The 121,896-nt window shown below is 39.4% G+C and overlaps 2 protein-coding genes and 1 pseudogene across 9 annotated transcripts in view; 2 read left to right on the top strand and 1 right to left on the bottom strand.

Annotated features, from left to right (window-relative positions):
- Positions 1 to 338: 338 nt before the first annotated feature.
- On the bottom strand, positions 339 to 97,200 carry Map2k4 (mitogen-activated protein kinase kinase 4). 5 transcript variants are annotated; one of them, XM_034505684.2, is made up of 12 exons: positions 96,988 to 97,167; positions 84,616 to 84,648; positions 70,997 to 71,099; positions 42,784 to 42,958; positions 28,243 to 28,362; positions 21,121 to 21,240; positions 18,843 to 18,894; positions 16,008 to 16,135; positions 8,324 to 8,401; positions 5,576 to 5,724; positions 3,863 to 3,908; positions 2,019 to 2,810 (listed from the first exon to the last, which is right to left on the bottom strand). In XM_034505684.2, exons 1-12 carry the CDS (start codon positions 97,094 to 97,096, stop codon positions 2,697 to 2,699), a joined length of 1,227 nt encoding a protein of 408 aa, XP_034361575.1. In that variant the 5' UTR covers positions 97,097 to 97,167; the 3' UTR covers positions 2,019 to 2,696. The 5 variants fall into 5 exon arrangements, with proteins under 5 accessions (XP_034361571.1, XP_034361575.1, XP_076792724.1 ...); XM_034505680.2 differs by lacking the exon at positions 84,616 to 84,648 and having other exon boundaries at positions 339 to 2,810; positions 96,988 to 97,200; XM_076936609.1 differs by lacking the exons at positions 70,997 to 71,099; positions 84,616 to 84,648; positions 96,988 to 97,167 and adding exons at positions 50,839 to 50,982; positions 52,554 to 52,813.
- Positions 56,525 to 59,986, top strand: LOC117711807 (THAP domain-containing protein 5-like; annotated as a pseudogene).
- Positions 97,201 to 115,584: 18,384 nt separating the features above from the next.
- Positions 115,585 to 121,896, top strand: part of Znf18 (zinc finger protein 18) — a 23,523-nt gene continuing 17,211 nt past the window's right edge. Inside the window, exons 1-2 of one of the 4 annotated variants that reach the window (XM_076936608.1) lie at positions 115,586 to 115,783; positions 121,382 to 121,458. The gene's annotated coding sequence lies outside the window, so the exon portion shown is untranslated. Of the gene's footprint in view, positions 115,784 to 121,381; positions 121,459 to 121,896 lie in introns of all 4 variants that reach the window. The other 3 variants (XM_034507846.2, XM_034507844.2, XM_034507842.2) reach the window with 3 other exon arrangements.

Below are 121,896 nucleotides of genomic sequence, written 5' to 3'. Positions count from 1 at the left end.
AGCGAGGCCGGCAACTCTGGGCCTAAGGTCACACATGTCAATGCTGATACAGGTAGAATGCACCTGCTTCTTGCAGCATTCTACAACCAAGGTAGGTACAGACACCCAAGTGCAAGCTCAAAAAGACTGCACCACAGTTGCTAAAAGGAAAAGCAAGCTGTGCCACACTGCTACAACTGTGGTCAGGGAACAAGCAGAGAAAAAGGATAAAGAAAAAGCACTAGAAACTTCTGGAAAGAGATAGCTCTCCTCCATATGAAATGCACAGATGATTTAATGTCATTTTTCTTGACTTTCTTTCTCGGGGTATGACTGCAGAAAATCAAATTACAAGACCATCATCACAACCTAGATTTATTACAACTGACCTGCAGGCAAAGGGTAGACTATTCCATAAACATGTGGACTCCATGGCTATGTCTTAAATAGAGGAAGAATTCAAACAAGAATACAGGATAAAATATTCCAAAGCTCCAAGAAGCAGTTATGTTACTGAGCTACATTTTTACAGACAAATAAGGCAATATCCCTGCACATCAGCTTTTTGATAATTTTTATATACTTTCATATGGTACAAGAGAAAAATAACCAGAGCTCACAATGTACAGTTCTTACACTATTTTCACAGTTTGTGAACACTATACACCCTTTTGTTTTAATAAAGATACATTGTAATAAATTCCTTGCCCTTAAGTTTATAGTTTATAATAATCTATGATTAATACACTAAAATTGCCTTTTTATGTGGTCACCCACACAGCAGAAAATGAGATAGCTCCTGGACAGTCAGAATTGCTTTGATCTCCATTTGCATAATGGCGGAGTGAGGCTATACTGAGCCAGACAGGAAGCTGACAGCAGAGAAACAAATTCCTCTTGAGTCCTGGGAGCAATGGAGGACAATGGCTTGGTGCAGCTTAAGGAAGGCATCCCATAATGTCTCCTTGTGGAACACAGAGAATCTAAGGGTTAGGGGGCCAGGGGTGGAAAATGGAAAAACTGGGCAAGTGAACCAAGAGATAAATCATTTTTAAATCCTCCAATGAGAAGGGATATAACTTTGAACAGCACCATTCTCCTTTTGTTGTTTGAGAGTACTTTGCGTGCCACTCTGGGAGACACAGCAGTGCTCACCAGGGATAGATCCTGGAAGGGCATCACCCGCATGGCAGGCATCACCCGCATGGCAGACCATCTACCAGTGCTGCTTAACTGCTCTACAGAGCCTAATGCTCGGTGCCTGGCTAAGGGGCTGAAGACAAGCAGCACATGAGATGAAGTGTCTTTTTTTTTTTCATTTTTTTTCTTTTTGGGGGGCAGAGGTGGGTAAAATTCCACTTCCAAAGGAGATAGTGAACTGGTAGAGGCCCCAGCAGGTGACAGACATGCCTATCTGAAAGGCTGCCATTTCAGATCTTTATTCTGCACAAATGTGCCTCTCCAACAGGCTGCCTCTTTCTCAACTACAATATCAACGGGGCCCAGCTGTCTCAGCATTCTGAACATCAGAGCACAGGAGAGATTCAGGGTTACAGGTTGCAGTAAGTAGCATCCCTGGTAACGTTAGGGTTCCTAATGTGAAAAACAAGCTGGAATACTGTACTGAGCAAAAGTCACATGGTGACAACAAGTTGTGGGGAAGGGAAAGAGTTAGAAACTGAGGACCTGGCCCATGATGGCAAGAAGCAAAGAGTTGTGATTTGGTGTTTTGCTGCCTGCAGGAAATCTTCATCAAGGCACATTGCTACTAGCTAATTCTCCCTGTTAGTGAGTTATGATGGCTCAAGTCCCAGGCTTGGGGACAAGGGGGACTCTATAGCTGCTACAAGCTGTTCTGGACAAAATACCAGAATCAAAAACATCTGTAAACTTTGCCCTCAGTACTGTTTCCTTCGTTCAGTCCTGGCGGTTGGTGACAGGTAGAGCATCAAGTAGGCACACCCTTCTATGACAGGTGGCAGACTCTTCTATCTTCCCAGTGAAGAGCAGGGCTGGAAAAGGACAAAGAACACATTCTGTCCTGTCTCAGTATTTTAATGTTCACCTCTCTGAAAGCAACGTGGTTTTTGGTAAAGATAGATTTAATTCTAATTTAACATGATATTTTGAACAGGGAATTTGGCTGAGCACATCGATCCCCAAACATCGATTGTGACTGTAAAGCAACAGAATATCAGATGAGTAAATCTATTGCACTTGGTGAAAAAAGGAACTCCTTCCTTTGTCTCCCAGCTGCAGAAGGCAATGTGTCTCACTGGCTGTGCAAGCTCTTCTCACTCAAGCCCAGGTCTCTATGTTCAGACATAGTACATCCATGACTGTGTCCTTCCAGCTTTGGAAGTCTCACAAACACCATTCCAGTAGCTGCGTCTCCAGGTTTTGAGTCTAGAAATAAATTTAAGGTGTGATCTAATCACAGTCAACAACTTGATCGTACTGACTTCCACACATCATGAAATGTTCATCACAAAAGAGCAGGATGAGGTCTCTGACCAGCACTAACACTGTGATCAGTCAGGTATTACAGGGATGCACATTCTAGGTGACAGAAGTATACAGACATGATGGAAACGAACACCAATCTTATTGCACATGGTGTCTGGGCGAGCAATAAAAACACTGTGATACAGGATGAAAACTCTTTACGTCTTGCTTCCTCTCAGCCCTTTTTTCTAGAGTCTGATGTAGCAGCGGTATCAGTCGACATACATGGGAGAGCTGGGAGTAGCTGGCATCTGATCCAGGATTTTACAAACATAGCATGCGACCTCTACAGTACGTTCTTCATACATCAAAATAAAGGGATGTTTCTGAAAAAAAATTGAACAGGGAAAAGTGTCAAACATTTGTATCAGAGCCCAAAGTCAACCCTTCTCAATGTCTATACAACACAGCACTATAAGTTCCCAATCACATATAGTTTCAATTATCATAAGAAAAGCTTCATCACATGAATACTTTGATGGATAAATATGGACACCTTAGATGTGAGATACTGGGTTACCATCTGGAGGTTCCATCCGGGCAGTGAGATCTCAGAACTGTGTACAGAGAGTATTCGTTTGTTCCTTACCATATTGCCTGAGAGCCAAGAACTACAGGAATCTCAGTCCAGCCTTTAGGACACTACAGTAAGCCGACGTCCGTCCCTCCCCCCCAATTCCTCCCCTCCCCCCATGCTTCCCCTGGCCACTGGTAGCTAAAGGACCTTTCAAAGGGGTTTTCAGTTTTAAACCTTCTGAGTTTTTCAGTTTTAAACCTTCTGAGTTTTACAAAAAAAAAAAAAAGCGCTAAAAGAGACCTCCCTGAGCTATCCAGAGCCCACAGCCTATGTCACCAAGCCTGCGTTTTAAGAGAGACCTCCCCGTGCTGTCCAGAGCCCACGGTCTGCGTCGCCAAGCCCGCTTTTTGTTCTCTATCACTTAAACAATAGTTTCTCCACAACTTCTCTGGTTATATCACCTGATCACAAGTTTGGCTTAACAGCCTTAGAAAACCCTAAATGTGACAAGCAATGCAATCTTTTCTTCAAATGTTTCCACATCACTGGACCACAGATAGTACTTTCTCCTCCCCTCAAAGGAAAGCCACAAAGAAGACTGCTTATGATGAGCTAAATAAGAACTTCTCAAAGAATTGTGAATTGGCAGAGTGATGTGCATTACCGGAGGGAGAGTAAGCATACTGAGTAAAATTTCACTAACTTTGTCCTACAGGACTTACACAAACTTAGACTACACAATGAAATGTTTCAGGAGAATTTTCTAACATGGTAAGACCAAATTATTTTTATGAGAAATGAGTTAGGAAATTAAAGGTTAAACTGTAACTACCAGTTTCTGGTTACAGGGTCCATACTTACCAGAAGCTCTTTATACTTTGGCCTTTTGGATTCATCCTTTGTAAGGCTAAAACAACATAAAAGTAACAGTGTTAAGATGAAGTCATAATGACCCAATTATTTTACTTTTTACAAATGAAAGGCAGACCAGGTCAAGGTCATCTTTGGCTATATAGGAAGCTCAAGGCTAGCCTGGGTTACATCAGGCTTTAAACAAAGCTCTTATGAGGACAGTACAGATATTATCCTTCAACTGCAGACATAATGATTCAGACAACAATTTTGACATACTGAAAAATAAAAAAAATGAGACACTTATATTCACCACTGCTACCTGCTGTGACACAAAGAGAAACAAGGAGAAAATGTAACATAGTACTGTACACACATATATAAAATAAAACCACAGAGGAGGTCTAGGGATCAAAACAGCAGAGCTGGGGAAATGGCTCAATGGGTAAAAGCACTGCCCTGCAAGCCTGCTGCCTTAAATTCAGATCCCTAGAGCCCAGGGAAAAATCTGGATGTAGTATCTCACACATGAAGTAATCCCTACAAATCCCAAGAGATGGGAAACAGAGGCAGGAGAATCATCCAAAAGTTTACAGACCAGCCAGCCTGGAGTATACAAAAACAAAAGGCCCGGCCTCACAAAACAAGGTAAAAGGTGAGAACCAACTCCCAAAAGTTGCTCTCTGCCCTCCACATGGGTCCTGTGGCACCTGTGTTGCTGAATGTAACACATACAAATAAACACTTTAAAATAAACAGTCTGTGATGTACATTAAATTCTTTTTAGCAAGTATTTCATTAAAATGGGTATACAAAATAGCCAAATTTATGGAATTATTCAACTGTATTTGATATGTGCAAATTAGTAAACAACAGACTGTTTTCAGTGAGGAGAGGAAGCCAGCCAATTGTCACCCAACAAGTTTTCTTCTACCTAGTTCTTGAGGCATTCCATTCCCTTTCTGAAAGATGACAACAGGCAGAATTTGGTCAGAAAAGATGAAAGAGACCTGAAAACTCCAGTCAACTAATGTCACAAAAGTGCTGGCATTACAAGCAGACCATCTGCTCCACCTGGCTTCTAATGGTTTCTGAGGATTGGACGGAGTTCCAGACTTCAAATCTGCCTAGCAAGTGCTTCACTCACTGAGCCATCTCCCTGGGTCTGCATATATTCGTTCTCAGGTGCCATGTGCAAATAAAAAGAACTGACCAACTAGACAACAATAACAGGCCTGGAGTCCAAGCCTTCTTTGGAAAAGGATTACAGAGAGCTAATATATTAATTTTAGCCTATGAATTTAAGCTTTGGACTTGATGTTACTACATATACCTATGCCCAGCTATGATCTAGGTTTTGTCAGACCAGAGCTCCATGCCTTACAGTCTGGTCTGGTGAGTTACTGAGTAGTAAAAGCAACCAGGTGATCCTGATACAACCTCATCATGAGAAGATCACCAGTCTAACCTAGACATTTAACCAAGTAACTTGTGCCAGGGACTGCTGATCTGGAGGCAGCTGCTTTTCACCAATATTATAGTAGATTAAGAGGATGCTGCCTCTCCAGGCTGCCTAGAACTTCTGCATAGCAGTGACCCATAGACTTAGCTAGGGGTAATGTAACAAAAGACCTCCTTCCCTTTGAATCTATGTAATTGAGATTAAGTTCTTTAACTGCTTCCCCCAATTTGTGTTTGAACCTTGGCAAATTCAATACTTACCACAAGTTGACAAAGTTGATGAAACTGGGGGAGAACTCCCTTTCTTCGGAATTACTCAGCTGCGGAGGGTCTCCTTTCACCACTTGTGTTAGCTGATCAAATACACTATTCCACTTTGGATAAGGAAATCGGCCTGTGGCCAACTCATACTAAAGAGAACAAAGAGGAAGCAGAAGGCACCAGGCATGATTTACTACTCCCTACTGGAAGAGTGGTGTCAATGTAAATGCCCAGCAAAACTCTTTTAAAGCCATCTCTCCAACTATCAGGTTAGGGAGGAGTCTTCCATCATGAAGCAAAGTGGAAGACATACAATAAAGAAAGGTGCCTCAACCGAACTGAAGGCCTTGGACTACAGGTCAACGTAAAGCTCTGGGTCTAGGTTCAACTACACCTCCAGAATGCAGGCCCAACCCTCTGTATGAAAGGCCCTGGAAGGCTTAGTCTACAACTTCCACAGAAAACATTTGCACACTCTGTAGTCACCAGCATGGGAGTTTTCAGTCCAAAACAGTGGCCAGATTCTTTTCTAAGGTAAAAAGAACATTTAACAAATAAAAAGCCAGTCTGACTTCAAAGGAAAGAGTATGCAAATCCTGTGGTTACTTCGACCTCAGTCAGGCTTTAATAATTACCGAAGAAACCAAGTTAGGCTTACAGACCCAATAGAGGACTCAAACACTACCATTAGAGCATACAGTGCATATCTAAACAGTATAATGACCTCAAAATATTTGTTAATAACCAATATGTCTCTAGCTCTGTTCTGAAATTCAATGAAGACCAAGGAACTTGTACTTTTTCTGAGACATGGAGTCATGAGACCATTATAAGGATGAGGCTCCAAAATGGTACAGAGAAATGTTTGTTGAGGGTGAACATTCTTAGAAAGCCAAGTCCACTTCCTTCTTAGACCTGCTGTCTCTCCACTTAGACACAGGTGCATAGGGAAGGAAGAAGGCATACACATGCATGCAGGCACACACAAACAGGGAGAAGAGGAGCACAGCTGTGGCTTCAGTTTCTTTTCAATAAAACTGAAAATGCCTTGAAAGGGCATTTCCTTACCCACTTGGAATAATCTCACTAGGCTTACTCTTGGAGGACAGGTTGGAATAAGAAGGAAAGCCTGCATTATATGGTGAAAAGCTACTTTAAGATCATCCTATGAAAGTCAGCAACCAAGCAGTCCTAAGTATTGAAATATTTGGCTAACGCAGCTTAAAGGAACTTTCGTAAAATATTTCTATGTTAAAACTGTTCACAGGTTTGGGGGTGTGATGCAGTGATAGAATTCTTCTCTACTATGCCCAAGGCCATGGTACAACTGCCTCCCTTCCTCCCTTACAATACAAAACAAAACAAACTCAACTTATTAAACAAAAATTCTCTTTAGTAAGGAAGAGTATGCTTGCTCTGGGTGTGCGCATATAGATGCATATGGGTTTGTTTGCATGTCTGTGTGTGTGTGTGTGTGTGTGTGTGCACGCATGTATACATGAGTGTATTTGTGTGCACATAGATGAACACAGACATGCTGTGTGTGTACATGGGCACATAGGTGTGTGGAAGCTACAGGACAACTATGAATATTGTTCCTCAGTCATCACCACCTGGGTTTTCTTGTTTTCATTTTTTTCCTTTTGTTTTCTTGTTTGGTTGGTTTTGAGACAGGATCTCTCTAGACTAAGAATTCACCAAGGAGCTATACACTGGGCAGCTAGAAGACCCCCAAGGGGTCAGTCCCTGCCTTCCTAGCACTAGCATTACACATGCAGCTCAGTACGCCTCACTCTTTACCATAAGCGTAACAACAGGAAGGGAGTAGACAGGGACTTCTGTATGCTTTATGTACAATCACCTAAGTGGGATCAATAGGTCTTCCTACATAGTCTGTGAACTGGTTTGACAATGAGAAAAAGAGATAGCTGCAACCTGCAGAAGCAAACTGTTAGCCTCCCTATAGGAGAATCAACCCACTAGTCTATCAACAATTTTCATCCAAACTAACAGACATATGATTCTCATTACAGAAGAAATTTCACTTTGAAAAATGAGATTGGTAAGCTATAAAAAGCTCATTGCTCTTAATATGAACCAAAGGACCTTGGCTCAACTTGAAAATGGGAGGAAAATGTAAGAGAAGAAATTTTACATTGTCTATATCCCAGAATCCATGTGGGACAGAGACTTCAGAAAATGCAGAAGAAGCTACGGAAGCTGTTCAAAACAAGAATCAAAGCAAAGCCTGAGAAAATGAGAGGAGAAAATGAGTGCATTAATAGATACTGCTTAAACTGTGTCCCTCAATTCTTATGGCCTCCAAAGGTAAGGTGGGGAAGTGACTAGATAATAAGAGTCCTCACAAACAGGATCAGTGAACTTACAAGGCACCTCTGACAGCCATTTTCCTAACCCTCTTTGCCATTTGAAAACAACAAAGACATCTCATTCTGTACAAAATAAGTCAAACCCTTGTTCTTGGACTTCTTAGTCTCCAGAACCGCAAGAAATAACTTCCCGATCTGACTGAGATATACAACTATGGTATTTTACTAAAGCACTCCAAACTAAGGCAGATACATTTAAAATGAAACAACAATTTCAACACAGTCTTTAGATAAGGATGAAGACTTTCGATTTATTTGTTACAAATCAGAAAGTTTCTCCTTTTCTTTCACCATTTTTTAACCTCTTAATCTCTTACTGTTACATTACTATGACAAAGTTTAGCTAACAGAAACATACCAATGTGATCCCCAAACTCCAGACATCAGAGCGGACATCATACCCTTGTCTTGATGCACTTGGGTCTATTCTTTCAGGCTGAAATACAAAGAGAAGTCAGCATCATTAGTTATGTGGACTGTAAAGAGGCAGATAATGGAAAACAATAGCTGGGGAGTTGACAAAACCTCAGCATCATCCCAGAATTCATGCCCACAGCCAGACTAGGGGGTAACAGAGAGACAGAGAGACACCATATATTAGAACAACTAACAAAAACTCCACTGACCTTTCAATGGCTATGTCAGAGGAACTGCGCTGGCTAATTTTATGTTAACTTGACACAGAGTTGAGGGGGGGGGGGAGAGGGAGGGAGCGCATCAATTAAGAAAATGCTTCAATAATATCCATCTGTAAGGCATTTCTTAATTAGTGACTGATAGAGGAGATCCCAGACCACTGTGGGTGGTGCCATCCCTGGGCTGATGTTCCTGGGTTTTAAAGAAAGCAGGCTGAGCAAGCCATCAGGGGCAAGCTAGTAAGCAGCACTGTTCCATAGCCTCTGCATCGGCTCTTGCTCTGTTTGAGTTCCTGTCCTGACTTCCTTCATGATAAACAGCAACATGGAAATGAATAAACCCTTTCCTCCTCAACTTTCTTTTGGTCATGATGTTCATCACAGCAATACTAACCCCAAATAACAGAAGGACTACATTATAGACCTTCTGAGTTTCTCCCCTAAATACTCAAGACACTGGCAAAGCTAAAGCTGAGAATGGTTAGAGGGAGGGCGGGGAAAGGGAATAGGGGGGCAAAACAAATAATTATAAGGTCTTATACCAGCAAATGCTGGTAAATAGGAAGGAGCAGGGAAAACAAGAGCAGCGTTCTGATTTCCCAGCTTTGCTCAATGAGAAGACTGACCACAAGGTACTTGTGACAAAAAAGAAAAGCAGAAACTGTTACTGTACCTTTAATTCTTCTCAATACTCTTTGAATATCCCAATTACTTATATTGCCTTTAAAGATACATGCCTATGAATCATTTTAGCCAAATTAAAGCACAATGCGTAATATATCACCTTGTCTTATGAACAGCAAAACAAACAATAAAACAAACAAACAACAATTTTAGTAATTTCCACGAAGGGAACATTTTTACATTTCCTTGAAATTAGGTACTAATTTTTACACATGTAACATAGATGCAGAGGAACACAGGAGAATATGCCAATGGCAAAAAATTAACAATGGGGTGGATCTTGCTGGCCAATTGTAAGTGCTACTAAAAAGAAACATCCCAAAGTGTAATAGTTGTACTAATTTGGAGACATTCATTTTAACTTGAAAACAAGTGCTGTGCTGCACCAATATTCACTGAAAGCTATTTACATCTTTGTTACAAATATAACTATATTGCTGAAAATGATACACACTATGTAAAAACACTGACTATTCAAACACAGGAGAAAATACCGCCCCAGCATCACTAGTACAGGCCTGGTGTACTGAGTACAACATATACCTTCTTATACAGAATGGCAACAATGCCAAGCACATTTGCAGATTATGAGACAAACTAAAAATCATGAGTATCTTCAAACCCTAACTTTGAATATCTTCATACATTTGGAGAGAGAAAAAAACATACTAACATGTAGATCAAAGGAGTCGCTTTACAGGACACAGCTGAGTCTTACTCAGGGGGAAACAATCTCCTTAAAGCATATAATAGAAGAGTAGACATCTCAGACCAATAACTCAGTTGTACACACTAAGGAACTATAAAACCAAACCTCAAAGAAACAAAACAGCAACAACAAACACATAAGGAGAAATCAGACCCAAACAACTGTGCACCAGGAAATAACAGAGACAATAAGTTAAATAAAACAGTAAGAGAGAAAGGACAGAAAGAAGTCAACAAAACCACAGCACTTCCTGGGCAATAACAGAACATACACTGTAGGCCAGATCTCATCAGACCAAGAGAACAAGACAGCCTTGACATCACTACATAAGAATGAAGGCTGGGAATTCCTACTCATCTGAAGAAAACAAACAAATGAAAATCTGTGATATGGGGTTGGGAGAGGTATGATGTGAGCCTTCATCCAGAACTGAGGGGCTACTGACAGCTGAGCTTCCAGGAGAGAGAAGGGCAGGCCTTTTTGAAGGGTGTAGCTCCTGATAGGTCAACCAAACTCCAGTGGACAGATGGTTGCACATCTAAGAGTATATGGTTAGTATAAAATTGACTTGATGTGCCATTTAAAAAAAAACAAAAATAAAACATCCAAAGTTGGGAGGGGTGGTGGAGTTGGTCCAGGAAGAGCAAGGGGGGAGAGATAAAGAGGTGAATATAATCTAAAGCACTATGAAGTTCTAAAAGAAATAATACATTTTAAAAGGAAAATGAAAACCTATCAAGACAATATAGAAATACAAATACAAACAACTTTAGAAGTATATTTTTAAAATGAATTTGTCATTAAAAACTATCCCACAAGCTGTATGTCATGGCTCCCAACTATAACTTCAATACTGAGGAGGATGAGGCAGGAGGAATATGATGAGTTCAAGGCAAGTTTGGGCTGTATAGCAGGTACCAAGATAGCCTGGGCTATGATGAAAGACTCTGTCTAAAAGAAAAAGACAAAAGGCAAAAGAAAGAGAGAGAGAGAGAGAGAGAGAGAGAGAGAGAGAGAGAGAGAGAGAGAGAGAGAGAGAGAGAAGAAGAAGAAGAAGAAGAAGAAGAAGAAGAAGAAGAAGAAGAAGAAGAAGAAGAAGAAGAAGAAGAAGAAGAAGAAGAAGAAGAAGAAGAAGAAGAAGAGGAGGAGGAGGAGAAGAGAAATGGCAGGATGGTCCTCAACTCATTTCATAATTCTCTTAGGAAAACCTGACACAGACAGTGGGAGACAATGCTCCTGTCCACAACAACACAGAGCACTAGCATTAGGGTAAATCCAAGCCACAGAAGAACTAATGCAGTAAACCAGTGCGCTCTGTCTCGGGGACACATGCCGTATGCATGTAATACGAATGGAACAGACATTCACATATTGGGACAATCTGTACAATCTAAAGCTTCTGACAAAATTCAAACTCCCAAAATAACAACAATAGCAACAAGTCTTAGCACACTATTAAGAGATAGAAGCTCTCACTTCATAAAAGAAATACAAAGCAATCTAGACTTAACCTAGATACAGCACTTCCTTTTTAATTAAGCCACTCAAAACTGAGTTCCAGCTAGTGCAGTATGTAAGGTAGAGGTGTTACTTTTATTCAGAAATTTCTACAACCCTCTACATAGGAATTCTCTATTAAAACCCAGTGAATCTAAATTAGCAAGGTCACCAAGATACAATGGCAACTTAAGACAACTATTGGTATTTCCACATAATCAAAGTAAGGTGTTAAAAAAAAAAAAAAAAGACTTAATTCCATTCCCAGTGACAGTATCCAAAGTCGTTAAGTCCTTTTTGTTTTTTGTGAGTCAGGGTCTCACTATGCAGCTCTAGCTGTCTTGGAACTCACTCTGTAGAACAGGCTAGCTTCAAATTCAGAGAGATCTGCCTACCTCTGCCTCCTGAGTGCTGAGATTAAAGATGTGTGCCTGTACTGATCAAACCCATGAATTCTTTGGGAATAAATTTAAAATGACATCCACGCTAAAAACTATGGGCACTGCTAAAAGAGCAAAAGATCTAAATGAATGGAGGCATACCGGGAACTAAAACCTTTAGTGTTAACACACTAATGGATAAGCAAAAATGGTGGAAGATTTATATAACCCAAGCTTCTCAGCACAACAGCACAGATATATATCTTCAAAGTATGTCAGAGAAGACAGGTGTTGGCTGCCTTAGGCAGGTATGGGGAAACACACAGGACAAAGACAAGGGATCGCCAAGCAAGAAGTTTTGTATCTTCACTGGCTATGATTAGTGACTATTTGCCAACACTCCCAAGTGTGCATGTAGACAAGGAGCTACCATTCCCAGTTACTGTGCTAAGGTCCCTCTGAACTCCTTTGTATTTGTCACAACGAGCTAGAGATTCTTGCCTGTGTAGGCTGTGCAAATACATCTCAAATCCCAAGCAGCTAAGCTTCCAGGCATTTGTAAGTCATCTATAAAATGGGTGCTAGGAACTGAAACATGGGTCCTTTTGAAGAATAACATGTGCTCTTAACCCCTGAAGTAACTTTTTAGAAGTCACTGTGTTAGAGGGTAACACAAAAATGAGGAATCTTGCATCTAGAAAGATGGCTCAGTAGTTAAGAGCACTAACTGCCCTTCCAGAGGCCCGAGTTCAATTCTCAGCAACCACATGGTAGCTAACAATCGTCTGTAATGGGATCCAATGCTCTCTTCTGGTGTGTCTGAAATCAGCGACAGTGTACTTACATACATAAAATAAATAAATCTTTAAAAAATAATGAGAAATCTTCTGGAAATTAGACTTTCAAGTATATTCAAAGAAACTGAGAAAAGAGGATACTATCTTGTAACTGTTCCCATTCTCTTTTATGGGTTATAAGTAGTCAATATGATGTGCTTTACCACATGGTGCAATAGAAAGCAGACATTATCTATGAAGTTGTCATCCCAAAACGATCTATGGTCTGAACCTAATCACCTGGGATAATCAGACTCATGAAGAATGTAGGATTCTAAAGCTACTTCCAAAAAGGTTAATCACATGAAGGGGTGTGGGGAGAGAAAGATCCAGGCCAGGTTAGGCTAAAATAATAAATGCAAAAGCTGAAAACAAGGCATGAATTTACTGACTGTGCCGTGGACATTCAGGAGATGAAAGCATTGCCTATGTAATACTACAAAATTCTTAACTATGCGTGCTAATGTTACTGTGGTCATGTTAAAGAATATACATCTTGGGAAAGGGACACTCAAGTATTTAGAATAAAATGATTCAGCAAGCATACACCACACACATGCATACATGAATACATTCATAAGTTTACATGTGCGGAAAGAGAGCTTGGCAAGCTATTAAAATTTTGATATAAAAATATGTAAAAATTCTATATTTTGGATCTTTTTTATGCTCAACAATTAAAGAGCAATCCCAGCTTCTCTAGACTGAGGAAAAATTGTAAAAGCCTATTACAAGGACATTTCTGGTGATTCCAGTACACTAAGGTGGAAGCTGATGCAAGAGAGCCTAAACTTAGAACTAGCCTGGACTTTGTTTCAAAAACACAAACAAAAGGCATTTCAGATATGCTACAATATACCACGAAGACTCAGGCCACTTCAAGGCTCTCAAAATTAATTCTGCACTCCTGTCCATCTATTAATAGGTCAACCTCTATCCACCAATGGCAGGACTATTTCATTTGATTTAGTCAGCATCAGAGCTGCAGAGGTTATCATTAGCCTATGTCCCAAAGTAGGATAATGTCAGGAAGAAAAGTGAGTTCTTACACCACTTCTCTTTTGATAGGCGTGCAACCATATTTCTATACAAGAATGAAGAGCCTGCTTCTTTCTTTAAAAGTTATCTGAATTCAAAACAATTTGCCATATCTGGGTCACAACTACATTTTTAAGGCTTGCATGAATCAAAAGTAACTTTTAAGGAACATCACACAGGGCTAATGTTTGGGTATGTTTTGTTCCTATGTATTCAGGCGCTAGAGGTTTGATCTACAAGGTGTCCATATTATGACAAGCCAATCATTTACACAATGAGCCACTAAAAAGTGGGCCCACTAAAGAGGTTTGGCTTGTTGAGGGAAGACTCAGAAAGGATTGATGATGGGCTCTGATATCAAATCTCCTGAAAGTGGACAGTTACAAAACAGAGCCCTTCAGCCCATTCTGCATGCAGACAACTCCCTTCCCATTTCTCTGCCAAACTGTGGTAAAGCCAGAAGACTCTCAGAAGCAAATAGATGAGAGCCATTCAACTGTCAACTTTTATGTCTTAAAACTACAAGCTAAAGATTCCTTCCCTACAAGTAACCAGTCTCAGGTATTCTGTTACCACACGAACAGCAATAAAATCATATTGTCACAGAGAAAAACAACCAGCTAACCTTAGCATTAAACCATCTCAACACAGGTAACATGCTCAGTTACTCTCTGGGATATATGCTTACTAAATGTGTCAATTATGGCAATTAACAGATGTGTGTCTATTGATTTTTTTATTTCTTGCCTTTGAATCTGTTACGCCATTTATTCCTAATTACCACAATAAAAATAAAATTTCCTGAATTGCATTTGCAAAGTGAGACAGTGAGACAACCAAACTCAGATTCTAAAAGGTCTACACACACACACACACACGGGGGGGGGGGGGGGGGGGAAGAGACAATTCTCAAATACTGTCAATACTGAAACATTTCCCAAGCAATGCTTTCTAAACACAAAATCCAAGTATATACAGCAAGAGAACACATGGTAAGAACAGGTAGCACTGTGTTTCACATGCTCCCACACTGAGGTGTGGAACAGAACTGATGGCAAATTGACTTCCAAGTGACGTAGAGAATAAAATATATTCAAGGTTTCAAATAAATAGAAAATCTGAAGATGCATCAGGCCCATCCATCCAGAGCATGTTAGAAAATCTTGTACTTCTAGTTTGTGACTGTTCTGATTTAAAATTTTTATAACACTTATAGACGCAATCACAAAGGAAACACAGGAGGAAAATGCTTATTCAACTCTTAGATAATCTTTAAAAAGGTTCATGGAGACAAGATAGCTCTGTGAATAAGGACACAGAGCAAGCCTGGCAACCTGAGTTCAATTCTCGGAATCCATGTTAAAGGTGGTAGGAGTAAATTGACTCCATAAAGGTGTTCTTTGGCCTCCACTTATGCACTATGGCATGTATGACCCCAACAAGGATGAGGATAATGATGATGACTTAAATAGTGTACAGACTGATAGAAAAGGCCAAAACAATGGCCAATCTTATCATCATTTATAGGAGCATGCTGATCTCTAAAAGACCATGGATACTAAAGGAAGAAACTGGAATCCTGGGTAAAATTAAAATACAGAGCAAACACTAATCAAATACAATTTAAAATCCGGGCTGTGGGCCAGGCCATACAAATAACACGAGGGTAAGGCAAACAGGGAAGTTCTGAAAGAACAGTGTCCATCTGTTTTTCTGGGTGGAAAGTTGGGGAGGAGGGAATGCTGCTTCATTCTAAATGCCTAAGGCCTCTGGCTTTGCATTTATTGCTGTGTTTCATCCACTCCTAAAATCAGAAATCACAATTGGAGTACACCATCAACTTTTGTTAAGACACAGAACTGTCTTCCTGTACCAACTTACCCTTCTGTAACTTTTAACAGTATCCTTCAGCAGCATAGGACATAAACCTCTCAACAGATATTATCTATTTTGGCCAAGAAAGTACAAGAGATATAAGAAAGACAAGGAAACTGACAATTTATCACATGGTTGATTAACTAAGTTGAAGAAAATCAGGAAAAACCAAAAATACTAAAAACCAAACAAGAGAATTAACATGTACACAAGAAGGCAATGAAATAATAGTAATATTCCAGAAGTTAAAATTTGTGCTGGGAAATGCTTAGGGAGAGAAACATTCTAGCATAGTGAAGCTGCATGGCTAAAGGCAGACCCCTTACACCAAAGGGTACAGGCTCTCTATGCAAAGACTGCCAACCAAGAGACTTGGTTGTATACTTACTGCCATATACGGCCTACACCCAGCATCTCTTGTCTTGGCAATAGAGTCCACAAGCTGTCCACTGATGCCGAAATCACAGAGCTTTATATTTCCACTTCTGTCCAGAAGAATATTGGAAGGTTTGATGTCTGCAAGAGATATATGTCATTCAGTATGCAACTGATCAAGTGACTCTAAAGTACTACAGTCAAAAACACTGAAAATTTTGAATCCTTAAATTCAGATATACAAGAAATAAACTATCATTTAGCACATGTAATCATTATTCATGTTTTAAACATGTGTCAACAACTAAGGCCAGAAACAGTGGCTCACATCTATAATCCCAGTACTTGTGACACTGTGCAAGAAGAATTGCTAAGAGTTTGAGACCAGTACAGCTACAGAGTAAGACCATCTATAAAAACTAAAAAGAGACTAGAACTGTAATGTAACTGTCAAATTCCTTTCACTATTACAATTTAACAAGCCAAAAGATTTCTCTTAACATCTTCACACATACAAAACACAAATAAAATCATGGTATTCAGCAGTCAGGATAGGGAATGAACTTTATCTGATAATACACTAAGCTTATTTTCAAAAGAAGTCAACAATTATACAACTAAATATAAGGTGTAAGTAAGTTATGAAGCTACAATCTTAATTTCATTAACTATAGCTTCAACTTATGAAAGGATTATTTTAAAGGAAGAAATTATTTATTCTTGGAAAATGTAATCAATTATTTCTAAGAAATTTTTTAAAAGATTTATTTTTATTCGCGTGCACATGTGTGTGTGTAGGCCAAGTGTGTAAGAAGGCACTCAGAGGCGAGAAGAGGACATTAGATCCCCTGGAGCAGGAGTTTGTGAGCTACCCAGTCTGAGTGGTGGGACACGGGCTCTCTGGAGAACAGCACACACTTTGACTGCCAAGCCAACATGCATCCTGATAGTCTTGTGACCTAAATGCTCTCTCCAGTTTCTCCCAACCACCTTTCCCTTGGCCTCATTTCTATAACTTTCAGAATGGTGTGCCTTTGCTCAGCACACAGAGAGCTAAAGTTCCTTCTCATTGGTAATCACTACCAATGTGCCAATGAGTTGACTGTCAAATTTCCCCCTATGCTCTCCAGTTCTCTATTTCTATCATGATCTTTCCACCTATTTCCTTGTCAGCATCTTGGAAAACAATATTTGAGGCACAGAAAAATATCTATATAGACCCAAAAGTTCCTAATCCCTTCATCCTTTCTAGTGAGAGATCTGTATCTCCAAGACACCACTCCAGACAGGTAAGTCTCATGCTTCTTGGCAGAAGTTACTCTTAAAGAAGGGGACAATTCTAGTAAATGTGACATAGAATACAAATATGTAAGAAAGTATGTCCCTGTTGCTAAAAGGGCCACATGGGAAGTGAAAGTCCTTTCTTCAGGACATTATTGAATCTAGAAACAATATTGGGAGCTGAAGTGGTCATTAATGCTATGACAATGTTTTCATAAACAGGTCATGTTTTAGAGGAGTTTCGGTTTGTAATGTGAATTTTAAATCTCTTTTACAAAAACATGCTCTAAAGTAAAGAGGACACATTTCATAGGAGAAATAGCATGACTATAAAATACTTGATTATAGGGGCTGGGAGTGTAGCTAAGTGGTAGAGAACACCTGTCCAGCTTGTACAAGGACCTGGGTTCAATTCCCAGAAATGGAAAAAAGTAGCTTACGGTTCTATGTCCTCAGATTCTTCTTGAATGTCCATATGACCACTATGATGATTTGACTGTATGCAGTCAATTATTTGTAGCAAAATAATTACCTTTTATGTCTAACATACTTACTAAATTAAATGGACATTTATAGAATCCTAGGGGAGGAAAAGTTGAAGCTTCAGGACATATAGCCTTGGAGAAAGAGAGAGAAAGAGAGAGAGAGAGAGAGAGAGAGAGAGAGAGAGAGAGAGAGAGAGAGAGAGAAGAGGAGAGGAGAGGAGAGGAGGAGGAGGAGGAGGAGGAGGAGGAGGAGGAGGAGGAGGAGGAGGAGGAGGAGGAGGAGAGAGGAGAGAGGAGAGGGGAGGGGAGGGGAGGGGAGGGGAGGGGAGGGGAGGGGAGGGGAGGGGAGGGGAGGGGAGGGGAGAGGAGAGGAGAGGAGAGGGAGAAAGAGAGAGTGTGTGTGTGTTTAGTTAGTTGAGTTTTTTATTTTATTGGCCACAAACAAATATTTCATACAAATTTATATAGTGGTATGGTAGTTTTCATTTTTAAATGTTTTAACCAACTAAAGGGAAAAAAGTTGATTCCTATGAAGTAGAAGTTTGATTTTTTTTTAAACACAGAAATATAAGAATGTTTTCATTTCAGTCCCAGATATGGGATATGGGGCTGCTTCAGATTATCCACAGTAGCTACCTATGATTTGCCTTGTGCTCTAGCAGGGGTATGGTTTTGTACTATCTGTAGTTGTATGACTTTTGGGATTCTGGGGGCTCTTCAGAGAACATATAAATCCCAGAGTCCCAATAGAAGCTGCTGTTGGTTGGCCAGTTGGTGGCTGGCTGCTTTGGTTGCAATTTGTGGCAGTATGTCAAGTAGTTGTATGCAAAGAAACAGAAAGAAATTAGATCCTGATGGCGAAGATCAAACTCGCCCCAAGGAACTCAATGTCCGTAAGCAGGAAGGAGTCTAAGCAGAACACCACCCCCCCTTTCCCCTTGAACTTTTCTTCTCTCCTACCTAGTACTAAGGGGTTGAAAGGGCAGAAAAAGAGGGGTGGAGAAGGGTGGAAAAAAAATAACCCACAAAACAGTCAAAAGTCAAGCTATATTCCTATTCTATAGAAAGCAATCCATACCCACCTCTGTGAATAATTTTCAAGTTTTCTTTTAAGTGGTTTAGTGCTTTCACAGTCTAGGGAGAAAAGAAGAGATGGGATAAAGATCTTTGCTTATTTAATAAAATAGCCCAACAACCTATCACAAGCAGTATTTCCATATCCCTCTTTATGCTTTCTCCATTTCACATTTGAAATGCTATCCTTTTGTATTTTGAATTATGATGGTATATAATTTTACATCTGACAAGCTGCCTTTTTACTGTTTTAGCTGTCCTCCCTGACAGCTAAAACAGTAATATGACTTATATATTAATTCAGTAAAAAGTTGTATTGTTTTTGTACCTCAAACCTGTACAATCATAAAAGATGGTTCTACTCTCCATGATGGTGATCATTTTTTAAGTGCTTAGCTCCTCACACTCATTCACTAAACTCCTGAAGTAAGTTCTGCAGAGCCAAGATATCTGCTCAGGCAATAGCAGTGTGTCCTGGCCTGGGTCACACTACCCATGTATTAGAAATCATAGGCTTCTTCAGAAAGAGAGGAAACAGAGACTTGACAACAGGCTAATAAACTTGCTGTTTAAAAGAAAAAAGAAAGTCAAGTCTTTGCTGTCATCAGAGGAATTATATGAGAAATGCTGGAAGAACCACCTTGAATTATCTCAATAACTCTTCCTGTATGTTTACTAGTCTATTAATTAGCAAGAGACTTTATAGGAGGTAATTTAAAATATTGTGCTTAATATATAAGGTGATCACCAAGTCTGAAAATATAAACATGAATGTAGTAAGTATATATACCTAAGTATATATACTAAGGATATAGTATGTGCTAAGTTTAAGATGTAAAATATATATATATATATAAAGTACATACATGATACTCATACATGAGTATATTTATATTTGTATGCTGTAGGTAAGAGTGAGGTTATGAGATCAGGTTGTAAGGGTTTTAACCATCAATAACTCAAAACCATGTAAATACCAAAGCAAATTAGTATTTCAATGCTAGAACAATGGGATATTACTTACCATAGAATTACCAGAAATATTATGTGATAGAATCTGGGCTCAACACAAATAATATTCACTCACCATTAACTACTATAATTATCCAATTATGTAGAATACTGCAGTACAATTCTACTATAGTACTATTATATCCCAATACTGTGAACAGCAGCAAGTTCCAAGACTACAGTGGCTCGGTATACTGGAGGGGTGGCTAAACTATTAATGTAAGGTTTACATATTTATCTGAACAATGAATAACTTTCTAGTTCAACTCAGTTTCCCTCAATAGCATTATATGTATCTCAAAAGTTAGCTAGTTCATAAATGATTTAAATTTAACCATTAATTTGGCAGGGAAATTTTTTTAAGCAAATTATCAACTTTAAGGTAATTTGCTAACTACAATTTAATCAAAATTTTAGAAGTCTACTAGATACACACATCTCTTACAACTGAAAGAGTTCAGGAATTGTGTTTATGTTTTAAAATCAGTTTCATTAACTTTAGAAATCACTAAGTTGGCAACTGACAATGAAATGGGAGGGGGAGGGTTGCTGATTCACAGAAATCATAAGTCATAAGCAACCACATATGACTTGGTGCTCACATCAACTAACTACAAGAGTATCTCTGGCTCAGAGTCTCAGGGGGCTCTAAATGTCTTATTACATTTATAAAAAATAAGTTACCTTGTTTTTGTTAAAGAGTTGTACACACTATCAACTGAAAGATGAGATCAGACAGGTAAGTTATTGTGAATTCATAGTGTACATGCAGAGGAGAGCTCTTCCCTTTTTGTAGTCTGGTAATTGCAAATTGGTCACATTACAATGCTGGCTACTAAGATGACAAGTCAACATTTTAAATGATTTAGACTGAATAGTCCTCATTCTTAAACCACAGCAAAACACAATCTGTCAAAAAGCTTCAAAACAGACTTCTGCCACTCTGATTAGCTTAGGAATATAAACTATATAAAAATAGTTAAAACAACATGGAAAACAAATATAAAATAGCATTCCTAGTTTTACTTAACAGTCTGTTACAGTTCTTTGCGATTTGAATAAGAACAAAGCTATAGTATTCACAGACCTTCCTTGTTTTGAAAAAATGTTCCTCAGATCTATTATGTTAATTATGGCACAGATGTGACGTCATCTCTTATCCTACTAAAATGATTTTCTCAGGAAGGCAACAAAAATCTAAAACCACGTGCATTCACAAACACCAGCAACTGGAAACAGAGTTATACAACAGTAATGTGAAAGCCAAATACTTACTGCTAAAGTGATTTTGCCTAAGATCTCTTCCGGAATAACATCATCTAACACACTATATACATATTTGTAAAACTTATCGAACGAGGTAGACATGAGCTCCATACAGATCCAACAGTCGCCCTGTAAAACAACAGATACTCGTCACCACTAAAATCCTGATATTAAACACTAGTATCTTCCCCTTACTTAGGACAGAAACAGAATTAAGGGAGAAGACATCTTCCTCTACTTTTACAGAGAATCTTTGTAAAACCTCTGCTGAACATCTAACTCGTGATATTTTTTATTCATCATTAAGGACCTGGAAAGGATGTCCTATCTGGGTTTAAACATAACTATGTGGTCAAATCTTATTTTATCCAGTCTGTCTTTTTTTTTTTTTTATTCAATTTTTTTTATAAAGCATGTCTCTGTGTGAGAGAGAATGCAGTACTCTTGGACACCAGAAGAACGTGTCAAATCCCCTGGGAAATGGAACCTGGATTCTCTCTACAAGAGCTCTCAGTGCTTTTAACGACTGATCCATCTCTTCAGTCCCTATTTTACCCAGTCTTAGTTTACACAGAAAATTTATGTGCTTTAATAAAAATTTCTAATTCTACCACGACCAAACACACAATTAGGAAATAATGGAAGACCATCCTTTTTCATTGACAAAAGAGCTTAAGAAACTAATAAAACTGCTCATTAGAAAGCTTAAAACAAATAGCTAATGTCATCTTCAGATCAGAAGCCTTCTTGGTGAGATGAGTCTCTTTACTGAGTTCCTTTACCCTGTCTGTTCCCTGCAGTGCTTACTGTAGTCCAGCAGCTGGTCCCTCCTTCCTGCCCCAGCCAACAGCTGTCATTAAGATGCTGCTCCACCCCTGACCCAGGAGCTGTCAAAAATGCTGGCTCCTATCAAAATGGCAGCACTACAACATCTCAGCAGCTTACTCCAGTCATGAGCAGCTGTCCATGGTAGGACACTGTCTTTCCTGCCTCAGCCTATAGCCTTGGTGAAACAGCACTGAATAAAATGTCCCACAGGAACTGTCCATAGTGGCAGCGCCTCCTCTCCAGCCTCCTTGAGCATCCTCAAAGAGATGGCACCACAGCAAATGTTGGCTGAAGCTGGGAAGGACTACTTACCCTAACCCATGGGTCTGATGCAGGAAAAGGGGAGTGAAAAGAGACCCACTAATCCCTGAACAGGAAAACCCACCAATCCCTAAACTACCCAAGCTCAGGACTTGAAGTTCCACCAATCCCCAATCTGGATATCTCTGCCCTGAAAGGCTCTGCCACCTCAGAAACCCAAAAAGCACTGCTCTTTGTCCAAGTCCTTGCTGCCCACTACCAAGAGCAGAGGGCAGCCACCCATGGATTCATCCATCCTCCTCCTTCTCCTTCTAGATTCTTCTCTTCAGTAAATCTCTTTCATGAGATTTATGGCTTGGAGTGACTTTCTTGTTGTAAAAAGCTGAGAAGAAAAGAAGCAAAAAAAAGAGAAGAAGCAAAGGAGTGGGGCCGAGGCTAAGTTCATCAGCCCATCTGGAGACGCCCTGCCCTGGAAGCTGCAACACCTTTGTTGAGGAGGCATCCTCAGAGCTGTGCTGTTCTTGAGCTCCTGTGTTTCAGGAATACCTTTCCTTTGTGATGCTGCCCCATCTTAGAACTGTAAGGTTCCTGAGCTCCCATGTCTCAAAATGCCCTTCCTTTGGGATGCTGTCCCACCTCAGAGCTGTGTGGTCCTGGGCTTCTGAGTCCCAGGATATCCTTCCATTCACGCAGAAACACATACACTTACCACTGTCTCATAATGTATAACTGCTCATTTTTATGTTTGTCTCCAATAAATCAATACAATTAAAAAAGTGTATGAAAGCAATCTTATCATGAAGACACAGGAAGAAGTCCCTGCTATCTTGCAGTCACTGTGATCTGATAACAGTACAAACAGTGTTCTAGTGATAAGTTTCAAACTGCCATTTATGTGCACAGGTGATGACACCCTGTGATGTCCTACCCCATCCACCACAGGTGTGAGTCATCATTTCATCCTCTGTAACGGACTTTCTACAGTACCTAGTATGGCCCCCATGTGGCCATGTTTCTACAGTAATCACATCAGTTATTAGATTAACTGCCATAGTATTACAGTGCTGAATTTCAAGGGTTCCTAAGGTGTTAGAATTGTTACACCTTATGATTGGTAAGATTATGATTAACATTTTCCTTGCCAATATTCTGTTCAATTTTTTCACATATATATGTGTAAGAATAAAGCATACATAGACTGGTAATATCAGAGGTCTCAGGCATCCACTAGCTTTGTTAGGATGTGCCTCCTGCAGGTAAGGGGCTCCTACTATAGCCATACTGACATTTGATAGAATCACCTCCCCCCCCCAACCAGGAATAGATCTTTAATATTCCATAAACTCAGAAAGAAAAAAACAAAAACTAGAAAACTCTAAACTCAGAATGGTATACAACATTGAAAAGAGTATCTTAAGTTCCATTTCTTGACCCTGTGGTAATGGAGGTAATCGGGAAAGGTGTGAAAGTGAAGGGCCTCAGCAGGTAAAGAACTAGAATAAAACAGTGACAAAAGGAGAAAAACTACTATCAGACGACAAAAATCATCTTTAACAACTTTTATGTGCTCACTAATTCAGCCCTCACAACACAAGCATATTTAACTTACAAGAGTGATGAGTATACACTGAAGAACGCTGTGGTGAATGACTTACAAGTATGAAGAGTGCACACTGAAGAATGTTGAGGTAAGTGACAGAGTAAACCATTTATGCCATTAGATGACTACAGAACATATGTATGATAAAGTATTTTTACATTTCCTTTCTATAGTATTCTCAGAGAACAGCTCTCACAGAAAAATCAAAATTCTACACCAAAACACATACTCATTTTTATTTTGATCTCATGATACCTCAGTAGATTCACTAGAGCTTTCTATTAGAGAAAACTACAGATTACTCAAAGCCCCACCAAAAGAAAGTAATCCCAAAGGTAGAAAGAGCCCTCATGCTGAGATCCTGGGAGGCCAGATACTTTCTGTTTCTGGAAGCCCAGGTTTTCTCCCTTCTTGTCTATGAAATGATTCTGTCCTACCACCCCTGATGGACTGTAATAAAGATCATGTAAGTTCACAAATATAAAACATCAAGTGCCTTGCATGTGCTAAAAGCTAAAGTTAATATGTAGATGGGGTTGGGGACAGGCTGACAACAAGAGGGAAGAAGGAACTTGGAACTGCAGATGAGAAGGAAATACAGCAAGGAGCCCCAGAAGGGAGGCCTTGCCATTTCTACGGCACAAAACTAACATGAAGTTCTTATCTCTCTGACATCTCCTTTTGTCCACAACTAAAAATGGACAAAAGCCAGGAGCTTCATTTGAAGAAGGAAAAAGGAAGATGGAGAAAATGGGAGGAAAACCAGCTGAGTTGCCTGAAAGAAAAGTGACAGTAACACCTGCCATGTTCAAACCAAACGTGGCTAAAACACAAAACAAGGAATTCAAACACACATTTACTGAGACACAAAGGTGGAAGATGAAGAAAATTAGTAAATTAACAAAGTAAGGTTCCTGAAATCTAGATAAATTCAACAACTTACACACCACCTACAACCATTTACAAAATAAAATATTTATGCAGACATAATTCCCAACAGAAATTAAAGTGGTAGGGCACAAAGGAATGGATCAAACAAGAAAAAAACAAACTTACACAAAAATCAACTATAAAATGCTATCAAAGAGTATAACAACACAAGCAAATCGAGATGACACCACAGACAAAATTAACTTAATAGGTTTCTCTAGAACATATGCCAGCGATAGAGAATTGCTAGGGAATGCTTTGAAAACATATTCTTAAAAAAACTACAAAATCTAGAAAGGATAAATTTATAGGCAATATATGGCTTACTAAAATTAAATCACAAAGATAAAAAGCAACTAAACAGATCCACAGGAGCAATAAAACTGAAGTGGTAATAAAATGTCCCAACAAGGAGAAGCCCAGAATGGGAAGCCTGACTGCTGAATTCAATCAGGCCTCTACAGAGGAGCCAGCACCAACATCCTCAGACCGTTCCATGAAACAGAAAGGAAGAAACAGCAAACTCATTCTATAAAGCTGCCATTCCAACATCACCAAACCCATACATACACAGAATATTTTCAATAATATACTTGCAAACTGAATTCAAAAACCCATAAATACCAAGCTGTTTTCAGTCCAGTAAGTAATGTAACGATTGTTTCACACATATATTTATATATACTAGCTACTTTTCTGTTGCTGTTATAAAACCCCATAACCAAGACAACTCCTAAAAGCAAGAGTTTATTTGAATTACAGTTCCAGACAGATAGAGCCCAGCATGGTGGTAAGTGGCAGCAGAAGCAGGAAAGCTTACATCTTTAAGCACAAACATGAAACAGAAAGTTAAATGTAAGTAAAATATGGCTATATATTTTTAAAGCCTGTCTCCAGTGACATACTGCCTCTAGAAAGGCCCTAGCTCCTAAAACTCTCTAAACAGTGTTGCCAACTGAAACTGGGGACCAAGTATCAAATGCCTGAGCTTATGGGGGACATTTACCATTCAGGCTACCTCATACGATAAAATATAGCATATAAATAAGACTCAAGGAGAGAATTACATATAACATAATAGATGTAAACAACATTTTGACAAATGTAACACTCGTTCAGGATGAAAAAGAAACTAAGCTCAGAAACAACATAGCTAAGCAACAAGGTAAGGCATATATAACAAACTTATAGTCAAAATTATTGTGAATTAAGAGAAACTGGTTGCACTTCCTCTAACATCAGAAAAGAAAGAAGGTTGCCCACTCTCCTTTGATGCAATGCTGAGTCTTGGCTGAGAGAAAAGAAAAAAAAATTAAAAGAAGCAAAACAATCTTTATTTATAGATGGATGACATGATCCCCCAGAATTTCTCTCTGTAGCCTTGGCTGTCCTAGAACTAAATTTGTAGATCAGCTTGGCACCAAACTCACAAAAAGCAGCCTGCCTCTGCCTTTCAAGTCCTGGGATTAAAAGTATGCACCATCATGCCTACCTGACATGATCCTATTTTTAAAAGACACTACAGACTCTGCCAGAAAACCCTAGATGTGATAAACACAGTAAAATAGCTTCCATTGTTTGAATGAGAGTGATCTCCATGGACATATATTTGACTACTTGGTGCCCCAGGTGTTGGAATTTGGGAAAGATTAGGAGGTGTGACCTTGTTGGAGGAGATGTATCACTGGGGGTGGGCTTTGAGGTTTGAAAAGTCCATGCCATTCCCAATTTGCTCTCTCTACCTGCTACCTGCTGGTAAGGATATAAGCTCTGTGGCACCATGCTTACACCTACCTGAATGTTATCATGTTCCCCACCATGATGGTCATGACAATGGTCATGAACTCTAACCCTCTGAAACTATAAGGTGCCCAAAACTTTCTTCTAGAAGTTGCCTTGGTCAGGGTGTCTTTTCGCAGCAATGGAAAAGTAACCAAGACATAAATTGCATTTTGTATTCTACTACAAATATACTATATACCAGCAATAAACTTGCCCGGGGGGGGGGGGGTGAAACAAAATGAAAAACAAAACCTCATTCATCACAGTGTCTAAAAGTAAATAATAGTAATATACCTATGAATAACTCTAATCAAAAGGTTAAAGCCTGAAAAAAACTGAAGAATATACTAGGAGGTAGAAAGAACTCTCAAGCACATTAACTGGCAGAATTAACATTGTGAAAATTAGATATACATGACCAAAAAAAAAAAAAAAATTACAGGCTCAGCACAATCCCTGTTCTGGCTAGCTTTATGTCACCTTGACACATGCTAGAGTCATCAGAGAGGAGGGAAGTCTCAACTGAGAAAATGCCTCTATAAGATTGGCAAGCCTGGGGGGCATTTTCTTAATAAATAATTTATGGGGTAAAGCCCAGACCATTATGGGTGGGGTCACCCCATACTATCGGTCCCTCAAACACACAAGCAGTAGAAGTATCATATGTTCGAGCCATGCCCACTCTTAGGTATATGTCTGAATATCTAAATTAGCCTATCAGAGCTGCTAACACATGCATATCTTTGTTGCACTACTCACAGTCAAGGTACAGAACAAGCTTTGACATCTACTAACAGATGAACAAATTTTCTAAAATATGGTACAAACACAAATGGAATTCTTTTGTAAAGAATGAAATTGCAGCCTATTCAGGAAAGTGAATGAAACTAGATAATCATATGAAGCAAAATGAGCTAGATTCAGAAAGACAAATGCTGCATATTTTTTGCCACAGATAGAAGATAGTTAGACAGACAGACAGACAGACAGACAGACACACACACACACACACACACACGCACACCCCAAGTAGAAAAGGAACTGAGAGGAGAAGAAGAGGTCTGAAGGAAGGGGTGAAGTTAACATGGAGGTGTAATGAAATACTGACAGAAGGGGGACCTTTAGAAAATGGAAGGTGATCAGCCAGAAGGAGGAAGGAAATGAGGGAAGGGCGGGTGGGTGGGGCAAAAAAGCACAAACTGTAGTGAAATATACCCATAAAGGAGGCTAGTTGGAGAAAAGGCAAAAGGGAAAGTGACATTTTAGTTAGAATGTATTTTTTTCAAAACTAAGGATGTCAAGATAACACACACTTCATTGCTAACCAAAAAAAACCCAAATTAAACATAATAATTCTTGAAAATCTACACTGAAGTACTGACACACAAATGTGTCACATCCTTAATAGAAAACATGAAGAAAAAAAAAACAATGGCAGTCAGAAGTAGCACTCACAAAGACACAGAAATATTTACACATATGTAGATAGATGTTAACCATCCTTTAATATAAGAAGCTTTGAGTCTGAACTTCAGTGGCATTCCAAAACAATCCTAAGCAGAAAGAACAGCCTACAGGTTAATGAGGATAGTTCTGTACTATAACGAGAGGCAACTTCATTGTTAGTGTGCAGCACTGTGCTGAAGAGTAGAATTAATCCTGCTCTTTCTTACTCATCCCGATTAGATAAGCATTGATCAGCTAAAACCCTGTGGGTTGGTTCCCCGTACCTCTCTGAAGAGTGCACCATAGAACTGAACAATGTATGGGCAATCACTACTCCGCATTACTACATCCAAATCCATGAGAAGTTGTTTTTGTTCTTTTTCATCCACAGTTGACCGTATTCTCTGGAAAAGAATGATAACAGATGTCATGAAAACAGAATAGTTTTAGAAACTGGAGTAAAACCTTTACCATAGTATTGAAAATTACCAAACTTCACAATATTAACCAGTCTAAAAAATGATCATGTTTCCTTATACTTTATAATTGTAAGTTTGATCACAGAACATTTAACAAAAAAGCACTCAAGAATTCTTTTAAGGGCACAGGACTCTGGGTCACACATTCACTGATGGTGATGAGGCTTACACAATAATGCTCTTAGGCTCTGAGAATTATGCCCACATGCAAATACAAAAAAAAAAATCAGAGTATAGAAGTTTTCACATAAATAATTGTAGGCTGCTTCACACAACTATATTTTTAACCATCGCCTCAGATGTATCGGCTCTAGCATGCAATGTAACAACAGTCTTCCTGACTACCTAGCATCTTCATCACTAGACTTCGATGGGAAATCATCTGGGACAGAAAAAGAGAGGCCAAGGATGGGGAGAAGACAGATGAGAATCCAAGCCTTTCAAATCCTGACCAGCTCTTCCTTCACTGAACTTCCTCTATGTTGTAAACAGGAAGTTTTCCCCACTTTCTATTCATGGTTCTGCATGCAGGTCAGTGTAACCTGGGGGGAAGATCCTAAAATGGAGAAACAGAGGGCTCCTTTTGTCTACTCCTAAGCTGAAAAGACAGTCCTCTGTATACTACAGACCTGGGGCAGGGTCCTAACCAAACTGTACAACTCTGTACATTTCTGTCAGAAAACATCTATACTCTACCTCCCAACCAGAACACTATAAAATACATAGATTTCAAATGAACATTCCCCACTGCACTAGTAAGATAGAATAGAATCAAGTTCAGAAAATATAAGACATTAATAACGGAAATACAGTTTAACATTAAAGCATGCAAAGAACTTTTATTCTCATAAAGAAAGTTCACAATGTCACACTGTGTCACACTGTACACAACACAAAGCACATACTTACAAGGTAAGTTAGTATCAAAAAATACACAAGGTAGCATTTTGTCCTCCAAGACTTCGAGGTATCTGTCCTCAATGTTCTTGCAAGGAGTGAAGGCAGTCAATTAAATTCTTGAGCCCATTTTACAGAAGAGAAGCCAGAGGCAGAGATACAAAAGAGTATTCCATGTGACACGAGAACAAGCAGTTAAAGACAGAAGTGGGTTCTCTTAGTTTTGTTTTGACACTACACCAGGCATCGATCCCATGTTCTCCAAATACGTATTTTAAAAATGTATTTACTTAAAACTCATACCTTGCTATCTACAGCGTTTCATACCAAATGAAATGTCTTGACCTTAATTAAAAATGTTACACTGAATACCACAGTCATAGAAATAAAGATAAAAGTAAGAATGGGAGACAGAAAGGACAACTAGTTCCCTCAGAGGTGAGAACCTTTTCTTTCTTTCACTATTGTGTCCGTATTTTCATAGTTTGATATGAATGACTTTGCTTCTAAATCAACATTATTATCTTGCTCCAAAAAGATATTTGTTAAAAGTCTAAGTAAGCAGATAAGTGATTTGTATTTGTTCAAAATATGGCAGAGATAATTGTAATTAATAATTAATAATAATTAGTAATTATTTGAATTAACATTTATTTCTATTTTAATAATACAAATTGGTTGGGTAGTTGTAAAAATAGTCAACATGGGTTTTTAAAGAATTTTATTATTTCAACGTATCTGAATTTAAAACAAAGAATTGATAAATAAGAGAAATTTCAAACTACCCTTTGAGAAATATTTCTATGTAATAGTTTATGAATTCTTACAATACAAGTTTTTTTCTTAATTATTAATTTTCTAACTTTTTTCTATCTACATGTCTATACTGGTAAATACTAACACACATGATTAGAAACCATGATTTTAAATTTTGTCTTCCTAATTTTTATTTTTATAAAGTTTGTCTAAGTCTTTTAAAAAAGACATTACAGCAAAAACCCCAACAGTTCATATCCATGTGTGACTTCTGGAAGCAGATTTCCCAACTCTGCTGTCCCTAAAGAAAGAAAACGTGCTGCTCCCTGGCACAGGAGCCCAGCTGGACTTCCTGGTAGCATTGTTCTTATCCAGAATGAAGGAGAGCTCCTGGACTCTTAGCTTTGGCAGGAGAATCTGCTCATTTGCAACACCATTCTCAGTTCACTTCTGTACATAAAGGAACACAACTGCTGGATGGCTTCCTTCGTGTCAACATGACACTGTTATGTCCTGGACATTCTGCACTAGACTCATGCCTCCTTCCCTTCTCACTTTGTTTGATTACTGTAGGTAGAGGTGAGCAACCAGCTGCTGGGATTCCACCTGAATGAGTTGAACTGAGAAAGCATAGCTCAATAACTACAGTAAAGTTCTGGGGTTGAGTTGGAACATTCATCACAATGAACACCTAACAAACTAACCCAATTCAGAGGCCTACCTGTTCTCCCAAAGGAGAATTAACTACAAGTATAAACCAATTAATAGCACGTTCAAGTTAACTACTCTTAGTTCTTGATAAATAACTCAAGTTAGAGAATATCTAAGGATAATGAGTGTATAAATTGAGTAGTAACACAGTTGCTACAGGACACTTTCTTATGGGAAATCAGAACACTAGCATAGGAAAGGTTTCTACCATTTGCAACAAGTGAGGCCACTGTGGGTTAACCTAAGGGAGCAGAGTACCCACATACAGCTGAACACACCAGGAAGAACCTTCCCTCCCTTCACAGTCAGCCCTTAATCCCAGCTACAGGGAAACAGAGCTGTGAAGATGAAGCAATGCTCACATGCTCAGAAGTTGAATCAAGGAACTCATGCATGGTTGCTAAGAAATGTTCGTTTATTTACATCTTAAATATAAGCTGAGTAAGACAGATATTAGATTGGGCAACACAAGCTTTTATCTTCTTCGTTTTAAGTCAAAGGATGAAACGTCTGTTAGAGACCATGAAACACTTTGAAAAGGCATCTCATGATTAAAGAAGTTCATTTATAATAATATATCAGGGAAAAGTCGGCCCAATTCCTAAGAAGCTGTTGGAAGCTTACTATCTTTTCTAATACAGTGCAGCAGCTAGAAATTACTAATTCATTTAACACTAACACACTGGCCTCATGCAGAGTGCCTTGAGTTTGTTGGTGGTGGTTAAGAATGGAGAACTCAGGCCTTGAGTGAGCTGGCCACTCACAGTAAGCTTAAACTTAAGATGTAAACAAACGAACATTTCTTAGCAACCATGCCTAAGTTCCTTGGTTCAAATTCTGAGCATGTGATCATTGCTTCATCTTTGCACTTCTGTTTCCCTGTGGCTGGAATTAAGGACTGACTGTGAAGGGAGGAAAGGTTCTTCCTGGTGTGGCTGGCCAGTTGCTCTACCACTAAGCCACATCTGCAGTCCCCAGTGCCTTGTGCTTCTCCAACCTGGATTTAAATAAAGTACAAATACAATCCTTTTCACTGATATTGAACAATGATACAAACATGAAAGTAGCAGCCATCCTCTAATTTTTCACTGCTCTTCCCACAATGCACCATGCCTTTCTAACCCTGTCCCACACCTCCCACACATTTGACACTCATGAGAAATGAATGGCTAGCAACAAAACAAATAGTATGAGAATTCTCAAGTAAATTAAGATGCATGCTATTATAAAAAGGAGTTGGAGAGCTCATAAACTAAAATCACAGGAGGGCCTAGGCACTGAAGGCAGAGAAGCAACAGGATGGAGATAAGCAGCATACAATCCAGAAGAAAAACTAGGGTGACTCCTTCTTATTGGCACAACATAACCTGAAGAAGTCATAAATGTGCCCATTCCCACCCTCCACTTTTCTTGTCTACATTTATTTCCAGGGCTGAGGACAAAGAACCAGAGTCCAAAGAAAACAAAGCAGGCTGATAAACCAATCCTGATTAGGGGGTAAGGTTAGAAAGACTTATATGTGACAAATAAAGTAGGAAGGAAGGCTGACTATGGCTAAGGATGGATATGTAGGGAAATAAAGTAAGAAAGGCTCAAAGGACTTCCTTTCCCCTGATGAGCCTGTGGTAGTCTGAATAAGAATGGCCCCCATAGGCTCATATATGTGAAGGCCTAGTCATGGGAAGTGGTACTCTTTGAAAAGGAGGTGTAGCTTTGTTGGAGGAAGTGTGTCACTAGGGGGTGGGCTTTGAGGTTTTAAAAGTCTATACCAGGCCCAGTGTCTCTATCTGCAGATCAGGATGTAACTCTCAACTACTTCTGCAGCACTATGCCTGCCATGCATGCTGCCATGCTTCTTGCCACTGAAAATAATGGACCCTCTGAAACTGTAAGGAAACCCTTAATGCCTTCCTTCTCTTACAAAAGTTGCCATGGTCATGGTGTCTCTCCACAGCAACAGAACAGTGACTAAGACTAACAGCCTGTCTTTACACAGGGTCATCAGGGAGCATTTTGCTAAGTGCTAAATAAACACAAGATGGTTCTTGCCATAACTCTGACTAAGGTTATCCCTTACAGCCAAATCAGGATTCTCCAAAATCTCTGCATTTCAAGAGGCCAGCCAGAGCCTACCTAAATGACATTCTCTGACTCCCTTTGTCTGGTGGACAACTACTTGGTCTCAACCAAGTTTTTCTTTCTACCACATTAAGCTATGAGCAAAGGTGAGGCAGAATGACAGGTTCTATCTCTTAGATGATATGTGTGCAGTGGCCTCTGGGTTCCTGATTCCATTCCTGTCTGGAGAGAGGGAAATTGAGTCATCACATATTCCAAAGATAACCTAGAGTTAAAAACAAACAAACAAACAAACAAACAAACCCCAAGAGATGGCAAGCTGTGTTTGCTATTGACCAGACACTGTGGCTCCACAGGGTGCAGGACACATGTCAGTTCCTGAATTAGAACACTGCAGGCAAGAAGGATATGAGTCAACAATCACACCAGAATCAAGAGCCAAGGAGACCAAGCATCCACTTCAGTAAGCAGCCATTCCATAGACTTGAAAACAGCAAAGAGAACAAACATGGAACACAGCTCTCAGTCTGTCACTTCATTTGTTTTGAAATCGAGAAAATGGATATAGAGAGGCTAAAATAAAGGACCTCAGGAATGGGGACGGTCACAGGCCCGTCCTTACAGACAAGTCCTATGTCCTCATGTGACCAGTATTTGTCAAGTTTCTGTATGGCTCAGCTGAGGGTGCAGAGGACAGTACAGAAAGTTATTAAGGTAAATTAGACATCACACTTGAGGCACAGGTCCATCTTTCTGAGGTACTCCAATGTAAAAGAAGCAGGTTTCCTGATCAGAAATGGAGGCATGGCCAAGAAAAGTTCAGCAAGACGATAGGCTCAGTAACTGCTGAAGAAATCAGTGCGTACTTTTCAAGTTATCCCAGGGCCCAGCTAAAGCAATCTGATGGAGGATTCAAACAACAACCCATTGCCCATTAACAAGCAAAATGTCTGTTTAATGTACTGCCAACCAAATGCAGAACAATAGAAGCCATTTCCTCTTTATGTGGCTCATTCCTCTATAAAGGCACCTATTGCCATGTTATCAAAATATGTGCATTCCATATTTTAAATAACTGCCAAATTCAAATGTGTATGAAGACAAAAAAAAAAAAAAAAAAAAAAACCAACAACAACAAAAAAAAACCCAGAAAAAAAAAAAAAAAAAAAAAACAAAAAAACCTATTTACCTTGTGTTAAGTTGACACTGATAATACTACTTATGCAAAAATTCTAAAACCCGTTGTTACATAAGCAAATATATCACTGGGAAACTGTCCACAGGGAAGGAGGGAGCAAAGAAAAAAGGAAGGCAGGAAGGGAGAGAAGAAAAGAGAGAGTGAGAATGGAGAGGGAGGGAAGAGGAAAAAATAGAAACAGAGAAAAGGGGAGAGAAAAAACTCAGAGGATCAGAGAAGAAAGGAAGACAGGAAGGGCGGGGAATGTGCCTAGTCCTCATAATTAACATGCAGCAAAACTACTGTACCATATACACAGCGTTATTTACTAAATATCTGCTGCTAAGCAGTGTCCGAGAAGAAAATAGAGAAGCAGATGCCTTGCACTCTGTTCACCTGCTATAGCCTCATTACTCCATACAACTTGCCTCTGGACCGCACACATACAAACACACACACACACACACAAAAAATCTTAAGAATTTTTATTTTCTGTCTTCCATTGACTCAGATTTCTGCTGAACAAGTTTATCTTTAGCTGCTCAAGTGTACACAGATCACATACTTATATTCCCAAAACATCTCATAGTGCCATGATCCACAAGAACATATAGTGACATTATCCAAAACAGAGAAGGTGAGGTATGGAGATGAGCATGAAATGTAGATCAAAGATACAACATTTGTTTTCATGTCCAAAAGTAATAAACGGTATCTCGTAAGTATGAAATTATTGAGAATACTTGCAGTTACTAAGTTCACAAGAATGTGAATTTTAGCTGAAAATTCACTGAAGTCTTTTTATAAATGAAATCAATTTATAAACTTCTAAGTTTATATTCACCAAATTAATAAGCTAATATTGGTACTTCCAATATTAGCTTTTTCTCACAGACCTGATAAAGGGGCTTCTTCCTTTTTACTAAGCACATCATAATACATTCAAAATACTGACCAGCACTAGAGTTTCTAGGGTATAGAGATCATGTCATCATTCCTGTACCTATGACATTAAAAAAGACAATGATCCAAATCTACAGGATAATCAGGGACAAAGGCTTAAGACAGCAAAATAGTAGGAATTATCAAATATTAGTTCAGAGGTACCCAAGGAGGGAGAGCTATAATAATAAGCCTAGTATTTCTCCAAATAGCTATGCATGTTGGGATATAATTCAATATCACAATTCAGATAGGTCTACTAAACAATGGTCAGTTTTAGAAACTAGACTCAAGTATGATCTGAAACACACAACGGGCTGGTTAAAATTCTCCTATAACAAGCATTTCCAAACTACCTTCCTCCAACTCTAATATTGCCTTTGAACTGGTATTCTCAGGGCTTCCAAAACTGATAGATAAGACCTATCGCTTTTCCCATGGTCCCAAGCCCTTCTCTCGTTTTGTTTTATTTATCTGTTTCATGCTGAAGACTGAACCCAGGACTTTAGGCATGCTTAAACTCATTCTACTACTTTAGTATATTCTCAGCCTCTTTTAACCTCTACTGAGTTATTTATTTTATTTACTGAGTTTCATGTAAAACTATTACAAAAAGGAACTCACACTCTGAAAACCACTGACTTGGAGCTACAGCAAAGAAAGCACAGATTGAATTCAAAACCCAGCCTGACTGGAAGCAGCTCTGCCATATTTGTGGAATCCCCATTCTTGAGCAGTCATAATTTGTACTGTGCATAGGAAATATACCTCCTAAGTAATCATGAATTTCTTAACATGATCTGATCAATAAAATGAGATCACAAGATAACAGAGATCTTTTCAAATCAAGCAACACAGCTAGGACTTCTACATCCCACCCAGGTTTTAATAATTAAATGTTATCACTATGGTCTTTTAATTGCTTAATAAAGAACTATATAATATCAAAGGGAATTTTCCCACCAAAGTCATTTCTGTCACTGTCCCACTAAGGCTTTTAGAGCAGTATGCAAGGCATAAACACTAAAATAAACATTCTCCTCAGTGATCACTGACCATTGATTGACATCCACCAAAACCATTCACTAATGGAACTTCTAACACAAGTGTTGGCAGTCTCCAGAGTGTTGGAGAAACAAGCCAAAGTGTACTTTCACCATCCCTGACTTCGCACATTAAAGATTCTCCTGTGGAGAAAGGATGAAGGGTCACAAGGAGGATGAACTTAAAGACCCAGAAAGCTCCTGAAGCTCACAAGATGTACAAGCGCACCTACCTACACACTCCCACCCTAGAGTTTTACAGACAGCATAACAGAGCCAGAGAGGAGGTTCCTGCTGGCTCTGTCATACACAAGTTGTGCACGGAACTCAAGGGATGGAGTTTTCCTGAGTCATCACCCACTCTGAGGTGGGGCTTTCAGTAATATGGATGCCTGGAAGTCACCAAAGCGTCTATAAGTCATCCCTCACCTGTCTTCCCTGTGAGCAGCACTAAAAGACTCAGTGGTTCACGGAGCTACACTTGCGGGGAGCTGGTTCTCTGGTCTGCCTCTGGAGTCCTACCCGGAGTAAATAAAATGCTCTCTTCTCCCTAGGAAAAGTCACCCAACTCTGGGAGTGAAGACTCTTTGCCTGGCTTGGCACCCTTTGAGCAGCCAGATGTGGCTGATGAAAAAGCAAGGGCCACCCAGAGCCTGTCAAAACTGAAGCACCAGCTCCAGTCAGACACAAATGTGGCCTTCCTCCCCTTGGGACTAAGGCAGGCCAACTGGAGCAAGATGATCCCACAGAGACCATCAGGTATAAAGTAAAGCACAGTACCCCATGATGGGTCAGTGGATGATTCATGGACAAGGACTAGATTAGAGTGCCAAATGCGGTGGTGTTTCTCCTCCACACTGCTACACCCAACATTGATTACTTATGGCTTTTATATCTTCTTTATTCCATATTTCTATATTGTATTTGCTCTGTGTGTATGTGTTGGGTGTGTACACAAGTCAGAGGAAATGAACAAAGGCTATCAGGTTGGCAGTAGGGGCCTTTCCTCCTGAGACATCTCACCTGTCCAACACACTCTCCTAAGGAAAGAACTGAGACAAGTGAAGAGATCTTTTCATGCTGCTCTGGACCTGGGATATTTCTTTCTTTTTAAATATTCTTAGCCATCCAACCCGCTTAGAATAGATAGCAGGCTTTCGGGGATTCTGTCTACCTTCTGTAAAATGGTTCATTTATATAATGGTAACCCTCAAGTGCCTTAAAAGCATCTGGAAGAACAGTAAAGAGTGTAGTTAAGGAGTTTAAATGAAAGCATCTACTCGAGTAGCAAATGGCACTCTCAGGAGCCATAAAGTTGTGGGTTGAAAAATGAGTATTAGGAGTTAGGCTTCCTTTTTGTCAGTTATTAGTCAGGAAGGCCCTGAGCCCCACAAGCCATAAAAGCTACTGCCATTGCTATTGGTTGCATGCCAGAACTAGAACTATGCTGATGATACCACTGCCTTTGCCTCTGACATGAAGGAATCAGACTAAGATTGTAATAGAAGTCCTTTCCCCATTGGCTTACTTCTGTGGTATGGGAAGGTACCATGTAGGTTGCTAGGGGCTAACTGCCACTGACAGTGTTGCTGAGTTATGGAGCCTGTGACTTATACCAGCAACTGTGACCTATACCATGTCAGGTAAGATGTGCTAACTAGTTAAGACTGCATTCTACAACTGTCAAGGGTACAACCAACTGCCTATGATTGAATTTAAGGCCCTCTGCAGAGACAGAACATGTATCTTCTACTATAGTCCATAGCAAAAACACATGACTGGGGAGATAATAAACCCCAATGAGAGGGGAGAAAAACAGCAACTTGTTTTGTTAAATAGATATAATGTGCCTGTCAAATTGTTATTTTGTAACACTTGTATTTACAACCACAGGTTACTGCTGTTGTCAGCCTAGGTGACATGAAGAGAAACTTCTTTCTTGCAATGGGCAGTGTTTAGTGAGGACTCACAGCCAGTCAAGCTCCTGAGGGAAGATAAGTGCTGCTAAAGCACAGTAGCCTAATCTTCATGGTAGATGGAACAAAATAATCAGATAAATCAATTACCCCTTCCACAGAGAACATGGCGCTGTTAACAGAAAGCAGAAACATTGAGACAGAGGAAAAGGTAGAGCACTGTACAAAGAGAGGAGGGAGGTTAAGATACAGAAAACAAATGAAATGCAAAGGGCCCAGGAAACTCCTGAAACTTAGAAGACTCACAGAGCCCTGGGGGATATACAAACAGTAACAACTGCCCTCTCCAGAAGGCTGAACTGGCTGAAAGGGTATTCCGAGAATCCCAGAGACACAGCTTCCCTAAGTACTGGGTGAGGCCTTCCACAACTGCCCAAGTTCTCCTACTCCTCTAAGTAATTTCTCACCTTGTCCCTGTAATTCCAATAAACAGGCTAGTTCTCTAACCCAGGGCAGGAGCCTTTCTTTGGTCTGTCATTAGTGCTCTACTTAGGGTAAATGTTTATATATCCCTGGAAGAGTTATACATACCACATCTGTACCATTTGCACCAAGGGCAGATCTCACCAGCAGATGGTAGAGAAGGACTGAGCTATAGGAAACCTTGTCCCTCCCACTAAGCATCTAGGTTCTAGTTCAAGAACACTGAGGTCAACATCCAAATAGCAAAGATCAAATGGCCAGTCCTGAATTAAAAATAATTAAATTAATAAAACAGAAAAGGCAAAGGAGCAGAGTTGAAGATACAAAAAAACCACAGCAACAAAAAGAAAATCTTTGAAGCCCTAACATACACTATCACACCACTGGCAGTCTGGTACAAGCATCCAACCTAAACAAATGGCCTATTTTCCTGATTAGCCCAGAAAGTTCCCCAAGCAGAGGGCTGAGACACCATCATAATCCCCACACTCTCTGGGCATGCAGTACTTACTGTGGAAAGACCTAGCTGGATGATTCATGCCTGTCTTCTTCCTTCTCATAGTAACAAGTGGTGCTGGTCACCATATATAAGTGTCAGTCTGAGTTACTGTGTGACACCTTATTTGCTCTTTCTCATCTGCTCCCAAATCCAGAATCTTCTGATTATGATTACCTACATCCTGATGGTGTTAGGTGTTTCTCCCAAACATCAATTTCTCTAACCTTACTTAAGAAACTTAACCCTAATAGACTGAGTCCAAACCTTGAGATTTGCCTACTACCACCAACTCTTGTGGACAGCTATGCAGAGAAACCGACTTTTCTTAGAGGACCGTGACTTCATGTTTGTTTCTATTTTTGATTACCTTGCCATCAAGAAAAAAAGGTCATCAACCTCAAAATCCACTGCAGTGCTAATCACAACATCCATACATAAAAACAAGTTGCACATCTAATTTCTAAGGAGATAAAAAGAACGCATTGTATTCACACTGTAGTATACTACCCATCCATACAACAGAATGGAGCCCTGGTCATGAAGGCTCTGTGAGAGCTCTGTAGGCAAACTGCAATTTCATTTGTGGAACCTGGAAAGCATTTCTCTCAGAAGCTGAGAACACAGTAGTGGATATTGGAATGGTGGGGAAAGAGAGCTAATGGGTAAATGGGTAAATGTTAATAGTTATTACTACAGTTAGAATTTCTCATGTTATTTTATTGCATAAGAATTAACACTTGAATAGAGAATGTGCTGTATATTTCAAGAAACAAATTGTATCCACCATAAAAAAATGATAAATTTGGGGTAATTAATATTTTTAACTGAATTTAAGCACTGCACTATGTGTGAGTGTGCTTGTTTGTGTATGTGAGTATGTATGTGTGTGAGAGAACGAGATTCTCATTATGATTGTTTTGTTTTTATGAACCTGTTCTAGAATTTTTCATTTAAAAAATATAATTGGACATTAAATAAATGTCATTTGTAGAGAATACTGATCAAAGTGAAGAATGAAGGAATATTCAGTAACGAGTTGATGGCTGCCCTCTTTTTACAACACTTTAGGAGACCTCACGGCCAACGAAGACTTCTCCAACACAGCTATGACCCAATCATCCTGGCATGGGTTGACAGGCAAACAGTATTACGTACATCCACTAGGAAGCAATAGGGCTTTGCCACTGAGTGTAATTAAAGCTTAGAGATTAAAAATGTCTACATCTGTCTGTGAACATATCAGGAACTGTCTAAAGACACATTTTATATGTTCCTTGTTGAATCTGATTGTATCTTAGTCAATTTTCAAATTCGTTCTCTGAAACACTATTTCAGTAACTAAGAAGACATCTTTCAACCATCTCTTATACATAGCTAAATCAAACTGGGCAAAGGCTTTCTCAAAAGTAAAAATGAGGAATCAAAACATGAAAAGAAATTCACAGTCCACATTTGCACAGCTATTCCAAATATATTTTGAAGATAATTTGTAGGGTAGAGTTAATGCCCAATACAGCAATCCTTCTCCACAGTACCAAAATACATGTTCAAATGCCAGCTAGCATTGGGCTATTTCAGGAAATGTTTCTCAGTTAACAAAAATGAAAAAGTTACTCACTGTGTGGCTGTCTCTCTTTAACTACAACATGCCAAATCTAACTCGTCCTCACCCGCTTATCCCTTCTATATAACCATACTTGTCAGCATGATCTGTGTGCCTACATGATGAGTTGTGACAAAGACTCTGACTCTCTAAAGGAATACATGTTTAAAATTTCAAAGCAGGTGATATCTATCATTCATCAACAGTATCAAGGCATATTGATCCAAAATGACTTAGTCTTCCAGTATTAATGAAGTTATGGAATCCAATGACATTCCCTGACCTGTTATGTTATGCCTTACTGCTATATTCTCATGCCCCAAGCTGCTGTGTGTGCTCAATTACTTAAAGGAGTACACAAACAGTTCAGCTAGGAAGTGTGTATTTGACAGCTACAAGTGAAGGTTCCATAACTGTCTCTGAGCACATAAGCCTTGGGATTTATATTAGCACTGGAAATGTAGCCCTCAAAAGAGTCACTGGTATTATATATAATAGTATCTATTTTATATATCATGAGTGTTGGACAACAATACAACATTTTCACTCTCAAAACTTGATTAACCATTATACAACCCCAAATATGACCAAATTAGTCACCGAGAAATGTCACAATGAAGTGCTTTTTTTTCCTTAAAGACTTTTACTCGTTTTAAAGTATATCCACATGACTAAATAACATATGGTGCTGATCACCACAAATGAAGTACACATAACGTAAGAAAACTATCAGTAATAATCTTTAAAAGTATTTTCCCTCATACATGGGAGAATTTAGAACTTGTGCTGTCCGTGAGCCTTTCCCTCCACTCCCGGCAACTGAAGTTGGATGCCCACACAAAGAAACAAGTGCATAAGGACAGCAGAGCACTCAGCAGAAGCATCTAAATCCAATCACTTTCTCCTCTTACAGTGCAGGAGCATAAGATGACAATACAATTCTAAGAGCCACATTTTGTTTTAATGGATACTCTAGAGCAGAGGTCCTAGTCTGTGGATTTTTAGAGGTCTGTGGGCTATATGCAAAATTGTATGAATGTATACACCTCTTTCTAACAAAAGCACCTTTCTCTCCGTATTGTAAAAATATGGTTGAAACCAAGAAACTGGAGGGAAACATAAAATGTTTCCTCAGCACTAATTTAGCATTATCCTGCCATGACCCAGCAGTGAGGAAACACTGAACACTGGAGACAAATACCTTCAAGATGCTGGTGCAATAGGCCTCAGACAGCATTAAAATAGTAGGAGACAGACCTACTCCTCAGTGTCATCCCTGCAAGGCATTTTGACAGACTCAAAATAGAGAGTAACAAGATTGAATTAGACTATCTGCAAAGCTACTCTCAATTGTTATAAACTGAGATGTCATTTGTTCTCATGGGTAATTTGATTTTAGTGAGAATATGGCCATATCTTGTTTTTTCTTTTAAGATTGCCCCCAAATTGCTGATGTGCCTTGAATATCTTAAGCAGAACATAATGCTTTTTAAACATTTGAACAAACAAAGTACAGTTATACAAATCCATTAAGAGCAAGATGAACACTGTCAGTTCATCATAGGTACAGAGGCTTGGTGGGTATGATTTAGACCAAATCTCCACTTCTGGCCTTTTTTTAGGGGAAGAAGGTAAATGAACAAATTAGATGGCACAACACAATTAGGACAGGGGTGACAGTATTATCACAAGGTACACATTTAGATACAACTTTTAAACCAGGGAACAGGGCAGTACTGAGTAGAGATGGAATAAACCAACAGAAGCCGAGCCGGTCAGGACCGAGTAAGGTTGAGGTTAGTGGCAACAGCATGTGTGTGGTTTCCAGGAAACCTTCAGTAAGACTGCTGTTAGCCCTAGCCCCGCACCTTGCCCAGCCCAGTGTGCTGCTTCTTCCTCCAGCTCCCGCCTGGCTCAGAGCAGCACTGCCCTGCTCCCAGGGGTGCCGTGGCCCAGCCTGAACTCACCTTGGCAGTGAAGGGGCCAGAAGTTTAAAACCTGTTAATGCATCATGGCAAAAATGTAATGAACACACATACTTCACACACTCACATTCCAGAGCAAGAAAACATACAACCAGTAAGACAACCTTTACACAAAACACCCTCAGGGAAAGCAGAGACAGAATTTTTAACACCCATTATTACCACAAAGGTAAGAACAGAGAGCAGTGGTGTTGCTGTACCACAAAATTTCAGCTAATTGATTAAAGTACCAAAAGTAATCATGGCATCACCTACTTTAACTGCCATTATCTGCCCACTTGGTTTGTGGACCATTTTGTTGACAGAACCATAAGCTCCTCGTCCAATTTCTCCAAGGTCTTTCAAGTCCTCTGCAGTGAAATCCCAGTGTTGTTCAGGGGAGATCTTCAGTTTTCCTGATGACTCAATGCTGTGTGTTCTCAGTCTCTCTCTGTTAAAATATTGGGAAGCAATTTTTCCACATTTTAAATAGGTTTTAACTTTTTTCTTTAGCTAGCACTGAGTACGTTGTGGGAACACTCATCGGTTCATAAGGATACAAGCAGCCTAACCCCAGTTCTGGAGCTGTTTGTGCCATCTTGCTTTTTACATATTGAAATTTAATAGAATGCATTTAGGTATCCAGAAGGCACAGCTTCAAAGACATTCATACAACCCAATCTCCTTTTGCTGATGAAACTAGCAGTTTTGATTACTCAATACAAAACTCAATTACCTCAAGAGCCCCAGAACTGAGAATTCATTTCTACAAATGCTTACCCTATCACACCCTCTAGCTGGTAAAGCTGTTTCCAAAATTTGCTGTACCCAAGGATAGCCTGACCTACCTACTGTTTAAACTCTGAAGCCCAGGAGTAGCCTAGAGCAATTAAAGCAGAGCATACGGGGTAAGCTGGAAAGCAACATTTCTAGTATCCCTGGTGACTTTAGCAATACATGGGAGTGACTAATATACTGTCCTGTTATTGTTTACAGTGTATTAAAGTGGGGAACAGTTAAGTAAAAGCCTGCTAACTAAGAGGAACCTGAACTGTTTTATTCAAAGTTTTCAGCCTCTGTTTAACAGCAAGAGTAATGAATGGGCTTAAAAGGGAGTTGGCTACTCATAGAAAATGCAGAGGTCACTTTGCATTAAATATCACACCCAAATTCCAACACAAACTAGACTTTTCTTTCTTCTCTCCCTCTCCCTATATGTAAGAACAAACTATGTCAAACTAGAAAGTGCAACACATATGAAAAGACCAGTGAGTATCAACTAGTTTTCAATTTCATATTAAATTACAAAACTCTGTTTCAACGTCCAGCCTTGTGATAAGAACAAGGATAGTTCACGGCTCACTTATCTATTTTGTTCTTGAAGAATTCTCGTATGTCTCCTGAAATCTGTAATAAAACTGTTTTCTGTGGCTAGTTCTAAGGGCCTCAAAAACTTTAGAATGCTAAAAATCTCTCTTCCCCAAACCTAACCTGACTAATGTTGATAATAAGTAGTATTCAAGGGTACAGTTAAAAGCTTAATATATTTTATTTAAATAACTTAGGGAAGCTGTGCTCCAAATAGAAGGTTCTCATGCTGCAAGCTTGAGAGGTCTCAGTCAGTGGCTTCCACTTACACAATTGCTTTTCACTTCCACCCCTGCCTTGGCACATCTAGCTTCCAGTGACAGAAGCCCAGCAACCAGGCCCAAGTGACCACTTTAGTCCTGATGAAGTCAGCACTGATCTCTGAAGATGGAAAAAATATTCAGGTGATAACAAAGAGCTTTTTCTCAGTAATCTTTCTCCTGAAATAGACAGGGTAATCCAGGAAATACTCTAACTTAAAGAAATTCCATTTATAATCACTAAGTGATACTATCTCCATGGCTCATTTTAATCACCGATGAAATACAGCACTGGCCTAACAGTGAAGGTACCTAGAAAAAGTTAATTGAAACTACTTGTAAATTGGAAGCAATATTTGAAATATTTGCTAATGTGAGGGCCATAGGAGTCACCACATGGTTCCCACCATCTCCCCCCGCCCCCGGCCTCATATTGTTTTCAGGTTTCTCTTTTTAGAGAGGTGAATCTGTGACTTGCTTTGACAAAACACAATATGGTAACAATCAATGGCCTACCACTTCAGGACTGCATTATGTCACAAGCATATGCTACCATCCTTGAGAATGAAAATGAATGCAGCACTCTTACGTGAAAGCTTTATATAAAAGCATGAAATAGCAACACACACAATGTTCTCTAATGTAAAGGGCAAATTTTAGCATTATGAAATCTCTCTGCTAATAGTTTAGGTTACTTTAGTCAGCTGCATAACTTTGAGATTAACCCCTATTTTCTTTTTGAGAGTGAACAGTTAAATAGTTAAGAGAAACAAAATAGCTTATGAACTAATAAAAATGCCCAAAATTGAATAAGGCATCAGACATTCAATTTTGTGAACATAATACAAAGTCACAGAGAACATATCATGGTTATATCACCACAGTATGTCACTCACACTGGGCCTCAAGCCTTTCCAGGAAAACTGAACACTTTCTCAGCTTCCACTTCAACAGCCCAACCCTAATGGCTTCCAAAGGATGATAAATTAGTATAGCACTAGGTAGGAAGCCTGCCTGAACCCAAACATGAACTCTAGTTGGTCTAAATACTTTACATACATAGGAAGGAGAAAAATGACTCTCACAGGCTGTGTGTACTCTGACCTCAAAAAGCATGCCATGGCAGGTGTGCATGTACACACACACACACACACACTTTCTCTCTCTTTCTCTGTCTCTCTCTCTCTCTCTCTCTCTCTCTCTCTCTCTCTCTCTCTGACAAAAAATGGTATAAGTAAAAGACAAAACAATAAAGAAATAATAACACAGAAAATGTGTTAAGTTTCTAATTTATGACTGCACTCTTGAAGAGGAAAAAAGTTCTCTGACTTTCTAAGTTAACCCTTCTTTTGATAAAAAAAAAAAAATAGAAGCAACAACCTGTTCTATCAAAACAAACAAACAAAAACAAAAAAACATAAATCTCCCCAACAGCCTTCATTTCTTATCATAGTTTTCTACAAAATGCCTTCAGTGAATAATCTACAATGTCTAATCTAAACATTAGCCAGAGTATGTGGCCAATGTGACCACCACGTTGTCCAAAACCCTTTCTCCTCTCCATCCTTTCTACATGAGGCAGTAATGCTGTAAGTCCTGACTTCTTATGAACTAAACTGTGTTCCATCTCAAGATTCACATACCAAAAGTCCCTGGTATGACTGTATTGAAGATATGGCCTTAAGAGATAACTGAGGTTAAAGGAAGGTTAGTAAAGATGGGACCTACTCCAAAAAGACTAGTGTTCTTGTAAGAGAAGACATTAGAGAGCTTGCTGCATTAACACATGCACAAAGAAAAGAGGTCCCATGAGCAGCCAATGAGGTGTTGGTACCAGGAAGCCATAGGAAAAGACCTCAGAATAAAACCTATCTTCTTAGTAACTAGATCTTGGATTCTCTAGCCTCCACAATTAGTTTTTATTGTTTGAACCACACTGTCAATGATTTGGTTTTAGTTTTCAAAAAGCGGCCAATCTAAGATACCGACAATCCTTGCAGTTAGAAATGGCAAATAGGAATACAGCACTTAAAAGGAGTTGATGCAACTCTCCCATCCTCGTGCTCCAGGCTCCTCCAGTGCCCTTGCGAAAGGAAACAGCATCCTGATAATGAGAGGGTGATCACAAAAGCACTCTAGACTTCACCTGTGACAACACTACTTGAGCCCTAGCCTATCTCTGGATGAATCTATGGAAAGTGGGCTTATGCCACTGTCGATGTACTTGATGTTTATATGCACTCAAATTTACCCTGAACTAGTTAAAGCCCCTAATGTTATTTTATTTCCCAGTGATAAAATAACAAGGGAGGTAGAGTCCCATAGCCCCAGCATCTGGCCTAAAATGAGTCGGGTCAGCAGGAAAGTTCACTGAACATAAAGAGGCTGGCAGACAATAACATAAACATCTTTAAACCTACAGCAATTTTAGTCAAAAGCTCTTCCTTAAAAGTATCTTTGATTTCTTAAAATATAAATTTTTTAAATATTTTATTTATTTATGTTATGTATAATGACAAGTACACTGTAGCTGTCTTCAGACACACCAGAAGAGGGCATAGGATCCCATTACAGATGGTTGTGAGCCAACATGTTGTTGCTGGGAATTGAACTCAGGACCGCTGGAAAAGTAGTCAGTGCTCTTAACTGCTGAGCCATCTCTCCAGCCCCGAAGATATAAATCTTAAATCTAATAAATAATTCTTGGTTCCTAAGAGAACACACAGACATTTTTATATTCACATAGTAAAAAACTGACACACTATATGTGCATACAAAAGAAATTTATGTTTATAAAAGTAACCCTATAGAGCATGCAAGGTTTTAAGTAGAACATTTGATATAGGGCTTGAATCCATTTAATACAGGCCTTATTATTAAGGTAGCATCAATGCATAGAGATTAAAATCTGAAATCTTAGACTTACCTTGTCACATGAACATCTGCAATCTGGCAAATTTGTACTGACATCTCTTCTGCCTATTTGGTTTTTGGGCAGATATGACCAAATTTTCCATTCACTAACACTGCATCTATGTTGGCTGTCATCTTTTCAGTGACCCACACAAATCTAAAATTTCCTAAAATCTAGAGATTTTAAAAACAAATAACTGTCTGTGACATTATGTTCCAGAACATTAATCAGACCAAACCCTGAGGAAAGTTGTATTTCTATTCCACATGTTTGGCAAAGCTTCATGGGGCTTTTTATGAGTAGGTAAAGTCCATGTTGTTTCCTATGTAGGTAGAGTTCACATTGCTTGTTCTGTTTTTAAATGGTAACACAACCAAGGAGGTGACAAAGAGCTCTAGCAGTACTCTAACCTTCACATCTGCCCTCTGTTATATCCACTTTGCAAACTCAGCAGCAGACAGGTTCCTGAGCCACTCCTGTCTAACCAGATACCCCTAAGCCAATACTGTTTGACAACATTGCAAGGGTAAAGAAAAGGAAAACCTCACTCATAATTCAGAAAGAAAACACACTTTCTATTTGTATTTGTCTATACTGTATGCAAAAATTACAAAAACTAGTTTACAAATTTCACCAAAACATTCTAACTCAGCAGTCACTAGTTACAGTTTCATTTTGGTCAGGGCTGAACAGCATGCTTGCATAGATTTGGCAGGACCAGCAACAGTCAAGGGCCAACTTTTGCCAACTTAAAATGATACTAATATTAAGTAACATTTTTCCTGTCTCTTTTGAGTCAAGTTCTATATAAACTGAGTTTGTCTCAAATATTTGCTTCAGTCTCACAGGTGCTAGGGTTTCAGTCACACAGTACCAGTGCTGGCTCACGACTCTCTCTCCAGTTGTATTTTACTGTGTCATTGTTGGACTTCAACAATCTGTGCCTATTGAGTAATAAGAAGCATTTCTTGTTCTACTGCCTGAAAGAGCACCACTGAGACCTGCTAATTCAAGTAGGCCACTTTGTCATTGCTGCTCTGCCCAACAAGTTCTTTCTCTAGAGTAGTGGTTCTCAACATGTGGGTTGCAACCCCTTTGGGGGGTCAAACGACTCTTTCACGGGGATGACCTAGAACTATCAGAAACCAGATACTTACATTATGATTCATAACAGTAGCAAAATTATAGTTATGAAGTAGCAATGATGATAATTTTATGGTTGGGGGTCAGCACAACATGAGGAACTGTATTAAAGGGTTGTAGCATTAGGAAGCTTGAGAAGCTTCTCTAGAACCATAAATCCTATCCACCAAAAATGTTTCACAAGCTTGTTTACCTTCTCAATGAATTCAAGAATGTAAAAAAAAAAAAAAAAAAAAAAATTCTGTTATTTTTGTTTTGAAATCAGTTATTTCCCTCCAGTTCTTGGCAACTGCTATGTCTGAACATGCATGCTGCATACAACATGGTCTCTCACTACCACTTTGTTTCCAGATTCCTAGGACTCACTCTTCCTCATGTGACATTCTGTTCAGTAATACTGCTGCTCATTCTTCCAAACCTAGTCTCACATTTTAGCTTCTCAGACCCTTCTTACAAGCTATATTTCATTTAAATTTTTCTTTTATTTATTTATATTACTTTTTATATTATGAGTACTTTGGCTGCATGTATGTATATGCACCACGTGCATGTCTGGTGTCCACAGAAGCCAGAGGAGGGTGTCAATCCCCAAAATCTTCAATTATCGACAGTTAAGAGTTATTACATGGGTGCTAGGAACTGAACCCAGCTCTTCTGCAAGAGCAACAAGTGCTGTTGACCACTGAGCCATCTTTCTAACCCCTACAAATTAATTTCTTTTCATTATGAAGAGAATTAGTCCTGGCTAGAGATGGTAAAGGAAACTATTTGAATCCTGAGAGATGGTCTTCCTAAAATCAGCCTAGATATTTTCTACTGTTATAAATCCTGTTTCCTTATCTGTGTCTGTGAAGCACCAAGTTTCCCATTCTAGAGTATGGAGAGAAGGAGGACCTCATAGCAGAAAAGACAGACACAATATTCAATCTTAAGGCACTAGACATCAGGCATAGTTGGTAGCAGGCCCTGAGAGAAAAAATACTGCAACTGTCACAAGCTCCTGCCTGGATGGCTCAGACTACTGCAGGAAAAGGGGATCCAGGAAGGTTTGTCAACATCCTTGAGTTGAGAACATGGTTCTGGGAGTGTAGAGAGATCATAGCAACTAGAATTAACAAGGCAGGGTACACATAAAAAGTATCCTACAAACATGCAAACCTCCCTCTATTTTGTATCATTGCATGTGAGAAATGCCAAAGTTGGTGAGGCAGACACCCAGGGCCTAGTGTAGAAATGCTAATATCCACAGTTCCAGTGCAAATTCTCCCATCCCTAGTCTCCTTGTTCTTTACTATTAACCTTTGAGCTGACAGCAGAGGACTCTAAAGTGTACATCTTAGTCTTACTGCTACTGAAATCTTCTACTTCCATCCATAATGCTTTACTCATGATGACCTCATTTCCCAGAAAAGGTGTGCCCTCATCTATCTCTCTTTAAGAACTGTGTGTGTGTGTGTGTGTGTGTGTGTGTGTGTGTGTGTGTGTTTGAGAAGAAAGGATAAAGGGGGACCTGAAGCAGGGCAAATAAGGCCACCTTTCCACAAGCAGTCTCTGCCTGAAGAGAAAACTTGGGTAGAATTTTTATTTTGGTAGCCTCATAACTAGCACAACTGCCACGGGGAGCCAGCATGAGAACCAAGTGTGTTGATACACACCAGGAAGTCAGCACCCTGGGGGCTGAGGCAGAAGGATCACAGATTCCAAGCCAGTACAGAACATACTGAAAGACCTGTCAAAGGAAGGGTAAAGAGTTCAGTATAACTGATCTGTAATACAGCAGCTTAATTTAATCCCAGATATACAATAAGCCTGACACACTCATGATTCCAAAAAATACAACTGTTACTTCATTCAAGAAAATTTTTGTAGTTCTTGAATACTCCTTAGGCTTATGCATATAATTCAACCATATACACAAATGTTTTGGTAAAGTGAAAAAATATATATTCCCAGAGCCTCCTATATCTCAACTTAGCATCCAATATGAACATATTTATAGACTAAAGAATTCAACTAGAAAAGAAACAAGACTTCATTTGGTCTTTTCTCCCTGGAAATCCTGGACTGGGCTTCATGTTTCTTCACTGCATCTCTAAATGGAATCAGAATACACCAGTCCTTAGCAGATGCATGATCTAGAATCTCAACAACGTTCTCATAAAATATGGTGTGCTTGCTTAGTACTTCCTTAATTTTAGTAAATATTAATTTGGATCTACTGCTATTCATTTTTGTTTATTCTTATGATCATCTCCATACCTCTACTTATCAGGGGTTTCATTCTTTAGTGTTCACATGATGCTATCTATGGGCATTAGCCCATCGAATTAAAATGGGTTTTCTCTTTAAGACAGCATCCACAGTGGATCCTCTTGTTTACTGTTTGATTCTTCACCACACATACATCCCTTTTCAAACATAGACCCAAAGGTAATGACTGAGATTTCTAGGGACTTCAAGGATAAATACTAACATTATGACTATGGCTCACAAATGTGTCCATATAGGATAATTGAAACACTGCACACCTCCCAGCCTCAGCTGGTTCTTTAGACACTCCAACAGTACAAACATCCCAGCAAAAACCAAGCCTTAGGCAATTACACTGACATATTCCTTCTACACGGCCCTCTACTGTTTGCTTACTTGGTGCTTCTTCTGAATCAGTTTGTTTCCAGTGGCATAGCCATGAGTCTCATCCCTCATAACTCAGATTCTTGCTTTGGTTCCAATCATTTTCATTAAAACTCCAAATGTGTTTGTTACTGTTTGGAGTTTGAAAGCTGAGAGCTGAGGAGAGACATGAAGAGATGAGAAGAGGACGAGATGAAGATCCTGTCTTCCTAAGTGCCCTGTGAATTCTGGTACTCTCCCTCTCCAGCATCCTAGTGGTCATCCTGCTGCCTCACTACCACTTGGCCATGCTCTATGGCTTATACAGCTCCCTACTTGAAGACTGAGTCCAGTATCTTTCCCAACAGTCAAAATCTCCTGCAAAATGTATTCTTCACAAGTTTCCAAAGGAAGCTGACCAGCAACTGACTAGCCTTAACACAAAATGTGGTTTAAGAAAACAAAATCCAGTTTTTGAATAATCTCCTGTACTCCTAAAATATATGTCTATCCAGAACCACAGAATATAACCTTATCTTTACAATCTTATTTTAGATCTCAAAAAGAGAGCACTTTGATTAAGATAGGTCCAAAATAGTAGAATCAATGGGCACGTGTGTTGGCACTAGGCAGGAAGGGACCTACAGGTTTGGCGCCAGCCTGATCTACATAACAAGTTCTAGGCCAGCCTTAAAGCCCTTTCTTAAAATTTAAAAAAAAAAAAAAAAAAAAAAAAAAAAAGATCTTACTATATACACATGGATGATTTTTCAGACATTTCAAACATTATGGCTCTCCTTAAAGGAAACAAGGAAAAAAAAAAACAAAAGGTGGTGAAGTGAAGATAAAGGAAGAGATTATAACACCACTGAGACAAGGCCAGAAGTGTTCAGTATTACCAAGAGAAGCAGAGAGGGAGGGAGCCTTCTCTAGAACCTGGAGAAGAAGCACGGCCAAGCCAACACCTTAATTCTCGATTTCTGGCCTTCAGTACTGTGATAAAATAAATTGCTATTGCTTTACAGTACCAATTCTGTCATAACAGTTAGTTACAATAGACATAAGAATACATTATGAATATCAAACTTTTCTGTACAGCATTGGATAATAATTACTTCAGGCTTCACAATAAGGTCTTTGCAAAGAATCTCCGTTGTAAACATGCAGCCAAATCACTGGCTGTGTTCCTGTCAAACTTCATTTGCAAGAATCTGCCATGGAGATACAGCGTACTAACAACATGACATAAATGTCATCTAGTTATCGCTTAAGCATCTAAACAACTATATTTTTCTAGATCCCTTTTCTCTTTTAAATTTATAATTTTACACCATAAGAAACCCTAATTATCTACTCAAATACCACAGACTTATTTCCAGAATTTAATCTCAAAAGAAACTTGGGTTTTTTTTTTTTTTTCTTAAATACCCTGCCCCCCAGATCAACAGGATTAAGGATCTAACAACCTTCTAGAGGCTTTCTTATCATTTAGGGAAGTCCTTCCTGCATCAAACCTCCTTATTAGCATATTGGCTGCTGTCTTTCAGCAGGTGATAATAATTACCTTGATGGACTTCTTGCTCAAAATAGAAATCTGATTTCTCAAACATGCTGATGCCTACTACCTTTCCTTTAAAAAGCAAGAACCATCTTCTGCCTAGGCCCACCTTTCCTCAGAACTTTTCACTGTCGACTGAGTGGATGTACTTTCCTCCTTTCTTCAACACACCTCGAAGAGATGCACTTACCTAATTCTCTCCCAGTGGCACCAAGCAGATCCTCCTTTCCAAACCACATTTTCCTTTTTGTCTTTAAGCAAGCTCCAGGTTACCAAACCAGGATGGATGAAATGCCTCAAAGCTGTTTAATTCAGCACACACACACACACACACACACACACAATCTTCCTTAGAATAAACATGCACATATCCCAATAACACAGCAACTGTTCCTCTCTGCATACGCTGTGACGATCTCTAGATGAATACTGCTCTATGCATCCTTCTGCAATGCAGCTCTGTTAATTCCGGAAATTTCCACAGTAAACTCAGCCTGTCGGTTACCATGGAAACTGCCTGCTTCCTGGCTCTACTAACAAAATGAGAGTCTTTGCCTAGATTTAAAAAGGAGTTAAAAAAAAAAGAAAGGTCACCAAAAATTTGCTCAAACAATCCAATTAGAAGCACTCACATCCTAATGTTTTTAGATCAGAAAGTAGTAAGAAGCTGGGTGCAGTGTGGTACCTATAACCCTAGCATTCAAGAGGCTGCAGTAGGAGACTGGAAGCCCTTGGCCAATCTGGATTAAGGAGTCAGAGTCTGTCTCTTGGAAGGATGGGAAGGAGGATGGAGGGACAAAGTAAAGAAATATGCATTAGTTGGGCCAAAACTGATTTAAGATGGAAAGTTAAATATTTCCTCACCAATGAAAAGAACGATGTTAAAGAGGATGAGGCAAGTGCTTATGTTTTTATATGGCTGCTACAGCCAATGTATTTGCTAAGAGCTGACCTTCTACCAGCTATACTCAATACAGTCATTTCCTTGAGCTGTTTCATATAGAGGAAGGTGGAGAAACTGCTCTAAGCTAACAGGCTGTATGTTTCCACCCCAACCACCACAGCACTTAAAATGGTATCTAAGGAATTCCACTAAAGACTCTTGGCATCACACATTGCTAATCCATCCTTCTCCAACTGCTTCCTCATAAATGCTGGGCTTCTATGATGTCACACACAACCTTCCACCTCCCAAGGTGGAAGGCATATTTATCATCTAAATCCTGACAACTCAATGCTTTTTTAAATCTCCAATTTAGCACTGACTTCTTGTCAGATATATGGGTGTGACCAGTTATATCACACTCCTGCCCACACAGAGTCACTCTTGGCACAGTTGGAGTAAGACCCTCTGACAGCACAGGCCAAAGTCAGTCCTCCCTCTGAAGTCACTTCTGTCACATATTTTGTCACTGAAAAGTCAACTATATATTTTCATATCTACTAAGTTTTCCTATAAGAATATTTATGTTATACAAGAATATTTAGGAGAAAAAATATATATATATATAGTTTTAGTAGGCTTGTCTTGGAAAAGAAGTAGTAATTGCACAAAGCTTACTATTTTATAATTTTCTGGATTGATGGAATACTCTTTCTTTTTCTTTCTGCTTGTCCCCCACCTTGGTTTACTGAGACAGGATCTCACTATGTAGCTCTGGCTGTCATAGAACTAATTATTTGGACCAGGCTAGCCTTAAACTCACAGAGATCCATCTGCCTCTGCTTCCCACTAGGATTAAAGCATATGCCACTATGTCTGGCCAAAACTTGAAGCATTTGTTATTTTTTTAAAGACAGTGTGTTCCACCTATATGGTAAGATTACACTGATCTCTAGTAAAAGAAAGGGTTGGTTGGTTGGTTGGTTGGTTTATTGTGACAGGGCCTCACTAGGCTATCCAGGCTGGCCTCTTTCTCTTGGGCACAAGAGAACTACCTCTTTGGCTTTCTTAGTAGCTGGGACTAAGTTCATGATAGCACATCTGACTTCAAAACTATTCTTTTGAAAGCACACTAAAGACAAGTCTCCAATGTTCTCTAGAAGAGCCAACTACTCAGGTGTACACCATACTTGGCATCATGAAACAAATGCTCCAGAGTAGGCTGGGAACCAAATAACACCTGATAACAATTTAAGTTTTGCTCAGGCTGAAGAGATGGTTCAGTGGCTAAGAGTACTTGATGCTCCTGTAGAGAGTCTTTGTTTGGGTCTCAACACCTCCATCAGATAGTTCTCCTATAACTCCAGTTCTAGGAGATCCAACGCCCTCTTCTGACCCTCACAGGCACCAGCGTACACATAGTGCACATAAACTCACACAGGCACCCCTATACATATGCATAAAAACTAACTAAATAGAATTTTCACAGAAAAATCCCTCTATAGTTGGGGTCTGCTCAAAAATAGAAACTTTACTATGACAGTAGTTTTAAGGATGAAATTACTAGCACTGCTACATAACTTAATGAAATGAATCATTCTTGGCTTCTTTCAAGCATCCTAGCAAAGGAAATTGAGCAGAAGTAACATTTGCCACATACTTCTCTACTGGCATAAGAAGTGACTTTAACCAACATCTGTATTCATATAATTATCACCAAGTATTTTGACTGCTAAAAGAATAAACACTCTATCCATATAACTTTTACTACTCTGTTTCTTTAATACAGTATCATTTACATATAGTGAAATATCCACATCACAGCCATTAGGTTTTGGCAAATTCACACACACTTAGGTCTTGCAAGATTTAACAAGACAGAAAACCTGACTCCCAGGTGGTTCCTTGTGCCATTCTTGTCAGTCTCCACAAGACAAGACTGTTCTCATTTCAACCACCCACACCGACTTCAGCCTTGCCTGCTCTGCAATCTCAGACAGATGAAGAAACAGCATGTGCTCTTCTTTGTGCCTGGCTGTGTCTCAGCATTTCTGGACTCATATGTGCTTATGTGGATCAGTAGTTCCTATTGCATTCTAGTAAGACACAGTTATTCATTCATCCTCCCATGAATAGACATTTGTATTTTTGTAGAACCAAGATGAACAGTTTCTATGACTGTTCAAATGCAAATTTTCATAAAACATTTTCACACTGGGCAATGACACAATGCTAGATGTCATGATTTCACTCATAAGAAACTATTAAGGGGCTTTCTAAAGTAGTTGAGCCCTTTTCTATTCCCTCCACAATGAGAATTCTGATACCATTATGTATCCTTTTAAGTTTGGGCCCTTCTGGTAGGTGAGCAATATCACTCTCATTTTATCTGACTCTTCTGCTTACTAATGTTAAACATGCCTTCCATGCATTTATTGACTATTCCTAAGTTTCTTTGTGAAATGGCCACTTAAATCTTAAACCCATTTAGCAGGATTGTTTGTTCTGAGTTGTTAATAGTTCACTGTTTATCTGAAAGTCCTTTGTCAGGTAAATACAGAGTATTTTCTCACTACATGACTGGCCTATACAATTTCTTAAGAAACTTCTGGTAAGCAGAAACACCTTCAGTGAAGTCCAATATCTCTTTGGTGGCAATTTGCACTACTATGTTCTTCTGTACTATCAAATACGTATTTGTCTATGCCAGATAAATACATCAGGATGGCTTCCTTTACAAATTGGATGGAATTTCTACTTTACCCTTTAGGACAATGCTTTATTTTAAGTACATGGTGTGAATTAGGAAATGGGGTTCACTCTGTTACAGATCTTACCCCAGTGTGCTCAATCATCCTAAAAGGTCTATCCTGTACACAGAACTGTACAGGGATCTTAGACAAAAATTAACAGACTATACATGTGTGCTCATATGCTTAACTTCCTAATTCCATCTGATATACCATTCTTCTATAAGACTTTAGTTGTTGTATCTTCATAATTTATACCCTTCATCTTCATTACTTTTTACAAAAGTATTTTTCACTATTTTACATGTTTTGTACTTCCACATAAATTACATAATCAAAATGTTGGTGTACATTTGTGTGTGTGTGCCATGTGTGTGTGTTAAGGTTGCTAAGAAATTCCTGAGTTGAATTAATAAATGAGATAAGAACAGGCACCTTAATAACACTGTACTTTACAATACAGGAATAAGCCATTGTTTTTGTACATGCATGTATGTGTGCCTGTGTATGACTGTGGGCTCGAGGGGCATGGCACATAGGAGGTAAGCACTCCATCAATGAGCTACATGACTTGCCCAGAAGAAGACATCTTACTCATGTATTCAACTCTTTAATTCCCCACCCCCAAGTAATTAATATATTAATGAAGTCTTAATGTATTTTCTTTAACTGTATCAATAACCATTTTTTACTTTTTAGACTACTATAATCTTTCTGAAACTTTACTTTCCAAGACGTTATTTTTGCTAACAGGTGTTTACAGAAAGAACTGATTTTGTTACCCTTACCCTTTGCTAAAGTCACTTAATAATTTTAGTAATTTTGCTAGATTAATATTTTCTACATATGCACTTAAAACACCTGTCTGAAAAAAGGCTGATTTTGAATCCAATCTTTACGTTTTTCTGTTCGGAGTCTGGGGTTTCCTGTCTTGTCACAGACACAGCACTGAGTCTTTCATCACTAAGTATTCTATACATAGTAATACATTTCCTTAGATGCCACCAATGAGTCAGAAACTACCCCTCTCAGTTTAATGGAATGTTTTTGTTTAAAATGTTGTCAAATATTATTCTATACCTATTGAAAGCCCATTTTCTCCCTTAGTTTATTAATACAGTGAATTATAAGGATCAAATATCCAACCAAGATTAATCCAAAGTACTGTTTATGAGGATTTCCAAGTGTATGTTTATTGATGATGGAATTCTGTGGTCTCCTTTGCTTTGTTATGTCTTTGTCTGGTTTCTGTCAGTGCTATGCTGATTTCAAGGTATGAGCTGAGACATGTTCCTTACTCCACTGTCTAAAGAGTTCTGTAAACGTAATATTATTTCCTCTTGGCTTTCTTTTCATTCCTGTTGATTGTTTCCCCAGGGTCTCACACACATTAGGCAGGATCGCTATCAGATACTATACTTTATTGTGCCCACAGCTCTTTCCTTTTATATTTGCTATCAGGTACAGAAAAACCACCAAGGTCCCACATTTCCTGTATGAGAACGTTAAAATATAAATTCAACTTTTTATCAGATGAAGAACTTCTTTTTTTTTTAAATTTATTTATTTATTTAATGTATATGAGTACACTGTTGCTGTCTTCAGACACACCAGAAGAGGTCATCAGATCCCATACAGATGGTTGTGAGCCACCATGTGGTTGCTGGGAATTGAACTCAGGACCTTTGGAAGAGCAGTTGGTGCTCTTAACCACTGAGCCATCTCTCCAGCCCAGATGAAGAACTTCTTGAGTAAGCTTTTGTTATTTATGTCACAAACTAACTCAATTTGCCAAATTTCTTGAGATAAATTATGGACTGTATTTCTGTGCATATGGGATCAGTAGTGATAGCCCCTCTTTCCTTTTTTACAAAGGTAGCTTGAAGTTCTTTTTCATTTCCTTCTTCGTTGGGAGGGGGCATCTTTCCATTTAGCTCAGGCCTGCCTGGAATTCTAAATTCTCTTTTCTTGTGCTTCCAAGTAGCAAGTAGTAGATCTACAGGCTTATTCCATGTGCAGCTGCTACTTGCTCGCTTTCTAGCTCTCACTCTATCTCTCTGTTTCTCTCACCTGCCTCCCTGTCTGTCTGTCTGTCTGTCCTAGGCATATATCATGGCTCTTAGTTTCCAGAAACAACTTTTGAAAAGGTTAAGTATTCTTTACTATTCATCCATTACATATGGTCTAGAGTTCCACTATTTTTATTATCTCCTTTCTTTTACTTATTTAACACTTGAATTTACTCCTTCCTAGCTCTTCAGTGTTACTCATTGATCTTGTAAAGGGACTTTGTCCCTTTGCTTAGGCTGTAAGGTGCTTAGTAATAATATCCTTATGATTCATTTTCTCACTCATTAGAAATTACTAGAACTTTTGTAATTTCTCAGATTGAGTTTAACTCACATCCATTTCTCAAGATGGGGAGGGGGATCTGACTAAGAAGCATGTAAGACTAGGCTTCATGATATACATATAGCCAGAACCCATGCACTTAGGTAGCTAAAACAAGTTTAAAGCTAGCCTGGGCTATATACTGAATTCAAGATCATTCTTAAACTGTCTACAATCACAAAACATACACAGAGATCAGCTTGACAGGAGCATAATTCCTTCACTCAAAAGGTTTCAACACCTTTCATTCTTTAATGATGACTTCTAAATAGACATGAAATATTTTCCCTTTATTCTTCTAACACTAGAGAACAGCAGAAGCAGACATTTGTGAGAGTCGAGCTCATAATGTAAAAGAAACGTGCAAAGGAGATGGCACTAGAGAACTAGAGAAGAACTAGCAGCTACCTGTGCCATGCGGGTTGGGTCATCAGGTGTGTGTGATGCCTACTGCTCAGCAATTTACTGCATAAACATGGTGACAATAAAGATTAAGAGCTGAGCTTTTTTTTTTTTCCTTCTATATAATAAAGAAAGATCTTAAAATTGGCTAGAGAACATGAAACAAGACTCTGGAACTCCCAATAAATATCAGTTCTCAGACAGAGACCCTTTTAGACCTGACTGTTAATGGGGTATCACTTGCTAAAGCAAACTGAAATTCCAACAATATTTTCATTGCCTAAAGATTGTCAAGAAAAAAAAATGCTGTAAGAGAGAGAGAGAGAGAGAGAGAGAGAGAGAGAGAGAGAGACAGAGACAGAGAGAGAGACAGAGAGAGAGAGAGAGAGAGAGAGAGAGCATATGAGAACATTAAGTATGCCTGAAAGTTGAGTCAAAAGAATCATTTGATTCAGATGAAGCAAAAACAATACAGGTAACACAGATGCACTACCTGAACAGAACCATTACTTGACTCGTCTTCCCTGATAAAGCTACCAGTTCTAAGAGCAGAGCATACAAAGTAACATATTAGCTCTTAAACAAGATACTTTTTTTTGGAAACATAGGTATATCAAGATTTAGGTGTAGCTGAGTTTTGTGCATCTTCTAGGAACCTAAATTCCAAGACAGTCACTTTGAAACTTCAAATTCAGAAATATCATTACCAATCACCTTGCTAATCCAAACTTTAAAAATTATTAAATAGAAACTGTGCCATGTCAAGAAAATACATTCCTCTTGAGCACAGCTGAAGAATTAAACACAAATAACAAATCTATAATTGCCATTTTCATTCCCTCAAAATATTCAAACCTTGAAGTAAATTCTTCATACCAGCCCCAAAGTAAGCCATGGAAATGGAAGTTGTAGACTTTGAAGACTCCTTAAATAAGGATGTAAACCACAATGCAGAAATTTTACAGACTGCACATTCATAGTACAGACAAGACACTGATAGATAAGGAACATCTTTGGCAAGTCTCTAACCTACATTCAGAGGACACTCTTCTTGAGCTATAAAACCAACAATCTCTAGCAAGACTGAAGACTTTGGAAACTTTTATGAACCAGCTACAATAGGAGAACTGGCTATGTGAAGAGAATGTCAGGACAATAGAGAACTGTTTCAAAACATTTGCAGTCACTATGATATAAATAAATTTTGAGAGTTATGGTTTTTATATAAGCTTTTCCCAAGTAAATCAAAACCATATATAAAATGAACTTTGCCCCGTAAATAAAGTTTGTTAATGAAGCTATGAAAATGTTCTAATATTCCAAACACCATCCTGTCCTTATGATGTTCATTGTAATAATGGAAACTAGAAGAGGTGTTTGACTGAAGAAATGATTTCATGACTTGACAGTTTTCTTAACTATAGCTAAAACACAAAAACTTATAAAAATAACATAACAAAACCACAGGCAAAACTGCCCAGACTCCTTCCGGTCTGGGCCCAGGAACTGAGCAGATCCCGGACAGCAGCTCTGCCCCCAATCACACAGAACCCAGAGGAAGCAGGAATCCCAGGAGCTCTAACCCTGGCAGTATCTTAGATAAGCAGACAGCAACATCCGCCCCAAACAGGGAGTAACTGAGACCCACAAGGACCCAGGAAGTCACTCCTGGCCCAGAGCACTGGTAACTTCCAGTGTGGGCCAGAACACTGAGCAGATCCCGGGCAGCTATGCCCCCAATCTCTAAGAACCCAGAGGAAGCCGGGCTGCCAGAGCTCTAACCTTGGCAGTATCCTGTCTGCACCTGAACACTGAGCAGATTTTGGGCCCCAGCTTTTACCCCAGTAGTAACACCCACACCACACAGTTCTGATATAACCAAGATAATAGGAAAGACGGGCTCCAGTCAGAAACAGGGCAGGTAGCACTAAGGAGATACAGATGGCAAAAGGCAATCGCATAAACAAAAGGATCAGCAACCCAGGGTACTTGGCATCATTAGAACCTAGTTCTTCCACACGAGAAAGTCCTGAATTCCCCATATCACTAGGAAAGCAAGATTCAGATTTAAAATCACTTCTAATGATGATGATAGAGGACTTTAAGAAAAGTGGAAACACAAAAATCCCTTAAAGAATTACAAGACAACACAACCAAACAGGTGAAGGAATTGAACAAAACCATCCAGGACATAAAAATGGAAGTAGAAACAATCAAGAAATCACAAAGGGAGACTACACTGGAGATAGAAAACCTAGGGAAAAAAATCAGGAGTCATAGACACAAGCATCACCAACAGAATACAAGAGATAGAAGAGAGAATCTCAGGTGCAGAAGATACCATAAAAAAATATTGACACAACTGTCAAAGAAAACACAAAATGCAAAAAGCTCTTAACAAAGAATATCCAGAAAATCCAGGACACAATGAGAAGACCAAACCTAAGAATAATAGGTATAGATGAGAGGGAAGATTCCCAACTTAAAGGGCCAATAAATATCTTCAACAAAATTATAGAAGAAAACTTCCCTAAAGAAAGAGATGCCCATAAACATACAAGAAGCCTATAGAACACCAAATACACTAGACAAGAAAAGAAATACCTCCCGTCACATAATAATCAAAACACCAAGTGCACAAAACAAAGAAAGAATATTAAATGCAGTAAGGGAGAAAGGCCAAGTAACATATAAAGGCAGACCTATCAGAATTATACCAGACTTCTCACCAGATACTATAAAAGCTAGAAGATGCTGGACAGATGTCATATAGACCCTAAGAGAACACAAATGCCAGTCCAGGCTACTATACCCAACAAAACTCTCAATTACCATAGATGGAGAAACCAAGATATTCCATAACAAAACAAAATTTACATAATATCATTCCACAAACCAAGCATTACAAAGGATAATAGCAGGAAAGCTCCAATACAAGGAGGGAAATTATACCCTAGAAAGAGCAAGAAAGTAACCCTCTTCAAAAAAGTCCAAAAGAAGATAGCCACATAAAGATAATTTCACCTCTAATAACAAAAATAACAGGAAGCAACAATCACAGTTCCTTAATATCTCTTAACATCAATGGACTCAATTCCCTAATTAAAAGACATAGGCTAATGGACTGGATACAAAAACAGGACCCAGCATTTTGCTGCATACAGGAAACCCGCCTCAGTGACAAAGACAGACTCTATCTTAGAGTAAAAGGCTGGAAAACAATATTTCAAGCAAATGGTCCTAAGAAACAAGCTGAAGTAGCCATTCTAAAATCTCTAGCCCAAGGAAAAAAGGGAGGGACTCATGGCTCCTCCTGTATAGGTAGTTGAGGGTGGGCTTGCCAAGCATCAGTGGAAGTGGACAGCCTTGATACCTGAAAGTTTGGATTCCCTAGTGTTGGGGAATTGCAAGAGCAGGCAGGTGGGAATGAGAGGATGGTGGGAGCACACCCTCATAGTAATTAGAGGAGGGGGAATGGGGTAAGGGGTTAGACATCAGTGGAAGTGGAGGGCCTTGATGCCTGAAAGTTTGGATTCCCTAATGTTGGGAAATTTGAGAGCAGGAAGGCGAAAATGGGAGGACGGTAGAGCACACCCTCATAGAAACTCCCAGAATTATATGGATTAGACATGACAGAGGCAGGCTGCCAGAAGACTAGATTCCAGAATTCAAACAAACAAAATTATCTTGATACTAAAATTTGTTTTGAGAATTATATATTGCAGAATACATAGCCTTGGTGTATCTACTCATCAAGCAAGCTGATCAGATCTGCTCGAACCTCTGATATTCTGGAATTCCAGCTGGATGCAGTGAAGACACAGTGTCAGAGGCTTATCAATTTACTCTTCCCCCCACCCCTCTTCTAATATCTCAACACCCATAATCAGCTTGAAGAAGTTAATGAAGAATCAGCGCCCCTATTCCCTGGGATTGGGGACTGAGGTGGTTAATATTGGGCTGTCTTTCTAGGGAAAAGTAGTGGTTTTGGTGGAACAGGGAGGATTAGCTAGGATTATTGCATAGCCATAACCTACTGGTAGAAATATGTATAATTGTTATTAAGATGAAGTTATAATTTCTTAAATGGTACAAAATTTACTTTGATTTCAAATTTAAGGTTTTCATTGGTATGAGCTTCTTATTAATATAAAAGTGAGATGAATATTGTTACTATCATAGGCATTGCGCCTGTAATACACATTTAGGAATACAAGGCTTAGACCCAGTCCTTCTTTAACTTTTTTAATTTATTTGAGATGGTTAGACTATGAGTTAAGGGCCTATAGCAAATTCATGGCTTGGAGTTTATTGTTAGAGTATTTTCTATATTCTCTTTAGAAATAGCTGAGTGGAGTTAACAGACAACAGTCCAGATTACCTTACATGGATAGTTGGTTTTCAAAACATCAGAAATCCACAGAATTGACGTTACAAACATTTCTGTATTAATGTTCATTTTGATTAGAGACCTGTCTCCTCCTGACAGCTTCCTGTCTTGGATTCTAAGAAATTGAGCATCTTTGGAGTTATTCCAATTGTGGTGAGATAGCCACTAGGCAAGAATTGCCTCTTTCCATCTACAGACAAATTACTGTCCAGAAAAGGACACACTTGCAGAATAGTCAACTGATTTTATCTGCCAAGATAGAGTAATCAGCCCTTAATAATTCTGCATCACTAGGTCTGTCAGATGATCCTGGGCCAGAAGGCTGAAGATCAGATGCTCCAATGTTCTGTAGTATAGGGACTGTCCAGGTATTCAGCGGTCTCTATAAATTGACTAAGTTTTAGAAGCTATGCTTTGTGTTTCCCATAATTTCAGTTAACTCAGTCATTCTGGATTTCTGACGGGGTTGAAAACTTATAGCCTCATAGCCAATCCTTGCTATTTACTTTGAGAGGAAAGATTTGAGAGGATGGTTTTCAGCTGACATTCATTCTAAAGCCAAGGGAAAAAAAGACAGGTTCAGAACTAAGTCTTTTAGTTAGGAGAGATGACAGAGGTTCTGCTTAGTCAACAAAATGATGGACTGGGTATTAGGTCTATCTTGCCCCTTACTGACACAAATTGGTATAGTTATGCTCTAACTGTATTTTGAGAGAAAAGTTTTATTTTAACAGGAAGGGTGATATGTAGGAGGAGCTAAAGTGGGAGTACAGAGAGAAAGAGGAGGAGTAAGGAGAAGAGGAGAGTAAGGAGAGGAGGAGAGGAGGAGCCAGGTGATGAGAAAGAGAAAGAGAGAGTGGGGACAGACATGGAGGCAGATGTTCACATGTCTCCGCCAGTCAAAGATAGTTGATATATCTAGGTTGGGTATTAGGTTATACTTCTGATTGATATTGAGAATTACCAAACTTATAAAGCCTTTGGTTAACATTTTAAAAATTGTATAAAAACAAAAAGGAGAAGGGGGCATGGGATAGGGGTTTTCTAGGAAGGGGAAATGGGGAAAGAGGATGGCATCTGAAATGTAAATAAAATAGCCAATTAAAAAAAAAAAAAAAAAAAAAAAAAAAAAAAAAACCTGCCCAGACTGGATCAGTCCTGCTTCTGCCATTGGTATGAACTGAAAGGCTAGTATCTTGGCCCTCAGAGGTTGGAATGGATCTTAGTGATACTGGACTTGCTGGCTCGTGCAAGGCTTTGGGGGTCAGTCCCCAGTCATAGAGGCAAGAGGAAGACTCAGTCCCTAATCTGTAAAATAAGGGCACTTACTTTATCAGTAATAGTTTGTTTCTTTGTAATGTCTTCCCTTTCTTTGAAGATACTTTGCTCAGAACAGATTTCCTATAAGATAATGAGTACTTATTATCTACTTGTAGAAGTTGTCCAGAATTTAATATTAACTATCAGATTATTCTCAATATCTTTTTTATTGTGTAACCCTTTGGCTTTAATTCTGTACCAATAATGTTAAAGAAAATACCACTATTAGTATTCTATTTCATCTGAAATCAAGCTGTCAGAAAAGTTACTTTTAACTTAAAAGAGAATATACATGCACACATATATGTATATGTAGCTCACCATTCTAATTCAGACATTTAAGTGCCTGAACATCCTGTATTTATAAAACTGTATAAACAAAAAGGTTTAATCTTAAATACACTTTAGAAATTATAGTTTTAGATCTATTTGATAGGATTTTAAAGGGTGTTTCTATCATTTTTATATATAAATAACAGTGTAATACTTAAAATTATGCATCCCCTTCTATATATGTTTTAATAAATTTATAGGTAAGAAATTATAATTAAGTAGCTATGACTTTATCCAAAGAGAATTGGTGACAATATAAATAAAAGTACTGTTTGCATCCATAATGAATTTAAGAGAAGTAAATTTGGAACTAAAGACTATGGCTCTAGAACACCTGTGAAGACTGGGTGACATGTTCCCTAGGTATGCGAATGCCTATGGTACTGAGCACAATCCTTTTGATCTTATTACTAGTTTTTGTTTTTGTTTTGTTATTGTTAAATGAAAAATACTCTAAAAGGATGGTTCTGAGAGTTCTATAATGTACAAAGATGTCTGAGAACCTAAAAAATACAAGGTATTCAATAAATATTAGTTGCCCTAAATCAAAAATAACAACTTTTGTAAGTAGACAGTGATTATATTTAATCATATATCACTTTGTTTCTTTAAGATAACAGAGCTAATTAGTCTTTAACTGTGTTAGCTAATGTAAAAATGCATTATTATTTTTATTAGGTAACTATGAAGGAAAACATCTGAAATTAAGTATCCCTATGTTACATTTTGCAAATAAACAATTTAAAATAGGTCATACAAATGGAAGAAAAAAAACCTTATTTAAGAATAAAGGTCATCACTCCCGGCCAGTAGCATGGGTTTCTTCCAGTCTGTGCTGGTGCCCTAAGCAGACCTTGAGCGTCAGCTCTGTATGCAATCCCCCAATCCCCCAAAACCCAGAAGAAGCTAGACTCCCAAGAGCTTTAACATGCCCTGGATCTAAGGTGAGGAGGCAGCAAAACCTGCCCCAAAAGGTAACTGTGACCCATGGGAACCCAGGAACTCACTCCAGGCCAGTGGCACAGCATGGGTTCCTTAGTGTCTGCACGAGTGCCCTGAGCAGACCTTGAGCATCAGCTCTGCACCCAATCCCATGAAACCCAGAGGATGCTGGACTCCCAGGAACTCTAACACACCCAGGAACATAAGATCAGAGGATCACAGGATCTCAGGAGCTTAGTCACACCAGACTTTCAGGTCACACCAGAGGGAGCCTGACTCCCAGGAGCTCTTACATCCAGAACCACAGGATCACAAGATCACAGGATCACAGAAACAGCTGGACTCTGAGGGGTTCTGACACAACCAAAATAACAGGAAAGACAGGCTCCAGTCAAAGACAGTGACTGAAGGTAACATTAGAGATAACCAGATGGCGAAAGGCAAGCACAAGAACATAAGCAACAGAAACCAAGGTTACTTGGCATCATCAGAACCTAGTTCTCCCACCATAGCAAATCCTGAATACCCCATCACACTGGAAAAGCAGGATTCAGATTTAAAATCACTTCTCATGATGATGATAGAGGACTTTAAGAAGGACAGAAATAACTCCCTCAAAGAAATACAGGAGAACACAGATAAACAGGTAGAAACCCTTACAAAGGAAACACAAAAATCACTTAAAGAATTATAAGAAAACACAACCAAACAGGTGAAGGTATTGAACAAAACCATCCAGGACATAAAAATGGAAGTAGAAACAAATCACAAAGGGAGACTACACTGGAGATAGAAAACTTAGGAAAGAGATCAGGAGACATATATGCAAGCATCACCAACAGTATATGCAAGAGAGAGAAGAGAGAATCTCCGTTGTAGAAGATACCACAGAAAATATTGACACAACTGTCAAAAAAAATTCAAAATGTAAAAAGCTCCTAACCCAAAATACCCAGGAAATCCAGGACACAATGAGGAAACCCAAACCTGAGGATAATAGGTATAGATCAGAGTCACTATTCCCAACTTAAAGGGCCAATAAATATCTTCAACAAAACTATAGAAGAAAATTTCCTTAACCTAAAGAAAGAGATGCCTATGAACATACAAGAAGCCTACAGAACTCCAAATAGACTAGACCAGAAAAGAAATTCCTCCCATCACATAATAATCAAAACACCAAATGCACAAAACAAAGAAAGAATATTAAAAGCAGTAAGGGGAAAAGATCAAGTAAAGGCAGACCTATCAGAATTACACCAGATTTCTTACCAGTGACTATAAAAGCCAGAAGATCCTGGACAGGCTCAGATAATTTGGTCATGCTGACAAGCCCTTAGAAAAAATGATCATGGGAGTGATCACAGGACTTTGTTTATTGCCTTGCTTGTTCTTTGACTATTTGTGTTTATTGTCTTGCTTGTTCCTGGACTATTTGCATCTATTATATTGCTTGTTCCTCAACCTAGAACTGACCTTAATACTTGCATGTAATTAAATTGGTATAAAAGAAAAAGGGAGAGGAGGGATGGGATGGGGGTTTATTGGGGGGGGATAGGAAAGGAGATGACATCTGAAATGTAAATAAATAAAATATCCAAAAACAAAGAATAAAGGTCATTCTAATGTCCTATTTAAAGTTATAATTTTTATGAGTAATACAAGTATCTAGCCATGTTTCTTTAAACTTAATAGTCTAAAGTAAGTATTTAGGATATTTTCTTGATTTGGCCCAAATCAACTGAGGATTTTTTCAATCTAACCCAACTGATCTCTAAAGTTTTATCTACAGATTCTGACCTGCTTCACTTTTTATTTGGACTATTACAAGAGTCTCTTAGTTAATCATGTATATATCCTTATCTTCAGTATGTATATAGGCCATAGAGCGCCGGGCGGTGGTGGCACATGCCTTTAATCCCAGCACTTGGGAGGCAGAGGCAGGTGGATTTCTGAGTTTCAGGCCAGCCTGGTCTACAGAGTGAGTTTCAGGACAGCCAGGGCTATACAGAGAAACTCTGTCTAGAAAAACAAAAAAACAAAAACAAACAAACAAACAAAACAAAACAACAAACAAAAGCCATAGAGCTTGGTTTTCACTACAAAAGATCAAACTCAGGAAGCATCAGTGATGTTCAGTATGGGGTCAATCTCAAAGCCTATTTTAAACCCTAAGACATCAGAAGTCACAGAGCCTTGAATGATGCCAAGAAAACATGAGCCCTCTTTGCTTCAGGAGTGACCTAAGGCTGTTTACTCTGGAGAAACTGTACCAAAGGCACTAGCACAGGGGAGAAACACAGTAAAAGTCTGTAATAGAGATAAAGCTTACCTTTTGCCCAGTTTGAATCCCATGCATAAACCTTACTTCCACAATATAATCTACTCTCTGCCTATTAACAGGGAAGACACAGAGACAGACTAGAGGAGATCAGAAGTATCCTTAGGCTGCTTGGGGAATGCAGACAGAGCTTCTCCCACCTCCAGCTAAGAAGTTCTTTGTCTTTCAGACTGTCAACTTTGAACATGAAGTAAAGCAAATACTTCCAAAAGAAATTAATTATCTCACTCGTCCCACCAAACTCTTCACCTTTCCCACTCTCTCCCTCAATTCACCAAATGAAATAGAGAACATCGGTATTCTAAGTCAGGCTTGGACTGCACACCACAGTCGAGGGACTCACAAGCCAGAGTTAGTGATAACAGTGCATTGAAACTAGCACTTAGTTTCCACCTACTGCTCATATCTACAGAAAAGGTTAAAAACCAAAGTTTCCTAGGCATGCCGGCCCATACCTATAATCTCAGTACTCAGGAAGCTGAAGTAGAGAGAATATTGTCAGTTAGAGGCCAGCCTGAACTAGAGTGGAAGACAAAGTTTCTACAATTTACTCAGGTCTAAATGGCCTTTTCAGTGAAGCTTTACAGAAGAAGTGCATTACAGAATGCAGAATACTGGTGATTAAAACAGGACTTTAAAATGGAATCTTTTTCCAGTATTTCAAACAAAGGTAAATGAGGCATTAGTCTAAACAAAGGCTCTGAATTTAAAATGTGGCTTCCAGTGCTTAAGCCCCAAACATATCAACTCATTTATTTAAGTAAATGTACAAGTATTGTGTGTGTGTGTGTGTGTGTGTGTGTGTGTGTGTGTGTGTGTGTGTATGTGTGTATTTCACCTCCATGTATGTATGTGCACCCAGTACACACATAGGCCAGAAGAGGGTGTCAGATTCCATGGCACTAGAGTTTCAGATGACTGTGAAACACCATGTGTATGGTGGGGATGAAGCCAATTCCTCTGAAAGAGCAACCCATGTTAACCCATGTTAACGGCTGAGCCATCTCTCTTGTCCCATTTCCAAGTTAACTTTTAAACTTGCTTTTCCCTGTTGAATAACTGTACTGTGTTTTAGCAATATCTGTTCCAATTGTAAACAATTTTGTTCCAAGAACATCAACCATTACTCACCATGATAAAGGCAAAGAACGTAACAATAGCGTATCTACTTCTCCAGTTTACACACTAAATAGGATTTCAGCACATGTCTGCTCCACAAGCCCCTGGAGTGTGTGAAAGACTTAAGAGTGTCTGGTATAATGAAACTCTGACAGAAATACAGAAAGGGTCATACCATTTTTTTTCCTTTAACCTATTTTTCTTTATAAATGTAGAAGGGTCTCTAATATATGACTATTTTTTCATAATCTGGAAATATATAGTTTTAATTTATGGTAATTAAAGCCTAATATTTCCTAAAGAGGTGATCTCTTTATCCTTCAAGGATTCAAATGGGAAGGGGAAGAAGGAGAAGGGAAACAGGAAAGAGGGAGCAGGTCTTACACCCTCTTGCTTTACATGTCAAGCATGTGATGATCAGCTGGTAACTGGAACAGTAAAATGGAATATGCTTATGGATTTACTTTGGAATAGTTTTCACCAAAATGCTAGAAAATGAGGAAAGAACACTGCTTGGTGCTAGAGTATTGTCTGGTTAGGTACTGGGCTTTCTTGCTCAATATAAGCCTTGTTTCATGTTTCAGAAGGAAAAAGACTGAGACTCATAGCCCCCTCCATCCTCTTACCAGTCCTATCCTTATAAGTCCCTCCCCCCATCTTCCCCTCTCCTTCTCCTCAGAGAAGGGGAGCGTCCCCCTTAGGTACCACTCCAAGCTGGGGCATCTATTCCCAGAAGAACTAAGCACATCCTCTCCCACTGAACTCTTAAGAAAACTTAACCATGAGTGGATAGCTTTCCCAGACAAATAAGGTATCCTTCATTCTAAGGTTACTTACGAAACCCTAAATATATATACACACACACTCCTCACTTGTACACATTACTACTGCAAAAATAAAGTATTTCAGTCATGCCTGTCAAAGGTGACACTGCACCTACTTGTTACTGTTTACAAATACAAGGCATACCTAAGTTCAAAAGGAGAGGAACCAACAGCCATGTCTCTTTGAGAACACTAGAGATATCTGAAGTCTAATAAAGCCTGAATCCAGGCATTGAGAAATTAGTTTTAAAACATAAGATACTCTGTTTCTAGGTTTGTACCTATAACATTCACTGCTTGCTCTTTGCATCTCAATACTAGGACTAAATGAAAATACATATGAATAAAAAGTAAAGTCACTGGCTCTCATGATCAGGAAATTTTGGAGAAAGAGATTACTATTTCATATACCACACCACTTAGTCTAAAGGTTTCAGTAAATTATTATTCTCAAGTTATTAGTTAAAATCAACTAACACATTTCTACTATTTTCAGTAAGATATACTATCATAACTATCTTTTTACTTAAAACATTAACTAAAAACAGATGACATGTGTATACTAACTTGAACACAACTTTGATTTGCCACATGAGTTTTCAAGGAAAGAGAATTTACATTCCCACTAAGTGGACAGTGGGGGCTGACAGTGAGAAGACAGGTGCATTCCTAAATACAACCTGAGCTTTACCTGAAACCCAAAGTTAATTTTAAAATATATAAGTGAACCTGGGGGTCTTTGGCACTATTTTCCCCAAGTAAATATTTAAAGAAAAAAATTGTGTTCATTAATTTAAGAGTACAGAATCAGAAACTGTCTATTTAAGTTCAAAGAGTAACATTTTAAATTATCTTAAGAAAAGAGAAATATCAGCCCCTTGGTTTGCTTACAATGGGGCAGTCAGAAAGTTCTGCATTTAGTCACTGAGAGTACTCACATGTGTGGGTTCTGGACTCCTGTAGTATTAGGATTCAGAGTAAACCGTGCTGTTGATTTGACAGGTGGATTTGCAAAATTCAACTTCAGTGCTTTGCGTTTACCTGAGAAATGATGAACAAAGTGAAAGTTTCAAATACCAACTACAGACACATACAAATTGTAATGATTAAATTTAATTAATTTTTAACATTCAAGTACTATAAAACCGGTATTACTTTGAAGGTATGAGAAATTCAGTGAAAGACAGAGAAACCTGCCTCAATAAATCTTACTCAATATAGAACAATGTTTGAAAAAGTACCAAATATCTTAAAATTTAAAAAAAAAAAAAAAAAAACAAAAGTTAACTTATGCCCACTCCCCACAAGTCACTCTTTGTGTGGTAGAGTATCAGATGATGGTCAGTGCTTCCAGTTTACAGTGTCCAGAAATGTAACACTTTGAAGGAAAAGAACCTGTCGCTGTAGAATCACTTATCCCAAGGGGAGTTCAATCATTACATACTGTTAAAAGCCAAAATGTCTTCAGTTTAACAGAAATCCCCTTCCTTCAAATACAGTATAAATGCTGAATGACAAATCTGAAGCATTCTGCAGCTGTAAGAGGAAAATTATCACAGTACAGTCTACTTCAAGTTAGCAACAGGTATGCCAATAATAATTTCCTCGAAGCAATTTCTTTGGGCTTAAAAGCAAGGAAGTATCAGCATTTTTTAATATAAAACTAAACTGTATTTATTACTTAAAAAAATCAGAAAATTCAGAGATATTGAGTTTTTAAAATTATAAGCATACATGTAATATATAGTATTTTCAAAAGATGTGTATCCAATTATCACTCTAATTACCCCAAATAAACAATGCATTAACTTCTGCTGCAAACTCTCCCTAAACAAAGACAGATATACGCTTTATATCAAAATCTCAGTCAGGCCATGGTACTGCTTCAACGTGCTTTCCTTGTTAGTCATATTTCTTTCTGGGTCAATAAATCACATGAATCACTTCTTTAGGGTTTCTACAAATGATCTGTAACAGAAAAGGTTTTCACTTGTTCTGGTTTCGTGTTCCTATTAAGGATACTGTTTCCAGCACTTCTAACTCCAGAGTGTTTTATACACACATTTTGCTACTCAGCTAATCTCTGCAATCAATACTTCCCACCACAGTAAATTCTAAAGCTATATTAGAGCACACCAACTACAGATATGAGATTGGGGAATGGAACAAGGGAATGTCCTGAGAGTACACACCTGCTATGCAGTCCTGAGGGATGGGCCTTTCTAGAAGATAAGGGGGATATTGGGAATAGCCACTTTCAGACATAAGGTTGGTACAGGAGTTTTCCTCATGGTTTGAGGTTTGCTGTTGCATGTATCAAAATTTTACTTTTAAAATGCTTCCATCTGACTTAACTAGGACATTCAAATTACATTCAAAAGGTACTCTGTGTATAAAAACATCAGATTCAATTTTAAAGCCATGTGTTGGGGAAGAGGTTGGGGGACAAGATGGTTTTCTTGTTTGTATTTAATATAGGGTCCCACATAGCCCACCTGGTCCCAAATTTACCATGTATCTGAAAAATAACCTTGATGTGTTAACTTTCCTGTCTCTACCTCCTGTGTGACTGCTGGAATTATAGACATACTTTACCACCCACAGTTTAAAACTTTTAAAATTAAAATCAAAATATGGAAAAATCATTTGGACAAAGAATCAAGGTATAGAATTAGGAAAGGTTTTTTTTTTTTTTTTTTTTTTTTTTTTTTTTTTTTTTTTTTTTACTAACTACATATCTGATAGAGGGCTAATATCCAAAATATATAAAGAACACAAAAATACGAACATCAAGAAAAAAAATCTCATAAAAATGGGGTACTATCTAAACAGAATTCTCAAAAGAGAAACTGCAAAAGGCTGGGAAGCTCTTAATAAGATGTTCAACATCCTTGGTCATCAGAGAAATGAAAATCAAAACTACTTTGAGATTTCAATGATTTGGGTCATTCATCCCAGTAAAAATGACTAAGATAATAGGGGAGAAAAAAGAAGACAGCTTGTGCTGATGAGGGTATCCTCATCACACTGATGCGGGTATGCACATTACACTGATGAGGGTATGCACATTACACTGATGAGGGTATGCACATCACACTGATGCGGGTATCCTCATCACACTGATGCGGGTATGCACATCACACTGATGCGGGTATCCTCATCACACTGATGAGGGTATCCTCATCACACTGATGCGGGTATCCTCATCACACTGATGCGGGTATCCTCATCACACTGATGAGGGTATGCACATCACACTGATGAGGGTATCCTCATCACACTGATGCGGGTATCCTCATCACACTGATGAGGTTATCCTCATCACACTGATGAGGTTATCCTCATCACAGTGATGAGGGTATGCACATCACACTGATGAGGGTATGCACATTGCTGGTGGGAGTGTATGGCCACTGTAGAAATCAGTGTGCTTCAGAAACATGGGACTTGATCTACTTCAATCTCCAGCCATACCACCCTTAGGTATACACTCAAAGGATCCTGCTACAGACACATGCTCAGTCATGTTCACTGTTCCTCTATTTATACAAGCCAGAAATTAGAAACAACCTAGATGCCTGTCAATGTATGAACAAAAAAAGAAAATGTGGTACCTTTATACAATAGAATATTATTCAGCCATTAAAAAATAAAATCATGAAATCTGCAGGTAAATGAACAAAATTTTACAAAAACATCCTGAATAAGTTAACTAAGACACAGAAATACAAATATAGCATGTATTCACTTATATGTAGTTGTTAGCTATGAAGTTGATAACCAAGCTACAATTCATAGAACAAGAGGCTAGGTAGAGAATAAGGGTCAGAGGGAGGGATAGATCTCCCTAGGAAGAATACATAGAATAGATAGCTATGGATGGACAAAGAAGGAAGAAGGGAAAAAGAAGACCAGACAGGAAAGGGGATGGAAGAAAGGGGGACAAGGAAGGGAATACAGGGACAGACAGTTAAACTAAGAGCTATTTGAGAGTTCATATGAAAACCTAATAGAGTAGAAGCAAACACACACACACACACACACACAGAGAGAGAGAGAGAGAGAGAGAGAGAGAGAGAGAGAGAGAGAGAGAAATCTAAATAAAATGGCCATATAGCAAGGGAAACGGAGCCCCAACTCTCATCACCAAATGAAGCTTCCAATACCAGGAATGGGTTAAAGCTAATCAGGTTCTTGGCAAAGAGGTCTGCATGGGAATCACCAAACAATCCAAGGCTATTGGTGGCTTTCTACAAACTAACAGTAAGGCCCTATGTCTGAGGACAACACCTACACAACTCACTGAAAACAGAGAAGTTGAGCTGGTGTCTACCTAGAGCCTTCATCCCTATGGACTAGTATCCATGGCACTGGAAGGCATTCTGCATGCTACCAAAGGAGAGAGGGAAACACCAGGGTCTACAAGAGTGACCCTGCAAGATATGCTGGCACAATAGTAGCACAAAGCTTGTGGGAACCAACCGATACCAGCTTTGATTTAAGGCCTACTCCGTGGGATGGAACCCATTCCCAATGCTACTTGGGTGTCCAAGAACCTGAGACTAGATAGGCCAGAGAGCTAGGAGAAAACCAAATACTACTGTTCTGCTAATGGAACGTAAGAATAAAATGCCTCCTAATGACATTCACTATATTCATAGATCCATGCCTGGCTCAGCCATCATCAGAGAAGCTTCCTCATGCAACAGACGGGGACAAATACAGAGACCTACAACTTCCCTGTAAGGGAGGTCTCCATCAAATCCCTCACCTCAGAGACTAGGGAACTCTGTGGAAGAGGAGGTATAAAGAGTATAAGACCCAGAGCACACCAAGGAATCAAGGCCTTCTAGTCACAACAGGACTGGGATACACCTGAACTCACAGAGTCTGTGACAACATGCACAGGGCCTACTCAAGTCTGTACCACATAAGGTCCTGGGCTGAAGTGAGAAGTGGACACACACTTTATCCCTAACTGAGAAGCTATTTCCAATTGATAGCTACTTCCAAATGAAAAGTTAATTTTCTCCAAGTACTGGGGAAAGTACTCTGAAGGGCAGGGCCCATGCTCAGCAGTAAAAGGAGCTCATTCCAAAGAAGGCATCTTTAGAGGGTCTTTGTCTTGTAATGTTAAGTCAGGAAGCATTTCAATTTTTGTTTTGACCTTACAGGCCCTATGTGTATATATTGTATTTTCTGGTTTGGGGTTTTTAAGAGTGTGTGAACATGTGTGTTTCTGCATCTATATGTGTTTCTGTGTTTTTTTTTTTTGTTTGTTTGTTTTTTTCTTGTTTGGTTGTTTTGTCACATTCTGACTTGCTTGTTTTTGATGAATTGTATTGTACTGAATTGTATTGCATTGTACTGTACTGTATTGCATTGTATTGTTATTTAGATTAACCTTCAGCACGCTGTCACCATAACTGTAAACTGGTTCAAAAGGCAGCAGGTAGCAAACATCTCAAAATATCCTTGACCAACCTTTCACTCTATTTCTACAAATCTATGCTAAGGATATTAAAAATTATACAAACAAATGGTTCAAAGCAGTGATAGTTACACCGTATTACTTACAAAAAACTGTGCCACATCCACAACTGAAATATTATTGTCAAAAAAGAAATACCATTAAAAACCCTATTGGACCACCAAAAGAGACACTTGCTATCCAGCCTTACAAAACAAGTTTAATTCTCAGAAACCACATGGTGGAAGGAGAGATTCCTCTAACCTCTACATGCTCACTATGGGATCCACTGGTGTGTGGATGTACATGTGTATACACACACATATATATACACACACACACACACACACACCACACTCAAAAATATCATATCAATTGAAGGTGCTAGAATTATAAATTCCCCTCCTTTTTAAATATTTTGCTTCAGAAGGCTGAGAAGGTGGTTTGTTCAATACAACATGTCATGGAAGCACAGAGACCTAAGTTTGATCTTCAAAATATGTAACAGTCTGGCAAAATGGCACACACTTGTACCCCAGCACCAGGGAGGCAGAGAGAAGATGATGCTTGCTAGCCAAATAGCTTGGCCTACTTATGTTTACATCAATGAGAAACTCTGGCATAAGAAAGGAAGTAGATGGGACCTGGGAAACAACACCTGAAGCTGACTTCCAGCCTCCACATGCACAAGTAAATACGTGGAGATATACATGTACACACATGCACAAACATACATATCAAAATCTTGTTTCAGTTTTTCTATATGCAGTACTTATTGTTTCTGTTTTAAATTATAGTGGCCTTGTCACTTATTCTAAATCTTTCTAAAAGAGAACAGCCAGTTCTCTACACTCAGTCATACTGAAGCCTAGAGAACAAGTTGGGCTTTTAAAGTCCTCAAAAATACAAACATACACATTTTCATATAACTGCTAGAACAACCTGAATATTTATGTTCTTTTGTTTGTCATATTTCACAGTGTGTCTCTGGTTGGATCTGGTTACACTGTAATCGTTAATGTAACAGAAACATGTTACCCAACACTAACTGGCAGCCCTAATGCCCAGTAGTAATGGTTCTGTAGCACCGGATCAAACCTAGCGCTTTGCATAATGGAAAGAGGGGGCTGTACCAATGAGCTCTACTCTACATATCTCCTCACAGAAAACATGTAGCCACAGAACTCTTCATAGTGAGCACTTAGCACCTTAACCACATTTCTTACTATTCTATCAGTATTTTTTTGATCAACATTGTAAAACTGTATATGCCATGATGGGATAAAAATATTGGTTCAATGCAATAAAGAAAAAGCAGACTGTTCCTGGCTAAAGCACACTGGCCTGCAGCTCCACGGAGTCCAGGTAACAGGGCTAAGACCTGCATGTAGCTGGCAGGTAAATTAGTCACAGCAGCACATAAGCTAAGAAGCCACCAAAACCCACCAGCTCTGACTTTTCCTCCTTAGGATGTCTGCTTAGTATAATATTATTAACCATATAAGAAAGTCAGATTCTTGTCAAAAGCAAATGTGATCCACTTTCCTTATCTACCCAATTACCACAGGGATTCCCACCAGTCATTAAGTAATTAACTCTTCTGGACTTCCCAATTCTACAAGAACTTCATTAGCAAACAGTAGGATAAAGGAAGCTTTAAGATGTAGACAATTTCACAGTTAAAACACTATTTGCTCAAGGGAAGAAAGCACAGTCTAATTTAAATTAAAATCTAACAGTGTTATTACCAAGGCAAAAGAGAGGTGGGAAAGGAGCAGCTCAACTGCACAAACTGAGTATTGCATATGCACAAACAGTTACCACAGTACTAGTCTAGCTCCTTCCACAATGTGAATACCTTCTTCTGACCCTTATTAAATGTCTCCTGTCTCAGTCACTGTTCCATTTCTGTGGAGAGATACCATGGCCAAGGCAAATAAAAGCAGGCAAGCATTGGGGGCTTGCTGGCAGTTTCAGAGGTTTAGTCCATTATCACTATGACAGAGTGCATGGCAGCACATATGTCACTGGGGCAGTAACTGAGTTACATCCTGATCAGATAGATATAGACAGATAGATGGATGGACTAACAGACAGACAGAGAAAGACACAGACTCTGACTAGGCCTGGCATCGACTTTTAAAACCTTAAAACCCACCCCCCAGTGACATGATTCCTCTAGCAAGACCACACCTTTTAGTCCTTCTTAACTAGTGTTTCTCCCTGGTAACTAAACATTTGAACATATTAGCCTACAGAGGCCTTTCTTATTCAAGTCACTACATCTTCCAAGTTTAAAATCGTCAAGATGTAAATAAGACTTTCATATCTTAGTGGACAGAATTAAGCACTTTTGTTGCCCATAAATGCATTCTAGGAATTGGTGTTTTTGAAAAGGTTAGACTACATTAAAAATAGCAGGAGTAAATGGCACTCTAAGAGGCCACGCTGCACCCGACCTGCTTCATGTACACATAGTACACAAACAGACCTTGACTGACATGCTTCTTTTTGTCACACGCCCCCTTAAGCCCCAAGAAGGAAAAGCAAAAGATTAAGGCAGTTTCAGAACATTGTGGGGGGCACACTTTGTACTTCAAAGTCAGCATGCTGCTCAGAGTATTAAGAAGCGCCTAACAGTGTTACTGTTGAACAGTTAATGACACCTGCTGGCACTAGACAAAGAGAAAATAAGAAAACTGAAAAAGCTAGTCTCTTGACTCAGAAGAACCAGGGTTGTACATGCACTGTTCAGCTTGTTCCAATAATGTCTTTTCAGTTTAGTGACTTTTGATTTGATTTAGGAACTAAAAGTTTGGGGGGGGGGGGGGTTGTTGTTGTTGTTTTGTTTTTAAATTAGGGGACAGAACACCTGATTAAGGAGCAGGCCAGGGTGGTGAGACTCTGCTCAATAAATACTACTACTACTTCCTCCTCCTCTTTTTCCTCCTCTTCTCCTCCTCTTCTTCTTCCTCATCGTCAACAACATCAACATCTACTCTTTCCAACTCATTCCCTGTATGTATGCATGTTCACTTTCTAAAACTATATGGTTCTTCAAAGGAAGCTCTAGCTTTATTTCAGTTTTAAAGTCTCTAGCACTCAGACACAGCTGCATATAGACCTCAATCAAACAGAAAATACTGTTATGGGGATCGCTCTGCTCTAAAGGGGAGATATACTTGTCTACACTTTGTCCTCACTTCTGGTTAATGCTTGCTTGGTAGTCCCACCTGGTAAGAAGATCAATACCAAGATAACAGTTTCTGGTGGACAGCCTACCTCCTTGGAAATGTTTGTCTGAATTTGGAAAACAATCAAAAAACCATGTAGTAAGAATTCTAGCATTTACCACACCTTATTTAAAAACCCCATCCTCCATCTGTGAGCAAACATGAAAGCTCTGACTAGGAACACAGCCGAGACAGGCCTCTAGAACATCACTTCTGTTTTCATCCACCTGGCCACACAAGCTCTGAAAAACATCTCGTTGCTGTCAGTAATATCAACTGGCACATGAAGGAAAACTCTGTGAATCCCACTTAAACACTTTCCTTCTTCAAAAATAGCACAGACTTAAATGTAATGACCATTAGAAATCTTCCTTCTAGCAACAAAAATAATTTTTATAGAGTTCATGTTCTAACAACTTCCAAGGTCACAGATAATTAGGCAAGACCTCGGTGATAGCATGTTACAGAGGGAGCAGACTTCACTCTGCCCATACACCACAAATATTTTACTGCGGCTTTACCACAGAAGGGTTTGTGTTCCAAGGAGGACTGTATCCTGACATCACGGTTCCAGACAACATGACAAATACACTAAAGATCAGTCTCTACAGCGTATGGGCCAGGTCTACAAAAATCTCTTGTCAACTAGCTTCACCATCTATATCAATATAAATAAACCATGCTAATACTCAAAAGCAGTAAATGTGTTCATTTTGTTTCCTAAGAAAACCTCAGCTGAAGACAGTAATTTCTAAATGATAAAATTTTAGTCATTAGCTGCAAGACTTTTACTACAGATACTACAAATTTAGAAATGTAATCAGCTAGGGCTGGAGAGGGATATGCAGTTAAGAACACTTACTGCTCTTGCAAAGGACCAAGCTTCAGTTCCTAGCACCCAGTACCTAGCCATATTAGGCAACTCACAGTCACCTATAACTCCAGTTTTTGGGGCTCCAACACCCTCTTCTGGCCTAAAGGCTCCTGCATACATATGGTGCACACACAAACAAGTAGGTATACATACATATACATAAAATAATACAAATAAATAAATCTTTTTTTAAAGAAATGAGTTTTTTTTTTAAAAAAAAAAAAGAAAAAAGAAAAAAAAAGAGGACAATGTAGATTTTATTTTTTCCCCTCTATGATGGTACCCTACCCACCCGCCCACTTCCACCTTCCCTCTCCCCCGGCATTCCCCTATACTGGGGCATCAAACCCCCTCAGGTCCAAGAGCTGCTCCTCCCACTTATATCCAACAAGGCCATCCTATGCCACATATGCAGCTGGAGCCATGGGCCCCTCCATGAGTTTTTAAGCCTTTAGTTTATTTAAAACATGAAGAACTAGTCCTCTCTCCACTACTTTTTCCTGGTTCTCTATAGTACATCAATAAAGCCAAAACAATACCGTTTACAAACACTCTATAATCAGGTCAGAAAACTACGAAGACTGAAAAGATTCAGGAAACATGCTCCCTTCAAAGAAAGGCTCCACAATTAAAGGTATAAAGGTGCATGTTTGTAATCCCAGAACTCAGAAACTGAGGCAGGAGGATCGTAACTTTGAGTTCAAGCCAGACTATAATACATTACAAGATCCTGGCTCAAAAAAAAAAAAAAAAAAAAAAAAAAAAGATGAAAAAAAATAAAGTAAGAAGAATCAGCTAATAGAATGCCTCTCTCCTACATATAAACCTTTCCCCAATACATCAATATGCAGTGTCACCAAAAATGACTACCAATGTAGTCTAATTTCACTTAATACCAAGGGACAACAGTCACCTCTGTAGCACATAGGTTTCTACATAACAGTTTGGTTGGAAACTAAGAGCATTGAACATGTTTGTAATTCCAGCCTGAAAAGGGTGGTTGTAAAATCCCAAGGTCAGCTTGAGCTACAAGCAGTCTGGGTTATGGGTGGAGACATAGGAATCGGAGTGGTAACAGTCTATTGCTATGCAAACATTCCTAAGCAAAACACTTGGACACAAGAAATTTTTAAAGTAAACCAAAATGTAAAAGGCAAAGCTGCAGAAATAATACTGCCAAATTTTCCTGAGAGACCAAGAAGTCTTCTGCTATGGGCTGATAAATACACTGAAATAAAAACTAAATTATTGAGACAGCCTCCTAAATACTCTTGATGTGATTAGCACAGAATTTCAGGTATTTCCTGAGGAAAATCCTATGTTCAAGGATCTGTGACAGAGATCACTCTTGTCCTCTACCCACTGCAAAGTCAGCTGCTTGGCAGATCTTAGGCAAGCTTGATTTCTGTGAAAAAAGATTTTTTTTTTTCAAAAAACATAGTAAGTAAACTTTTGCCTTCACTTCCAGAGACTGGTTTTATAAAGCCAGCAAATTATACTATAAAGTTCATCTATGAAAGACAATAGATGCATTCAAACTTGGTCATAAGTTATAGAAGCCTATTTACAAGAGCAATGGTAGTCTCTTAACATGATTATCCAGTAGGCACTACCTTAAGTTCTGTCATGGAAATGCAGGAACTATACATCTAGAACTTTCACAAAAGTAAAAGTATTTCTCCAAGTAATTTTACATTCAGAAAAAATTCAATGATCCAACAGTATTAGAAGAAATGTAACATAGTTATCATACATTATTTTTGTCTAAAATAAATATATCATCTTAAATATTTATAAAATAAAAAAATCAGACATGCGTAGACTATAATGTATTTAAAAAACATGAGATACAAAGTGAATATTCAAATTCTACCAAAATCTGGACCCCAAATTAAAAGTGGAGTCTTATACTACCTGTACATGTAAATAAACATATGCATATTTCCAGTAAGCTTCTACTAACATAAAACAGGCAACAATAACTGATTTGAATTGTGTTGCAGAAACATAAAGAACAAAAATTGTGCATGTCAAACAATGAGAACATTAATATCTCAGAGCTTCCATTAGTCATGGTCATCTTGGAAAACAACATTCCTGATTGTGATGGAAACTTGGGTATTGCTGCTTCAACTGCACCTTGAAAATGCTGAATTTTCTGTTCTTTGCTACAGCCTCTCCTACAACTACTGTATGATATATACAGTATTGATTAATTGAATATGTTTCCCTAATTCTGAAACATCCTTTGGCACTTCTGGAAAAGTATGAATCAACAGAACAACTACTCAATTGACGTTTTCAAATTCTTAATTTTTAAAGAAATGGTGATTAACAAACTTGTGTTTGCATTCTAAAGCAAACTAGAAGACTGATGCAAACATTAGAATTTTCGCTTTAAATTTTTTAATTTGTAAAATCACAGAAAAAGGTGTTAAGATACAAAGTTTATCCTTATCCTAAAATATAAGCAATGATCTGTACAAAAACAAATGCTGCTGGGTGAAGGCTGGCCACCCATCACTCCTATTCCCTCTTCTCTCCCTGATAGGTGGAGTTTTTGTCCTGAATCCTTCAGAATCAGTCAACATAGACAGCTGTTTGACTCTGAAATAGGTTAGGCCCATAACAGGATCCCTGAGCCTCCAGCTCTCAACAGAAAGCAACAACTGAAAGGGGTATAGTGAAAAGTACCTACAATACCAACTGTTCAGAAGGATGAGGCAGGAAGACCACTTGAGCACCAAGTTCAAGGCCAACTTTGCACCAAAGTGAGACCCTGCCCCCCCCCCCCCCATCTCAAGAAAAAACAAGCAAGCAAGCAAGCAAGCAAGCAGGCAGTGAATATGAGACATACAGCATCCTTAGGCCTGTTTGTTCTTGAAATCAGCAGAAATAAAGGTGTCCTAGACAAATCAGCTCCTGCAACCATTCTCACCTTGGCTTCAGTTTCTAAGCAGTCTGCACATAGCATCAGTGTTAGATATTGACAATCAGTGGGGAGTCAACTCTGCCCACTACACTGTGAAGCCACTAAGGGCAGTTGCCTCTTTTTATTAATTTCTGTACAGGAATCTCACTCATTGTATAGTTCTTAGTGTCAATGTGTACCTCATGAAGAAGTGAATATAATGATGTTGAATATTAAAAGGCAGAAAATAAAAAGAAGTAGAAAAAATAAAGGGGGAGTTGGGAAAAGCCAGGAAAAACAAGAACTTAAGTAAGCAGGAGAAGGAAAAGGTGAGTGCCAAATGTGCCTGCATACGCCCCTCCCACACACTCAGTTAAGCTCCCATAGGTTTTGGATAATAAGCCTCTCTTACTGGAGTCAGCCAGAAACAATGAAGAATGCAGAGCTGCAGCAACAGGAGAGGGCGGAGCCACTCAGAACTCCAAGTACTGCTAACCTATCCTAAGAGCTCTTAGCATCCCTGCACACATTAGAGCTAACACAAACATGTGTCTCTTGTTTTATGCACACAAAAGAACTTTAGAAGAACTAAAGGCAAAGAGAACACAGTGAATACAATAATAAATTCTAAGTACAACAACCTTAATATATGTAGTAAGAGCTTTTAATTGCTAAGCATTAAGTAAACTTTATGTTAAAATGTAAATGAAAACTAAAACTTACTGAGTGTATTAGGATATTAGGATGGCATAAAATAGAAACTACAAGTTTAAAATTGTAGGTTCATTATGGGCAGGAATTGATTTACACTTTGGGTTTAGTACTTAAGCTAACAGGAAGATAATAATGTGCTTACTAAAAAACTTTTATACTAGTATATTGCTGGCTCATCTCTATCATGTAGCACATATTCACATCCTGGTTAACCCATTCAAGAAATAAACTTGTGCTCAATGCATTACCAAGAAAATGTCCACAATATCCAGCCAATAAAAATTAAGCTTTCTGAACCCTCCTAGCCCCAAACAAACAAAGCAGCTTTAATATAACAGAAAGAGTTTAAACTTTCCCTACAAACTAATTTGTGAAAGGGGATGGCATCTGAAATGTAAATAAATAAAATATCCAATAAAAAAAAAAAAAGAAAAAAACAGAAGAATGATACACATCAAATGGGCATCATTATTCCCTGGACACAAAGAAGAAGTTAAAAATCATTTTGGAATGTCTTCCTGTAAACTAGAGCAGTCTCCTTCATATGTGACTTAAAAAAACAAAACAAAAAACCTTGTATTTTAAAATGTTTAAAATTCAAAATGTATTTTGTTTTAACTTTATAAAAGCTGTTTTTTTATTTTAAAAACTCTGTTCTATATCCTATGAATCAAAACATCTTCATTCATTCACTCTGGTGCTAGGACTCAAACCCAGAGGCTGGCACTTACATGGGCAAAGAGCTATGACTGAGCTAAGTCATATCCTAATATCCTAATACACTCTGTAAGTTTTAGTTTTCATTTACATTTTAATGCAACATTTGTTTAACACTTAGCAAATAAAAGCTCTTATTAGATATTTTAGGGCTGAAGTACTTAGTCTATGAAGACTAATGTCCCAATAGAGGACAGGGGTGGGTTGTAGTGGGATGGAGATATGATTGCAACAACATTTGCTTTAAAGAGAAAAAAAGTAAACATTAAATACTTTTAAATAAAAGCATAATCTTTGCAAGCAATATGGGCTTTCTATACTACAGTCTTAAAGGTGAAGTTTTGATTTGTAATTTAAATTACAATTAAGTCTGAATAGTTTCTTTTTTTTTTTCTAGGCCCACTGCATCTGAATGTCTATACACATCTTTTTCCTATTTAAGTTTCAAGTAAAAACAAGAACAACGTATAGTCAAGAATTTAACTAAGGATGAGAAGGAACAGAATGAAAAATGGAAGCTCTCTCAGTGAAAAATCCCCATGGTCTGTTAGTTGAAATAACAGTGAACACATTCCCAATACCAAGATGGATATGAAAAAAAAAAAAAAAAGTAACAGAATATCAAAATTTTAGCTTACTTTGTGCCTTTTCACAGAAGTTTATCTGAAAGCCTAAAGTAAAAGAGATAAGTTGCAGTTCATTTGCTGTAAATCAAACAAACAAATCAGAACATAACATTGCATCTTTATATTACACTATGAATAAAACTAACGCTAGAACAGTTCAGATCACTTTCCCCACCACACTGACAAAGACAGCAGAGGCCTTGCTGTAAAACTCAGCTCTGTCAGATACACTGCATTGCATTCACAGCCTAAATCATCTTAGACCATCTTAGTTGTTATCTTTCCAACATATTCAATAAAAAGTTTTAAAGCTGTTTCATCAATTTTTGAGTGGTCTCAACCTATAAATCCAGAATATATTTCAAGTTGTTTTACTAGCAAAAACTAATTTAGAAGTGTTCAAGCTAATTATTACCCATGACTAAGAAATTTTAGTAATTCACAAGCTATTAAAACTTAAATAAAATGAAATTTTCTAGACAATCTGCTAACCTCAAATGACAAGAGTAAAATCACTAAATAAAAGGCAAAATTCTTCTATAGTAGGTGGGTTGGGGGGAATGGGGTGGGGTCCTTGCTGGGGTAATGGTATGCTTTGTAATTTCAGGACTCAGGAGGGCAGCGGTGGAAGGATTCCTTTGAGGCCAACCTGGCCCATATAGCAAGTAAGACCTTATCCCCTCCCCTAAATAAGGTGACCTTAGAAATGCTATGAGGAGTTTTAGAAACTACAGAAAGAAACGCTGTGAACTCTCCTATTATACCCTAGGTAAGCACTGCATCCATGTGTCATTATTTGTCAAATGCCCCAGTGCAGTCAATCACTTACAAAGTAAAGCAGCTGCAATCCTAGTACTCCAGGGCAAGGTAGGGGATCACTACTTTGAAGGCAGCTGAAGTCACATAATAAGAACCTATTTCAAAAATCAAAGTGAAGTCCACTGCCTTTGCAAAACATTCTTTATCCACTATTTTACTGACTCTGTCAGGTGATTTTCTTAGAAATCTTCCTATACTTACATATATTATAGCTTTGGGAAACAAAATACAAAGGGGGTTAATTGTTTACACAAATTCAACCAAAACATGTTTTGGGGTTTGTGTGTGTGTGTGTGTGTGTGTGTGTGTGTGTGTCTTTTTTTTTTTCAGAGCTGAGGACCAAACCCAGGGCCTTGTGCTTGCTAGGCAAGCACCCTACCACTGAGCTAAATCCCCAACCTCCAAAACATGTTTTTTAAAAAGGAAAAGAAAGAGACAAATCTAAGGGAAGATAAGTTTAACTAATCTTTCATATCCAGTTGCCAAAATCCTTAAGACTCTTAAGAAGATAGTTACATTTTTACATTTACAATAAAGGCTGAAAACCGCTTATGTAGTTACTTAGTTACTTTCACACAACTAAGTAACCCATTGCTGACCATTTAATTTCCCAAATGACAATCAAACAGGAAACAGAAATGGAAACTTCATGGTTACAAAGTCCTGGGAAGCCTGGACAGCAGAGCACTTAAGAGCCAATCTCTATATCAAGGGTGATATACCATCAGCCATGCAGAAGGAACAGATTACAGGAAGAACACTTAATATGCATGCTCTTTATATTGAAGCATCTATCTAATAGCCAGTCGGCCTCCTAGCAGTTGAATAAGCAGAGTACAAGTCAGGAGGAAAGGTTCCCTGGATGCAGCACAGAGACACCCCAATCATCACTAGAGAGAGACTGAGAAACAAAGGAACAATGTGAAAACAACAGTTAACTTTCTCTTCAAAGCAGCAGCAGCAACAGCAGCAGCAGGAGGAGAAGGAAGAGGAGGAGGAGGAGAAGGAGGAGGAGGAAAAGGAAGAAGAGGAAGAGGGGGAGGAGAAGGAAAAGGAAGAAGAGGAAGAAGAGGAGGAGAAGGAGGAGAAGGAGGAGGAGGAGAAGGAAGAAGAGGAAGAAGGGGAGGAGAAGGAGGTGGTGGTGGTGATGGTGGTGGTGGTGGTGGTAGAACCAGAGAACAAAATAGCAATGGTGGTGGTGGTGAGAGAACCAGAGAACAAAGAGTGGACCAAGAAAAGCAGTGTTTCAAGCCTTTAATCCTAGCACTGGGGAGGCAGAGGCAGAAGGAAAAACAGGAGGATCTCTGAAATATAGGCCAGAGTGATCTTCAAAGCAAGGTCCAGACCAACCATGGCTATTTAGCAAGACTTTATCTCAAAAATATCAAATAAATAGATACACAAACAAACACTTGAAATGTGTATATAAAAGGAGTCAAAATGAATATGAGGACACACACACAGAGGTGGGGGAAGTAAAGTCTGTGATAAATTTTAAAAAGAGGTGGGGTGGCTTAGGAATGGCTCAGGGAAGAAAGGAGTGGAGAATGAGAATGGTGAACCATCATCAATTATTTCTGTACTACATTAAAACTAACCTAGTCTGAATGCTAAGCAAAATCCTTACAACTTTAAGTTCTGCCATCAACCCAGAATTGTGAACTGAAGGTTAAAAGGTATAGATGCACAGCTATAAGCTTGCTCCTTTAATTAATTATGGAGGAGAAAACTTAAGTGTCTGAATTCCAAGCCCTCATCTGTTCACTTCCACAAAATACTTCTCACTCTGGAAGACATGCCACCACTGACAAGCAAAAGGCAAATTAACCACAACACAGTATTTCACCATTTCTTTGGTAATTCTATCACTTTTCAAAACATTAATTAAATGTGTTTTTAAAAGAACTATTCAAAGTAAATTATTTTATCCCCCATGTGTCTGTGTAAAAGACCTGTGCAAGTCAGAAAGTTAGTGCCCAGTAGTTTACTGGGCTCATTATACTCAAAGATCCTACGTAGACAGTTAAGAATAAAACCATGAGGAGACCTACCCTCAACATCTAAATCTTTGTAGCTTGTACAGTCCCACTAATATACACATTTACTCAATTTACAGCTTCTCCCATCTTGTATACTCCACCCTGCCATTCACTGACACTAAGTCCCCCATCTAGGGAGTGCTAGATGTCAGGTTAATCTTTTGATAGTAACTGATAACTACAAGCCTTACCTCACTTCATGATATCCTTATCTACTCCCTAGGACTCAACTTTATGACCCTCCATTTCAATCTCCCTATGCCTCAAGTGGAAATCCTTCTATTTTCCTGGTCCTAGGCAAGTCCATCTCTGCTTCCCCTAACCAGAGAGGCAGCATGGAGATTCTACAGCACCAAGACCACAAGGAGATATGAGGATTTCTCTACCCAGGCTCACCCCAGACTTCTCCCTCACTCTTAACTTTCGCCCTCAGTTCTGAGCTCTTTTAACTAATCGTGACTGGAGATCTACAATTTACTGTAGGGAAATGTTCCATAGTACTTTAAAAGCCTGGTCATACTACAAGTAAAAATAAAAGCAAAAGCTAAGTAGCATTCAAGAAGAGGTAACGAGGTATCACAGCAGCACTGCAGGCCCTCTTTGGAACTTCAGTCATTTCACTTAAGCTCTGGTTTTTGGGTTAGCTATAAAGTTAAGATAATGTCTAGTAGCCTCGGAGTTGAAAGCTGTGTTTAAATCTCGCTTTGGCTGTGTATTAGCCCTTCTGAGTTCTGCAGTTACCTCTGCTCCTCTTCCTCTGGGTGGGCAGTATAGCACAGTACATATCCTTCTCATCTGAGCATTGAGGGGCTTTGAGCTGCTCAATGTGTGCATTCAGCTGCAAAAAGGCATCATGAAGCTACCCAAAGTCAAAGAAATCAGACTCCATACTGGCTCATGCCACAACCCTGTTACAAATCCTTTCTTCTAGCAGAAGCATAAAGATTATTGTTGGCTACCTTCCCACTTTCACCTCAAAATTCTGGCATGTCTCTGACAGCACAGCTATGCACAACATTATCACTATAGCTTTAAAATCTAGCTAGCTAAATTTGCATGAACTTCTACTTTCATTGTACTTCATTGTACTTCTACTTTCATTGTACTTTGACAGACTGCTTTCCTGATCTTTCTATTTTCTTTTGATTTCTGGCCATTATCAAAATGGATCTTCTCTAAATTAGTAATTCCAGGTTGTCTATATCACTCAGACACCAGTCATCACATTCTTCCCATGTTTTCAAACATGGGATTTTATAGCCCATATATGCCAGCTCTTTTTCTCCTTGTGACCAACAGCCACAACCCTCTCTCCTTTCTAGCTGCATAACTGAATACCACATTGTTCAATGTATCACTGTTCCCAGGAGGAACAACTTAGAATTGTGTGACATTAAGTAAGGACTAGCTTCTATCAGACTCACTAAGACCCAGAGGGGTTCTGGGCTGATTAAAATGCTAGTGCAAGTTCATTACTGTAGTCACAGCTATCCTGGTCACTCCCTTGGAGAAGCAACACTGACAGTGCCTTCCCTGCCTTTGCAGGTATTCATCAGAGCAGTTTAACCTACACAAAGTCCACCCCCTTTATATTCCCAGGAACCTAACAAGGCAACAAGGAAGAACTTAGGCTAACCTCACACCCCATATTCTACCACCTTGGCATTATGATATACGTATTTTGGCTTCCACCTACAATGTATGGCTGATAACTCCCTACCCTAAGGCAGGCCATGGAAACAAGAGTTTCTCTTCCCCAACAGGGTCTTAGCAGCTCTAATCTTTCCAGACTTGTCAGTCTTGGCACTGAATTTCTCTGGCTACTGGGCATGCCACTCTGCTCAGCATGCTTGAGAACCTGAGTTCAAACCCTACCACCCAAAATAAGGGATTTTTCTGACCTACCCTTGTCCTGCAGTAGACTTCCTCATTCCAGAGGAGTTCTGACCCATAACCTGAAGGGAGGAATGCAGCTTGGAGAGGCCACAATTATAAAGCAGACCAGCCTTGCTAGATTTCCCCATCTAGTCTATGAACATAGGCTACACAATGAAGTCTCCATATTCAGACCTAGAGAGTGACCCAAAGCTCCAGGCTCCCTCTCCTTATCTTGCCGTAGGTATCTTCTCTGTGTCTCTTGTAATATTGTTTCTAATAAACCAGTGAACTTGTTTCCTGGACCTCCAATTTCTGAGCTTGTGACTGGCATGTGAAGATGGGATGACCAAGCTGTGCAATCAATCAATTCTGACCTCCTAACAAATAGTATCAGAACTGAAGTAGAAGTCACTGAGCAAAACTGGCTTGCTAGTAAGGAGAAATGTGCACACCTTTGGGTATCACAGCAATCTTCTGTGTCAACATTATGGTGTATGAACAGAGACAAAAACAAACACTATTTCATCTGTGGCTCTTACTAGGCACAGTCTGGTGTCGTCTGACATTCTCTAAAGTGATTATTTCTTCCTTACACATACCTGACCCAGATCCTAAAGGAACTGTCAAAAGAATCAGAAGAGAGGCTGAAGAGATGGGTCCACTGTTACAAACACTGGCTGCTCTTCCAGGGGACCTGGGTTCAATTCCCAGCACCCACATGGTGGCTCACAACCATCTGTACCTCCAGTTCCAGAAGATACAATGCCCTCTTCTGGCCTTTCAGGCACCAGGCATGCCTATGATACACATACATACATGCATGCAAAATATCCATACACATAAAATAAGATACAATCAGAAGAGACACTTAATGTCATTTCCTGGCAAACTCACACACCCAATACATATAAACATGCTATTTATTAGTGTGCGTAACCCCAATTCCACCCCCAAATATGCACACACAAATACATGTAGCAACACTTTTCTTATCCTTTTAAAAAATTGTTTCAGCAATCTTGAGTAAGATAAAAGACAATAGAGCTGTAAAAGGTCCGTGCACTACCCACTTCTATCCTCTTCCCTAGTGGTGGGAACAAGGTGCTGTTCCTGAAGAGTAAGCTGCCCATGCCTGTTTTCTCCTTTGAAAGGCCCACCTTGGCAGTGTTAACTACCGGCTGATGCTCCTTTTCCAGTGTCACCACAGTTTAGCTGATCTTAGGACTCCTTTCACCATGTCATCTAAGGTACATCAGACAAAAAGTGAGAAAATATGTATTCTAAAAGATTATTTCTTAATCTTATTAAATATGTTCTCACTTTTAGAGGCACACAAGAGAATTTCAACATGTGCTTTAGGGGAGAACTAATTTACTAAGCTGTATTAATATAATACCACGTCATGTTAAATGATAGTAAAAGAAACGGCATTTGGAGCTGGCAGTAAAGTGCATATTAAAGTATCACCATGTGTGATAGTTAATCTCAGTTGTCAACTTGATATGATCTAGAATTACCTGGGTGGAGGATTATCTTTAATAAGTTAAAGAGCCCTGTTATTCTGGGGCAGGGCATAGGGGGTGGGAGGCACAGGGTTCCTGGGCTGGGATTCTGGACAGAATGTGTAAAAAGGCAAGTGAGCTGAACACAAGCACAATCACTGTCTTCTTCATGACTGTGAACACAGTGTGGCCAGCAACTTCAAATCCCTGTCTCCATGACTCCTGCAATGATGGACTGTACCCTGGAACTATGAGCCAGAATAAAGCCTTCCTTCCTTGAGTTGCTTTTGTCAAGGCATTTTATCATAGCTACACAAAAGTAGCTATAACAGTGCAAACACAAGGATCCAAGTTTATTATCTAATATCCATATAAAAGTCCAGATATAAATAGCATGTACCTGTAACCCCAGACCAGGGGTATTAGACATAGGGCTCTCTGAAGCTCATTAGCTATCCAGTCTACATTAACTAAAGGTCTCCAGGTTGATTTCCCCATCTGCCTACATCCTTACACACACACACACACACACACACACCTGTGCAAACTACATGTACATACAAAGAAACAGTATTTTGAAACAAACAGGCAACTATAGGATTCACTGTCTGATGTCAGGATCTAGTGTTGTCTAAATTTTAAATTTTTATTTGTGTGTGTGTGTGTGTGTGTGTGTGTGTGTGTGTGTGTAATAGTCTTCTATATCCCAGGCTTGCCTTGAACCCACTATTTAGTGGAGGATGATGCTGAATGAGCTCTCTTCCTTCTGCCTTCACCTCCCCAGTGCTAGAGCATAATCTGTATTACACTCAATGTTTACATAGTGCTTAGGCTAGAACCCAGGGCTGCTTGCACATTAGGCAGCACTCTATCAACTCAGCTACAAGCCCACCCCAAGTTCAATTCTTTAGACCACATACTAAATCAAAACCAGGATTTTTTTTTAATATTTGTTTTATACATTTAAATATTGCTAGGAAGAGAAAAGCAGACTGATCTTAAATCGTTACTTACACTTTTACTTTAACTGGCACATATAAAATGCTTGCCCCACAGTGGGCATTAGTCACATACTCTACACTTATACTTAAGGTTTAAGGAGAAACAATATTACATCAATACAGTAAGAAAATCAAACACACATTTATCCTATAGCTACTTGTACAGAAAGTACTCTACAAATGGTTCAGTGCTTTTCAGAATCAATGGGATTCTAAACTGGACATGCTGCTACACATCTGTAGACCCAACCCTTAGGAGAATTACAAATGTAAGTTCAGCATACAGGGCAAGACAATAAATAAATAAATAAATAAATAAATAATTCTAGCTATGCTAACCACTTCGAAAAAGCACTTTTAAAGAGACATTTCTCAATTACTCAAGTTTAAGGCTCTGTTTTTTTCACAGCCATCTTTTTTATTATGTATGTACATGTGTACATTCAGATGCATGTGCATATATAAACCACAAGTCAATATACACTATCTTCTTTAATTGTTGTCCAACTTATTTTTTGAGACAGCATTTCTCACTGAACCTGTTGACCAGCAAACAGAAATCTTTTTATACTTGACTCCCAGGGCTAGAGCTACAGATGCATTCTGCCATGCCCAGCTTTTTACATGGGAGATGGGGATCCAAACTCAGGGCCTCATGCTTGTGTAGCAAGTACTTTACAGACTGAGTCAGCTTCCCAGTCTCCTTAAGTCTTACAATAAATTCACCTTATCACATTTTAAGATCTTTTAAATTCACTACATAGTAAATGACTAGCAGCTAAAATAGGTCAATATCATTTGTAATAATCATTACACATCCATAGTATTTTATGATATAAGACATTTTCACATGCATTAATGTGATTCTTAAAACAGTCTCTATATAAGTTATGTATCTTTTCTTTTAATAGATGAGAAATTATGGAAAATTAGAAAAATCTGGTAATTTCCCAAGGATGGATTGTATGCATATGGCACACTCTAAACCTTGGTATTTCCTAGTCTAAATGCAGCATCCTTCCAACTTTGAAGTCTTGTTTCTAAGACCCTGCTCTATGCAGAAGTAAAGCTACTAGCACAGAAGCAATCATCCTGCTGTGTTTCGTTGTTGAAGTTACTCAACTCTCAGCTGGAAAGCTTTATTCACCAGAATATTTGTTATTCTCTAACATGCCCATGGTGACTTCATGGAACATTAGGTCCTAGACTTATGCCCAGCTCACCTGAGATTGAGCACCTGATATGCTTCCACTAACTTGGCTAAATTCCTGGGCTTTTACAAGACACCACTAGAAAGTCTCCTTAATATTAAGATAGCAGTTATACATTTTAAGTTCACTAAAATTTCTTGAGCTAAAGAATTACACTATTACACAGTACCATACCACGCAAGAAACCTCAGTTAAATCTGTCTGTGATGACAAATTATCAAAGAAATGATTTTTCAAACTCTCAATTATTGGGGAAATACTTTTTTCAATTTCTAACTAAATATTGAGAATTGAGGCTAATTTAATAATGGCTCATCTATTTTTTCTTTCTCAAAAAAAGGCATATCCTAATGTCTAGTATATTTTTATAATACTATTTACCCAACTTGGCAAGTAGATCTACATTTTGATAGTTTTACTCACCAAATAATCAAAGAAGGAATGGGTGTGGGGATGGAAAGAGCATATTCAGCTTGTAAATGTTTGTACTCTGTATATGGACATGAGGAAGTTCAAAAACAGAGTGAGTCAGAATGAATGAAAGCTCAAACATGAGTAATAGCAAAATCAGCTACTATTCTCTATTAGCTGAGACTCTGTGGGAAGAATGCTTTAACAGTGGCCAAATCAGAAGCACAACCACTCTGTGAAAATGTAACAAAATGAACAAATGATGACTGTTAAGAAGCCAAAGTTGCTACAATTCCCATTCCAGCTATGGGCAGCCCACAACCTGTTTACAGCTACAAGAGCACCTCAAACACAACAGCATTATCATCATCTGAGAATCTCAGATCCAGAAAACAACAAGGATTTAGAGTTTGAAGTTGAACAAACTCTTCTCTGGAATTCTAAAAATAAGGTTCCTTAATAGTCAAAAATAGTGACATCAACAGGTTAGAAGTGTCCAACCCACACACAATAATGCCTAGAAAGGAAATATGTAAGTTGATCACAAGAGACTGGGAACACACAGGGTAAAGAGATAGGAACCAGTGGAAATAACAGATGAGAATGTTGATGGCCAACATGCATGGCATCTTTACTGTATGCTGGGTCCCATGCTTTGTGTGCATTGTCTTTGTGCCTGTGGGATAGTCATTATTCTTACTTTCCAAGTAAGAAACAGAGGTTTACAGAGGCTAAACACTATACTCACAAAAAGCTTAAGTCCTGGTGAGGTGGGATGAGGATGGGAGTCAAACTCAGGATTCCAGAGCTCTGGCCATTAAGCATTACAATATAATGGAAATAATGTTTCCAACTTTGTATCACAGTTGGGTCACAGATGTCAAGCCATGAAACACTACAAAGCCCTTTGGTCAAGCAAAGTGCCTATCCTCCTGGACTAGTCATCCTCAATGGCTGCTGAACTAGAATCCTATGTTCTACACCTGAATCTGCTGGTCAGTAAGACCTGAACATGAGCAACTCCAAGAAAGGCAGTCTTTTGAGTAGCAAGATAATGAAATGGGAGGCTGCCTGGGAAACTCCAAAAGACATAATCTCAAAAAGAATAAAAATAAATGCAAAGACAGACACTGGTGAAAAAAAAAAAAACAGTTTGCCTCAAACCTAGAAAAAAATAATTTGCTGCTTAAGCTCAAGCTTCCTAATTTTGATTATGCTACACAACACCTTAAACATTTCAAGCACTTAATTCTGAGCAATCAAAACAGGTTCAAAACAGGATATAATGTGCATGTTCTTGCCTCAAGGAAAGATGTATCAGTAAAGATAAAAACAAAAATAAAACAGGGACTGGAGAAGTGCCTCAGGAGTTTAAAAACACTTGTTGCTTTTGCAGGGGAGCCATGTTTGATTCCCAGCATTCACTTGGTACCTCAGAGCCATCTGTAAAGCCAGCCCCAAAGGTTTGATGACCTCTTCTGACCTTTCCAGCACCAAGCAGTGCTCATATATACATACATACAAACATTCTCTCATTTTCACTCTTTCTCTCTCTTTCCCTCTCCGTTTCTCTCTGTCTCTCTCTGTCTGTCTCTGTCTCTGTCTCTGTCTCTGTCTCTCTCTCTCATAGGTCTTTTAAAAACTCAGCAATAATTCTAAGACAGTTTAGGGCCCTTTTAAGATATTAAAAAGCAGATATCAAAAAGCAGAGTCGGAGAGTAAAGAACACCAGAATTGTTGACCATGTGACTCTGAGTTCCTAGAGGGTCTTCCCTCTTCACTGTTCTCACTGCCTAGACCCCATCTCTGTTCTTTCCAGACAGGCTTTCTCAGTCAGCTCATCAAGGAGATGGCCCTGTTATCTTCTATCACAAAACCCAGCTTGTTGCCTTCATTTTTTTAAAGCCATTTCTCCTGTTTACCTCCATCTCTTCCCTCCTCCACCCTCAGAGGGACATGCTCCATCAGAGGTGAGACAGCTGGCTTCACTGGTCTCTATACACTCAAGACAGAGCTCTATGCTGGCTCTAAGCACTTGCTCAGTATTTTCTGAACAAGAAAAAAAAAATGTATACAGGTTTTTCAAACTGTCAGCCTCTTCCCCCAAAACACACACACAATCCTGAAATATATACACTGTTTTACTAAGTTATTTATTGTGTATTCAAGTGCAGAGATCAGAGGACAAGTTGAGGAAATCAGTTCTCTCCTGTGGCTTATGTCCCGAGGACTGAACTCAAATCAGGCTCTGTCTCTACCCTTAAAATATTTAAACTTTAAGTCACCCATTGAGGACAGGGCAAAAGAGGAGATAAACCCAAATTACCTTAACAAACAGTAAAGGTGTGAGAAAAAGAAAATCCATCTTGTATTCTGTATAATGTGCTATGGAGCATAGCAGAAATGCAATAACTAACTAAATTTGAATTAATTAGCTTGGGACCTGTACAGAATATATCTTCTGAATGAAGTGCTTGATCTGCTTATATACTATCCCATACATTTTTCTTATGGGAAGGGATGTAAATACAGATCGTATTTCTGCTGCCCAATTCATGGTATGCTGCCATAAACATGAAATATTCAACATATAATCTGTTGAACTTCACTAGACACAAGGAGCCCTTTATGAAGAGTTGAACCAAAAAGAAAACATAGTCATACTGATACCAAAAATATCCAAACGACTCTAATAATTCAACATTAAACCGTTTGCTAAAGTTGTCAAGAGATTTCTGGGCTGCCTGTGTCAATCCCCCCTTAAGAAATGGCCTCGGGCCTGTTATTTCCACAACACCCCCTGTCAAAACCCACACATAGCTCCTAAAGCCTCCCCGTGGGGAAAGGCCATTACAGGAGAACTGCCTCAGATGCCCAGACACAGATCACTTTGACCTCTGCCATTCGGTTTCCTGAATCTCTCTCCCTTTCAGAAGAACTCGGTCTTCTATTTTTATCTGATTTTCTTTTCTGCATGCAAGGATAACACACATCTCGGGCCTGGGTGGAAACGCCTCTCCCGGGCCAATGGCTGTCTATCCACCTTACAGGTGGCACAGGGCCTCGCAAACCCCCAACCCTCCCACGCAGACACCCTGCAAAGTTTTGGGGACGTGGGGGGGACAGCGCGGTGGCCCTATTCCAGCGGCGCACCGTGAAGTGCAAGATGGCCCTGAGCCGGCCCCACTGCGGCGCGCGGGGGCGGTGGGGCCGAGGGCCGGGATGCGGCCGACCTGCGAGCCAGAGGCCCGGCCGCGCGCGTTCCCGGAGCCCGCGGGCGCCAGGTGAGCCACGGGCGGGGGCCGCCAGGTGGGCCTGAGCCGGAGGAGCCAAAGGAGCCAGAGCAGCCACAGCGCTCACCGAAACCGGGCCCAGACGGGGACCCCGGGGCGAGGCCGGGCCCGAGACGCGAAGCTCGGGCGGCTTCCTCAGACAGCCCCGGGGACGCGGAGGCTCACAGGCCGCGGCTCGGCCGAGCGCCTCTCGAGGGGCCCCGGGGTCTCTGCGCGTCCACCGTCCTTACCCTGCATGCTGCTGACCGCCGGGTGGCCAGAAGCTGGAGGCCCGATGGGCCCCGGGGTGCCGCCACCGCCCCCGGAGCCGCCGCCGCCGCTCGGGCTCGGAGCCGCCATTGTTGGAAGTGAGGAGCCGAGCGGCGCCGCGGCGGCTGCAATGCAGCAAGCTCGGCCTCTTGCTCCGCTGAGGGCGCGGCGTGCGCCGCCTTGGCCCCGCCCTGGACACGCCTCCGCCACGCCCCCGTGCACACTCCCACCAAAGCTGACGCGCAGCCTGCAATACAGGTTGAGCTGCAGCACCCAGTGTTGAGGGCAGGGCCTGCAGTTCTGGATTAGGGTGGCCATTTACCTACCCCCCACAAGGGACACATAATGGCTTGCAGAATCATAAATATATATGCATTGATGAGAGGGAAAGACCTATGGCCCCAAAGCTTTAGAACTCCCTTCTCTGAACCTCAGAACCCAAAATCAGAACAGTAGAGCTCTAAGAGATCTCAGAAGTCATGCTTCCTGTCCTGTCTCTGATCCTTCATTGCAGAAGAGTAAGCAATAGTTGTGGTCTCGCCCAATGCTCTCTGTTCTGCTGGGGCCTGACAAGAGTACTTCACGGAAAAAAGTATCAGAACCCAAAAGGAGACGTTCTGGTGTAGGCTTTTCAGCCCAGAATGTACGCTAAATAATTGGTCAATTCTGTGTGGGAAGAGGACAGCAAACAAAAGGAGAGGCTATGGTGGCCTCTTTTTCAAGCACAGGTCAGAGGTGGCTTTCTTTGAAGGAGGATATATTTTAGTTCCAGGAGAAGAATCAAAAATCATAAAGCTGACCATGGCGACATATGATTTTAATCTCAGTACTTAGGAGGCAGATCTCTGAGTTTTCAGTCAACCTGGTTTATGGATTGCTTCCAGAATCTTCTCTAAATTTTTTAAGGATGAAAAAAATCAAATAAAATACTTCTCAAAACAAATTGCCATATTAGAAAACATGGGTGGACGCAAAAGAAAAAAGCAATATAATATAGTTGTGTGGTTCTTTTGACTTGGACACTTTAACACACAGGGGAACGGCATCAAAGGCTCCATAATTTGCTAGCGATGTAACAGCTATCAGATCCTGTCATTACCAGACTCTAGCCCCAGTGTGTCATGACATTTGACATGCCAGGAAAGTTTCCCAGCCAGCTCTAACATCACTAAGGTGTGTGAGTGTCATTTCCACAGTTCCTTGAGGGCTGGAGCAATGCAAAGAAATGGTTTAGAGGATTCGAATTTCCCTCTTTCCATAAGCTTGAGTTTCCCACTCCCAGTCTTTGGTGTGAATAATAAATATGATAACAAATATGTTCACAGTCTTATGGAAAGCTCTTTTGTAAATCCCTTCCTCCTTCCAACAAGTTTATAGTTCTTTAATAATATATATATTATATTATAATTATATGCATCATGTATATAGTATATGTTATATATTATAAAATACATATTATAAAAATATGTATTACACTAGCTATGTATAATATATTACAAGATACATAACACATATCTATTATATATAATATGTTATATAATAGCATATTATTATATTACATTATACATTATATTTTACTGTATATTACATAGTATATAGTTGTAATATTATATATTATATAGTATATATTATATAGTATATAGTATATGGTATATAGTATATAGTATATTGTATATTATATATTATATATTATATTGTATATTGTATATTGTATATTGTATATTGCATATTGCATATTGCATATTGTATATTATATATTATATATTACATATTACATGTTATCTATTACATATTATATGTTATGTGTTATGTGTTATATGTTATATATTACATATAGCTAAGTACCAATCTCTTAAAGACATTACCAGAGCTTGGATGAATGCTAGATGTATGTATTATTGTTTCCAATACTTCCTTAGAGGGTGTTTAGTTGTACTAAAGGACATTAATTAGATTATGAAAACATTGACCCACTCTAGTTAAATGAACATGAATGAGAAAAACAAGTAACAAAGAAACCTGAGGAAAACATTCAGCCCAGCAAGTTCATGAGGGTAAAAGAACTAAAGGGGCGTGACCCCAGCCAGGCTATTTGTCTAATGTTGGGCTTGTGATAAAGCTGGTCTGGATCTGCATCACTGTTGGTATTGTAAACTAATAAACGAGGAGTGAGAACAAGAACTTCTGATCAAGTCTGCACGTGGGAAGAAGCAAGACAGGACTCTGGCTTGTTAGAGCTGGTGAAGCTGCCTGCATGCCTTTTGCTTGTCCTCATGTTCCTATTTTTCTTGTAAGTTTCTGTATTGTGCTCATTATAGACTGAGTTGGAGTCCTCAGAACTCCAACTTTGTTGAATTCCTAAGCCCCAGTATTGTGACAGGGACTGTGTTTGAAGATGATAGGGTCTTTATGGAGAATCGTAAGGTAGAACAGGTCATGTGGGTGAGCGCTAACCTATTCACCTGGTGTTCTTATCATGAGATGGTGTGTGGACAAACAGGGGAAGGATCCACATGAGGAAACTGGAAGATGGAGATTGACAAGCCAAGAAGAGAAACCACTTTTGGCCACATCTTGATCTCAGAGCTATGAGCAAACAAATTCCCACTGCTTGAGCTATCTACCTGTGATACTTTGTTATGGCAGCCACGGCAAACTATCATTGTGTATGGATTTTGAAAATGAATGTCTCAAAGGAAGCTTAGAATTTGGGGTAATAATAGTAGTAGCTAGCATAATTTTGGGAGGAAATGGGGAAGACAATTAGGCAGTGTGTATTAAACCCCAGCAAAATCCTGTTTATAAACCAATGTATGGGATTTCTGCCTGGGCCTGGAAGTCCAGACTCAGCTGTGCAACCAGAGGGTCGGAATCGCATTAATATCACTGCTTAGAATAACATGTGATGAAAGCAAGCTGCCTTGGGAGAAGCTGCAGAGAAAGAGTCATGTTTGTCTAGCCCCTGATTTAGGGAAACTTGGTTGCAAAATCTAGTTTGCTGCTTCTTTCTGATTCATGTCTCAATGGTTAGACTAAGAGTAGGGTTTTCAGGGGCCAGAGATATAACTTAGCAGTGAAAACCTGGGTTTGATTCCCAGCACCAGCATGGTGCCTCATAACCATGAGAAGACTCAAGAAGAATCTGACACCCTCTTCTGACCTCTGCTTGCCCCAATCATGCACATGCTATACACACATATGTGCAGGCAAAACACTCATACACAGAAAATAAAATAAATCTTAACCTTTTTAATTAAAAAAGACTACATTTCCACTTTATATTCCAAATAAAACAAAAATAATTTACAGATGGATTTCACCTTCTGACCCCAATTTCAACATCTAGAAAAGTCATAAAAGGTTTAGACACACACAGACATCCCCCAACCCCTGCCTTGTGGCTAACATGGTCAAAAGATATTTCCTGTAAGTGTCCACAACTTTCTGAAAAACCCATCTCCTTTCTAACCACAGTCACCAAGGCCTTAGGACCAGGCCATTGCAATGTCTGTTGTGGCTTCTTCAGGCACAATGAGCTGTGTGGTTTCTGGGTACCATTTGAGCAGCCTATCAACTGGAAACTTGGCACATGAGAGAAGCTTTGACCCATCCTACCACCAGAAGAGCCAGAACTTCAGCCAGAGTCAGATGGCCATTCAAGTGATATTACTAATGTTGACAATAACCTGTGCATCTATGTAGAGCTGCAGGCAAATGTTTATCATTGCACTGTTTGTAATAATAAAAATGAAAGTCTTAAAACTCTAGGTCATTACCACCAAGGGAAAAGTAATATTGGCAGCACTGGCCATGGTCTGACCAGATACAAACACACTTCAAAGGGATGTGATTTTATTCTATTAGAACTGCATCCACACCCAGGACTCAGAACCTGTGTCCTATTTCTCTGACTTCACTTTTAAAAGGGAGGGATGCTGAGTGCTGTCATGCATGCCTGTATCCCAGAACTGTGGAAGTGAAGTTAAGGCAGGAAGATTGTGAGTTCCATCAGGCCTGGGGTAGATATGGAGAAACTTCCTCAAGCAGAAGGAAGGGGAGGAGGACACTATGTCAAAAAGAAGGGAAGGGGAGGGGAGGGGAGGGGAGGGGAGGGGAGGAGAGGAGAGGAGAGGAGAGGAGAGGAGAGGAGAGGAGAGGAGAGGAGAGGAGAGGAGGGAAGGGAATAGTATGTGCTGCTTTGGGAACAGGGAGCTTGGAGATGAAATAAGAGAGCAAGAGTGAGCATCCATGGATGATGATGATAGTCTATTTCTTGAAAGGAAGTTCTTGAAGTATACACACATGGCAAAAAAAAAAAAAAAGGCTATACATGGATATTCAAGATTTGTCTATTTTTGTATGTATATTTTACATCTTTAAAAAACCCTAAGGAATATCAAACTCTAGCTGGAGTATTTAATAAGTATTGGAGTATTTAAGGAGGCCATATATTACCTGATAATCTGCAATAGTCTTTGGGAAGTGGTTGAGTTGAAGAAAGGGGGGGGGGGGTAGAAAGATGAGCAGATGCATGCTAAAAGAAGCTTTCTAAAATGTTCTAAAGTTTTAAACTGGCAAAGTCTAGGGAAGCACACTAATTCAAACTATAGTATTTTCAATTTTATGTCTGAAATTTTCATAACATTACAAAAGTCAAAAGCACAAGACCACTAAAAAGCATTCTAAAGTTAACCATATTGCTATGTTGTGCTGTCAATAAAATTACAAAAGAACCAATGTAATTGAACCTATGCAAAGTTTGTCCTACTGGCTAGCTCTTGACAATAGAGGTTAGTAACTGCTTAAGGGAATGTGTGGTATGTTATTGTTGCTTTCTGGTTGGCTGTTTAATTTTTTGTTTGTTCATTTTTTATATACAACAGTATATAGTTTGAATTTATTAACATTTCTTTATCTCATTGTAACTTTTGCTTTAAGGTAGTCTTTCCATAAGAGCATTGGCTGGTCTTATAATCTCAGTCTCCCACATGCTAGGGTTATAGGCATGTGCCTTCTTGTCTGCTGTAAAGGCCAATATTAATTGTCAACTGGACAGAATCTAGAATCTCCTAGGAGACAAACCTCAGAGAGAATCTGTAAGAGAATTTCCAGGTTGAGTTAATCCAGGTGAAAAATCTCACTCTAAAATGTGGGTGGCACTATCTCACAGGCTGGGGTTACGACTTTGATTTTAAAAAGGGGGGGGGGGCTATGAGGCTACTGGAGAAATGGCTCGGCAATTAAGAGAATTGGCTGTTTTCCCAAAGGATCCAAGTTCAAATCCCAGCACCCACATGACAGTTTACAACTGTCTGAGATTCCAGTTCCAGGGGATTCTTACACCCTCTGACACAGACATACATGGAAGCAGAAGACCAATGTAAATTTAAAAAATTTTTAAAGGTGGGGGGAATTAACTCATCTGTCTCTGCTCCTGACTGCAGATGCAATGTGTCCCGCAGAATCACGTTCCTGCCACTGCCTTTCCCATCATGACATATTGATTGTTCCCTCAGACTGTGAGTCAAATAAACCCTTTCCCCTCTAAGTCAGGCATTTGATCACAGCAAGAAGAAAATTATGGATGTACCTGGCTCATTCTGTCTTTCCGGTAAGAGATTCAACGTATCCTCCAGATACCATGCAGTTTACCCATTTGAGCTGACACTTCTGTGATTTTTAGTATAGTCACTGAACTATGCAGCCATCACAAGAAGCAAGTTTAGAGTGTTTTCATCATCCCCCTCAAAAGAAGCCTATCCCTTTTACAGCCACGCCCCCACCCCTGTCACCGCCCCTGTCCTTGTCTCTGTGACTATCGGCCACGCCCTCAGTGTTGGCACAAGCTCGAGTTGTCTGGGAAGAGGAAATCTTAATTGAGAAAATGCCTCCATCAGACTGGCCTGTGGGCAAGCCTGGGGAGGAATTTTGTCGATTGTTGATTGGTGTGGAAGGGCCCAGTGTGGGCTGTGTCATGCCTGGGCAGGTGATCCTGAGGTATGGGAAAGCAAACTGAGGAAACCAGCAGAAACAAGCCAGGAAGCAGCACTCTCCTGTGGTTTCGGCTTCAGGTTCCTGCCTTGAGTTCTTGCGCTAACTTTCCTTCATGAGGAACTGTACACTGTGAGATGAAACAGACCCTTTCCTCCCCCAGTTGCTTTTCGTCATGTTAATCGAATGGATAGAAACCCCAACTCACACACCCTCCCCAGATCTAGGAGAGCACTAATCCACTTCCTGTCTACACAGATTTTACCTGGCTTTTTGCACGTTGTTCTTTTGGAGGACTTGATAAGGGTACATTGTAACAATGTGACAGATTTTTGTGTATCCATTTGTCCATTGAAGGGCATTTCAGAGTGTTTTCACTTTCTGGCTATTCTTAACAATGTTGCAGTGAAGGTTTGTATATGACTTTTCCTGTGGATGTCAATTTTCTGATCTCTGGGTATATACCTAGGAGTGAAACTGAAGGCTCTTAGGGAAACTGTGTGCAAAAAAGTCACTTAAAGACTATTAGACTCCTTCCCAAAGTGGCTGAGTCATTTGTATTCCCAGAATACCAGAGGGTTTCGATTTCACCAGTGACATACAGATTGTTATCTGTTGTTGCTCTTAGTGTAGCCTCCCTAGCTAGCCTCATTATGTTTGGGGGCCTCTTGCCTACAATACCAATAACTGAGCATTAACAGGTATTGAGTTTTTATATATAAAACTACATAAGGAATATATCAAAACCACAAAGGAAATATGTATGTTTCAAGACAGACTACCATGAACTCTGAGGCCATCATCAGTCACTGCTGACTGAATCATATCACAACAGATTCAAGCAGACAGAGCTCAAGAAAGCCTTCTGCTTTGCAAGAGGCACATGCTGGAAGCTGGGCTGTATGCTAATGAGATACCGGTAATTAAAATCGGCCAGTAACTTAAAAAAAAAAAATGACATTATCATCAGCACAGATTTGCAACAATTATTTCTGGGTTATTTTTGGAAATATAAAAAGAATGGAATCCCCCAACTTTGGGGATTAACAAGAAAATAAAAGTTATACATAGCACAATGATGTTAATGAGCAGGAGAGATATCACAAGAGGAAAAAACTAAATTGATCTTAAACAATTATTATATTTGATTGGCTTAGAGCTTTTTTTTTCCAGATGTAGTCTCAGTAGTCAGTGAAAGAAAGCCAGGATGACTTCCTACCTCCACCGCCTGACTGCTGAGAGTCCAGGTATGTATCGCTATGCCCAGCTACCAGGAACACTTTATATTTTTCTTTGTTTAGAATAAATAATTCATAGAAAACTTTTAATTATTTTAATACCCAAAGAGCCCACAAGCCAATATGCTAACAGTGCAATAAAAATGAATAAAACATGAATGACTTATTTATATTTCATTATTTATAACCTATGATTACAACTCTCATGTGTAATTACAGCAATTCACATTAAATAATGATTTATTATAATGTTTTGCTTATAAAAAAGACAAAGAAATGTTTGATAACTTTTTTTATTGACTTCTTAACACAATCTTATCCTTCCTTCCTTTCTTTCTCTCTCTCTCTCTTTCTTTCTTTCTTTCTTTCTTTCTTTCTTTCTTTCTTTCTTTCTTTCTTTCTTTCTTTTGAGACAAGGTTTCACACTATAGCTGTGGCTGGCCTGGAATTCCCTACAGAGAGCAGTCTGGCTTTGAACTCTCAGTGATCCACCTGCCTCTCCCTCCTATTGTGTAGCAATTTCCTTTAAGATAAAACTTTTTGTTTTGAAGGGAAGCTCATTAAGCCTCAAGATTCTTTAAAAGTGAGTGATATATAAGTATACAACTCAAAAGCTTCAGAAAGTCCTGGAAACTGACCAGATTAGTAGGCCTCAGCCTTTCCAAAAATATGTAAGCCCAAAGGATTACAATCTCAGACCATCAGAACAACCTGAAAGAGACACTTTCTAACCTGTAGAGCAGCTTGCAGGATTTCAGAGCATTCTAGGATACCAGTAGGTTTCTAGTTTTTGTGGGCTGCCATCCATGCCTTTTGGGGCTTTGGTGATGTAACTGTCTTTGAGTAATATCTGTTACAGTAAGTAATCCCTCACCTACATTCCTGTAAGTAATCTCAATAAATTCATTGGTTCACTAAAGGACTTTGATGGCATTTTCTTGCTTTGATCTGTTGTCTGTTTCCTATCTAAGGTGGACAGACATTTGTTTACATCTCAAGAAAAGAGTCACGCAGTAGCTACGCTTAAGGGTGTTCACTACCCACTAAGTCCCTTTTTTGTTGTTGTTTGGTGGTTTTGTTCATGACAGAGTCTCTTTAGGTAACCTGATCTGGAGCTTTTGGAAATTCTTTTGCCTCAGCTTTTCAGATACTGGGATCATAGTATTCATTACCACATCCAACTTCTCTTTGCCTTTATAGCATGAGATATCTCAGATACAAGGCCTAGAGTTTCAAAGGCAGTCCATTGTTACTGTTAATATTTAAAACGGCTGCACCCAATCTGACTTGTTGTTATGGTGCCGCCATGTTCCCAACTAGGCAAGGCCTGAGGCCACAAGCAGCAGCATGTTCTCCCGGCTGCCTTGGCTCAGGCAGGCCAGAAGCACCGACCCTGGCACCCACATCAGCGCAATCTCCCACACTGTCTCCACAATGCTTGGCTGAGCCCAGACCATCCCACCATCCACGCAGTACCCAGTAGAAATGAGACTCTAAAGCTTACTTATTATCTAATGGCTTTATATATTTGGTAATGCTCAATTAACAATTTGCCCAAACAATTAGAGTTGTTTCCCAATATCTAACCTTAAGATATAAATTGTTATCAAGGACCGTCCTGGACCCGTGGTTCTCCATAGCTCCTACATTGTGAGCTTGAGGCCAGCCTGGGATGTTTTAATACCTAGCACAACTAGAGATTGCTAATTTTTCATCTTTCAGATGTCTACTTTGACTAGTCTTTACAGATGAACTTTACAGTCAGTTCAGGGTTTTACAGACTGTGAATAAAAGAGAATCTCTTTGTCTGTCCTATAAAACATGGCTAACTTATAGAAAGGAGGAATTGTTGGTCCCTAAGGTAGTTCAGTGTAAAAATGATTGCAGTGAGAACTGATGGCCTGAGTTTGACTCACAGAATTAACGTGGAAGGAGAGACCTGGCTCCTGAAAGCTGTGCTCTGATGTTCACACAGTGTTAGGGCAGACACACACACACACACACACACACACACACACACACACACACGGGGGCACACATGCACATGATAAAATTATTAAAGAAGAAGGACTTGTAAATCATATTAAATGTGAAAAGTAATTTCATCCATATTATATAGAAATGGCAGCATGACCAATTTCATTCTCTTGGATTGAAGGAGACTGGTAAACGGTCACTCACCAAATAAATACACATAAATGCACATAAATAGACAGACTAATGTAACTGATTAGCAAAACCAAAAATAAATTCTAATATGTGCACAATATAGTTTAATTAAACACGGGTTCTCAAATCACAAACAGACATCTGCAAACAGTTAAACTTTGATTTGTAACTCAAACATTAACCAGGATAAGGTACAGCGGATCTGTAATACAGGGCTATCCTGTGAGCCAAACTGCCATCATCTCAGAGCTTGGCCTATTGACTACTCACTTTCCTCCTAGAAGGAGACTGTGGGGGAAGGACATTGGACCCCAAGTGTCTAGCTGCCTCTCCCAGCCAGTTGTATAATAATAGACTCATATTTCTGACTACTTAGTCCTCATTTGATGGAATTCATTGGGAAGGTTTAGGAGGTGTGGTCTTGTTGCAGGTGATGTGTTACTGGGGGTGGGCTTTGAGGTTCCAAAACTCATTCGAAACTCACTCAATAAATTCATTCTTCTGTAGTTGTGTTGGTCATTGTGTTTTGTCATAGCAATACAAAAGTAATTGAGATAGGTTTTCCAGTGTAGTCTGGTGGAAACATACCTTGGTTTGTTTTTGAGACCTTAAGAAGAAGAGTAGATATTGTTTGCCTCTCTCCCAGGAAAGAAATTTTAGCAACAATATAAAAAAAATTTAGCACACACACACACACAAAGAAAAAAAAAACCCAAAAAATTGATGCAATAGAGAATAGCACAACAGTGATAGGGAAAGAAAAAATGCTTTTTGGAAAACATATGGTAAACAAATGAAGACCAAAGAATGCACAGAGAAAATACACTTCTATTTATATTAAAGAAAGAGCCAATCTCACTATTAAAATGTCCTACAGGACTGGTACAGAGCAGGGGAACACATGCTAGGTAAGTGCAAGGTTCTAAGTTAGAGCCCTACACATGCACACACACACACACACACACACACACATGCAAACACACACACACCCAAAACAAAACAAAGGAAGAAAGTATAAGAAATAAAGAAAAATGGGGGAAACCTTTTTTCTTTTATTAAAAACAGATTTTTGACATACAATATATTCTGATTATGGTTTTCCTTTCCCCTTACTCCTAGTTTCTCCCCACCTCCCTTCCCATCCAGATCCATACCCTTTCTGTCTCTCCTTAGAAAACACACAGGCATCTAAGTAATAGTCAGAAAATAAAACTTGCAAATCAAAACCAAACAAATCAGAAGATGACAAAGAACCTATCAAGAAAAAGAGCCAAAGAAAAAGCACAGGAAATGCAAATAGATGCTGAGTCACAAATGTTCACATACACAGGAACTACGTAAGGATTCAAAAGCAGGAACTATAATACGTATGTATGTAAAGAATCTGTAAGGTAAAAATAATAATAATAATTCCCTGACTTTATGAGACAAACCATCCAAAGATGTTGTCAAGCTCTTTTTGTGTTGGCATCTACTGCTGAGCATGGGCCCTGCCCTTCAGAGTACTTTCCCCAGTACTTGGAGAAAATTAACTTTTCATTTGGAAGTAGCTATCAATTGGAAATAGCTTCTCAGTTAGGGATAAAGTGTGTGTCCACTTCTCACTTCAGCCCAGGACCTTATGTGGTACAGACTTGAGTAGGCCCTGTGCATGTTGTCACAGACTCTGTGAGTTCAGGTGTATCCCAGTCCTGTTGTGACTAGAAGAACTTGATTCCTTGGTGTGCTCTGGGTCTTATACTCTTTATACCTCCTCTTCCACAGAGTTCCCTAGTCTCTGAGGTGAGGGATTTGATGGAGACCTCCCTTACAGGGAAGTTGTAGGTCTCTGTATTTGTCCCCGTCTGTTGCATGAGGAAGCTTCTCTGATGATGGCTGAGCCAGGCATGGATCTATGAATATAGTGAATGTCATTAGGAGGCATTTTATTCTTACGTTCCATTAGCAGAACAGTAGTATTTGGTTTTCTCCTAGCTCTCTGGCCTATCTAGTCTCAGGTTCTTGGACACCCAAGTAGCATTGGGAATGGGTTCCATCCCACGGAGTAGGCCTTAAATCAAAGCTGGTATCAGTTGGTTCCCACAAGCTTTGTGCTACTATTGTGCCAGCATATCTTGCAGGGTCACTCTTGTAGACCCTGGTGTTTCCCTCTCTCCTTTGGTAGCATGCAGAATGCCTTCCAGTGCCATGGATACTAGTCCATAGGGATGAAGGCTCTAGGTAGACACCAGCTCAACTTCTCTGTTTTCAGTGAGTTGTGTAGGTGTTGTCTTCAGACATAGGGCCTTCCTGTCATGATTTTATTTTTAATGGCTAATTTCATGATTTTATTTTTGATAGTTGAATGATATTCCATTGTGTAAATGTACCCAGTTTTCTTTAGCCATTGATTCCTTGATAGACTCTAGGTTGTTTCCAACTTCTGGCTGTTATATAGAGAGCAACAGTGAACATGGCTGAGCAAAATCTGTGCAGTAGGGTGAAGTGCCGCTGGATCGAGTCTCATCTTTGTGATGAGCCACCGCACTGATTTTCATAGTGGTTAGCCAACTTTGCACTCCTCCCAGCAATGGAAGGCTGTTGGGGAAAAGTCTTAGTCATAATACAATGAATTTCAAATTAGAAAACACAATGAAATATGATGTTTCATAGGCAAATTTTGTTAACACAACATATTGAGGAGGGTGTGGGCAAGAGGCATTCTTAGGCATAGCTGATGGGGATGAGGCAAGATGGCTCAGTGGTTAAGAGCACTTGTTGCTATTCCAGGGGATCCAGGTTTTGTTCCCAGTAGAGTCTGGAACTCCAGTTCCAGGTGATCTGATGCTGGCTTTTTGCCTCTGCAGGTACTGTACACATGTGCTACACAGACATACTTGTAGACAAACACTCATGTGTATCATATAAGGATAAATCTTTTAAAAACTATTTATTTGTATTTATGTGTATGTGTCTGCTTCTCTGTATGTGTGCCATGGGCATGCAGCACCAAAGAGGCCAAAAGAAGGCATTGAATTCCCTGGACCTGTGAGTTACAGGAGGTTGCAAGCTGCTTAGTGTGGGTGTTGGGAACTAAACCTCTCTGTGTCTTCTGCGAGAGCAACAAGTGCTCTTAATTGCTGACCTATCTCTCAAATTGTTTAATCTTCAAGGCATTCACTCCTTGCTTGCTTGTGGGTATCTAGTGTCCTCCAACACTGGACCTATATTCTGTACCTTTGATTACACATGCATCTCCGTGGGCGAAGCAAAACTCTGCAGCATCTGTTTTTATGTGTTCCTAAAAACAGACCCCTTTTGCAAATGAATTGACTTGTCATTTCGTGTTTCTTTCTGTTCTCCCAAAACACTACATTCTGAGAAACAACAGTTTAAATAGAAGTGCCCTAGAGTCTGATTAATCCCAGTTTTTCCCTCAGTGTCTTCCCCAGGATTCAGACCTGTGTGCTAATTAGCTGTGACAGATAACTCAGTCTTGTCATCTCTCTAGGGGAAGAAAAATCTTGCATCAACGCTGATCCAGGGAACCTTTGGGAACCACCACATACTCCTGGAGGCTTCTGTTGGAAGGAGGTAAGTTCCGTCTATAAAACCAAATCCAGACAGAATTTCAGCCTGGGCAGGCATCCAACCATCCCCAGTACAGGCAGCAGGGACAGATGGGACCGCCCACTGGTCACTGTTAAGGATTTTCAGAGTCCTAGTTATCATGGTGAGGTCGATGTCACAGCAGGGCAAAGTCTGGCTATTCATAGTTGGCAGATCAGTGGGGTACCTTATAGCAAAGGAAGGCTTTTAAAGACACTTAGGTGCAGACCCTAGGTTACTTAATGAGATAAATAATCACACTGGGGCTTGGGTGAAGCTAAGAGTACAGCACTGGGCCAGGCTGAGCTGGTAGCTCTGCTTCCATCCACAGGCAGCAAACCAAACAACAACAATGAAACAAAAGAGAACACAAGTAGGAACTACCAACAGAACTCGCCGCAGTTTCGTCCGTCTGAGTGAAAGCTACCCTTTCCTTAAGTAGAACTAAGGAAAAAAAAAAAGATGTTCAGTGTCTACTGACATTTTAAGGTGAAGCTTTGAGGGCACTTGGGTATCTCCATGTGGTTCAGTGCTCTCATCAGAAACATGAGAGCTAAGTCTTCATCTTCCTCTCAGGATGTTGCAAGAATGAAATGAGGAAATGGATGTAAAACTCTGAGAACAAACTGTACCTGGTGTACCATAAAACTTGGTGATTCATAGAATGCCAGTACGGCATCTGTTTTAGGAAGAGAGATTCCTGCAGATAATGATAAAAAGAGCTAGAACTGGTGGGGTGATGGTGGCACATGCCTTTAATCCCAACACTCAGGAGGCAGAAGCAGGTGGATCTCTGTGAGTTCAAGGCCAGCCTAGTCTACAGAGGGAGTTCCAGGACATCCAAGGCTACACAGAGAAACCTTGTCTCAAAAGACCAAAAACCAAATATATATATAATAAATATTATTTTACCAAAATTCTTGCCATGGTGTTTTAACATGACATTCCCAAAGTGAGATGCATAATGAGCATAAGTGCCATAAAGAAGTTGGGTTATGCACATTGCAACATGTCCTCCAGATGTCCCAACACCTCCAGATTGAAACTCACCAGAAATGTGACCATTGCTTCATGGAGGAGCCAGCAGTTGGATAGTGGGCTTCCATGAAAAACTCTTTCTTTACTTACATTATGTTATTTCTGTCTTTTTAGCATCCTACTGCATCTGAGATGGCTATTTTGTTGTTACAGCTTGTGGGGATTTTCAGAGGCTTTGGGGCTTTGGTTCATTTTTGTCTGTTTGTTGGAACAAGCTTGTGCTGCAGTCTGGCTGGCCTAAGACTCTCCAAGTCCTCCAACATTCAGAGTGCTGGGAATTCTTAAAAATTCTTAAGTCCTGCTCTCCCCTCTAAGAAAGGGTTTAGGGTTTTAACCACAGATACCCTTCCAAACTACCATTATAACATACTCTATAGGTAGGGCTTGCTTAGGAGGCTGAGGCAGAATGGCTATGAGTTCTAGGCCAGAGTGAGTAAAATTTTATTTTATAAGACAAACAAACAAAGAAGTGGTGGCATCACTAGTGGAGTCTCTGAATTATTGGGGGGCATGATTTTGGCTAAAAATTTTTTAGATGTACGTGCATGAGTGTTCTGTCTGCATATATGTTTATGCACCGTATGCATATCTGATGCTCTTAGATGTCAGAGAGCAATGGAGCCTCTGGAACTTCTTTGTGAGCCACCATGTCGTTGCTGGTAATTGATCTGGGTCCTTAGGAAGAGCATCAAGTTCTCTTAACCTCTGAGCCAGCCATCTCTCCAGCCCCTATTTGAATAGACAAGTAGACACCACCATACCTCTCTCTTGTTTCCGTGCCATAAGTAGTGTTTTTATTATCCATACACTTCTGCCATGAGTGCTAACTTGCCTCAGGATCTAAAACTACAAGACCAAACCATGATGTACCAAAGCCAACCTAAACTGCAAACCAATTATTTCTTGGGTATTTATTACATTACCTGAAAACTCACTAACACTGCAAATAATCACACCTATTTGTCTTTTGAAGATTGAAGTAATTTTTTAAAATGTGTATGTGTGTGTACATGTGTGTATGTGTGTTTATGCATGCCTTTAAGGGTGTCCTCAGAGTACAGAGCATCAGATCCCCTTCTGAGCCACTCAAGATTGGTGCAAGGATATGAACTCTGGTATTCAGCAATACCACTGAGTTCTTGACCACTGAGCCATCTCTCCAGCTCCCATGAATGAGGCTTTAAAATCATGAATTGTGGTTTTGTTCCCCAGATTAGTGACCACAGAGCTATGTTAAAACAGTTGTTTCAAAGAGCCAGTTGCAAGCCCTGCCTCTGAGAAACTCTAATTTGGGGAGAGGCATAAATAATATGGCTTTAACCTGCTCCCACTCTATGCTATGTGGCCAGAATTAGAACAAGGCTCTGTACTGTTGCTATACTTTTTGTTCAAGCACTTGCAATCAGTTAAACATTTTAAAGCTAAACTAGTAATTATCCTGTCCTCTGTGCTTATATATACTATGAAATATGTAAGAAAACAAAAGGATGAGGTAAGAATAAAAACACATTTGTTATTTACTAAATAAAGTTCTTGTTAAAATATAACAAACACTGGATTTGAGCAGATGCTGTTTTTCTATTCTAGGATAGTAAGGAGACTTTTAAGGTCTCCTTTAAAGTTCAGTATATTTTTGATGGTTTTAACCATTGTCAAAGTAAAACACCAAAACACACTTCACAAAAACTGCAAATGGATAAATTACATTATTGGCTACATATTTAATTTTTTAATATCATTTGTTGCTATTAATTCCCATAGTCCCTCATGTAAGTCAGTAGCTCTTGCAAACTAAATGTTTGGTTTTCATTTTTAATAATTTTAACTAATAGTCTCACAATGAAAGCACTAAAATGTTTTATATGGAACCTTTTATATGTTGAGTCTTGCCTATTAGGATCCAAATAGAGGCTGCCAAACATTTTCCATTAGGTTTAATAACATTTCATAAAGTACTTTACAGTTTGTATAAGTGCAAACTACAAAACAAGTTTTTTTCATGTGGCGCTACACACAAGCATCATAATATGTACACATATAATCTTCACATATACTTTAGATTATCTGTATGTATAATCTGTATGTATAATTTACATATATATATACATATGTATCACATACATATTTTGCTGGCCTCTTGGTCATATCTGATTGAGTTATCATTGCTCTTCAGTCTACTATGTTGCATATATAGTATTTGATCATGAATTATGATTAAGAATTTGATTATGAACGTGCTCTGGGGTTTGTTGGTAGAGTGCTTGACTAGCATGAATTAAATCCTAGGCGCCAAGCTGGCAAGATGACTCAGTGGGTGACAAAGCTTGAGTTTAATCCTGCCACCTACATGGTGGGAGGAGAGAATTGACTCCTAAAGTTGTCTTCTGACCTTCATACACCTTGGCACAGGTACACATTATATATATATATATATATATATATATATATATATATATATATATATTCATATATATGATATATATGTATGATATATCATATATATGATTATATATATATATACACACACACACACACACACACACACAGACAGACACACACAGACAGACACACAGACAGACAGACACACACACACACAGACACATTCTGCTGGCCACTCTCAGTACTGTGTAAATCTGGGGGTTATAGTACATGTGCTAGTAATCCTAGCACTTGGGAGTAGAGGCAAGAGGATCAGAAGTGAGTTTAAGGTGAGCCTTGGTTACAACAAATTCAAAATGTAGTTCTCCATGTTCTTTAAACGTGCATCTTTGAGCTGACATTGCTATGCAGGAAACTTCTTAAAGATCACATGTGCATTTTGTTAGGGTTTAGTTAAAAATCAGGTAATGTAATTCACAAACCTACTTAATTCAGTACATGCCAACTTGCTTGTCTCATTAGGTTTCAAACAAGCAAAAATATTGTTGTTTGTTGTTGTTGAGACAAGATTCCATGTAGCTCAGGCTGGGCTTGAACTCACATGTTCCACAAGAAGAATCTTCCTTCTTCTTCACGACAGACTCTCAAGTCTGCTCAACACATGAGCCAACTCATTCTGTTATATCTGGTCCCTAAGGCCAGATTTCTCACATGCTAGAGACATACTCACTCCATAACTGAGTTGTACTCGCCATCTCCCTTGGTAAATGGTCTTTTGTGGGAACTATTTGTTGCTGTGATCCAGGGCTCAGTGTTCATACCTCTTTATTTTTTCCTATTGTCTCAGGGCTTAGACCTTTGTTATTTCTTCTGCCTGGAAAACTTGCCCTGTACACAAGGTTTGTTCCTTAACTTCCAGTCTCAATTCAAGGTTGTTTTATCTGTTCGTCCTCCCTTATTCTACAGAGACTATGATACAGCTCTAATACTACCCGTCTTACCTAATTAATTTTTTTCTATTCAGCAATACCCAACATGCTTATCACCTGTGCATTTATTTACCTATTGTTCAGCTTTCTTCACAAAATAGTATTTTAAGTACCAGATAGAGTGTTGCGTGTGTAGCTAACTGCTATATCCTAGTGAATGGAATAGTATCCAACTCCGACAGGGCAGCTGGTAAATATTTATGATGTAAATGAAAATAGATGGCACTTTCCTATTATTTCCTCAGCTAAGTTAGATGTCTTCCTATTTTTAAATGTGTTTTGCTTGTTCAATCTGTTCAAAAAGTGTCATGCCTCTTCTCAATTGCCAGCGTAATTTTTTAAAAAAAGCCACAGAGACATTCCTTAGAACTGTCAACTAGAGTTTTGTGGATTCCAAGGTCGCCTCTATTTGCTCCCTGAATTTCAGAACAAAATGTGTGTGTAGCTACGTCTCCACACTTCCCGTGGGAAAGCCTCAGCTTCAGTCGGATTCTCATAGGTGCATTGCACAACTCCAGGGTTTGAGTTACTCTGATCTCCCTTGAATGTTGTTCAACTAAAGCCCAAAGCGTTTCACAGGAACCTTATCAAGGTTCCGACCAAACCACCTGATCTTGGAAGTCAAGTTCCTCGGAATTGAAAATAACCAGAGAAGCCAGTCTCTAGCTAAATGTCTGATCATCAGCCAAACTCTCCTGTGATAGACACTTCAGCCACTGCCCGTCTAGAAATCTGTCTACTACACATGTCTCTTGACTTCTGAGTCAACGATTGCTTTAACCAGGTTATTGTGAAAGGCTTTCTAACGAACTGCGATCCTTTCGGCGCCAAGGACTTTGAGTACACGCCGAGTCCCTTTCCTACTGATCAGTTTTTCAAGTACGAGCACATACCAAGCTCCCCCTCGCCCCCGCCGTGTTTCTTTGGAGTTGTCAATCTTTCTAACCACAGGGGAGGGACAGCACACGTCTCTATTCCAAAGCTGCCTTGTCTGTCTGTTACTGAAGACTGAGTACCTGGATTTGGACTGGAGGCTCTGTCAACTGTGTTTAGTGACACGAGGTGACAGCTGTGGCCCAGTGCAGGACGGTCTGAAAATGGGCGAAAAGGCTGTGGGCACAACCTGGGTTAGAAACCGGGATCCGGCCGGTGAGTGATGGTGGGATCTAGGAGCTAGCGGCCCAACGAGGGGAGGCGCCAGACGCGGGTCGTGAACTGGAGCACTTCTTGGGAAACCAATGGGAAAGCCGGCCTCAGGTAGTCCCTCACTCGCCCCGCCTCACCCCGCCCCTCGCTCCGCCCCGGCGCCGCGCGTCGCCGAGGCCGCGGAAGCGCGCAGCCGTCCAGCTTCCGGAAGTGCGCCGGGTCCGGCGGCGATAGCAGAGGTAAGCACGTCGGTTGGGCGGACCGGAGGGGTAGCCGACTCCTGGGGTCAAACCTGAATTCGCTCCAGCTCGCGCACTGCCGGGAGCGAGCTGCGTCGGGGACAGCGGTCTCGGCCCCGTGCCTGTCGCGCTCTTGGGTTCCTGTCGCGCTCGCGGGCGACAGGCGCGTGCGGGGGAGGGGACTCGGGGTGGAACGTAAAGTGGGCTCTTCCGGGTTGCTCGCCCCAGGAGAGGACGGTGCGGGGCTGGGCTCCGGTTGCACACTGCCGGGAGGCCAGCCACTAGTTTCTGGCCCTCGGCTGCTCCGTGCAAACCCCTAGAAGTCGGCTCTAGCTCTTCCTGGGCTTGAAGCGTTGCTGCTTGGGAGCCTTGGAGGAACCAGATCTGTCAACTTTTAATACTTTACAGGGCTGTCAGGAAGGTCAAGCAATAGCAGGAGCAAAGCCTACAGTGGCCTGATAAACAAAGGGGTACCTACATGTGAACCCTGTGTGTAAACTACGTGTGTATAGAAAAATGCTGACTTAGATGTGCATTTCACTTCGATTTCTTAAAGCGTCAGTAATACAGATATAATACAGATATACAGATATAATACAGATAGTCACGAATTTCTTCTGTGAGGAGTGAGAAGTAAATGCTCATCAGGGCACAAGTCCTCAAGTCTCCCTATACAGTAATTTAATTTTGAGTAAATGGACTCCTTGTCCAAATGCCTGGGTGGTAGCCAGCAGTTGGCTTTTACTGCACAGAACAAGTAGTATTAATATCATAAGATTTAAATATGTAAGATTTAGCGTTCCCAGAATAGAATTTCTTGAATATTCTCCAAATTAGTGTTAGGAACTAATTTTGACTAATCTTACAGATATAAATTTTGCCGACTGAAATTCTATTATTTTTGTAAAACTCAGGAAATAGTTCATTTAGATAGTGAAGGAGTTTTATATATTTCGTTTCTAGAAACAGAGCCTTCTTTTCAGAGTTTTCCTCCTGAGCCAGTGGTTCTCAACCTTCCTAATGCTGAGACCCTTTAATGCAGTCCCTTTCATGGTGGAGACTCCCAACCATCAACGAATTTTTATTGCTACTTCATAACTAATTTTGCTACTGTTATGAATTGTGATGTGAATATCTGTGTTTTCCCATGGTCTTAGGTGACTTTGTGAAAGGGTCTCAACTCATAGGTTTTGAGCTGCTGTTCAAAGCTCATAGTATTTGGGAAACTGTGATTTCGTGATCATTTTGTGTGAAACTGTATTGTAATTTCCATTGTGATGTCTTTATGACTACTGATTACTAATTTCTACAAGCTGGGATTTCCAGATCCCTTATTGGTGTTGATTTCTCATTTAATTACATTCTGTCCTGGCTGGTTTTATGTCAAATTGATTTCATCTGAATGGAGAGAACCTCAGCTGAAAAAAATGCCTCCTTAAGATCTGGCTGTAGGGCGTTTTCTTAATTAGTGATTGATGGGGAAGATATCCATGGCATTGTGGGTGATACAGTCCTGGGCTGGTGGTCTTGAGAGTTCTCTAAGAAAGCAGACTGAGGAAGCTGGGAGGAGCAAACCAGTAAGCAGCCCTCCTCCATGGCCTCTGCATCAGCTCCTGCCTTCAGGATCCTGCCCTGCTTGAGTTCCTGTCCTGACTTCCTCCAGTGATGGACCATGATGTAGAAGTGTAACCTGAATAAACCCTTTCCTCCCAGCTTGCTTTTGGTTATGGTGTTTCTTCATAGTAATAGTAACCCTAATTAGGATAGAATACTGTGGTTACAGAATACATATTTGAAGTTTCCAATTATATGAAATATGCACATCGTTTGTTTTCCTGAGTATTTCTTACGGACTTACTTAAGAATACTAGAGCTGTGGGGTTTAGCTTTGGTTGATACTAGAAGACAGGACAGCACCTCACTCCTGTAATATCAGCACTGGGGAGGCTGATGCATGCAGTACAATTACCTTGAGTTCCAGGCTAGCCTCAGCTACAGAGACACACCCTATCTCAAAGCAACAACAGCCCCAAATACGCACCACCCCCACACACGAACCAAATAATCAACAAAACATTGATACTAGGTGTGTATACACTTCTATTTCTAGATGATCTGACCCATCTGTTTTAATGACATGACATCTTTTTTTCTTTTTGTCAGTGTTATTATAGCCACACTGTTTATTATTGATGAGCCAACACATTTCTCAGAATGAAATGACACCCTCCCCCCTTTGTCTTTGTATTGGCTAATTTTATGTCAAGTTGGCACAAGCTATGGTCACTTGAGGGGTCCTCAGTTGAGAAATTGCTTCCATTAGGATAGGGCTGTAGGCAAACCTGTACAGCATTTTCTTAATTAGTAATGAGGGAGGGCCCAGCCCATTGTGAGTAGTGCAACACTTGGTGGTATTGGGTTCTTTAAGAAAGCAGGCTGAGCAAGGTAGTAAGCAGTCTTCCATGGTCTCTTCCTGCCTCCAGGTTCTTTCCTTGTTTGGGTTCTGTCCTAATTACTTTGGAAGATTAACTGTTAGATTAAAAATGTATATGAAACCCTTTCCCGGACAAGTTGCTTTTGTTCACAGTGTTTCTTCACAGCAGTAGAAAGTCTTAACAAGTCTTCTAGTCAGCTTGGCCAAATATATTAACGGAGTCATATCAGATTTCATATGCTTATACCATATACTATTTATACCATATACTAAGTGTGTCTTCCCCCATGCAATTTTAATATCTCTTATACTACTATTATCTGAAAACCTTAAATGACATCATTTTTTGGTTTATACATGAGTACACTTTTGCTCTCTTCAGACACACCAGAAGAGGGCGCCAGATCCCATTACAGATGGCTGTGAACTACCATGTGATTGCTGGGAATTGAACTCAGGTCCTCTAGAAGTCAGTGCTCTTAACTGCTGAGCCATTTCTCCAGCCCTGACATTTTTTATTTGTATATGTATGTGGATGTACACAGTGCACATGTGGTCAGAGCACAACTCGTGGAATTCACTTCTCTCCTTCTACTGTGGGGGTCCCAGAGATCGAATGCAGGTTGTCAGGCTTAGCAGCAAGTAACATGACCTGCTGAACCATTTCACCAGCCCTCATCTGCCTTTTATGGAAGTTATCAAATAAAAAAATATAGTATTTGTGATCACCAGACATTGACTATTTTTGCTTTTTTTTTTCTGAAGATAGAAGTTTTCTAGCAGTTGAAGGAATGAATGTCCTTTATTTTTGTAGTACATATTCACTGATGACAAATTTTCTGGGTTCTTTTTGAAAAATTTGTTTATGATGGTGGTTGAGTGTGCAGTGTGTGTGGTGTGTGTGTAGTGTGTACAGGTATGTGCATTGTATGTGGTGTGTTATGGTGTGTCTGTCTCTATATGTCTGTATATGTGTGTATGGTGTATGTGTGGGCATGCATGTGTCTGTGCAGTGTGTGTATGTATGTGTGTGCATGTGTGTCTCTGTGCATGTGGTATGTGTTTTAGTTTGTGTGGTGTGTGTGCATGTGTATGCATACTTTAAGGCACTGAACCCAGAGCCTCGTACATGCTAGGCTAGCATTCTGCCTAGCTCCTGTAAGCTGTGTATTTTAATTCTAATTGGTAAAGGATATTTATGCTGGACTTGGAGTTTTCTTCAAGCCCTGACAATGTTGAAGTTGGTTTTTGTTGACTGCTTCTTTTTCTTGCTGTAGACTCCTATTTTCCTATTTTTTCTGTGTATCTAGTAATCTCATATTGCATTCTGACTCTCACAGTGATGCATTAGTGATGCTGAAGACCAGTTATGTTCTTGAGGAATGTTGCTGTTTGTTGGAGCAGGCAATGAGGCTTTATCTTACACTTCAGTTAAGCAAATCGTTAGAAGGAGCAGGGTGCTTCCCCACAGCTTTCCACGTTGATGAAATGAAACTGCTATCTGTGGATCTGGTGTTTTGTTAGGGCAGGTGAGAGTGGGTCTTACTGGATGGAAAAAACTCTTTGGATTTTTGATACAGGGTTTCTCTGTTTAGCCCTGGTCATCCTGGAGTGATTATAAAAATTCCAGTGCCTCATTCCTGATTGGCCTTTTGTGTGTGTTCTGATCTTTGTTAAACCTTGGTGCTTTATCCTGGTGATAAGCAGCCCCCAGTCTGTACCAGGGCTTAGGGGACACCCCATACTGACATCTGTCCCCATTTGCAAAGTTTCTCCCTGCTGGATTCTTCAGAACAGAGTCAGTCCAACATCGTTCAGCTGTGCTCATGTTGCCGCAGCTTGTTGAAACCATTGTACTCCCTGTGAACTTAGCTTTGTGCACTGCAGTAGCTAGGTTGTCCTCACATAGCCACTGTGGGCTTACCTCACCAATCTCTCTGAGAACTGCATTCTCACTTGCTCCATGGAATACTTAAAACTGACTGTCTTACAAGCTTTCTCCAGTTTGGGAATTGGTTGTAGCTGGCCGACTAATTTGTATTGTTGCTTTTTTTTTTTTTTTTTTTTTTTTTTTTTTTTTTTTTTTGCCAGGGCCAGAAATGCAATTCTCCAAATATGTAATATTTTTTTACTTTAGTAATGTTACCTTAGTACCACTGAATACTACCTGTATATGTGGATGAAGTGTGTAGGCTCTTTAAAACAACAACAAAACCCCCAAAATAAAATGCATAAATTTAGAGAGGTCCTCTGAAAAACACATGGCATTAAGCTGTTCTTACCTCTCCTTTTTTGCATCCTTGAAAGAAAATTGCTCTGGTTGGTTTTTGAATGTTACACTTATCTTTCTTTCCCTCCCCCCATTTCTGTCCTCCTCCCTCTTGTCCTTCTAATTTATTATTATTGTGTATGTGTGTATGGTGTGTGTATATGTATATGTGTATATGGTGTGTGTATATGTATATGTGTATATGGTGTGTGTATATGTATATGTGTATGTGGTGTGTGTATATGTATATGTGTATATGGTGTGTGTATATGTATATGTGTATATGGTGTGTGTATATGTATATGTGTGTATGGTGTGTGTGTGTGTGCCCACATGTATCCCATTACTGTTATAGAGAAATGGTGATTGTTTTATCTTCCTTTATGATATTTTAAGGATCAGTTCAGTGACCCACTATTATGAGCACCTGTAATAAAGTCAGCTATTAACAGAATAAATGATCCTTTGAGAACACTTTAATGATAACTTTGGCACTTACTGCTTTCCTTTTCACTGCTTCATTTGCTGTCTTCTGAATCCTGATGCTGTGTTAGCTAGCTTTGTGTCGTTATACAAATACCTGAAATACACAAGTTTTAAGGAGAAGTTTGTTTTGGCTTATAGTTGGAAATGTAGGCTTCCGTCTATGGTTTCTTGGCCCTATTGCTTTAGCCCTGAGATAACATGGTATGCCGATATGGAAACATATTACCCTTTCAATATTAGCCTGTATTCCTAGGGCTCTTGTCCATCCATGTCTGTCTGTCTGTGTCTGTCTGTCTGTCTGTCTGGTCTATTTTGAGAAAGGGTCTCATGTATCCTAGATTGGCCTTGAACTCATGGTGTAACTGAGGATGACCTTGAACTACTGATTTTCTTTTTTCTACTTCCTAAGTGCTGGTATTGAAGTCATGAGTCACTGTGCCAATTTACAGATGCTAGGGGTTGAACCTAGGAATTTGCTCATATGAGGTAGGTACTATACTCTCTGAGCTCCATCCCCAATCCTGAATAACGTTATGTATGAGCTTACAGGTACAGAGATACAGAAGTATGTGTTTACTTGGAAACTCATAATGAAATGATTTTATGTGTGCATTTTTTTCTTTTTAAAAGTTTAAACATTTATTATTGAGTATGTGCGGCTACTCATGTGCACACTACAGTGTACGTGTGGAGGTCAGAGAACAACTTTTAGGAGTGGTTCTCTATTTCTGTGGGCTAAGGGGACCCAAGTTGTTAGGCTTAGATAACAAATGGTTTTATCTGCTGAGGTATCATGCCAACCTCTTATTTTTTTCTTTTTGAAATAGGGTCTTCCTACCTACCAGAGATATACCTTGAACTTGCTATATAGCCCAGGTTAGCCCCACACTCACCACCTTCTAAGTGCCAAGATTACAAGTGTGT

The sequence above is a fragment of the Arvicanthis niloticus genome, chromosome 6 (genome assembly GCF_011762505.2).
Source record: "Arvicanthis niloticus isolate mArvNil1 chromosome 6, mArvNil1.pat.X, whole genome shotgun sequence".
NCBI lineage: Eukaryota > Metazoa > Chordata > Mammalia > Rodentia > Muridae > Arvicanthis > Arvicanthis niloticus.
Note: the sequence above shows the minus strand (reverse complement) of the source record. Positions and strands in the feature narration are given on the sequence as shown.

Coding starts and splice junctions, on each gene's coding strand:
- Map2k4 (XM_034505684.2), bottom strand. CDS start 97,096: ATGGCGGCTCCGAGCCCGAGCGGCGGCGGCGGCTCCGGGGGCGGTGGC. Junction 71,100..84,615: donor CTTCTGTGAAAAGGCACAAA/GTAAGCTAAAAT, acceptor ATCATTTCTCAG/GTAAACGCAAAGCACTGAAG. Junction 18,895..21,120: donor TAGGCAAAATCACTTTAGCA/GTAAGTATTTGG, acceptor TTTTCTCCCTAG/ACTGTGAAAGCACTAAACCA.